Source organism: Oreochromis aureus, linkage group 19, assembly GCF_013358895.1.
Source record: "Oreochromis aureus strain Israel breed Guangdong linkage group 19, ZZ_aureus, whole genome shotgun sequence".
NCBI lineage: Eukaryota > Metazoa > Chordata > Actinopteri > Cichliformes > Cichlidae > Oreochromis > Oreochromis aureus.
The window spans coordinates 13,420,430-13,558,173 of NC_052960.1; the positions used below are offsets into that span (position 1 = coordinate 13,420,430).

Consider the following 137,744-nt stretch of genomic DNA (forward strand, 5'->3'; position numbering starts at 1 on the left):
GTTATGACAAGCGGCCGGTAAGATATATTATCAATCTACTGGTCATAATCATAAACAGATGTCTGTTTGCATCCAGGTGGCTGCCTGTCGTTGCCCGTCCCGGGCCTGAAGCTTGTTACAACGTAACCGCTCCTGACTGCTCAGCGCACACGTGTTAACACCCAAACCACGCCTCCTTGTCCCTAGAGCCAATCACCGGCCGTCATAGTTCAGCGCGTCTTCCTCTCAGCAAATCACAGCAATCGTTGTTGTTGTGGGGGACATTCGCAGGCTCCGAGGCCCTTCTGCTGTCGGTAGGGAGGAAGGTATGGCTTCATTGTTTTTGACCGGCTTCGTGAAGTATTTCTAAAAAGAAAAAAAAAGAAGAAGAAGTAGATTAAAAAATAAACACTCCGGCTCTTTTTTGCTTGTGGCAAACAGACTTCTAACAGAACCAGACACCGCTTGTTAACATTAAATCCTTCCTCTCTCACTCGTGTTTCCTCTCAAATGTCCACTTGCTCTTGGTGGTCTGTGAGATGATAGGTTCAGGTTTCGCTGCGGGCTGCTGAGACAGGGTCGGATTTTAGCTGACAACCAGCTGAATAGAGCGAAACCACCAGACAGTTGTATGAATAGCTGTATTGTGGGCGCTGGCTAGCCGGTGTTTGTGTGTGTCTATATGTGTGTGACAGGTCAGTTTCACATCTATAGGCCCACGCCACAGCGAGAGTCTTGGTTAATCTGTGTTGTTTTAGACGCAGAGCGCTGAACTTTAGCTTTGTTTTTCCCCCCCCACACTCGTATGTCAGGTCTTCATCATTGCTCTGTCCAGGCTGACACGGTGTGCTGCCGTGCTAAGGAGTAAATTGCCGTTGACAGCGACTTGTCCTGTTGTTTATGGTCGTCCCTGGCTGTCAGCCTGCAGTGCCAGAGTCTCATCATCTCTGCCGAGGATGCCGCAAACAAACAAGTCAAGAAACGCCCCGGCGGTTGACTCTCCGGGCTCGGTCCAAGTGGGAGCTTCCGCAGAAGCTACAGAGCCGGCGTCCCGGGAGGAGATTCAGGCTGCCGGGGACTCGGGAAGAGGGGGGGAAGCTGAGGATAATGTCGGTGACAGAGAGATCATCAAATCACCCAGTGACCCCAAACAGTACAGGTAAAAAAAAAAAAAAACCTCTTCTACCGCACAGTCAAGAATTCCTACCAGATTCCCATGAGGATTTAAATAACTCATTATACTGTTTAAAAAAAGGAAAAGTTACATGATTTATCTTTTCTATTATGTATGTTATTCTCACTCGAAGGTATTAATAGGATTTCATGTGTAATGAAATACATCTTGCTAAAGTTCTGCATTCATGACTGTGAAAGTGCTGACAAAACGACCCAGATCCACTAACCCAGATCCAAAAATGATATTGAGCCTCCCATCCAGCTGGATCAGTGCAATATTATTGTAGTCTGATGGGATGATTTCATGCTTTAAGCACAGACCAGTGCCTCCGGCCTCTGTGGGGCATGGATGGAATTTTTGCTGTGAAAAAGTATAGCACAAGACAGGCTGAAAGGGTATAAGATACAATCTGCAAAGGGATAACTGTTAACCTGTTAAGAAAAAGCAATGAAGGCTCTAAAACTCAAATGACACCACAGTGCTTCTCCTTGTGTTATCTCACCTTTGACTTTACTCTCCTCAGGTACATTGTGTTAGAAAACGGGCTGCGAGCTCTGCTCATCTCAGATTACAGCGGACCAACAGAAGATGGAGAGTCAGATGAAGGCGAAGAAGAAGAGGAGGAGGAGGAGGACGACGACGACGACGACAATGATGAATCTGAAGATGGATCAGAGGATGGGTCTGAGGAAGATGACGAAGATGAGGGCAGCGATGATGAAGATGATTACAATGAGGGGAAAAAGAAGAAAGGAAATGCAGAGAAACAGGTACAGGAAACAAGAGAGCATTTAATATAGACTTTATTTATGTTTTGTAAAACTGCACTGTTTGAAATAATGTAAAAAAACAAATTGACTCCACTACTCCACAAACTATTTAAAGTGCAGCTTTTATGCTCTTCTATATTTTCTGCAACATGTTACAGTGGTTAATACTCTGATGAAATACAGCCAGAGTTTCAAATATTCAGAATTTAGGATATGTGCTCAGGCTTGAGACTGCACTAAATGCTTTGTTTCAAACAGTTGTTTTTATATATGATCAGTGGCAGATCTAGAAAATTTTCCATGGTGGGGTAACGCAAAAGAGGTGCAAGAGATCTAGCAGGGTGGCACATACCTCTTCAGTGAAGCTTGTGAAAATCCCCTATATGTGAATAGAGTCAACAAAATATTTTAAAAAACACACTTTTGTTTTATCATTATCTCTTCTAAGAAAATAAAGACAAGTTTAATTTTTTACAAGCTTTAAAGTAGAAAGACTTTGCTCACACCCTGCAGTACTCCCTGTCAAAACAATGGCAATATTACACATTTGAAAAGTATTTTAATAACATAAAAGTTGGGGTGGATATCTCAACACTCAGAAGCTCCACCCACCTGATGTTCAAACCTCCTTTTGCAAATACCAACCAATGACAAGAAAGCTTAAAGCTACAATGTGTAAAATCTCACCACTAGATGTCAGTAGATTGCAATCTACTGAATTCTGTTTTCTTTCCACTCCCGATTCAAGTGTATCTTAGCTACAGTGGCCGCTGTAAGACAGACAACCCTGGCTGTGGTTCATCTGCAGTGAGTATAGGCTGTCGGTCCTCTGTTTACCTCAGCTGTCAATACGCCAGATGTCCACAACTATTTACTCTGGAGGAGGCTGTAAAACTTTGTGAAAGGTGTCCGATACGAATCGATGAGTCAGTGAAGCTCCTGTTGGTCTCTGTTAGCTGCTATTAGCTTCTGTTAACTTTCTTTGAAGTGGCTCTAACTTTGTTGGATTGGGACAGTTGACGAATAAACTGTCATATGATGTGAGAATGTAATCAAACTCTTTATCAAAGTGTGTTTTAGAAAACAAGACTAACGCTAGCTGGATGTTGTTGTTAACAGCTCTCTGTAGATGTGAGGTTCGCGTGTCTAATCTGCTGATAATAAGTAATTGCGACAATATCGGAATAAATAAGCATGTTAATGCACTGTGTTAGGTTGGGTGTGTTAAATCCTTGACTTAATTTCAGGAGATGAGTCTCGAGGTGTTTCTTTCCTTTGTATTTTCACTTCTTGGTGAAGGCACGCCTTCTCAAATGATAAAAAATAGGTGTGATCCTTTTATATTTTGAGTCTGAAGGTGGAGAGATGAATGAAAATTTCCCTTCATGACGTGCAAATCTCAGTGAGTTCTCAATTCCTCGGCCTTTAGCAAACTACGTATGTGGCTGGTCTCTAAGCCACATACATATATGCGTTTATGCACCTCTCTGCATTTAATCATTAGTTATTATTATTAATCTCTGGCTCTTGTCTACAGCATGTCGTTGTCTTGTCTTCCTCCCCTCATGCCAACCAGTCACGGCAGATGGCTGCTCCACCCTGAGCATGATTATGCTGGATGCTTCTTCCTGTTAAAATTGAGTTTTTCCTTCCCACTGTCGCTAAAGCGCTTGCTCATAGGGGGTCATGTGATTGTTGGGGTTTTCTGTGTTTTCTCTGCATTGTTGTTGCGTCTTTACCTTACAATTATGCATCAATTTGTTTTTCACTAATCAGTGTATATTTGTGAACACAGTATTCTATGTTTCTGTTAAATAAATGGCTGCCTGTATCTTTTAAAGAGAAGGAAACCTTAAAGACAGAGGTGTTATGGGCTTGTTTCAGATGGTGGATGATTGGAGGGTCTCCACTAATGCCCAGTATTAGATAAATCAGAACTATTTTGTTCTGTTAATCCTACAAAACTACCCCAGTACAGTAAGCATCTGGAGCTAACACTACTTTAAACATGTCTGTACCTGAAAGTTCTTTTCATATATTGCTTTTGGCATTTAAAAGATAAGATTAGTTTTCGATATTGTCAGCTAAGGCCATAAAACTATCAAACTCAACAATTTTGTGGTCTGCGTCTCAGTACTTTATTACATTGGTTTCTGTTTTTATGGCCTTTTTGGCAGCAAGATAAACAGAATATCATTCAAGTTTTCCCTGAAGTGCAATGCCAGACTCAGATATGCCTCGATATCCTGTGTTTCAGTCTGCGGCAGCGTTGTGTGTTGGTGTGGGCAGCTTCAGTGACCCCAGCGATCTCCCCGGCCTCGCTCACTTTCTGGAACACAGTGAGTAATTAATCCAGTAGACAAGTATTATCATCTTATTCAAAAAGTTTTCATTGTTCTTTAATTCAGTGGTTTCTCCATCCATTTTAAATGTTTCCTATCACACATCCTAATTTTAAATGCATCCTTGTGTAGTTTGTTTTAATTATTTAGTGTGGCTCTTAGCCTATTTTGTCTCGTTCAGTATCAGTTAACAATATGTGACATTTCCCAGAATATCCATCTCCAGAGGGACCAGATCCACCCACTGTGGGGCCACAGGGCAAAAAATTAGTTTTCAGGCTCCTTTTGACCCACTTTTCCTCCTGCTCTCTGTGTATTATGCATCTAACTCATCACTTACAAATGCCCATTTACTACATAGAATGCATAATAATGTATCCCAAAATACAGTAAACAGCAAATAATCCAGCAAAGATTGTTGTGTACCAGTTGCTTTTGAGCATTTGCAGCTTTCTCCTACTGAATGTCCCTTTTGTTTTTTAACTCCTATACATAATATAAGCAAAAATTAATTTATTCCTGTATAAGGAAAGTCTTAGAATGTGAGATGCAAATAATTCATTTACTACCAACCAAGTGACAGTGATTGTGGGGTTTTGGGGCTCCTGGAAAACTGGGGCCTGTCGGTTGATGTCTACCTTGCCTTGTTGGCAGATTAACTTTAGCTCACCTACAAGAATAAGGCAAGAAATCACTGCATTCACTATGAGGAAGCAAGCAAGATATTTTTCAGTTGGGGGAAAAAAAAGCTAGGCTTGCACAAAATGCCACATAACTTCAGAATTGCAATCCAATCTATTGATGCTACTGTCAGCAGAGAAATTGCTATCTGTCTCCTCTACCAATTGTGATTGTTGAACATTGTTTCCAAATGATCATTCTGAAAGGAAACCTTTTCTCATGCTGTCACCAAATATTCCCGGCACTATTTAGAGTTATGCACGCGACTTCATCTGAGACAGAGTTATCAAAATTCTATTAAGGCTGAGCCAGAAATGTGATGTGTTATTGTCTGCATTTGTCTCATTGTCCACATAAATAAGAAAACCACAAAAGACACATCATGCAAGTAGCTTTAGTAGATTATTTTCTTTGGATTCCTTTTTTTTTTTGATGATTTGTAATCCCTTCTCTCTTTTCACCCTTACTGTGATTTCGTTGTCGCCCAGTGGTGTTCATGGGCAGTGAGAAGTATCCATCAGAAAACGGCTTTGATGCTTTCCTCAAGAAGCACGGTGGGAGCGACAATGCCTCCACGGACTGTGAGAGGACCATCTTCCAGTTTGACATTCAGAGGAAAAACTTCAAAGAGGCTCTTGACAGGTTAGGAGTCAGTTGGGTTTTTTTGTTTTTTGGTTGTTATCTTTTTTTTTTTTTGAGCAGTCATCCTTACGAGGTGGTGATGATTTACAGGTAAACACAAGACAGAAACAAGAAAAAGGAGAATATAAACTCATATTATGCAACGGAGACAAGTTAGAACAATTAACAATGAAACCAAATACTCATAGAGGCTATAAGGGAAAATCTATGGTCTAATCCAAACAGTAAGGCACTTAACATGCTAAAGCATAATTTACCAAATAAAAGTTCTAGCAGACCTGATGATTATAGTGTGAAAATGTCTAGCATCTGTCAACCATATTCCCTATTAGCGCTCTCTTTTACTCTTCAGTCCTAACATTTTTGCTTTGTGGACATAGCCACCGAGACATCATCCATGGGTTTGTGGACTCTACATTTTGAAACCTCACTATTGCAGTTTTGACTGCCATTAAACCATTATGTCTAAATATTGCCAGAAATTACCTTATTTTGATCAGAAGGTGGCGTAGCAAGTTATCAGCTAACCATATCAAATTTGGTTAGCAAGCTGAATTCATAAACTGAACGGGTGAATCAAAGGGACGCATTTACCTGGTAATTACAGTGCCAAGTATGAGATGAAGAAAATGGTTTTGGACACTGCCAGTTTTAATTTAAATTATGCCTAAATCCTCTTTTAGTAATAACTTGAAACTTTAAAGTTAAATTTAAACCACTGGCATGTCACTCCATGTTTTAGTTAAATTAGGGGTTTAGTTCAATCTGAACAGTGTGACTGTATAAAGTAAGTGATATGAAGTAAGAATAGTGAAAATTGGATGTCATATATTCAGATCTCAGAGGCCGATAGATGTAGTGTGGATCATGGTGTGCACTTGGATATATATTCGACGTGCGTCCATCTAGATCTGATTGTTTATGTCTGATCTGTGCTCTGTCTGTCTGTCGGTCCTTCTAGCCTCTGATTATTACCGCTTTGTCCTGTTGTTCTCAGGTGGGCACAGTTCTTCATCTGCCCCCTGATGATTCGGGATGCCATTGACAGGGAAGTGGAGGCTGTTGACAGTGGTGGGTCTTGGTGCCTATGTGCATCACTCCTGCATTCTGAGAAATTAATACTGGTTCTTGTAAAGTGTTTTAGTGCGCAGAGCTCTTTTTATCACCGCAGACATTTGTCTTTTTCTCCCGTCTTACCTTTTCCTGTGTCCCTCCGTCTGTCTATCAGAGTACCAGCTGGCTAAGCCATCTGACTCCCACAGGAAGGAAATGCTATTTGGCAGTCTGGCCAAACCTGGACACCCTATGGGCAAGTTCTGCTGGGGTGAGTTAGTAAAAACAACCGCTGGGACAAATAATACACGCAGGGCCTCCTTGGGGTATGTTCAGCAATAACAAACAGGAGAGCTGAAACCTGCACCAGTTTACCTGCCTTCTCATATCCCTGCATGTGTTAGGCCTTCTCTCTGTCATGTATTATGTTTGTCACTTGATTGTTAACTTGTCACAATACCAGGGAATGCGGAGACACTGAAGCAGGAGCCCAAAAGAATGAAGATCAATGTGTATAAGCGGTTGCGTGCCTTCTGGAAGAAATACTACTCTGCCCACTACATGACTCTGGCTGTGCAGTCAAAAGGTCAGGAAAATCGGTCCCATTTATTATGCATCAAGAACTAGCCGATTAGTAGATTGACAGAAATGTAATTGGTTTCAATAATTTCATACACCAAACGAACCGATTCATTGAAAAAGCAATCTGTGTATTAATCAAAAATTCAGACGATCATTATCTCTAATAAGGATCCACTTCATCCATGTTCAGCCAACTGTAGATAATCATTCCCGAATCAGCTCGAATTGCTGTATTACTCAAAACAAAGTCACATACAAAGTATCTAATACATTTTCTTGGTTTCACAGAAAATATCACTCAGCTAATTAACTACAGCATACAAGTAAAATGATGAAGTGTTGACATTTGGTGCTGAGAAATGCCATCCTCATGAAACACTTACTCGCCCTCAATAAAATTCACTCTTGTTGCACCTCTTGTGCTGTCTTCTAAGAGTCTGCCAGTGTAGAGGGATGCAAAGGTGTTATAGTAGATCGCTAATTGGAGTAAAACAACTGGAAATATTTATAACCATCATTTCTGTTGGAAAATGATGAAGCATCGAAATGCTAAAGATTGAAGACACCTTTCCTTGCAAGGTTTTATAATATTCTTTATAATGCTCGCTTCAATTTTTTGATCACCTCTAGCACTTTGACTTGCTTGCTGCAGCAATGTATTTGCACCTGTGTGCATTAGGTCATTATGATGTCACTACATTGCACTAATCATTCTGGTTGTTTTCAGAGGTGAAATTAACCTCAGGCATCTGACCAGAGAGTGCGGTTAAACTTTTTCAAGCTATAGGCCAAAGGATTTTTCCTCATAATATCGATCGGTGTTGTCTGAAAAAGCTGCTTTTAGGAGCTTCCATGTCAGCAAGGGAAAACATCTGTTTTGAAGCCCAGCTGAACAATCCTACCTGGTTTTTACATCATGTTTCATTAAAGAATCCATCCATGCATCTATTTTCTTAACTGCTTATGTGGTTCAGAGTCACAGGGGAGTTGGTGCTCATCCTAGCTGTCATAGGGCAAGGTTGCCAGCCTGTTGCAGGGCCAACAAAGAGACAGATGACCATTCATGCTCAAATTCAGACCTACAACCAATTTAGAATCACCAGTTAACAAGCATGTCTTTGGACTGTGTGAGGAAGCCAGAGTACCCAGAGAGAACTCATAGAAGCATAGAGAGAGCACAGAAAGGCCCCAGCTGGCTGGCAAATTCGAAACAGTAACCATCTTGCTGTGAGGCAACAGTGTGAACTGACTGTTGACTTGGCACAAAAGAAGGGATAAAGAATAAAGAAGAACATTGTAAACAATTGCTCCTTTGTTGCTGAATTAAAATTATTTACTGTAGTCTTGAAAAACAACTTTGCGTCATTTTGTCTGACTTCCATTTAGTAATTTGAAACATGCACAGGAAAAAGCGGTCACAATTAAATTAACCATGCTATACATTCAAATGTTTGTAAAAAAGTCTACAATGCAAAATACAAAAGCTGCATCTTATTATACAATAATGTAAAAGCTCTAAATGTAGGCTTATGGTTTGTTTGCATTAGCAATAATTAAAAACTAATAAGTCTATACCTTATTTAGTTGGAAACACAGAAAGTCGTGAATTTTCATTTACATTTTAGCATTATATTAAAGCATGTAAAGCCACACTGTAACATAGTTTCTTTTAAAGCAGGCATTTTAGCATGTATCGTTACTGCACTGACTTCTTCCCAAATCTCAGTTGTTTTCAGCCAGAATAATTGAAACACACTCAAACTCTAATTTATCCTCCTTCACTCACTGCGTCCTTTAGAGAAGCTGGACACTCTGGAGGAGTGGGTCAGAGAGATCTTCACCAAGGTGCCTAACAAGTGAGTATTCAAGAAGAGGCTCTCAGTTGCTGTGATGAGAAGCTGGCGCTATATAGATTGAGTCTCAATATCCTCTGCTCAAATGTAAATGTCAAGCCTTTTTCACCATCTCTTTCTCCGCTTTCTTCATCTCAGATGCTTTTTTTCTTCTTCAAAATTATGCACCTGGAAGGGATCGCTTCTCCCTAAAGCGGAGCTGAGCTGAATTTGTGTTTTTTTTATGTTTGTTTTTTTTGCTGCACAGCTTCCGTATGCTTTATGAGTCATTGCAGAACCTTTTTTAGTGAATCAGTGTCACTGTTACACACATAAAAACCACATAACCTCCAGTTTTTAAGGCTTTCATTTCAATTAAAGGATTACATTTCCACATGCTCACATCTATGCTTATAAAATTGCCTGAAGTGACTTTAACTTCTTTAGATGAACTAAATTAATTTTCATCAAGCTTTAAATGAATGAAAGGATTTTATAGCTGTGCCTGACAGAAATAATGTGCTATTACTTTCCCGATTGTGTAAACAGTAATTGGAGACATCCATCCTCAATCTTATACTTGAAACCTTTTCCATTAACTGTTTTCTATGTTACTTAAAACATAAGGGTGGGTTGAAGTCGCTTTAATTACGTCTTGGAACTGTTTAAGTTATGTTAATCCTCACGGTAGTGTTTTTGTGTTTATAGTGGTTTGCCCAAGCCAGATTTCTCTGATATGCTGGATCCTTTTGACACAACGGCTTTCAGCAAGCTCTACAGAGGTACTGACACACCTTACCGGATATCTCTAAGCACATCTGGTGAACGGCAGGTTCCCACATATAAATAAGCCCTAACAGGTTATGTAAGTAGTGGTTCTCAAAGTGGGACCTTTGGGGTCCTCCATAGATCAATGATTTGTAGCCCAGGGGTCTCCAGAGTAGTTTGTCATCATTTATAAAAACATACTGTCTCATTTAAAATTTCATATCCAGTTTCAGACCATGTATTTAGAACAAGCACATTGGGTCCATTACTCCCTTCTACATTTGGGCCAGTAGAAGCCCTGACATGATCGGGACACATCCTGTGAAATCCTTTGCTTCTCTGCTTATTATCCAACTGGCTAGTTATTGAGCACAAAGAAATAATTCACTTCATATCCTGAAGTGACACTAATCCCAAAACAGCTTTCAGTCAGTCCCTGTGATGATGCATATAAGACATTTATAATGAGTCCGGATGTATTCAAAAGAGCCGCTGAGGACCAAAATGTGTAATATGTCAGCTGAGATGAGTTACTCGAGGCTGTCAAGCTGATTCAAATTGCAGTTTTAAAGGGGACTTGTTGTTCTCATTTCCAGCTCCATATTTTTATTCGTGGACCCTACTAAAGTAGTTTTTCACATAGTTAAAACTGAAAATGAGTAGAATGTACAAATAATTTTTATTGTGTACAGGGACTTGTTTGCCGATGCTCAGTTTATCGACTTTCTTAGACAAACAATTTTGATGACCATAATGGGGTTATCATCTGTCACTGACATACAGACCCAAGAATAGTGGAAACAGAGTGTTATAGAAGCCTGAATAGTTGGGAGTAATTGGCAGAGTTTAACATTAGCATACGAAAATAAGAGCATGCACAATAGGCTGCCTTTATGCAATTTTATTTAAAATATATGTAACAGAAAGAGGAAAGAGCTCTGAAATAATCAGGTTGATACGTTTCAGAATTAAAAAATCGGTGGTTCCATTTGCTTTTTCTGTTGATGTCAGGTTTACTTCTCCAGGCCAAGTGTCTGTTCGATTCAGCTACTTGATGGTGTTTCTCCACCTGTTTGCATTCACAGTTGTCCCTGTCGGGAAAGTTCATGCTCTGAATATCACCTGGGCTCTTCCTCCTCAGGAGAAATACTACAGGTGAGCGTCATGCAGAACATATACAACAAATATAGAGTCACACAATGCTCTCCCCTCACTTGAGAGAAATTTCATCAAATTCTTTTGTTTTGTTTTTTTTCCCCATCCATGTATTTGAATTGCATTGATGTCTCTTCATATAAATATAGAATTAGGTCAGCCAAAAGATACCATGCTTTTCCCCTGATTGTAGATGGATTGCATCAATGTTTTTTGTTTCTACTTTTCATTTTCGTCAGAGTGAAGCCTCTCCACTACATCTCTTGGCTGATTGGCCATGAAGGCACAGGAAGCATCCTCTCAGTGCTTAGGAAGAAGTGAGTGTTATTGCTTCTGTCTGTTTGTTTTTCTGATTTGAGGGCACTCCAAAACCCAATTAAAAGCTCTTCAATTTGCTGGGCATACATGAGCTTTTTTTCCCGCTCTGCGCCAGCCCTGAGTGTTTGAGCCCAATCTTCATACTATACACTTTGCCATCCCACTTGACAATGTGATTCATACGTTCTCGTCTCTGGATATGGCTGTACAAGTGCATTTCAGCCTCTTGTTGCTAAGTGGTGAAGTGATTTACCAAACCTTGTGTCATCCCACGTTACCAAGAGCCCATCCAATGCTCCCTTTACCATCAGCACCACTTGGATAGTCTAAAAGAATGCTCCTATTTACTGTTTATGATCCTTTCAATTGTTGATAAATGACAACAGTGAAATTTGAGTGTACTTTGACTCAATTCCCAAACTGCAAAGGCAGTGGAGTGGTTGTTTTTATTGAATTCAGACAATCCTAGCAAAAAGGGCCAAGAGATGGGCTTAAAAATGGGAACATGTTGTCCCCCTCTGTCAGATTTGGAAATTATCTCCATGTCCGTCTGTAGAACATTACTGATCAGAGGCCTTGAATTATCATACCATGTTCTTGCTGATTATGTACCATTGATAAATCCATTAGAAATACGCCATATAACCCAGTGTAATAGTACATTTTTGTAAGTGCAGTATAAAAACTGCAGTATGGAAAAGTTTTAGATTCCTCCTAGTTGCCTATTCTAATACAGAGCAGACTTCTCAACCAAACTTGTCCTTTAAGTGCATCATCACATGAATGAAAGATGTCTTTATACTCTTAAACAACTGAAGCGTTCACCTTGATTTAGTGTCCAACAAGTCTCAGATATCTCTAAGCTGTTCAAATGAATGATTTAATATTACATGTATTTTCTTCACTGTTCACTCCCCCAGTAGAATGTGAAGTGTTTGCAGCCAGGAATCATCAAGTGACATGTCTTGAGTGCCCTCTATTTATTGTTCATTCATTTTACCGCATACAACAGTGAGTAATTCTTTAGTCAAAGGCCTATTTGTGTTAATTTGTTGTTATGTTTCTATGTTGCATTTTCAAAGGTGCTGGGCTGTGGCTTTGTTTGGAGGAAACAGTGAAACTGGCTTTGACCAAAACACCACCTACTCCATCTTTTCAATCTCCATCACCCTAACTGATGAGGGTTTCCAAAACTTCTACAAGGTAAATAAAAAATTTTAACATTTGTTATTTCTTCTGCATTTCTTTCAAAATAAAAAGGAAAAAAAACCTTGGGATTGGGCAAATTAAATTAATCAGCGGTTTAAGCATCAATCTCCCACGCAAAGTTTATTATTTATTGTCATATCATAAAGAGTCAGGTTTTCTTCATTATTAAGATACTGGAAGTAGCTCGCATACAACAGTTAAGGTCAAGGAAGCACTGTGCGTCAGTTGCTATGGCAACTCTTGTATTTAACACAAAGGCAGTGCCTGATAATTCGACAAGAGGACCATTTCCTACTCTTAAGTATGCAATGGAAAAATATCCTGTTCACCGTTACGGAGGTAATTTCTGTATAAATACTTAAATAACCTCAAGAATATTGTTTATTTAGATCAAGAGCATTTGATATAGAGAGAGTAACCTCTCAATTCACTGAGAAGACAAGAGTTTTATGGATAAAAATATGAGATGAAGTCAAGTGTAAGCTGAGCTAGTGGTATATTTCTGGTGGTACACCTGAACAAGTCGATCAACTATACAATCCAGTCGGTTACTGAGGTTCAACAGAAGGTAGTAATGGAAGTACTTTACACGACTTTTGTATTTCCTTGCTGTCGGATTAGGTTTAGACATTTTTTAGTCTTCTGTTTTTTTGTGGGAAGACTGATAATGGAATTAGGTATATATAATACCAGTCTACTAAAGTATGTGTATAGTTTTGTTAAGGGGCAGCAACTAAGTGCATGAAACTAATCATGATGATCTGGATCTGGGAACACCTTCAGTTAGTTTGCCCTATGGTGACAATAGCTTACTTTTGAGGGATATCCAGACAAGACTTTCCTGTTGACTTTTTACTGATTATAAATGGTGAAAAGGCCAATATAAAGCTTTTGTGAAACAATAGTTAATGTTTTCAAGATTTCCTTTTTAGCAGATAAAGTCCTTTTCCGCTTCATATGAATTGCTTCTCTACAAAGGCTGCTTAAACATTGTTGGTCAATGGAATTTTAACTACAAAGGGAAACCTTACAACCTTCAAAAGTCTTATCACTCACTTGGTTATATACCTATGCAGACTTTGGCTTATATAGATTAGCTTTTTTTTTCTCTTCTTTAAAAAATTGTTCTTTAAATAAAATGACTTGATTAGAGGGATCAGCAGACTCAAGGTGGATGACACTAAATAGTGTCAAGCTTGACATCAAAATTACAGTGTGCCATTGGATTACCAGTGACATGTCTCCCACTTCTCCTCCTGTTAGACACAAAGCAAGCCAACTTAATATGAAACTGGTGCCGGCAATAAAAACCTCCTGCAGTTCAGAAAAGTGTTCCCTCACAGGTTTAAGGCTGTATTTATATAAGGGGTTAACTTTGCTAGGAGCTTGCCTTAGGTAGCCCATAGAGTATTACAGAAAGCATACACCTCTCATTTAAGTAAGTAAAATGTATTTATATAGCACTTTTCACATATAAAAATCACAAAGTAAAACATAATAGCACGCACAGACCACCATAAATACAAAAAGGACATTTTTTTGTATTTATTAGGAGGCTACTGCTGGTTAACTTGACTAGCATAAAAAATTGACACTGACAAACAGCTATTCTAGTGCTATCCAAAGATAACAGAATGCACCCTACCTGCATCTCATATGCTCATGAATAAGCATGCTGCTTCTTACTTGTACATCTTCACAAGGATTGGGGATTGTGCCACAAACTGTATACAGACACTAATGGAAAAAAAGATCAGATTTTGCAAGAAGACCGAGACCATAAAAATCTGCCTGTATTTTTTAAGTGTCTGCTTCGCAGCTGATCTTGGCAAGAAACAGTCTGGTGCATAATTCCACTGTAATGAAGATATTATGTATTAATTAGCAAGACTGTGAAACCAGTGGACTTTGTTCCAGTCTTTGTGCTAGCTAAGCAAATCAGTTACTGGCAGTAGCTTCGTACCTGGTGTACTGCTATGAGAGAGGCATCAATCTTTTTTATAACTTGGCAAGGAAGCAAATGCATATTCCAAAATATCAAAAGGCCCCTTTCAAATTGATGTCTGGAGATAGAAAATACTCATTTTAAGTTATTGTAAGTGATTTTTTACTTTGTCACAACTGATGAACAATGGTTTTGTTCAATGTTAATAATTATTTTTTTGCTCTTACTTTAACGGAGATATTTTCATTTACATGTCTGATTCTCTAAAAGTGGGATCAAGACATGTATTACTGAGCTGTTAAGTATTCTGAATAAAACCACTTTTTCCAAATCAGTTGTCAGACCTGTTCCAATGACTATAATCAGGTAACCATAGTTAACATGATTGGCAACTTCTTTTTGGCATCAGTGTAATTGTTATGGATTATAAAACTTAACAATACCTCCATATCAATTGATTGCAGAAAGGAAGGAATAATTTTTTGCTGGAATTCTACTAACAAAAAATGTGGCTATACACTAATAATTTGCTTGTCTGTGGCTTTTAACAGGTGACTCACCTGGTGTTCCAGTACCTGAAGATGTTGCAGACACTTGGACCACAACAAAGGCACTTTCTTTCACTCACTTTCTCACACACACACACACACACACACACACACACACACACACACACACACACACACACACACACACACACACACACACCTTCAAATCAATCTTAACCCTCCAACAGTGCCTTAAATGGGGTCTATAAAAGTGAACACGAAATCCAAAACCGGTCCTTACTAAGATAGTTAGACAAGAACACACAGATAGAATATATATATATATATATATATATATATATATAATATATACCAAGAAGACTATATTTATATTACCTATGGGTTTTTTTAACAATTTACCTTGGGTTTTTTTTTTTCTCTGTTTGAAATCAAATATACAACATGGATTTTCTGTCTGTTTGATTGTCTCACTCGGTGCATTGTGGAGTGTGTAGTAGTAGTAAATGCTGCTTTATTTGGGATACTGACACCATGATATGTTTGGTTGGCTGTTCATTTGTATATTTATGGTCTTATTATTTTTGTTTTCGTTATGTTCCTTATTCTGTCTTAGAGAGTACTGGTGTTGTGACATCTAAGCAATTTTATGAGGTGAATAAAAGTTGTAATTCTTTGTTTCTGTCTATCTGTGCACTCAGGATATATGAAGAGATTCAGAGGATTGAAGCAAATGAGTTTCACTATCAGGAGCAAGTAAGGCTAACAGCCTTCATTAGTCGCTGAGTTGCCGTGTTTTGGACATGTAGCAATGTAGTAGTGTTATTATCAATGAGGATGTGTGAGTAAAACCTCTCGATTTTGATTTTCTCTTTGCCAGATTGATCCTATAGAGTACGTGGAGGACATTTGTGAAAACATGCAACTGTTCCCTAAAGAAGACTTCCTGACAGGAGATCAGTTGATGTTTGAGTTCAATCCAGAAGTAAGTAGTTCAGTAGTTCTGGGAGTGAACCACTTTCAGGGCTTTTATTCTAAAATGCAGAATGTCCTTTTTTAGATAACGATGTTAATGAAACGGGTCACTCAAAAGTAGAAAAATATAGATGTGTTTCTCATCGCTCCTTTAATGATTTTACTCAAAATCTATTTCTTGGAGCTGGGATCCTCTTTTCTGCTGGTGGATGTTATTTTGCATCAAAAGTTACAGTCTAATTGTGGCTTTGCATATTTTCTGTGTTAACGTCTGTTCTCTTTTTCTGTCTCATTGTTTTTGGCTGCTAAAACTGTCTCCCATTAACGTTGATGTTCTTTAGAAACTGAGGAAATATGATCTCTCTCTGTGCTGCAAACATCTTTTGATTTGATTTTGTGTGTGTGTGTGTAGGTGATCAGTGCAGCTCTGTCTCTCCTCACCCCTGAGAAAGCCAACCTGATGCTGTTGTCACCAGAACATGAGGGCCAGTGTCCCCTCAGGGAGAAGTGGTTTGGCACACAATACAGCATGGAGGGTATGTGTGTGTGTGTTTACTGTCACTGTAGCAGTTCCTTCGTACATTGTAAGCGTTCAGTGAATACATTGTCTTTTTTTCCCTTGTGTGGTGGTATTCAGCCACATATAAAGCAGAGCCAGCAGTAGAAATGCCAGCATTTATCTCTGTCTTTTATATGGCAAACAATGGTGTTGGAAAAGCATTTAAATTAAAATATAAAAGTACAGAGTTCACTTTATTCAGGAGTTGAATCAAATTGGCAAGTATTTCTTCTGTGTTAATAGATGTTTAACCTTCATACAGATATCCAGCAAGAGTGGATGGAGCAGTGGACAGGAAACCTGGAGCTTAACGCTGACCTCCACCTTCCTGCAGAGAATAAGTTCATTGGTAGGTGAAGAAACGTCTTTTTGCATTATGGGCAAAAAAGTGGGTCTTTCTGGCCTAAACTGTTGCATGCCGTATCTGAAAAGTGTCCAGTACGATGATGTGGACAAGATGTGCTCCAGCAGTTTGGACTTTGGCTCTCCATTAATCCATCCACGAAATACTGGTAATCAGATATATTGACCAGACCTGGATGAACTGTTTTTGTCAGTGTATTTTGTCATTTGTAATGCTCCCTTGTTAGTCACTGATCTAGCTGAGGTGTATTAATTCAAGCTAAAATTTGTGAAGTCAGGATGGTATTTTTCACTCTGGGGGAGGTTGAGTGATTTGAAACCCCACTCGGAGCATTTGCAGTAAGTTTTCTCCCCCTTACCTCGGCAGTTATTAAAGCAGCAGTTAAATGTTGTTGCACAGCATGTTTATCCTCCTCCTATAATTTAAGTCCAGGGGAGAGAAACTTTGCATTTTAGAAGTGGAGTGTTAAATTAGCTCAACCCATATTTTGACAGCAGCGCAAGATGGAGAAAAAATGTTTGAGAGATCACGATAGCTGTGCCGGAGGAAAGATGATCCTGTTTTTGTTGGCATACCCTTGTATAGCTTAACTGATTTCATGTGTGGTAAATTATGTATTTAACACTATTTTATACTAGTCTTTTCTTGTTGTAGTCTAGCAGAAATTCCTCTTTTTTCTGTCCAGATCAAGCCACAGCTTCTGTTGAAAATGAAAAACTTACAAGTGCCACAAACTGTAGTTCCTCGAATGGCCACTTGAGGCTGGCTTCAAAAGCAAGTCAGTCCCCATAAACCAGGGTTAGGGAACTCCAGGCCTCGAGAGCCGGTGTCCTGCAGGTTTATTAGTTTTACAAATAATTGAAGTTATTTTATTACAGATTGTGAAGGTAAACTATTTATTAGTGGATTCTAAAATACAAAGCATATGATAATACAGCATCTAACAGCTTAATCATTTTAGCAGAACAAAGTTATGGAAAAGTTACAAATCAGTTTTGAACAGCTTGTCGTTATAGTTATAAAATTTCACAGTGATATAGATTAAATCCATCACTGTCTACATTTTAAAATTTACCACATATCTGGCTACAACAAAAGAAAAACATTTTATTAAATTAATTATTTTAAAAGTAGAACAAAAACACATACACTTTACTCAGTGTATCATCACAGGGCCAGCTCCTGTAATACACCAGTGGATAAAGTGCTGTTTGGAATGTAAATTCAGACCGATCGGCACAAAAATGGTTACACAGCTCCAGTTATATTTGCTGATTGCATGGATTGAACGGTGTATGTTAATTAAAGGTCAATATTTTAATTTAAACAGAAAAACAAAACACCTCTGGCTCACTTCTGGCCAAATGCAAAGGTTGATTCATTCTGTCGTTGCGGTTTGCTTACAAACTTTGTAAAGTGACAGACCCACACGGCCAGCTTTACTAAAAGCTGGCAGCTTCACTTTCTGGCCCAAGGGTTTCTGAATCATTTATTGTGGGGGTAACATCTTTCTCTGTGTTGACAAGCGACTACATGTTTATCCCTAAACTGTATATAATGAATTGTCGAAAGTCACGCATTATTTATGAGGCTGTGCCGAGTGGAATGGTGATTTATTGTGTGTGTGCACTTGTTCAGCCACTGACTTCACCCTGAAGCCCTCTGACTGCCCAGACACCGAGTTCCCAGTCCGGATAGCCGACAGCGACAGGGGCTGCCTGTGGTACAAGAAAGATAACAAATTCAAAATCCCAAGAGGTAGACTGTGTGTTAGTGTGTGTGTGTACTTGTACTGTGTGCATCAATTAGCATGCAAGATGTTATTTTAAAGGTATTTAATGTCATTAGGGAATGGTTGACACCTGTTTGCTCGCTCTTCTTCTTTAGCCTACGTCAGATTCCACTTAATCTCTCCAGTAATCCAGCAGTCCGCTAAGAAGTGAGTTTAAGCTCAGATAAGAGTTTGTGAAAATAAGTGTTTGTTTTTTGCTGTGACCTTTGTTAATGTCTGCTTTTTTATCTGCTCTCTCTCTCCCACTGCATCCACTTATGTCTTTTTGTCACTTTTACCCCTCCTCCCCCTCCCCCACGTTTCTCCTTCCTCTGTCCTTCCACCTTCTTTTTCTATTTTGCCTGTTTTTTTTCTCTCTATCCTCCATCTCATCCTTCTTACCTCCTTCTGTACTATTCCCTGCCCCCTGTCTATTTCATTTTTCTCTTATTCTCTTTATTTTTCTCCTTCCTCTTGCGTTCTAGTGTGGTCTTGTTTGATCTTCTGGTAAACATTCTGGGCCACAACCTGGCAGAGCCAGCCTATGAGGCTGAAGTGGCCCAGTTGGAGTATAAACTGGTTGCTGGTGAGCACGGACTGGTCATCAAAGTTAAAGGATTTAACCACAAGCTTCCTGTGAGTAAGCATACATACACACATAGATAAACAGTTTGGATAGTGGCATGTTGTATTTTAGCCTCTGTACACCACCACAGGGGATTTTTAAATCAAATATTCAATGTACAATTGACGTACAGCCTTTCAGCTTTAATTCAAGCGGCTTTACAAAAATTTTGCTTAACTGTTTAGGAACTATATCAATTTTTATACATAGTCCCCATTTTTAGAGGCTCAAAATTAATTGGACAAACTGATGAAAATCCTTTGCAGTCAATGAGTGCCTGAAATCTAGAACCATCACTTGAGATGGTCTGCCAGGCTTTTACTGTACCCGCCTTCAGTTGGGACTCTCTGCCTTCTGTTTCGTCTTCAGTAACTGAAAACCATGCTGTGTTGGGTTGAGATAAGGTGAATTACTACGCCATTGAAGTATATGCCATTTCTTTGTCTTGAGAATCTCTTGGGTTGCTTTTGCAGCATGCTTTGGATCGTTTTCCCATTTGAACTGTGAAACGGTATCCAATCACTTTTGAAGCTGTTGGCTAAATGAGCAGAGAGCATAGGCCTGTACACTTCAGTATCCTCCCTGCTACTTCTACCAGCAGTCACATCATCACTAAACACTAGTGACCCAGTTTTGCTGGCAGCCATACACGCCAAAACATTGCCTCCACCATGTTTGACAGATAGCGTGGTATGCTTCAGATTATGAGCTGTTCCTTTCATTCTCCATACTTTTAGCCCCCCACCATTCTGGTACAAGTCAATCTTGGTTTTATACGTCCAAGGAATTTGACATGTTTTCTGGAAAAGTCGAATCTGGCTTTCCGGTTCTTATGTCTTTGTCACCTTGTCATAAACCTGCTATAATCACATTCACGAAGGTGTTTCTTGATTGTAGATTTTGTCAATGACATGTGAGTCCTTGTGAGTGTGAAAAAAAGGATTGACTTATTCGATGTAGTTGTTCCTGTGGTCTCATCAGTGCTTTCCTTTTAAAGAATGTGCCAGAGTGTTGATTTGGAAGCTCTGATAGGTTTATTGCAGTTTTTCAGTATAATGATGGACTCCTTGAATCATCTCTTTGGAGCTCATGTTGACGATTCCAGAGAAAAGACACCAAATGCAAGTCTGCTTAATTGTTATAAAATAACAGGAAATGGGCCTCAGCTGGCCATAAAAATGTCTGTCTGTAACACGTTTGTTTATTTTAAAAATCCACCTTGTTGGTGTGCAAAGGCTAAATTGATTTTAATCCCCCAACAGTTACAATTGTTTTGCATACATTTAACCACACACTGAATAATAAAGAATCTTATGTAATGTGTGTCTGACTTGTTGACCATATTTTTCTCTGTAGTTGATGTTTCACCTGATCATTGACCACCTGGCAGATTTCTCGGCCTCCCCTGACGTCTTCAGCATGTTCGCAGAGCAGCTCAAAAAGACCTACTTCAACATCCTCATTAAACCCGAGAAACTCAGCAAGTACGTTGCTTCCCCATTGCTATGCGAGATTATCAAGTGTATGTTGCCTTCTAGTGGTGAAATGTGTGACAGCCCTAAATAGAAGAGCCTCCGGTCGTCACCGTCCTCTTTTATCTTCTCGCTCTCATCCCTTTTTCTCTCCTCCAGGGACGTGCGCTTGTTGATCTTGGAGCACTCTCGCTGGTCCATGGTGGACAAATATCAGGCTCTAACAGCTGGTTTGACCACTGAAGAGCTGACGGAGTTCAGCCGGAGCTTCAGAGCTGAACTCTTTGCAGAGGGACTGGTGCAAGGGAACTTTAGCAGTGCAGTGAGTGGACAGCAGACAGCACACAGCACACAGACAAGCATACTGATTGACAATAATATTAGCTGATTAGAGTGAATCAGTCAACGTTCACGTCTACACTTGCATCAGTTGCTACTGGGTGTACTTGACATTGCCCTCGTGCTTGGCTGATTGCCTCTCCTCACTCTCTTTCTCTCTTATCTCTCACTATTCATTACTCTTTATTGTATTTCCTCCACAGGAGTCTGTGCAGTTTCTACAATATGTCACAGAGTAAGTCAGTTATTACACTGAATGCACTCCTTAATGAGAACACCAATACTATACAATCAAATAGATTTGTTTGCTATAATACGCCGTGATTCACATCAGCTTCAGTTGTTTAGTCCATGATTCGCCTTTCGCCTTCGCTTTTTTCCCTCTCTCCTCTTTACCTTCTCACTTATTTTACTCCCTTCTCTTCTCGTGTCTTGCCTGGCAGTAAGTTGCAGTTCTCCAAGCTGACAGCGGAGGTACCGGTGATGTTCCGAGTGGTCGAGCTTCCACAGAAGCACCACATCTGTAAGGTCAAATCGCTGAATAAAGGAGACGCCAACTCAGAAGTCACTGTTTACTACCAGGTATACACACACACAATTATACATGCACGTCTACAGGTCATCAATTCATTTTATCTCTGAAGGTTCATTTTTTGTATGCACACAAATTCATTCCCATTTTCTTTCTGTTTCCTTTTTATTTAGTCTGGCCCCAAGGCTTTAAGGGAGCACACGCTGATGGAGCTGTTGGTGGTGAGCATTACAATATGTTGCTTCTCTGTTTCCACACACTCCCTCTTTGATGCCGTCATCCCTCCATCGTTGACTGAGTTGTTTTGGGGGGGGGTTTCAGATGCACATGGAGGAACCCTGCTTTGATTTCCTCAGGACCAAAGAGACTCTGGGGTGAGTTTCTGCAGCGTTTGATAATATTTTTCTGTTCATTTAAAACCAAATTTCTGAAACTAAGCGAAACAGTGAGTTTTTCCATTTAAATTAGCATTACATGCTAATATTTTTCTAAAACTAGAAAGCTGCAGTTAATTTGATTTATTTGCATTTGTCCTAAATGTGCTCCATATGGAAATACACGACTTTTCAAAGTAACTTTCTTAGTATATCCAGTTCTCTTCCTCTTTTCTTTTTTCCTTTTTACATTTTTTTCTGCCATTTTGAGGGTATTGAAGTTATTTTATGTGAAAATCAAAGGTATGCAGAGAAACTAACCTTCTGTTTCCACCTACACGTCTCTGTCTGTATTGTATTTCATTACTTTGCCTTCTAGAAGGAACAAGCCTGTGCCGACCTTGTTAAGAGACTGTCGGATTTCTGTTTGGTGTGTCTGAAATGTGGGAGCTAGTAATATTTAAACCTGCGCCAAGCTGCTCTAGTTCTACTGGGACAAATGCTTTTCACATTGAAATTCAATTTTCATACTTGCCAGACTGGTTTTATTACAGAGTGCAAATCAGATGTAATGCAGTTTTTCATCAGCTTATTTCACCCGTATTTTCTCTAATCCTAAAGCATTCTTTTTGTCTCCGTCTGCAGATACCATGTCTACCCCACCTGCAGAAACACCTCAGGCGTTCTAGGTTTCTCTGTCACAGTGGAGACACAGGCCACGAAGTTCAAGTGAGTCTGCAACACAATGGAAACCTTTAATTTGCCCAAAGCAAGATACGATTTATCTTAACACCTTTCCCAAAACCAAGGTAAATCTATCTTGCTGTTCATCCAAACCCAAGCTGCAATTTATCCATGTGGCCATGGAAAGTGAAGCAAGTGGAAGTGATAAATGACTAAAGGAATCAAATGCGTTCTATACCCTACAATATATCTCTTACCTCTCATCTCTCTCAGCACCGAGCTGGTGGAGTTAAAGATTGAAGAGTTCTTGGCTTCATTCGGAGAGAAGCTCAATGCACTGACTGAGGAGGCCTTTAGTACTCAGGTCTGTGTAAATGTGTTTTGTTTTTTCTTATTGTATTTATGAGTTTCTCATTCTTATGGAAAAAGTTACAGAAAATGCTGCCTATCCAGGAATTTTCTAAATGTCAAAAGTTGTATCTCGTTCCATTAATAACACATTTCTGAGTCATGTAAAACCCGGCTGAATGCCTAAATGTGAAGCTGCACTGTGGTAGAAGTGACTAGAAAGCCTGTGTGCTCGTGTTTTCTGCAGGTGACTGCTTTAGTAAAGCTCAAAGAGTGCGAGGACACACATCTTGGTGAGGAGGTGGACAGGAACTGGGCGGAGGTGGTTACGCAGCAGTATGTGTTCGATAGGCTCAATAGAGAGGTGAGGACAACACGATGTTTAAAATAACGGCTCTGATGTTGTTTAAGACGTCCTCGTGCTGCTAAAGTAGTTCTGAGCCGTCGAGACGTGGACCTTGATGACCGTGGGACAAATACTTTGGTTTTGAGGGTTGTGGGTCAGTGCCTTTTTGTTCTGGTGCATTACAGGGTTGTTCAGTGTTATTTACATCCACATAAACACCAGGACTGTTTCACTGAATGAACAGAATGACCAATGCTATTCACTTGCTCTATGAATGTATTGCTGCTGAATGGGAGTATATTCTCACATAATTCCAGCCGCCTTATTCTTAACAGTTTGCCCCAACTTTGTCATCTATACTCCACTATGGGAAAATGTATGGTTCTACCACAGGTCCTCTAATTTAGTTGAAGTCTGGACTTTGTTTGGGACATTGCAACAACGTATTCTTTTCTTTTTCAGCCATTCTGTCGAAGATTTGCTGCTTTTCTTGGGATCATTGTCCTGTGGCGTGAGCCCAGCTTTAGCTGTTTAGCTGTTAGCTGACAGACGGGCTCACGTTCGACTGTAGAATATTTTGGTATACAGTGGAGTTCATGGTTGACTCATTGCAGTCCTGTGGCTGCAAAACAATCCCAAATCATCACCCCACCACCACTGTACTTGACAGTTGCTACGAAGTGTTTGTGTTGATTTTCAGCAAGTGTGGCGCTGTGGATTATGACCTGATATCTCCACTTGGGCCTTGTCTGGACATTGTTCCAGAAGTTTCATGGTTTGTTAAGATGCCGTTTTGCAAAGCTAAGGCTTGCTGCGATGTTGTTGTTTTTTTTTTAAATAACAGAAAAGGCTTTCTCCTGGCAATCCTTCCAAACAAGCCACTCTTTTTCAGTCTTTTTTAAATGGGACAGTCATAAGTGTTAACATTTAATATTATAACTGAGGCCAGTAGAGTCTGAGATGTAGCTCTTGAGGTTTTTTTGCTGCTTTTTTTCTCTGAGCATTGTGCAATCCACTCTGGGGAAGATTGGCAGCTGTCTTGAGTCCACTGAATACTCTTTGTCACTGTAGAATTAATTGACTGCAAATTGTTTAGAAGTTGTTTCCCTAAGATCATTGCCAATGTCTTCTTTCTTGGCACTCTGTTGCACACACCTGAATGCACCAGACCTGCAACCTGCCAAAACTTCTGCTTTTATAGAGGCGGTCACTCTTTCTGATGATCAGTTTTATCAAGTGCATTTTATCAACAGCGCCTAGTTCCTCTGGAAGCAGTAAGGATATTATTAGTTTTTAACACAGTGATTCCCCATTTTGGCTTTTTTCGTTTTTGATAAGTAAATGACACAATGAAATATTTTGTTTTTTCTATCCCTGATCATTTTAATCCAATTTTAAGATCTGCTAAGGACCAGATTATCTCTAATTATAGCCTCATACATAAAACCTTAAGTATAAATAGAGGGTGCACTTCCTTTCTATGATGGCTGTATATGTCTATATGTATGTATTCTCAGCTCTTTACAAAATATGAACATAGTTAATGCAAAGTATACAGCAAGCAAGAGGGAAATAATAAGTATTAACGAGAATGTTCACATGACTTGCATTTTCAAAGTTCAGTGGCTGAAGTTTGTGTTTTTAGGTCCTCAGATAGACATTGCCAAAGGAACAGACCACAGAAAAACTTATTACAGAACTACAGAACCTGTTTTATTTGTGCTCTATGAAAGCACAACACTATTTCAAAACTAATTGACCCACTGGGGACAGATAAACTGGCTGTTTGGTACTGTCAACATTGTTACCTCTCTAATTTATAGGAAAAAATGTGGTTTATCCTTTTAAAACATGTTTGGTTCTGACACTGAGAATTAAGCTGTTATGTTTCCAGTGAATGGTTCTGTCTTACCATTGGTCTGTGCCACTGTGTGTTCAGATCGAGGCTCTGAAACAGATGACGAGAGATGAACTCGTCTCTTGGTTCAAAGAACATCGTGGACAGAGCAGCAGGAAGCTCAGTGTGCATGTAAGCAATGTCTTTGTGTTTATGTTGCACAGTCCTTTACTTTTCTTTGTATTTTGGACATGATATACTTTATATCTGTACTAATTTCGTCTCTGTGTCCTTAAGGTGGTGGGATTTGGTGCTGAAGAGAATGATGAGGAGGGTAGTGGTGAAAAGCAGGAAGAAAAAGGCAAAGATGAGGATTTAAGGAGCTCAGCCTATGGTGAAGTGTCTAAGCTTACTTTCCTTCCCGCCTCTCCCAAAGTGGAAGGTGCCATAGCCATCATGGACATTCCTGCTTTCACTGAAGGCCTGCCGCTCTTTCCCTACCACAAGATACTTAAATAAACTTGTGCTCAGACTGTGAGACAGACTTATTCAGCCACATTCAGGGACTCTGCCTCATTAGAGATGCAGGCACTTAATGTGAGGTGAAGGAAGGTTGAAGCAGCTTTGGCTCCTTTCTGGACCTGGATTTCGTCTCTGGAGCCCAGCTGTAGGTTTTCCCCACACTCTGCGCATAAGCAAAAAGACTGAGAGTGATGATAGAGTTTTCTTTTAGCTAACTGATAGTCTGTTCTGCTTTCTCACATTCAATTATTTTATATCCTCAGCAGCTGTGAGAAACTGAAATTCTTTGAATCAGATTCTCATTTATTTGGTTCTCTGAGCTGTAGTGCTGCTACAGCAGTAAAAATCTGTATTTTCCGCTGTCTGCGTCGCAGTCCAGACTGAGTATAATTCAATTTAAAAACACAAATCGACTGTGAAAACAGCAGAAATGCTTTGAACTCCATGCGTGTGAATTTGTGTGCTGGATTTCAGGCTCTGGTGTGTGCTGTGGTTATTGGGTGACCTGGATCGTGCTGTGCTGTGAAACTGCAAAGAAATAAATCATCATCAGTCGATGTTGAGTGAATGAATGAAGCCGTTTAAGCTGTCTTCACAGCAAAAATACACTGAAACTTCAAATCATTGTGACTCTTATGTGACTCATATTAAATTTGAAAGGAGTTTTGATGTTCTGGATGCAGTTTTCTTGGCATGCAGTCACATTAAATAACACAGATGGCACAGAGAGACGAGTAGTTGCTAGAATCAACTGCGTCACACACTGAGGTTATTTTAAAGTCAGAAATGTTTGCATGCCGGTGACTCAACTTGATGTCATTTCTACAACTTTAAATTATGTGAAAATTATACATTACTCACAGACTCTCTGCCCGAACCCTGAAGAAGAGGCTGCCGCAGGTGATTTTGTCTTGGTCTTGTGCTTGGAGACGCTTTGCATTATTGAATGTAATTTTTTTTTTTTTATAAATTAAGCCAAGCTCAGCAGAGCATGTTAATAGAATTGACTAATATGCCTCATACTGTAGAAAAGCCTTCACCTGCAGCAGCTCCGCACGTGATGATAATTGTTATAGCTTTGATGGAAGGCAAAACAGCTCGTTGGCATAACGAGGATAAGCTTTATGTATGTAGGATAAAAATACAGTCAGTGAACTTTTCATTACCAAACCATAAGATTCACATTGTTCCTGTACCACACCACACAAGGCTCTTCTTCAGGCTATGCAGAGGCAAATCCACAGCTCATACTCTTACTGCATTGGGAGCGTGTTTGACATCACTGTTATGCTTGAAAATAAAGCTTTGCCAATCAGATGCTTTCCAGATGGTATTACATGATGGATCAAATTTTGATGGCACTTTTCTGTGTTCATAATTGCATATATTTTGACAAAATCCCCAACACTACTGGCTGAAATGTAGCCCCAAAACCATGACACCAAACACTGTTGTACCTCTCCCTGACCTCCTCCTTATGTATTGACAATAAACCTCAAATTTGGATTAGTCGTTCTAGAAGACCTGTTGACCTTTTTTATACCTCAGCCTTTTCTCTGAATTTCCCCTTGTAAAGATTTTCTTCTTGACAGCCACGCTTCCACTGAGACCATTTCTGATGAGTCTTTAGTGAACAGTAGACGCAGCAACTTAAAGGCTCAGGATGCATCTCTCGGGTCCTGTTTCAGGTCTTTGCTGGATTTCTTAAGGATATGACTTTTAGATACTGTTCCTCTGCTCCACTTCTGTCCTCCACTTGTCCAATTTCCTAAGAATTTTTAAGAACACACTGCACTGCTGAGATATGCCAAATTCACCTTGCTGGTGCAAAAATACTCTTTTATGCCTGTCAAACTATGTTATCTTTGGCATTTTTCATAAAGTTAGATTAAAAAAGCTAATTATGAAATAATTGATGTGTTTTTACAAGAGTTTGCTAGTAAAGTGCTTAAAGATATAGTTTAAAACTAGTTCTCTGCTAACTTGTCTGTTATGTTTCGTCACGACACTGCTTCATCCATGAGTTAGGTGCCGTCTGATTTTCAACTTCAACTTGATTCGTAGGGCAAACAAAAAAAAAAGTTGTTTTAAAAATGATGGAAGTACAGTCCGGATCAAAAGTTTAAGACCACTTGAAAAATGGAAAAAAATTGTATTTTGCATGGTTGGATCTTAACAAAGTTCCAAGTAGAGCTTCAACGTGCAACAAGAAGAAATGGCAGTGAGACAAAACATTCTTTTGAGCATGCAATTTATTGAAAACAACACTTAAACTGAAACCTGCTGTTTTAGAGCTGATCAAAACATGCCTTTAAAAGGCCAAATCTGTGCAAAAATGTGGATTCGTTGTCATTTTCTGTCAGGTAGTCACACTGTCACGACGTTCTAATGAAAAAGGCAAAAAAATGTTCCCTTTTTGAACGTGGTCGGGTTGTTGAACTGCATAAGCCGGGGCTCTCGCAGCGCCATCGCAGCTGAGGTGGGATGCACTAAGACAGTCATTTGGAATTTCTTAAATGATCCTGAGAGTCATGGAACGAAAAAGTCAAGTGGAAGACCCAAAAAAATTTCACCAGCACTGAGCTGGAGGATCCAATTGGCTGTCCGTCAAGACACTGGACGATCCTCAACCCAAATTAAGGCTGTTACTGGTGCCGACTGCAGCCCCATAACCATCAGACGGCAACTGAGACTGAAGGGCTTCAAAAACAAAGAACGCCTTCAAAGGCCTCGTCCCCTTGAACGCCACAGAACTGACCATTTGGACTTTGCAAGAGAGCACCAAACATGGGACATTGAAAGGTGGACGAAAGTTTTATTCTCTGATAAGAAAAAAATGAACCTTGATGGTCCTGATGGTTTCCAAGGTTACTGGCATGACAAGCCACCTGAGATGTTTTCTACGCACCACAGTGGTCTGGGGTGCTTTTTCCTTCAGTTGAACAATGGAGCCTCAGGAGGTGCAGGGGCATCAAACGGCTGCTGGCTATGTCCAGAAGTTGCAGAGAGCATCCCTGCATCACTCATTTAGTTACTTTTTCACAGATTCGGATTATAATGCACATTGATACAAAATATAATCAACAAATCATAGATTATAATAGGGTGACATAATAAAAACAACTGCTTCTTTGTAATAACACAAAATAAGGGGGGGGGGGGGGAAATGAAGCCTGGTTAAAATTTAATCAATGCTACCTGTGGGAAAGATCATGTTTCTACACTACTTTTAATGGCACAATGTGGAATTAATTTGATTGTTCTGGATGTATGGCAGCAAATATGTTCTACTCTACAGCACCGCAGAGCATTGCTAGTGGTGACAAACAGATCTAATTAGCTTTCACTATATTGGTCTAAGCATTGCCTCAGTGGTAGATCAGCTGCATAAATCTCCTCTGTGGAGAATACAGGATATTAAGAACTGGCTACTTGTCCTACATAACACTAAATTCAAGATACTGCAGCTTTGAAGAGGAAAGGGGGGGCATTTTGAATTTGAACTAATAAGAACAACCGCTAGCTTCAGGAAAGCTTCAGTCCTCTCTGTACTGCTGCTACAGGCCTGCCTCTCCCAAACTGTGTGTACTACACCCAAAAACATCTTTAAGGTTGAAGGAGTTGAAAATCTAGTTTCACACTCTACTTACTCACCCTCCAGGATTTCACATAAAGGTTTATTGATGCCTCAATCTGGTGAGCTCAGAGGCCACTGAAGGCACTTGAGTTTATTTAGGTGTTAAAAAAAAACACTTGTGAAGGCTATTTGGCCTTTGGAAGAGTGGTGCATGTAAGCACTCATTTAAAGTGGGTGCAAGGGAACCAGACTTTCAGCTTAACGTATTCACTGAGGTTGCCTCAGAGTCTGGTCCCTTTCATGCAATGTTCCTGTTTTGTTATCCTGCTATTAATGTACTGTATATAAGAGCAGGTCTATTAAAAGTTAATCAGCTTGTGCTTTTACTCGCATAATTTAAACTGTGACTATATTCTCCTCTTTGACATAAATGGGTTGTAGTACATCAGTTTTTTTTTTCTTTTTGATATGTTTTTATTTTAGAAAAGGTTCATTGTAAATTCTTGGTTATATTTTATTGTGTTTTCTGTGTTTACAGATACGTTAGTGACTCTGGTTTGGATAGAGCGCACACTCAAGTTAGGCAAATGACATTAAAGTCTCATGATTTCTTATTTGACTGTTCAAACTGAGGAGGAAAAAGTAGATCTGTATCTCTTTTAGGACCACATATGGAAGTGGCCCACATCAGGACTAAGAGAAGACCAGATTCCATGTGATGTTTCGTTCACAGTTGTCATGAAAAACAAATACAACAACAAAAAACCCACATCTTAGCCTGCTGTGTAGCCTCTGAGACAAACAGCGCTTTGACTTAATATAGATGCTAAAAAGCTAGTCTGCTCACATGAGCAGTGCTAACGTTCTGAGGATAATTTTTACCATGTGCACAGCTTAATTTGCTCTACCAGCATGCAAAAATGACCTAATTAGAAATCAAATCAAAATTCAATTGAGGCTTACAGGAAAGTGTTTTTGGGGGTCTGAAGAAGCTTCTCGGATGAGAGATGAAACGTCTTCAAGCAACTTAAAGTGGTCCAGATGCTTTTCTTTCCAGCTAATAGTTCAATCAAATCAATCAATCAATCAATCAATCAATTAATCAAACCTTTATTTGTCACATGCAAGTTTGCACCTGCAGTGAAATTGGACCCCTTCGACCATACATACACATACATACACACTGTTATATGATCACTGGGCACTTCATTGAGTACACCTTGCTAGTACTGGGTTGGTCCCTCTTTTGCCTTTAGAGCTTTCTTAATTCTTTTAAGGTGCTGGAAATATTCCTCACAGTTTTTGGTCCATATTGACATGGCAGCATCACATAGTTGCTGCAGATTTGTTAGCTGCACATCCAGCATGCGAATCTCCCGTTCCACTACTTCCCAAATGTGCTTTATTGTATTGAGATCTGGTGACTCTGGAGGCTATTTGGTTACACAGTTTCATGTGTAGGAAATCAGATTTGTGCTCTGTGACATGCTGTGTTAAAGAGCTGGGAGCAGCCAACGGGAGATGGGTGTACTGTGGTCAGCCGCAATACTCTGGTACGCTGTGGGACTTCAACGATGTTCAGCTGGTACTGAGGGACCCAAAAAATGCTAAAGAAATATCTCACACACCATTACACCACCACTAGCATTGTTTACACCACCAGTGTTTACACACCCACCATCTAAATGTGTCACAATGACGCAACCTTCAGACACATCAGACAAGCCAATGTTTTCCAGGCTTCTAGGGTCCAGTTTTGTTAAAGCCATTCAAACTGTAGCCTCAGTTTCCTGTATCTGCACCCGGAGTGGTCCTCTGTTGCTGTAGCTCATCTCCTCTAAGATTAGACTTCTTGTGCATTCATAGACGCTCTTCTGCATGCCTTGGTTGTTACAAATGATTACTTGAGCTACTGTTGCCTCCCTTTCGGCTCAAAGCAGGCTGGCCATTCTTCTCTGACCTCTGACATAAACTGTTTTTTTGTTTGTTTTTGTTTTTGCCAGAGCCACTCACTGGACATTTTCTCTTTTTCAGACCATTTTCTATAAACCCTCGACATGGTTGTTTGGAAAAATTCCAGTAGATGAGCAGTTTCTGAAATATTCCGACCAGCCTGTCTGACACCAACAACCAAGTCACTTAAATCACCTTTCTTTCCCATTCCAGTGTCTTATTTTACACTCAAAGGAGTCACCCTATGCTTCTGCACCGGCTTCACTTTTCAAGCCAGGAAAATGTATAAAATACTGCAAATTTAGACCAAAGTCTAGAGTTTCAGTCATACAAAGTAGACAAACAAATGACAGCCATTCAATACAGCTCGCCTGGGTAAAAATGTATTTGTCTTTATCTTTAAATGCTACACAAATAAAGGATGACATTTCTAACAACTTGTTTCTAGACCAACCATGAAGCTGGGGTAAAATTTGCAGCTGAAAAAAGGGATATATGCAGCATCCAATCTGCACATTTACTGCTAGTGTCTTTTGCTTTTGAGGAACTTGAGAAGTAGCCTTTCCTTGGTGTCTAACCATGCAGTGGAGACCAGCAGCTTCCCAGTGCTTCTTTGGTTAAGAAAGTTCTAATTCAGCCTTTGGGCTATGTAACTGTGTCACAAGTTGTACTACCAGCAAATAAACTCAGCCGGCACTGTCAACAGTAGCTGGTGGTCCTGCTGAGAAAGGCTTTGCGACTTTGTCCCAGAGAGTTGTGCTCATGCTGTGTTCTCCTGTCAGAAGCCATTCTGTCTCATCCGCTCTCTGTCTCCATCTCCTAGACTGGGTACATACGCAAAGAGGAAGTGTATCACAAATGCATGCAGACAAGCTTGCCCATGAATCAGAGACGATTAGATTAGATTTGTTTAACGTGCGCACACGCACACACTCTCTTTCGATTTCACCCTGTGTAAACTTTCCACTGCTACACTCTGTGTCATTCCTGTTGTCATTCTAATTTCATATGAGGAATCCTGCCAAGGCAGTAATGAACTCAAGTCATGAGGCAGATGCCGCGGCGAGTGGTTGTGAGCCGCGTGTGTGTAGCAGAGAGAAAATGAGAGAAGGTAAATGCAGGAAAAAATGGTGTTAAAGAGGTGGGTTGGCCAGGTTTATGCGCATGGCTTGTGCGCTTTGTGTTTATGTGTGTTTCTGTTTCCCGTGTATAACACTGGGCTTGTTTTGAGTTAATCAGTGCAGTGGGGTGTATCATCTAAGCCGCTGTAATGTGTCGACTCCTTTATTCAATTTGAGCAGTAATCTCAGCGCTCCCCACTGGCCTGCCTTCATCAGCCCCCTGCTACAAAGCTAGCTTAACTTAGCCAGAGAGACACAGAGAAGCAGAGAAATGCTAAAGAGCCATTTTCTGGATCAAGATTATACTTAAACAAGTTTAGCCAGACTAAATCTCCTCATTACACTGCACGCACAATTATTAGGCAAATTTTACTCCTCGGGATTAAATGTATTGTTGAATAAATACAATGATCTCGCTGTATCCAAAGCTGAATATACACATGCTTAAGTATTAGGTGTTCAGTTATCAGTAATAAAGCATCTATGGAGTCGCTTTTTTCTCTCCATCTGTTTGTGATCAGATTTCACTGAAGCAGCAACCACAACCTTCCAAATGCTGTTTATAAAACCTTTGACCAAAAATCTATCGTGAGGTACTCCTTGGTCAATAATGATGCCTCAACTTGTAAACATTCTCTCTCTCTCTCTCTTTTATGTACAATCCTGTTGAATATTTGCAGCAAAACATGGACTGTCCACCGAGCATGCCTAAATAATTCAGCTATTTCAAGGGCATTGCATCTATATGAAAGACTTTTTTTTTTTGTTACATTTTCTGACTTTTCAGTGTGAATTAAATCTATTTTTCATATGGAAACATGCCAAAGCTCTTTAGTAGCTATACAAACCTCAATGGGATTTAAAAAATAACATAAAGAAAATACAGATTTTAATAAAGTTAGATTAGGGGCGACAAATTATGCAGTGCTGGTGGAACAAGGCTAACAATGTTCATTAGCAACATCATGGCTGTAAAAAGGTCACTCAGAGAGCATGACTCTCCAACACTGATGAGAAGTGTTCACTGCTTTGTTAAACACTGCGTGAGCCAGTAGTTTAGAATAACATATTTGCGGATCTAACCTCCTATCGTACATGTCTTTTAAAAGATTTTTTAAATCTCTTTGCGCAGGTGGTAAGACTAGAATACTCAAGGCAGAACACTTTCCAAATATTTGTGCACACAGTGTATGCTATGTGGATATTACTGTCAAGATGGACCTTGTTTGCTCAAGTCATTTGAGAGAGTTGTCTGCAGCTGCTTGAAGGACTTAAAAGGATGACGATGAGATTTATGGAACAGTTCTTTAGCTGCGTATCACCCTGCCCTCTGTTTTGCATATAGTCGACTTCAGCACCAAGGACAGCACAAACAGTGGCTCGAGTTTTTTTAGTAGCTGTTTTGTGAAGCCTGTAACCTACTTGTTGCAATTTGTAGTCCTTAACCAGAGAGGAAAGTAAAAGTGGAGCACTGAAGCAAGGCCACCACTCACCCTTGACTATGACCTCTATATTTGCTATATAGTTGCTGCACATTAATCAGATCCAGGGGCAGCTTCAATTCAGAAGAGATTTTTTTACAGTCTTAATTTTGTGTGTGTGTGTGTGTGTGTCACTCAGCCTTTTAACCTCTTCTTTCCCCACAACTTTTCTTTTTTTACTGGGCAGATTTTCCTCTCAAAATATCTCAAATCCTGTGTAGACATCATGTGGCAGGTTGGTTTTCTGGATTCTTTCAAGCTTATGACTTACTGAGACAAGTGGCATGACATGTTTTGGATGTCCTTTGGATTCCGCAGAGTCCGTGTGTACCTCTCCCACTGCAGCGGAGTATATCATGCACCCGTTTTACGCTTTCATGTCATACTGGTGACGACCCTCTGCCCCCCCCCACCATCACCACCCCTTCCATCGTCCTGTAAAATGATATCACACGGTACAGCTGACACCGTCTCACTCTTCCCACTGTTCTTTCTACCCCGCCCCACCGGGCACGGCGGTAGCAGGTGCCGAAACGCCCCCAGAGAACCTCGCTGAAAACGCGGCCATGCCGAGCGGTGACACTCTGCAGCCGGACTACCGCCTGGTCTCATCCGTCTTTATCGCTTCACAGAGGGGTCGGATGCCATGAGATTTCCCACAGGCCCTCACTGGCTCCACGCTGTGAGTAAACCCGTGGTCAAGAGGGGATAACTAACGGCGGATAATGACGTGATGATTCCGGTTGTAGAGCCAGCACAGGGGGGCTCCGGGCACCTTTAATGACCGGTGCTGGAGAGGAAATCACTGGACTTTATTGTCTGTGGAGCCGCGTAACACCGGACCGACAGCGGTGCAAATAAGAAGAAGGGAAGAAAAGAAAAGAAACGTCTCTCTAACAGGTTGCTGAGACATTCAGTCCGAAAAGGTAGGGCATCCTGGATTTACAGTCATCCGCGCGCCACTTAACAGCTGTGCGCATTAATTTATCTGCTTAATTGAGTAAAATGAGGCTAATCAGTGATGTAACAGCTGTTAAATTGACCTCCAGCCGCCAATTCTTTTAAAGCATTAGATGTGTTTATATCGGAAAAGTAAGGATTTTCAATTTTATTTCGCCAAAAAAAAGACGTCTAGTTTAACGTCTAAACTAGTAGTAGTTTAGACGTTACTTGAAGTGATGTGGACAGTAAGGTGAGGAAAATCGATTTTTATTTTTTAGAGGGTTTAACATCTATCTCACAGCTCTTTCTAGTAATTTAGTAATTTAAAATACAGTATCTGATTGCATTGGACTAGGATGAAAAAGATGTCAGAGGTTATTGTGGCGTGAATGACCAGAAAATGTGCTTTAATTTGCACGATTATGACAACTTCCATATGTCTTATGAGGTAATATGAGCAATGACAGGGAGCAAAATGTGTCAGTGATTGTGTGAGCGATTAATGATGTGAAAAATTGATGGATGGGTGGATTTTTGATGGGAATGCAGACAGACCCATCCCCACTTTGAGACAAACTCGTTCAGTTACTGTAGCCGCAGTGCTGACCACATCACTGCTGGGGCCCTGAGGCATCTCTTGAAATCATTGTTGTAACTGATGTCAGGTCTTTTTTGGGGTTTTCCAGGGGGGGTTTGCAGCACAGCAGAGAATGCTCTCCCCCAGATGCTGACTTCTAAAGGTAAGTGTGCTTTTTGTACAGCTATGTCTCTGGCACGTACAGTAGCCTACACACACTGTTTGTTACAGGAAGCCAGCACTGTAAACCTTTGGCCACAAAGTTGTTCATGCAGTGCCTCTGATCTCGATTCTGAACCTCTGGGCAAACTGTGCAAAGGAAAGTTGTGTTTCTGCTCTTGCTGTGGATCTTCAATTCAGATCTCAAGAGTGTACTTGGATTTCTGTATAACCCCCCTCCCTCTTTTTTTGGCATACTCTGAAAGAAATTCATCCCCAGAACCCCTGAGATGCATTCAGTCATAAGTAATACAAAAAATAATTGACAATGAGGTAATTAGGACATGCAGTAACCGCATCAAACGCAACAGGAGACCTGATTAAGTTCATGTGCTGTCAGTCATAAGGAAAAATGTGTATTTCTGAGACTCATTTTCTGAGTATTTCATAATGAAATCTAGCACACACACACGCACCACCTTCCTCCCTCTGGCTGCCTTTGTTCCCTTCTGATAGTGGGTGTTTCTGTCTTAGATGTGGATGTGTTCCTCTCCTCACACGCTGAGATGAGTGCTTTCAGAGGCAGACAAGGCAGAAAAGTCCCCGATTTTACTACCTGGCTAAATTGTCCTGTGATGGAAAAATATTGTTAAAGGAATGATACCTGAATAATTGAAGCCCCGGGGCTTTAAAATTGCAAGGACCTGCTGTGATTTTCGGCGCAAAGTTGAAGGCCACCTCAACAAAATATTCATATCATTATTTAAGAGTGGGTATATCATTCAGCCACTCAGCCACTGCCACCTTCTCCTGCTTCCCTGCTCTCCCTGTTTGATCCCTCCCTGCTTTCCTTCTCTCTTTTCTTCCTTTTCCATTTGTAAACTCATCTCTTTATTTATAAAAAAAATTAACCACTTGCTAACCCTTATCCATATCTTTTAGCTTTTATTAAATAAGAACTTAAAGGCATATATTGAAAATCTCACATACCTCCTTTCTGACATAGTAGTAGTTTTAGTAGTTTTTCAATGATATGTATATAAGTTTTGAGCTTTTAGACATCCATTCAGCCATCTTCTGATGCTCAATGCATCTCCAGCTCATCTGGAAGGACATCAAGGCGTTCCCAATCCAGTCGAGAGGTATAAACTCTACATCATGTCCTGGGTTTGCCCCTGGGCTTCCTTCCAGTAAGACATGCCTGAAGCACCTCACTTGGGAGGGACCCAAGAAATGTCCTGGACAGATGCCCAAACCACCACATCTGGCTCCTTTTGATATTGAGTAGTTGCAGCTCTTTGCTTTCAGACTCAGCTCTTTGTCCACCACAAGAGAGTGACATAGCATTCATTCTTTCATGAAAAAGGACCCCCTGATACTTAAACTCATCTAATTTGGGCAGTGCTACCCATGAACTACCCTAACATTCAAGTCTGTCCTTTCAATGATACATAATATTAACAGTCTGCCAGCAACACGTCAGGTGTTTATGATTTGGTACATGGCCTAATCATTTAGTTTTGGTATTAAACTGGTTATAAAGGATCATATAATTGCACTGGTATTGGTGGTATTGTGACATTCCTAGTCTGTGACACTTTAGACAAGTAAAACTGGTTTTAAATTAGGCTTGAACAGGACAGCAGAGGTCAGTATGAAGAGTGAAGAAGTCCAAAAAATAAGCCTCAAAGATAAAAAAAAAAAAAAAAAAAGCAGCATGAGAAGCACAAACAACAGCACTCTGGGGAATTTACATTGTTGGTTTCACTTCAATACAAAGAAGTTTCTCGTATATTACGGCTGTCTCTTCCATGGCAAATGCTAAGCTGAAGGACCAACAACATCACAAACATAGTACATAGTGCACGGCCATAATGTATAGACATGGGTCTGCCTACTTATGCAAGTGGTGGTTTCGTTGCCAACATTTATGCATGTGTCTGGTTAATTACATTGCGGTCATGTCTTGGTGTTGTGCATGCAGTGCCAGCCACAACAGACACAAATAAAACGCTGTGAGGTTTTTCCTTCTTTGTACATTCCCTCATGATATTTTCTGCTGTCTCCTTCCAGGAATTTGCTAATATCTGTGAGTCCTTACATTCAGGCTATAAGTATTAATCTTTCATTAATCCACTCAAACAAGCAACCATAAATGGATAGGAGAAATCGACAGTAGTGGACAGATCACGATAGTTGTGCAGTAACATTTCTAGGGAAGTGTTGTAGCATGTGTTTTCAGAAGAGTGTGTGGTTATGACACTGGTACAGTATAGATTTAACACAAAGTCCCTGTTAAGCAGTCCTGGTAATACTGGTATGCAGGTTTTGTTATCTTCAAAATTAACTAAGCCACATGCTTTACTCTCTCTCCTGTAGTTTGCCTTTTGTGCTCACCCCCAGTCTGCCCCTCCCTGCACCTCATTCTTCCTGTTAAAAGGGAGTTTTTCCTTCCCACTGTGGCCTACTGCTTGCCTACAGGGGGTTGTGTGATTGTTGGGCTTTCTATCTAATATCGCAGGGTCTTTACCTTACCACATAAAGCAATTGGAATGATGTATACAGTAAGGTGCTGTTGTGATTTGGAACTATATAAATAAACTGAATTGAACTGAACGAATTAAATTTCCTCCCCATTTCCAGCCTTTGCTGCAAACCTAAGCTAATTTTCCTTTTAGCTTCAGATTGACTGAACAGATACGGGATCACTTTTCATCTAATGATCTGCTGTCATCCACTGCTTTACCGTATAGCATAGAGTTTTCTAATTAAAGTTTCCTGTCATAGCTTCTCTAATTTCCACAGTTCACTCAGGCATCACATGGGAGAAGAACCTCCCAGCTTCACAACACTAATCATCACCACATCGTCCCACATGAAAGTTCTGAGGGAAGCGGTGTTTTTACCTCTTCAGCATTCGATCAGGGGTGTTTTTGGTTGTGGGTGCGTGCGTGTTCATTTGCATGTAGCTGTATGCGAGGATCGTTTCATTTCCCGCAGAGAAAACGAATTAAAATTTGACACCTCTCTCTTCTGCCTCTCATCTCGTGCTTTTCACTGTGTTAAGAGATGGCAAAACTGCTAAATATAGTTCTGCAAGTGGAGTGTGAAACCTCTTCACCTCTCTCAGCGTTTCTAACATTGCGGAGGTCGAATGAGAGGATTTTGTTTTAGCTTGAACAAAGGTTTAATCATCTTTCTAATGAGCTCTTCATGTGCATGTTGTATGTGAACGAGAAAGAGAGGGAGAGGAGAAAAAGCAGAAGAAGAAGAAGAGTCAGTTTTCTTATCTGTGCTACAGCAGGCTAATGTGATTTTTAAATAATACTAATAATAAAGTATATGCTAGAGACGAATATAACATCAGGGTAAATATGGTGTAATGCAGTATAACAGATTTAGTTTTTCTTCGCATGTGTATTTGTGTTAAAGTTGATGATTTATTGTCTTTGCATGCAAGAATTCCCGTTTTCGTGGTCTTTAATGGCTTTTCGCAAGCAGAGAAGAAGAGGAGGCCAGTCAAAGACTATAGCAACTCAATGCCTTGTATTTTCTATGAGGAATGTTCCCAACCTGTGATTGTTGAATTTATCTGCTGTATCATTAACCCAGACTCCAAAATTCAGACAGTTGAGTCAACTTGCTTCATTCATTGGACAGATAAGAATAACTTACCAAAGGATCAATAAAGTTGTGGTATTGTGGTTGGATTTTTCTTTCTGAAATCTGCTTTCAAAGTCAGCTATCTGGTAAAGATTTTTTTTTATTTATGCACACAGACTTTTTGAGACTCGGATGTTCAATAAAGCCATCTTTCTATGTTCTTTCTGATTAATCAATTAATCAATTCATCTACAAAAATGTCAGAGAATTCCCAGAAGATGGCAGAAATATCAGAAAACCACCAAGGACAAATTCTTGATGCCTAAGATCATTCATAATAAATGAAATCTATCAGTGTGTCCAATATAAAGCAAAAAGCCTGACCTGATTTAAATTTTGTCCCATTGAGGTTTCTCCTTGTGCACCTCTGAACCCTTCCGGCACTGCTGCTATTTTTAGATCATTAATTAGAAGTCCTGTTTTTACCTGTTGTATGTGCCTATTTGCGGCAGTTCTATGAACCTCAAGTCAAACACAAACTTCTCTTTAAAACGCAGCCAACCTGTGAGCCAAGAATCATCACTGCTGATGAGAAGCAGGTGGTCACCAAAGTGAATTGTCTGCCTGTCCCTAGCATCCCCCACTGTCACACCAACCTCCTCCGTGTCCTCCTTCACTACTACACTTTGTGTCAGTCCCACCATCTCCAAACCATACCTCATAGGATGTCTCAGTACTGTTTTGTAAACCTTCCCTTTCACTCTTGCTGCTATCCCACTGTCACAAATCATCCCTGACACTCATCTCCACACACTCCACCGTGCTTGCACTCTCTTTTCCCCTCTCCATTACACTTTTCACCGTGGACCCCCAGATATTTAAGCTCATCAGCCTTCTCTACATCTACTGCTTGCAGATTCAGTGTTACACCTGTCTCCCTCTCAATCAAACACATAATCTTTCATGCTTCTTCCGACTTTCAGTCCTCTTCTCTCCAGTGAATATCATCACCTCTCCAGGTTCTCCTCCACCTGCTCTCTTCTCTCAGTACAAATTAATCGACAGTGAAAATAATAATGAGCTGAAGCCAAAATTGAATTTTTGCCCAACCCTGCTAGACACTCAGTGTTTTGAGTCAAGAGTGACAATGTTGCTGACTGCTTAAGAGCCTCCCTGTCTCTCATTTGCACATACACTTTACATCATTTCTTGGCAACTCTCAAAATCCCTGCAAATCTCAGGGATTTACATTTTCTTCAGCGCTGCTTTTTGCACAGTGAGGAAGTGGATCCTTTCTTTCTGTGATTGAAGCTGACTTGACAGATACACACTGTATAACTAGAGTGTACAGGTCACCTGGGACTGGTATACATAATGACTTTATGTAGCTTCTGTGTTGTGGAAATCAGATGCCTGTTGGCTCCTCTGAGACGGCTTCATCCCCCTTCTTCAGTGTCACTTGTCCAAGTCAGCTACTGACAGGATTGTGGCAGATCCTTCTTTCAGACCACAGTTAAATCTAAGGGTTTTATGTGGTATTATGAGTGTGTGTGTATGTGTGTACTTCCCAGCTAAATCAGACAGCTCTGAACCCACTGGGAGTCATACATGAATTGTGTTGGATAAGATGACAGCATTAAAGTTGAGTCTTCCAACCTCTGTCACTTGGCATGTTTGTCTCTCCAGTCTACTGGAAACTCTCTAATCTGAGGCTTTACCTCAGCGCTCCCTCTCTAGCATAATTTGGTCGCGTGTTAGTCAAAGTGACTTATTTTTCTTTCTAGAAAGATTCCATTGCTGCGCCTTTGTTGATATATTTCAGAGAAGGTTATGAATTTTGCATGCATGTGCCACAGTAGTTGCACACAGGTCTTAAATTTAAGTCGATAGCCTGAGCACGGAGTGATGTATAGCGTTTTGGAAAAAGTAGGATATTCTTCAAAGAGTAAATGAGAGACAAAGAGAATCAAGGAAAGATAAGATGCACAAAGAGGAGTAAGGAGACGTGAGATTGTGCGCTAGACAGGGAGGGGATGGAGAAATGGGGAGCAAAAGAGACTTCACATCGCTTTTAACGACATTATCGCGGCCCATGGTGTATATAATTTAGTGCGATGACGCAATGGAAGATACTGCAGAAGTGAGCTCTCTGAGAGGGAGGCTCACATGCTCGTTTCAGGCCACACACATACTGAAAGAGATCTAGTGCTTTATGTGATTGTACTATCCATTTAAAATAGTCAGAGATTCAAGTTTATTCATTGTACAGGGAGAAGATTTATGAACTGATCTGTCGCTGCTCTTTATGAAGGGTCATTAACCTCATTAATGATACATCGGACAAATAAAGGGACAGAGCAGCGAAACCTCTCACTGGCAGCTGACCAAGCCACCCAATTATGAACTATTCTTTTTATTTAACCTTCCTGCTGAGATTTACCAAATGTCAAAATATCAAATCCCAGAACAGTTAAATCTATTAATTAGTCAATGAAATGTAAATTAACTGCAAATTACTGTTTTAGAAAGCTCACAGCTTTCACAAACGTGCATTAATATAAAGGGAAGTTGGGTTTTTTTGTTTGTTTGAATCCATTTAATTGGCATAATTAAATGCTGTTACTCCAGTGAGAAATATCTGGATGTTTTAGTTAATCAAGTTGAACGGTAGATAAATAGAGTCTTCTGGTGTTGTAATTACTATAATGGCAGTGCCTAGAATGAATATTTCTGCCCGAACGCAGCCATGCAAATTTGTCTAAATTAATGTCAAAATCATGAAATTTAAAAGCTGATATAAGAGGTCACTCTCTGAGCGGATTAATTTGGGTATTCTGCGCCGTGGTTGTTTGTTTATTTAGTATTTTGATGTCACTGCCAGTAAAATGAAATTAAGACATCCACACACACACACACGCGGGGTTCTTTATCGCTCGCACGCAGCTAATTTAGTGCTTTCTCTCAGACAGGCTTGTTTAGAAGCAGATCTTTTTGAGGCGAGACGGTAAATTTGCTGCGCGCGTCGGAGATAAATATACGTGCATCTGCCTTGATTTCTTTTCTTTTATTTCTTTACACTACTTTGGTTCTTTTGTGTCTCAGTGTCAATCAGATCTGTTTGCTTAAGGTTGTTTACCTGCAAAGCAAAGAAAAGGGGAAAGGAATTGGGTTCATGTGACAATATGCCCTGATAATATCCAGGAGATTTCATGGTGGCAGCTATCAGCGCAGCAGTGAGAGGTGATTTTGAAGCTGTCACAGTAAAAAGGACAAGCGACATATCGCTTGAACGTATTATTATGCTGAAACTGTGCTGCACATACTTGTATGAAATGCCACACATATTATTAGTATGCAGAGAATGTGCTGCTGCATTCAGCAGGTTAATTCAACCACACATTGAGTGTTATTTTCCAATTCAAAACAGCTCCCAGTTGTTTTAAGTATTCTGGAGTGAGCGTGATTCATTCCTTTGTATGCCTATTTATGGGTTATATAGAAAGAACAGATTCTTTGTCATGAAACAGCAGCTGTAATACAAACCCACCAGCCACTTCATTAGGTACATGTGGCTTTACTCCTTTTTGCATTCAGAACTGACTTAATTCTTCATGGCATAGATTCAACCGGATGCTGGAAACATTCTTCAGAGGCTTTGGTTATTATTGACGTGATAGCATTATGCATTTGCTGCAGAAATATTGGTTGCACATTCATGATATCAATCTTCCATTCCACCCGATCCCAAAGGTGCTCTATTGAACTGAGATGTGGTGACTGTGGAGGCCATTTGAGTGCATGGTATCCTGCTGGAAGCAACCTTAAGAGGATGGGTACACTGCGGTCATAAAAGGATGGACATAGTCAGGGACAACACTTGTGTATGGTGTGGTGTTTAAACAATGCTTGACTGGCACTAAGGGCCCCAAAGAGTTCCAACCTTTTACATCACCAGCAGCAGCTGGAACTGTTGATACAAGGTGGGATAGAGTCTTGCTTTCATGTTGTTTATACCAAGTTCTCGACCTATTATTCTAATTACTTACAGAAATCAGCAGAGCAGGTAACATTTTCCAGTGTTTGATTGGCTAATTTTGGTGAGCCAGTGTGAATTGTAGCCTTAGTTTCCTGTTCTTTAGATAGCAGGAGTGGCAGTGGGTGTGGTCTGCCGCTGCTACAACAGAAGACCATACACACTGCTTAAAGGATTTGATGTGTTATCCATTCACAGATACTCATTTGCTATCAACATGAAGCAGTCTGGCCATTCTCCTCTGAGCTCTGACATCAGCTAAGCACTTCTTCAGACTTCAGCTGCAATGCATTGATTTGCTCCCACGTGAGTGGCTGATTTGTATTAACAAGCAGCTGAACTAATAAAATGTGGCCTGCGGGTGTATGTTGTAAACTACTTTTAGACATTTTAGGCAACCACTTGTGTTATTGAATTTGTAAAAGCCACAGATTATATAACTACACCGCATTTGTGGGCTAAACAATTGCTTGGTTGAATATAAATTACATAATTACAGAATCATAGAAATTATCAGCGGCATTGCACAACAGCTGCTATGTAGCGTTTCTCATGCCAAACATGTCCTCTTGACAGAAGCATCTTTTTCTACCGCAGGAGTTCCAAAGAGAGGTGATTTTGAGAGTAACAGTCCTCAGGCCTGCTATAGTTTCCTACCTTCTTACATTCTCCTGCTGTCTTCTTATGTTTGTGCTCGGTTGGTTTTTTGGAATTCAGACCTGACGGCGCCTTGAAAAGATTATTTTTGCTCTGAGCACTTAACCTCTGAAAATTAAAAAAACAAAAAAAACATTAGCCTGGAGGTTATAGCCTGCAGATGGGTTTCAAATGAAAGAAATAGTTCAGTATTGCAGCTCAGCATTCCTCTCATGTCAGTTCACAGAGTGTTGAGCAGAAGCTGGGAGGGGATGAGCTCAGCATTAAGACAGCATGCAGTGCTAAACAGCTACCCTTCATGTGCCAATGTTTAAAAATACAACTACTCTCATTTGTTTTATCCCTAAAAAGCAAATGTCAAAATTAGAATTTGTAATATCCTATTTATGCACAGTACCCTGCAAAAATACCATATTCAACTGCAGCTCAGCAAAAATATAACAAAAAAATCTCACTATTTGAACCCAATAACGATGTAAGTAGACCTAGTTTGGGGTATGGACAGACTTCTGGCAAATACAGTTTGTAAAGAGTAAAGACTCTTATAAGTGTTTCCTGTTCTCTGCACAAATACGCCAGAGTTTGCCATTTGATTCAATCAGAAACAGAATCGTTTGAATCATATATCACCTCGTCTCAGTCTAAATGAACACGTTTTGGGGGCTCGAAGCACAGCAGCTTTGCTTTTTTACATCATGTAAACCCAGAAGGACTTTTATTTTGGAAGAATGGCATTTGTGCATTTTCATCAGTTGTAATTGTTTAATAATGGCATATAAATACACTAATCCAGCCTATTTTGTTTATATTTTTTAGCCATTAGAAACCTGTGCTGAACGTAAGTATGCTAAATATTCTGCAGAAATTATTCTAACATTACTGAAATCCAAATGTAATTCTTGACGTATTTTCCCCTCTTTTCTGTCATTGTTGATTCTGTCTCGCTTTCTGTGTTGTTTCTGTGTGAAGGGTTTGATGGAGAGCTGGTCGGATGTCAGCGGGAACTATTGTCATAACCGGAGGAATACTTGCCGGAGTGATACTGCTGTGCATTGTAGCAGTTCTCTGTTACTGTAGACTCCAGGTATTACTGTGCGCGTTCATGGTTCTTGGTCTTTTAGGCAGTTTGCTGTTCACCCAGAAGCTCTTTTTACATTACTGATGTTTAACAAACTCAACTAACTAATCTAGTTTGTGACCGTGTGCAATGAACTTGCAGTCTTATTGTCTTTGAAATACTTGCTTTAAAGATGGGCACCACTCACACTCAGCTGCCGTCTTAAAAGCGAGTGAAAAAATGGCAAATTGACACAGTCTGCTATTAGTCTGCAATTAAATAAGGTCAAGTTGCCAGTTACTTGCTATCTGTTTGATATCATACTGTGATAAATTACTGCAAATCTGTTGCCATCTACATGCACAGTAATTCACACTAATTGGAAATTCACATTAACTACTTACAATCAGAGTCCAGACTGAACTTCTCAGGCTTGAAACAGAAATGTTTCCACAGTTAGTGGCGTAGTTGCTCCAGGTTTGTAATTTACTAGCAAAATGACATAGAATCTAGCTACTTGCTTTTATTAATGAATATAACCACAATGCACCACAATGTTGCCAAACAAACAAGTTGGTAACCAGCTGGGTGAAGTCCCCTAATCCAAAGAGACCCATTGCAGACTAGTTGCACTTGTTGCCACATATTGATTCAGTTGATTGCAATCTGTGTGCGTTTAAAAATTAAGACTGGTTCTAGTGACGTACATAAAATTCATTTCAATGCAGTTTTAGTCACATAGTGCCAATTTAAAGCAACAGTCAGTCAGTAAGTTAAAGACAGACAATTATACAGTAAAAAAACAAGAAATTTAAATATAGAGAATGTCATCACCAGACAGGCAACCAAGTTGGCAGACTTCAAAAAGTAGTAACAGGAATGAGTACTCAGCTGTCTGACCATCCAGCCGTCCTTGTCCATGTCCGCAACAGAGTATAATCTAGGTTTCAGTCAGATTGCAATAGTTAAAATAGAAACAAGCAAACAAACAAGCAAAAGTGGTTGCCGTGAGATTGAGGTTGTCGAACACTCAACCTGGAGGCGACCTACTTCCAATCGTTCCCTGAATTTGCCAGAAAGTCACTTCAGTCACCGGGCAACTCAAGGATGTTGAGTTTTTTTTAATGTAGTGAGACTAAGCCATAACCCAGTCTAATTGTCTGTCAGCTTAACATGGTTTTCCACACTCTGTGTCTCATTTATGTAACATAGCACTCTAGTACCAAGTTACAGCTGGATCTGGTTACAATAAAAGCAGATGTGGTGGCCAGAGCAGTCAGTGGTTCAACATTTGCACAATGCCCTTCCAAAGCCTAGTGACAGCTGTCTGAGTATACTGTCAGTCTTTTCACCTACCTCTGAAAAAAAACAAACTTAATTCCCGCCATGTTAAACTGAATTTTGTTTGTCACTGTTCATATTTTGATTTTGATGTCACAATTTTATTTTGATGTGATAAAGCAATCAGAATCACAGAATGTTTAAGAAGACATCCGAACCCTTGTTGCTCACACCCCGGTGCCTTCTTTGTCATCCTCCTGCAGTATTACTGCTGTAAGAAAAATGATTCTGAGGTGGACGTGGCCTCCATGGCAGGACCGGATCCTCTCTCTCACTTTCCATGCAATGCCTGCAACGCCCTCGCCATGGACGGCACTGCCATCACCCCCGTCTCTCTGGATCAGCTGGATTCGGGTGCTCACCACTGCCCCAGCTGCTCACCGTACACCCTGCGCTCGGGACTCACAGACGACATGCGTAACGGAGGGGAGCGTCTCGGCTTCCATACTTACTACGAGAACCCGTCTGTATCTCTTCCCCTGTCGGTTCACCCTCAGAGCTCCTCCCCTCTGAGCTACTGCAGTCCCTCGGACACGTTTCCTCCCCCGCCGCGCTCCTACAGCACTGACGTCTGACCTTTGCTTCACTGTACAGGCACACACACACCTACACGGTCTAGCACATGCCCTTTTGTTTGAGACTAACTTCAGGTAATTGATTAGAGGACAGCACAATTATACACACATGCCCATATTACTGTACATGCTCGCATAATTTGCAGGGACGTGACCCATAAACTAAGCCTACTGATAGAGCCCCATCGTGGGCAACTAATCTGGGGATGATCTGCAGCAGGGAAATAATACATAAAAATGGCCACATTACTCTTTAAAAAACACATATTTTAATCTCAGTGCGACTTTTACTTAAACAAAGGCTATAAAATGTATAAGTACCATTACAGTTAGCATCTCATTGAGCCCGGTCAAAGGTTGGAGCCAGTCTACACTCTATAAATGCATCTGGGGCAATGAAGTCATTCGGGTTACATATGATCAGGGACACATAACAAAGCTTTTAGTACACAGTAAGCTCAGACAGTCCCCAGGCAGAAAAACAGGCGAGGTTTTTGGGCGTTAAAGTAATTTAGTCATTAAAAAATGGTGACATATAGAATTTGTTTTTTAATTTCTGTGAAGTTTTGTGAATGTAATTATGTAATTTACGGAGAAAAAGTGTATTCAGTTTGACAAGAAAAGGCTTAGTACTAAATTAGAAACATGTTTTATTAAACTCAGTGGAAAAACAGTAAGGACATTAATTGCAAATTCTGCATTAATAAGTCATTCGGCAGTTATTTATGACTCAGGACCTCAGTTGCATTAGATTAGATGAACACAGAGTTTATGATCTCATGTTCGGCTCATTCTCTGGCAAATGCATCCTGGATGCAGGGATCAAGTAAAAACCACCATTTTTCCGGCAGCAGACAAATGTCAGCCTAATCTGAAGAATGACATAGTTACATAAACACAGCTAGATATAGTGCTGCATTTATCATTCACCCTCAGTATGATTAAGATTAACCACATAAGTACCTTTCTCTTACGTGTGAGCACTTTGAATTTATTTTTAGCAGCATTTCCACTCAAAAAATCAAATGTGACTGCTGCTGACGAGGAGACAGAGCTGAGACACACATGAAGAAGGCATGCACAACATCACTTCTTATTCTTTTCTCCAGTTTCTCCCTTTTTCCCTGTGTCACAAAGGGTTAATGGTAGTGTGAACCTCTTACCACTGCAGCTTACACTACATGAGGGCTAACAGCTATATTAACTACTAATGGAGCTTAATTGTTTTTATCCAGAAGAAAGACCTGACGAGCGAAGGAACTACAACTTTTTAAGCCTTTTTTTGTTCTTCTTGCAGATTACCAGAAAGTCTGTGAGAAAAGTGTCAGTTTAGTCTGTTTCTGTTTTCACTTCTGACATGAAATTGCCATGAAACTGAAGAGAGTTTGTTCCGCAGTGTCTTCCATAGAAGCTGATGTATTTACCTTTTCTGTGCTTACAGATTGTGACGTGTAAAGGCAGATTTTTAGACATGTTATAAGAAGAAAAGAAAGATGCTGTACCATACTTAATGATCTTAAAGCTTAGGTTTTGTATCTATATATGAGCCATCATATCTGCTACAGTACAGTAATAAGAGTGTTATTGCAGTATATGCCTGAATCTATATATTTTTAAGGAGTATTGTCATTTTTTTGTGAGGGATGTTCGGGTTTAGACGTATTTCAGTACTTTTCTCTTCAGTTTTGGTTTCTTTCTGTGTTCCTGTGCACTCCTTACAGCTGCAGAGGAACACAACTGTGGAAATGGCAACTCAGCTTAAAACATAAATTGTGCCAGAGGTGTGAAAAACGCAGGAAAATGTGTGAAACAGTGATGTAGAGTATTATTGAACATAGACTATTACTTAAGATCTAAACTATATTTATTCACTTTAATGTCACATTGTTTTCACTCAGCTGTAAGCTTCACTAAATTTCCTTATTTTCTTGATCTTACAGTCTCTTGTTCAGACGTACATTCTAAATTTTATGCAGTACTGTGGAAAAGTCTTGAGCCACATGTCATTTCTTTATAGGAAAATGGGAAATGGGTGCAGGGATATCATAAAACATACACCGACATACACAGAAATACAGTTTATAAGGCAAAGAAAAAAGTTTGTAAAATTCTAGCAAGCCTAAAAGTGAATTTTTGGGTATGACTACTTTTACTTTTCAACACAGCCTGAATGCTCTTAGTCAGCTTTCTTGTAATTTCTTTGAGAAGTCTTCAGGAATAGTTCTCCAGGCTTCTTGAAGAACATTCAAAGCTCTTCTTTGGATGTTGGCTCATTCTCTGTAGGTATGATCTGTTATAGTAATATCAGTAAGTCCAGGCTCTCGGTAGTCCAACCCATGACTGATGACCATAGGGTACTTTTCAGCGTTCATAATTCCATCAACTTCAACAAAATCCCCAACACCGTTCACTGACATACAGCCCGAAACCATGAGAGAGCCTTGCTGTGTTTTACAGATCGCTGTAGAAACTCACTGTTGAACTCCTCGATACATGCTGATGACTATTTGAGCCAAAAACTTCCAATTTTCACTCCATAGGACCTGTTTCTGCTGATTTTCAGTCCAGTTCTTGTGTAATTTAGCATATCTCACCCTTTTCTGCCTGTTTGCCTTCCTTTAAAATGACTGTTCATCTGCTATAGAACTGCTACTTCTTCTTTTTGTCCTCCTCCAGTCCTCTTTCCTCTCATTTCTCAAAGACACACTGCACATCATGCTGAGATATGCAGTTTTCAGGAAGTAGCCCTTTGGTAATCACCTTGTTTGTGCACAAATAGTATTTTAAGCCAGTCAAACTATCTTTGGCATTTTTTGTAGTTTCAATAAAATACATGAGAAAATAAATTTATGTTTTTGCAGCAGACTTCTAATAACAAAGTGCCTAAAGATACAATTTAATAATTGGTTCTTTGCTAATTTGTCTGGTGCGTATAGACATGACACTGGTTCATTACTTGGATTAGGTGCCTTTTTTATGCTTGTTTAATTCATAGGTCAGTGTTAAAAAACATTCCTCTGAAAATGATCAGGCGCAGGGAGTGGACTATTGCTCAAAACTGGTTTAAAAATACCAACAAGTCTGCCTCCTTAGAAGCTAAACCCAAATAATGGAGTGCTGACTTAAGACTTTTGCACAGTATTGTATGTAAACTGCTTTATTTTTATTTTTAATGTCTTTGTCAGTTTAGATGTTCACTGAACACTGGCGTTCACTGCCACCTACCCAACAAATATCCCCTTAGTCCAATGAGAGCGACTCAGTGTTTGTGCTCACAGGTTTATCGCACCATAGAGAACACAACTGTTGTGTCAGAACTTAACTTTTATTTTCAGGTTACTGTTTCTGTATTTAAAAAAACACATTCTGCTTTGACCTGAGGAAAACCCACAATGTTTCACATAATGTTCCTTTTTTTTCAGGAGGAATAAATATGTAGATATCTGCATATTTTTATGGTCTGTCTTTTTCACACAGTGACTCAGACAGTAGATACACAGGATTATGAAATCGGTTTCTGGTCATAGAAGAAAAAAAAACAGAAAAGAAAAGAAAAGAAAACCACAGATGTACACTACCAGTCAAGAGTTTGGACACAGCTTCTCATTTTATGGTTTTTCTTTATTTTCATGACTATTCATATTGTAGATTCTCACTGAAGTCATCAAAACTATAAATGAACACATATGAAATTATGTAGTAAACAAAAAAAAGTGAAATAACTCAAAATATTTTTTACATTTTAGATTTTGAACATTTTGTATATTTTAGCTTCTTCAAAGTAGCCACCCTTTGCCTTGATTACTGCTTTCCACACTCTTCGCCTTCTCTCAATGAGCTTCATGATGTAGTCAGCTGTAATGGTTTTCACCTCACAGGTGTGCCTTGTCAGGGTTTGTTTGTGGAATTTCTTGCCTTTAAGTGGGGTCGGGACCAACAGTTGTGTTGTGCAGGAATCAGGTTGGTACACAGCTGACAGGCTTATTTGACAACCGTTAGAATTCATATTAAGGCGAGAACCAATCAGCTCCGTAAAGAGAAACGATAGTCCACTTTAAGAACTGAAGGTCAGTCTGGAAACTTTGAATGTGTCCTTAGTGCAGTCGCAAAAACCATTAAGCACTAGGATGAAACTGGCTCTGACTGTGCAAATCAGGCCTTTATGGTCAAATAACTGCTAAGAAGCCACGACTAAGGAAAAGCAACAAGCAGAAGAGATTTGTTTGAGCCAAGAAACATGAGGAATGGACATTAGACCAGCGGAACTGTAAGCTTTAGTCTGATGAATCCAAATTTGAGCTCTTTGGTTCCACCTGCTGTGTCTTTATGCGACGCAGAAAAGGTGAACGAATGGTCTCTACATGCATGGTTCCCACCGTGAGGTGGTGTGACGGTGTGGGGGAGCTTTGCTGGTGACACTGTTGGGCATTTATTCAAAACTGACGGCACGCTGAACCACCATGACTTCCACAGCATCCTGCCATCCCATCCTGTTTGTGTTTAGTTGGACCATCTGTTATTTTTCAACAGGACAGTGACCCAAACACACCTCTGGGCTGTGTAAGGGCTATTTGACCAAGAAGGAGAGTGATGGAGTGCTGCACCAGATGGCCTGGCCTCCACAGTCACCTGACCTAAACCCATCAAGGTGGTTTGAGATGAGACGGCAAAAGGGCCAACAAGTGCTCCGCATCTCTGGGAACTCCTTCAAGACTGTTGGAAAACCATTTCAGGTGACTACCCGATGAAGCTCATCGAGAGAATGCCAAGAGTGTGCAAGGCCGTAATCAAAGCAAAGGGTGGCTACTTTGAAGAAGCTAAAATATACAAAATGTTACTTCACACTGTTTTGTGTACTATATAATTCCATATGTGTTCATTCATAGTTTTGATGTCTTCATTGAGAATCTACAAGGTAAATAGTCATGAAAATAAAGAAAAAACAAACTTACTGGTAGTGTACATTAGAGCAGGAAGTGCATATTAAAAAAAAAAAAAAAGCCACAGAGGGGGAAACAAAAAAACGTAACTAAACATATGCAGTAGATATTGGTGTATATTTACATGGTTTTTTGGTCTGTCTTTTCCACACGGTGACTCAGACAGTAGATACGCGATGTTGAAATCAGTTTCTGGTCACAGAAGAGAAAAAAACAGAAAACCACAGACGTACATTAGAGCGGGAATTGTTTTGATTTTTTTCTTTAAAGCCACAAAGGGGAAACAAATAAAAATTACAAAATTCAGATAAAGAAAGGTAGTGAAACACTGAAGTTTAAAGAAAGGGAAGTGAAACCTTAAAAAAGAAACCGGTCTGTCATCAAGAAAGAGAAGATAAAAACTGAGAGGTTTATAATGCAAGCTAGGAATTAAGAGAAACCATGCACCATTACATGAAAGTGACACTGAGACCATGGGGAAAAAGAGGGCGTCGAACGCAGAATCATCTTTGTTATTCCACACTTTGGTATTTGAGTGCTTTACCTGCTCGACCCGTTTCATACCCTGTCAGGCTGCTTCACCCATGACAATAATAGAGCGACAGTTCTCTGTCACGCCAACACCTGCGGATGACAGATCGCAAATACGACATCTTTTACTCTTTAAATACATAAGCAGGGTCTGGCAGCTTCACACAGCACCTCTACCTGGCAAAGAAAAGTGTAAAGGGGAAAAAAAGGAGAAGAAAAGATGATTGGAGTGAATTTTTAAAGAGGTTTGAAAGCTTAAAGTGTGAGAGAAAAACAATTCATAGCGTGAGCTTGCTTTCACCAAATAAATTAGAGTGAACTAGTTTGTTTGAAAAGTTCAGCTCCAAAAACACGTGTTTCTTTTTTTGTTCTTCTATATATGTATACGTGCATGTGAGAGAGAGAGCATGGACACGTGAGTTGATAAGAAAGCCGAGCTCTGCTCTGGGTGTGTGTAAGGTTGTCTTATTGTCACACTCCCTCTCAGGTCGGTTGTAAACCCTGTTGAACCTGTTACCGCCCGAATACCTATAACACTGTTTTTCCTGAAACAATAGGCAGTTCTGACTGACCTCTAACGAGGATTTAAGCAGAGATACATTTTACCTTTGGCGTATTATTCTGTTACTCACCTTTGGACTATAAACAGACTTTCCTTATCCTCGGATGACTTGGACTTTAACCTGATATTTCCTGTTTATGCTCAAATACTGGACTTGCAACGATCATCACTGCAAGGAAAAAGAAGGTGACTGCATCGCTATGAACCCGCTTCTTTAATTCACTTAAGAGACACATTGTCCTTCAGGCCTGACGGGATCCCCATTACTTCTCGTGGGTCTGTTTAAAATTGGAGTCTCGACGTGCAAAAGCTCTGACTGTTTACATCTGATTGAGCGGAGGCAGCTCTTGTAGCTGCATATTTGGACAAGATGATGGAAGAGGTGTCCATGGTCAATGCTTACGATGCCCATGCAATCGAGCAGATGAGCGAGGAGGAGATTTTTGCCTGTCTAGAGTCTGAAACAGGACCTAAATTCACAGTAAGACTCTGTTTCTTTTTCTTTCAGTTTGTGCGCTTAGTGACAACAGCTATTTTTCTTCATAATTCAGCATTGAAGTAGTAGAACATGAGTCTATATTTACTCAAGTACTGTCCTTAAGCAGATTTGTACTGCCTGTGTGTATTTCAATGTTTAGATGTCTACATTTCAGAAGAAATATTACACATTTGGCTGATCTTTCCAACAAGGCACTACTTTTATCCTCTACAGCAACAAAATTCTTCTTACTTGTTAATGCATATTAACAACCTATTAATATAAATGATTATGTTAGTAGATTGTAACACTCACACACTCATTTCAAGTTACAGATTATCCTTATGTGAATGTTGATTAGAAGCAAAGCATTAAATGGGTGTAGTGCTGCCCTTAGCTTGCCTCTACAGGCCTGTTTGGGTTTGATCTTTACAATATTTCTACATCTATTACACGAGCAACTGGCTAAACGGTAGCTGCAAGTACAATCACAACACATAAAACATTCCTTTGGATGTTTTATGGATGGATTTTAATTTTAGAAAAAAAAGGGAATGATTTCTGGTTGTTCATTTTAGATATCTGAGATATGGAAATTGCCATTTCAGACTTCCTTCTACTATTATTCCCTCAGGCATTGTAATTTGATCATTTCCCCATGTGCTTATTTTATCTTATCTTGGTGCTATCTCCTTCTGGATCTCTTTCTTGGGCTCGTTCTTGATTTGTCATGCTCATCCCTCATCTGGCACAATATCTGTGTGGAGGAGATAGCTTTCTTCAGCTCAGTCAAATATGACAGTTTTTCTGCGTTGTTATATTTAGTGTATTTTGACTCTCTGCCATTAGGTACCAACAAAGAAAGCTAAACTGAAGGAGTGCCGGCTTCAAATAATGGATGACGAGGAAGACACTTTGGACAAATATGTGGTGGGGGGTCTTTGTCTCTAAACTCAGCACATGTTCAAGTTATTTTCTTATTCTTTTTCTAAAATGTCTTTTTTTTAATGCTGAGACTTTGATAGATTGTTTCTGTGGTTTGCAGAAGGAAAACCGTCAGCTTCAGCAGGCCAGCCTTCGTCTGGAGCAGGAAAATGACAATCTGGCCCACAAATTGATCACCAGCAAGGTGGCCCTGAGGAACGCTCTAGACAAGGTACAATTAATTACTGCCCTTTTCAAAAGGGTAGAGAAACCCCACAGGAAATGAATAAAGTGTAACCGTAATAGAATAATATATTTGGCATTCATTTTACATTTCATTAGAATAGCGCAGTGCTTTTGTCTTATTGTATTATTATTAACTTCTGGTATTGTGCATGGCCCTGCAGTTATATGCGACATCGATATAAAAGTTTCATTCACGATGAAAGAGTAATATCCTGAGCTGACTGCTGCGATTGTCTCTTTGCAGGCGGAGGACAGAGTGGACGAACTAACCAAAGACCTTATGGAAACCAGACAGCAACTGCAGACCACAGAAGAGGAGAAAAGAGGGAAAGAGGAGGAAGATGCCATGGTGAGATTAAGTTATTCATGCTTCCTCACAATCAGAGATTTTGATATTTAACTGCAGGCATAACTGAGCGAAGGAATGTTATCTTTCATTATAGCTGAAGGAAGTGTTTCGGAGAGAAATAGAAAAGGCTGAGCAGAAACTCAAAAGGTCGTCTGGTATCATTGCAGACTACAAACAGGTACAGAGGGTTTCTAAAGTCACTACATTTCTTCTGCTGATCTTTTGCTTAATTATGTTAAAGTCGTGATCTTTGGCTCAGATCTGTTCTCAGCTGACAAACCGCCTTGAAAGCCAGCAAGCCGCCCACAGAGAGGAGATGGATTCACTTAAGGTGAGGGTAGCACTCTTCCTTTGGAGCTTTGCTGTCATCTCTTCTTCTTTTATCTCACCTCTTACCTCCGCCGTGCTTCATTTCCAATCCTGTTGTTGTATAAAATTCTTTCAACCTTTCTATTAACTCATCAGTTACTCAACTTTCTCATCAGAGATTATCTATTACATATGTCACGTTTGAGAGAAAAAAAATCTGTATCATTTAATTTTTGCTACACTCTTTTTTTTCTCATTACAGAGTGCAATAAAAGCTTGTTCCCACTGTCAACACGTCGTGAATTCAGATGAAACGTCCGACATAGGTGGGGACTCAGGAACAGCTGCGCAGACGGAAGATCAGAAAGTGACTGAACAGGGCTTGGAGGAGATGGATGAAGGTCCCACGCTGGAGGAGCAGAGGAGGAGGGAGCAGGAAAAGGAGCTCCTCAGGGCTCAGATTGGGGAATTGGAAAAGGAGCTGGTCCAGACCAAACTCCAGATGGTGGAGGCCACGTGCAAAATCCAGGTAAGACCAGTGAATCAGACCGGACCGGACCATTCATAGATACATATCTTGATTAAATCTCTGACCTTCACAAATATCTACAAGCATGTAACCAAAACATGCACAATAAAGGGTTTTTTTTTAAAAAAAAAAAAACCTGGTAGGCTAATATTTATTGGAAATTGTCAGTGTTTTGCAGATAAGAGGATATCTGGATATATGTCAGCCAATAAGTGGCAACAAAATGCAGCAAAAAAATGTTTTTGTCATAGTTTTACACTATAAAATATCTCTCTCAGTTTGCTTCTTGGTCAAAGTTAAGAAAAATCAAGCAAGATCTGGATAAATATTGGTTGCCACCCATCCAGCTGTCTATCCATTTATTTTCTTCCGCTTATCCAGAATTGGGGTGAGGTGGTAGCAGGCTAAATAGGGTCTTTCTTTCCCCAGTCCCATTTCCTGCTTGGGGATACTGAGCCAGTTACAAATATGATGAGATTTATAATCCTTCCACCATGTTCTGGGTTGGCTCTGGGGTGTCTCCCTGGATAGATGGATAGATGTGGCCGGAAAACCTGATGGGAAAGTGCCCAGAAGGCATCCTGATTAGCTGCTCAAACAACCTCAACTGGTTTTTTGAGCATAAGGGGGAGAGATCAGTGGCATTCAATAAAAAAAAAAAAAAAAGATTATTTTATTTTAAAGTGGTCATTAGCATGATTGTGAGCTCTGCTAGTCTAGTGCTGCATTAAATCTGGCTTTTTATAGGGAATATGTTGACACCTGACCTCTAATAAAGCTGATATGAAGCACTTCTTACTAAGCATAAGCCCCTGGAGACAGACAACAGGACCAGGTTCTGAGATATTGTCGCTGTTCCAGTAAAACAGGTTTGACAACACTGGAAAGTGAAAGTTGCAAAGGAACATTTTCAGGAAGAAGTAGCAGAAAACAGAGACTTCAAAAGCTGACAGGAATTACCCTGGCTCATTTTTGAAGTCATTTGCTTCATAAATAACACAGAAATAGCATAATGGGATAATCCTGAAGAATACTTCAAGATTCATTACTTATTACTTTATTACTTTTAAGTATTAAAGTGCTCTAATCACATATCTGGCATGCTTAAAATAGGCATATAAATAAATTGCATTACTTCCACAATACATTATCATATTTCTATCATATTTAATACGTGTGTTTTTGTGAGCCTTTGAGACTCCTAAATCATCTGTGCAACTTTTTTTCCCTGAAAAATGTAACTAAATTGTGCAAAAAATGCTTAATGTAGCAAATATGATGCAAAATAAAACTCGCATGTGCAAACTTTGGTCAGAAGGTTCGGTAAACACTGCAGTTTCAAAAAAATAGAATTTTCTGACAATTGTTTTATGGTTCAGGATTTACAGGGTTGAAGTAATTCATAATGGTGTCCAGTTAGTGAATTATTTAAAACTAATCATTACAGTTAAATTCAGGTATAACTCTGACCTAAAATAGATTAAAAACTTGAGCGTTAATTTGCCAATAATCATATGAATTGTCATTGTTATTTAAAACTATTAAAAGTATTTTTTTTTGATAATTTAAATAAAAAAAACATAAGTGCATATTTAGTAAAAACATAGTAAAATTAATTGCACAATGCAGTATTTGCAGTCAAACATCTGTGTTGTCCTCATGCAGGAGCTGGAGCACCAGAAGGGAATCCTGACCAGTGATCTGCAGGAAGCAAAGAACAGCTGGATCAGCAAGGCCTTCACCTCGCTGCGGACCTCCAGCGGGGGGCTTCACAGTCTTAACATACACAAAGACGGGACTCACACAGTGGGTTGGAACCTCCACAGTGCCTCCCTCTCTGGATGGAGCCCCAAGAAGCTATCGTGGCCTCACAGAGTCAATCGAGAAAATGTCTGAGAGCTTGGACTGTGAATGCGCAGATGACATAAAACTGGACACTAGAGGGGGGTTATACCTCTGCTGAAGTATGACTTTATTGCCCGAGTGATAACCCACCACTGTATATACAGAATGATTTAAACCTGTACCTGCTGATTCTTAATTTGTGCACTAGATGGCAGTCAAGACACCATGAGCTGAGGAGAGTACCAGAGAGTACCAGAGAGTACCAGAGAGCACTGACAGTTGATATGAAGTAGGGACTTTTTTGGCTTTGCTGATTTTGTCTTTACTGATAAGCTTATTTGCATATTTGTAAATCCACGTGCCCTGTGAGGCTCCTGGAGACCAGTAATTTCGTTTGTGCCATAAATGCACCATTAAAGAAGTAACAACTTAAAAAAATTCTCTTTCATGACGTAGGGAAACCTTACTCAGGATGCAGTAATTCATAACTGTTCAGTTCTTATAAGGAATTTCCTGTGCTCCACCAGACCAAGACTGTTCCTCTTTCGCAATGACCTCTTTGGCTTTTATACCGTGATCAGCTGTGAGGCGCTCAAATACACAGGGGAGGCGAGACTGTGAAGCAGCTTGTTATCGCTGTACTTTGACACAAAGACAGGTGCAGATCTGCAAGGAGAAGGGCAAAGGACAAGGGAATAACAGAAGAGAGTAGTATTTAACTTGGACCCGGGTTTGGGAGTTGACTGTAACATTTCTAAAACTACTTTGAAAAACTGCTCTTGGTGAATAATCCCTCCTCTGAAGCAATGAGGGCTGCAGTGTTTGGTGGTGGCTATGTCACTGTGATTCTACTAATTAGCATTCTTGAAAGTCAAGCAGTGGACCTGCTGAGAGGAACTGGAACATCACAGAGTGAGTGCTAGTCTGATCTTGACTACATGTTTCCCACTTCCACTTATTCTTTTTTTCTTTTATTTTATGTTATAATATTATTCTCAAAGTGACACAGATACAGATATTAAATTTTGTATTTTTCTTTATTCTGTATTTCTATCAGTGTTTATGTTTTGTACTCAGTGACTAAATCCAGCTTTTCCCTGCCAGATCCCCTCTCCGCTCCCAAGGTGCACTGCCGGTGTTCGAGCTATCCGAATGTGACCCTGTGCACCTGGCCTAAACCACCCCACTTCCCTACCACACATTACATTGCCACATACAGGTAAGTCTGTGAATAGTTTTAGTGGGTGCTGACCCAAACCACTGACCCCTTTTTTGTAGAAGACACTCTGCTTAACAAGTGTCATTAAATAGCCTTTTTTTTCTTAAATGTGTTTATGTGTAAATGTTTGTGTTTACCAGTGAGAGACATAATCAGGCAAGCACCAAGGAATGCCATCTCCTTCCACCTGGCTCTTCATCCTCTGAGCAGGTACCAGTTTATAACATTAAGAGATCATCTGATATTGGCTCTGCTTCTAGGAATTTTTGGATATATTCTTGTCTGTTATGAGCAAAATTCCCTGGATCCTGAGACTGAAATCATGCATCATGCATAGTGTGGAGGGAATTTTCAGTCATGGGGTGACATTAACCCTTAGGTTTGCGAGCAGCCAAGAGAAAGGAGAAGAGGTGGTTTCCAGAATTCATGCAACAAAATTTAACTCATTTAGATAAGTTGTACTGTATGTGTATATATATATATATATATATATATATATATATATATATATATATATATATATAAATATATATACTGTACTGAATGATCCACAAACCTGATGGGACAGGCTGAGTTTTGGAAAATCCTGTTTCTTTTCTTTTCTTTTCTTTTCTTTTCTTTTTTTGAATCATTTCAAGTTTATCTTGTGAGTCTGAGGAAACCAGGGTCTCAGTAATTTGTGATCTGTCGTTGATTACTAATTCTGATCATCTCAAGTGCTTGTCATTTTGTGAATTCCCCAAAGTTTTCTTTCATCGTCTCTTTCTCTTTCTTTTTTTTTTTTTCAGTTCTGGATCTGCCAGCTGCCCAACCTGAAGCTTCTTACTGACTACATCATCAACATCACAGCAGTTCATTCTGGGAGAAGCAGCTCCCATCTAACAAACTTCATGCTGGAGGATATAGGTGAGAAATGAAATTACACCGAATGTGATCAAACTTCACTTAGCTTCATAACCCAATTCCTGTTTTTATCTAAACAAACAAACAAAAAAGCAATAAAATTAAAAAAAAAATCTGTTCTATGTGTTCAGTGAAACCAGATCCTCCCGTTGATGTCCGGGTTTCCCCTACTAACAACAGAAAGTTGTTGGTTGAGTGGTCTCCTCCACCTACTTGGACCAACATGGTAATATTCCCCCTAAAATACCAGATTCTCTACCAGTGGGAAAACAAGGGGACCCGAAGGTCTGTTCATGTAAGTATGGTTTTCATCACACCATATTTGCATAAAAGTGTTGTAACCACAAGTTTTGTAAGTGGCACATCACACTTAACGCTTACACGGATATCACATGTGCAAGTTCAAAATTACCCAAACTTTTTGAAGCAACCTCAAATTGCTTTTTTTGTACTTGTTGTTTTTCTAAAAAGTTCCCATCGTCTACAGGATCCAGTTTTTAATTTAATCATTTAATCATCAGTAGCTTTTCTGTTTCCTTTTAAATATTACAAGACTCATTAACTTGACTTCAAGTGTTCAAAATTGTGTGAAAATATTTTCTCATAAACTGTTTTTAAGATGTTGGTCATGATTTACTGAAACCTTTTTAAAAATGTGCAACAGCACACACTGTAACTGATTTGAAAGTATGACTAATGATGGCAAAAACATTTGCCTTATTACTAAACTCTTCCATCCACTTTCATGAAACGGTTTATGATTCATCAACTATTTATAAGTCCTTTACTTCGTTTTAATATGTGACTTAAAGTAACCAGTATCTTTTTCCACTGGGCTGACTTGTAGCCTCCTGGTGTTAACTATGTGTGTTTTTACATATGTATCCTATATTTTCTCCTCTAGCTGGGTCCTTATGAGAACACCAAGGTTGAACTGAAGGGCCTGCCCGCAGGGAGGCCATACTTGTTCCAAGTGTGTGCTAGGGACCTGCTTGGTCTGGGCAAATGCAGCGACTGGAGTATACCCGTCAAGATCACAATACCAAGAAAAAGACTGTAGGAAGTTCCACTGACTTCCTTTTTTTGTTTACCCATTTCCTGTTAAGCTTGCACTGAAGTAAACAATTTCATTTTCTGGTATTTTAACTGCACGAACAATGCAAACACAAACTATTTATATTTTGTTTTATTTATTAAAGAGTATTGTAAATGGATAACATGTGCACAGTTTAAGTATTTTATATTTCAGTCAGTATTTTTTTTTATTATTGTTATTTTGTAACAGTGTTGGTTTGTCAAGTCAAAAAGAATAAAAATAAGGTGTCTGAAGCAAATGCTCATTGTCAGTCAGTTACATTTACCACAAGTGGGGTGACAAACTCAGAGTGTCTGATGCCCAGAGGGAAGGATGGTGGTCTTGGAAGGTGCAAATGAAATCTCTCCGGGCTGTAGGCGCCAGGGCCAGGAATAGCAGAGGAATAATCGGGCCTTTTAGTCCTCCCCTGCATGGTGAAGGACGGATGGCGCTGACGGTAAATGTCCGGGTTGGTGCTGTTGTACTTTCCTGGTCCGGGAGTTGTGGCGAGATCTTCAGAGGGAGCGCCGACCTTCCTCCGGGCTGAGAAACTGTAGCTGGCACTGGAGGGTTTGTGAGGAATATGATGTCCCAGAAGATTAGGAAGACTGTAACTGGAAGATTGATGAAAACAATATAAAGGTTAACAGGAGCACTGAGTGTGATGTAAGATGGTGAATCTGGTGTTATTCTCTGATTGATTTCCAAATTCCTCATGCTGTCTTGGGCACCTACTCCCAAGCCCATTCTTCTTTCCTAAAAAACAAAGGAAACCATATTTATCAAAGACTGTGGACTTAGTAGGAAATGGCTGGGGTGGATATAGCAGGCTATCCCCTCTAAGTTTAGGAAACAAAGGAGCTCAATCAGACGCTATTAAGCAACAACCTCTGAGGCTGGGAATGAATTTCAAAGCAGAAGTTAAAAAGTTGAGGTTCCTCAAATAGCTACTTAACCCTTACTCCATAATAGAGTCAATCTTCCATGTTGTACTGTCGGACTTTAGAGCAGAAATAAATATAGTCAGAGCCTAGTAACAGTGGCTGCAAGTTTTAAAACTGCATACTTAAAGAATGCTCAAGAAATCTATGCACAATTTTAAACGAATTAAGTCCTAGATTGATACTAAACGCTAACTTGAACTGCGTTTATGGATACTGGAAGGCTTCAGGAAAGGGATCCACAAACCAACAGGTGATGTCACACCACTTTCATTGACCTTCAATCTACCTCTCCTCCTCGCCTTTACCTGTTAGGTGCTGGTACAGCATCCACAGAGCGGTATCTGGTTCGAGCTCCAATAACGTGTGATGGTGGTCTGCGGTGGCCATTGAGGGGTGGAGCCTTCTCTGGACTGTAGGCCCCGGGCCCGGGAGTTTGGAATAGGTCACCTAACATAAAAGGAAAGTAGTTTGAAATTACTCCTTTATTTTAGGGTGAAGATGGATGAATGGGTGGATGGACTGATAAATGGATGGATGACTAATGCTTGTCCAAATATCTGACGTCAATCACACAGGTTGAATGGTTTTTTCTTTTCTTTTTACCTTTACTTCCTGTGCGCCCTCCTCTGCCCAAAATGGAGTAAGATGGCGTTTCCATGCAGCCAAAGCGCGTGACCTTTGATCCAACGTGGTACCTCGGTCCTGGGCTGGAGTCCACAGAGACCACTGCAGACAAGGCCAAAAACCATGAAAGTGCTATTCCTTTACTTTAACTGCTCCAGCTTAGCATTAAGTACTTCTTTGTAGCACTCCTTAGTCATGATTGGTCCACTGAGGGCAAGTTTAACAGAACATACATAAATAACTGACAACTTACTGGCACTGCTCATACGACTGTGGAAGGTATATGCTGCACTTCTGGGCTTGGTGAAGTCATGGTTGACGTATCCAACTGTAGGGGGCAGGCTGTAGCGTCCAGGGCCTGGGCCTGACGATGAGTAGGTGGAGGAGGATGGTGGTGAAAATGATGCAACAGATTGAGCTCCAAGCAGCAGTATAGCACACCCACCGCTCTTTGGCTCCGGCTGCATCGTCTCTGATGATTTCCATATGGAGCTCTTTGACTTATTTTCTATGGTTATGCATTTTAACCTACTTCCTCTGCTTTTTGGGGAATGGATTCTAAACAAAGTAGAAATCTCAAACAAGTATGGAGCAACGACTGTATAATTCAGCTATAATACAGTCCATGTGGATGCACACACACACACACATACATACATAACCACACATGCAGGCATACACATTTCTCAAACTGACCTCTTTCTCTAGCAGAGATAATCGGCCGTTTCTTCTCCGCCTCCTCCATAGTCTACCGACCTCTTTCTTCCCTCTCCTCGGCTTTTCTTATTTGAGTCCACTGTTACTTCAGACACATCCCGTTCTTACTCCTTTTCTTGTGTGGCTCTGTCCAGGTAAGTCTCCCAGGCTGAATTATTCATTATCATGAGGTAAAGAAATCCTATCTTGACTGAGGCCCTGATCTGCACAAACTTGTTGTCAACCTTTTTATCTACAAGGTTCCTCAGGAGAAATAGTTTCTACCAAATAGACACTTAAAGAGCTCAAATAATTGTTTAGCATGTAAATCTAAATGTGAAGTGCTCTGCTGAAACAGGATCTTGAAGTGATGTATAATGATCATGTTGGTAACGTGTACTGTAGTTAATTTGTAACACTATTCCAAAGTATTTGGTTACTGTACTGCAGTAATTGTCTTCACTCGAGTAACAGCATCTCAGTGGACATGCTATTAAAGTGGAAGGACCTAGAACATTCCTCTGCTGCATATTGATATCTGAGCATTAAACACCAAGTTCTTTATTGAACTTGTAAGGATATTTATGTGAGTACAAATGCTTGCAAATTTCATTTGGGGTCCTTCTTGATGTCAAGTGGACACAATTTTATTCGAAAAGCCTCACAGGCCTTCTGCAGTATTTATTTATATATTTAACAGCAAAAAGTGGTGAAAATGTGGCTACTTTATGACTACTTTAAATTTTAGAAGTAGCATGTAAATAGTCAAAATGACAGAAATGAAGCTAAGTGTGTTGAAAAGCATAGGCAGAACTGACCAAAAACATTGTGCAGATTCAGATAATTCAGATTTCTTGATGTAATTTTTTATTAGTACAATAAATTTCACAAGGAATTAGGAGGGTTTTTTTTATCAGCAAAAGGTTAAAGGACCTTTTCTGATTCCCGTTTTCTGCTGCTGTTTTTGTCCTTAAAGTCCATTTTCTCCGATTATTTATGCACTTTAAACTAACAGTTTTAGTTTTATGTAAATAAATTACAGTATTTCTTCCAAGACATAAGATTTCTGTCATCGTCCCGGGTTCTAGTGTTGCATTTGTTGAGTTTTCGGTTCCTGTTTTGATTTTGTGATTAATTCGGGTGTTTATAATATTTTTTTTTCTGATTTCCCTAAAGTTTCCCTGGCTTGTGTCCATATGTCTAGTGCATTAGTGCCATTGTCTTTCTGTGTTTACCTGTCTTTGTGTTTTTCCATCTATTCATCCACGAAGCATGGAGCCCATCCCAGCTGTTATAGTGCCCAGAACAGGCTGTCAGTCGATCACGGGATTTTTTTCCCCCAAAAAGCACAAACAAAAACAATGGCATTAAGACTTAAAGTGTCACTGCATGAGTGGCTTCTTGTTTCACCTTATCTCTTAATCTGGTTCCTGTTTTACTTTGATAAATCACATTCTCATCCGTCCTGATTTTATTTTATTGCTTTTGTTTCCTTCCTTAGTGTTTGTCAGCCCCTTGCCTTGCCTTGTGTCCAGTATCGGGTCCTCAGTACTGTGCAGTGAGAACCACAGCACATCAGTATATTAATATTTATATTGAACTTATAAAAGGTTGTGTCAGTGCACATGAGAACAATGGATTTACAGCCACAATTTCCATATCACTGCGGGCCACTGTGGCTACTGAATTAGCACCTAGACACCATCTGAAAAGAGTCAGCTGTGGCAGAAGTTCGGAGTAGGATTAGCATTTGGCATGCACATATAGAGCTCCCCATTGTTGACATTCAGGACCCTGGACACCGGATGCAGAGGTAACTAAAGGCTTGAGAGCAGAGCCATGACCAAGGAGAACTCCATGCTAGTTAAATATTAAGCACTGCTGACTGAGTGCTCACAGGCACAGTAACAAGATACTGCTTGTCAGAGGAAGATGAACTCCCAGCATGACAGAAAACACAACCAGCGTCTCAAGTTTCCCAGATAAACACTGACACCATGTAACAAGCAGGGATCAAAGATGTTACTCGCTGTCGAGCTCTAACATGGATTCATTGCTTCGATGGAGACATAAGCTTGTTATTGCTTGCTCTGCACTCTTTCACATGTGGTTTTTGGTAGATTATACAGCCAAGAATCAAAGGAAAAACAATAAGATGTAGTAAGAGACAGGACCACTACATGCATGCCACTTTTTGTTTTTACTCTCAATCATTGACTGCCATGCTCCATGGACGCCACACCTGTTTCTGCTTGTGAACATTTTTATTTTGCACACCTAGTCATTCTGACTCATTTAAGGCGTCTTTCTTTTGTGCTGCTTGACAAACTTCATCATAATTCTTCATTCATCATTCATTTACAGCCCAGCGTGGTTGATGCACGTTTAATATGTGAAGAACTGAAGGCATCTGCATGACGTGCACAAGATTGTCCAAGTGTTTCTACACCCAGGCCAAGTTTACTAATTTAAGTTAGGTACTTTATTGTATCTATTGTGTACTGTAAATACAGAGTTTTCATTTTTCTTTTAGTAATCAATGTCCCTTTATTTGTGATGTTTTTATATATGTACAGTGGTCCCTCGCTATAACGCGGTTTACCTTTCGCGGATTTTTTTTTTTTTTTTTTTTTTTTTGGTGCAATTTTGCATGCTTTTTTTTTTTCTTACAGTGCATTGAGTTCTGCGTCCTGATTGGCTGTAGATCATTGTCAATCAATCTCGTGCTGTGTCTCCTGTACAGTACAGAATGCGTTCAGCTGGTCAAATTAACGCAGTAATAAATCTTCTATCGCTAGCTGTGTGACTCTGAAGTGCTGTACTGTATGTTTGTAAGTTTTCTCCCCGACAAAACCAACAATGTCGACGAAACGTTTTGCACCGTCAAAAGGAACCGCGGGTGCTTTTGGTTTCATTCTATAATACTGGACTTATTTTTCTACGAAGGTTTGATCTTTAAGAGTGTTTAACAAGAGAGAAAAGTGTGAAAATGTTCATGCCTGTCTGAGAAAAGTGTATAAAGATAAGTGATAAGTGTATAAAGTGTGTAGTGAGGGGTTTTATAGCCTTAAACATCTATAATAATTGTAAAAAATAAAGTTGGCTACTTCGCGGATTTCACCTATCGCGGGTTATTTTTGGAACGTAACTCCCGCGATAAACAAGGGACCACTGTATACCTACTTTTAATTAATTTAAACACCTTTAATAGTTTTTTTTTCAGTCTGGTTTTGTTCTTACTTTCACCAGATTATATATTACTTATTGTAATTTGCTTTGTATAGTCCTCAACATGTTATCATTTCTGTTACTCCTGCTTGTAACTTTCCTAATACAATCCATCCATTTTCTTCCACTTATCTAGTTTAGGCCTGTGGGGGCTGGAGCCTATACCAGCAGGCCAGGAGGCAGGGTACACTCTGAATAGGCTGCAGGTTTGTAACAGAGCTAACACACAGAGAAAGTCTCACATTTATGCATTGGCCAGTTTAGACTCACCACTTCTTAAATGCATGTCTTTGGACTTTGGAAGAAAGCTGAGACTAAACTGGAAAGCACGGATACAGGCACCAGGAGAGCATGCAAAAACAGACAAAGGCCCAAGCTGGCTAGTGGATTAGAAACTAGGATCTTCTCGGCACGAGGCGACGATGACACTGAGCCGCTCTTGACTAATATTCTGTATTCCCATCAGTCCATCTGCCTCCCTTGTAAAGTACTTTGGGTTAGCTGCATTTTCACCTCTTATGCATTGTGGAGTCAACATGATATGTTATTAAGAATCCATATGATCTCTATTGCTTTGTTTTGTTTTGTTTTTTATCCAGCTAAATTGCCATTTGCATTTTGGTCATCTGACCAATATGAGAAGGCGCAGAGTTGTGTTTTTCAGTGCTTGGCGACTCTGGTGTGCAGACAACTATTTTCCAAACCCTGGGTTTCTGACATCATTTTATAGAACAGCATCAGAGTGATAACAACTTCAGTCATTGTACAGTCTTTACTAACTAAACATAATTTAAGAATTAAAACATAGCTTTATACTTTAAATATGCTGGTACAATTTAGTACAAAAATAAAAGGCAGAGAAATGCTTCCGTACACAAACACCATCACGTCATCAGTCACTTACTGACACTCAGAAACAGAAGAATCCTGAGTGAACCAGTTTGGTATAGTATCCAGCTATATAACAAAGAAGAAATTAGAAATACTGTATGATAATTTACTTTTGCCTTTTACATGGGGGCCACGGTGAAGGCTGAGGTGGGAGTATCCATTGAGGTTGAACCGCCACTAGATGGTGCTTTGGATCCACAGGGAAAAAAAAGAAGTCCAAAATGTAACTGAATACTTCTGATCTGATTGCCTTTTTGCACACAAATACAAGAGTCTTTACTATAATCCAAGTTATTCATGCAAATGTGTCATTTTTGAAAGAAGAAGGTAGTCCAAATGGTGCCTCTTGTGATACCAGCATGTCTGTGATGAGTTCACCTTCCTTACGTTGACTCAAAAAGTTACATAAAGGAAGAATATCCCACTTTTTCTTTGGATGTCCTCTTGTGGCCACAGCTGGTAGCCGTACAAAAAATGTCCGGAGCAAACTGTCTTTATAATTCTGATATACGAATACACTCTCTTTATCTCATATACACACATAAACACGAATCACATTCACTCAGTTCTTTTCTTGACTTGTTTTCTGCTCGTGAAGCCAGCGTGTGCTATGACTTATCCCCTTGGAGAACCTGCAAAAAAAATCAGCGTTTATAAAAAAGTTTTAGATTTCTATGTATTTGTGTGAGCAGCATGTGTACACGTGCATGTTTGTGATTTGATTGGAATGATGATGCTTACCTACCTGGTTGCGAACTTTGTGGGATTTCTGCATCAGCACTCTCCACTGGTCATACAACTTCATGGACATGCTGCTGCAGCCGTAGGCGTGTTTCCGCGCCCAGCCAAAGAACTGCTTCAGCTCCCTGCGCAAGGTGGAGTTGGAGTCTCCGCTGGATTTTGAGTCGCAGGAGCCTGACATCATTCTCTCTGCAGGGAGGAGAAACCAGTCAAAAGGTATTAGGCATAGAAAAGGAGTGTGTGTGTGAATGAAGCTTGTAGTAAGAAAGTGCTTTGAGTACTCAAATTGAGTCAAAATAATTTTAATATAGACTCTTATCGTGACATTGCACATTGGATAAAAACCCCTTGGATGTCAAGGGACACTTTACACTCATTGGATAGCAGTTCCTCAGTCACAGGGTTGGCTTGCCCTAAAGTCGGGGATTAAAGTGGGTGGGAATGATCCGGAACAGCATTCTGGCACTTTCAATAAATGAGTAATCAAATCTGAAGATTAGGCTGATACATAATGCCGAGAGAGTTAAATTTCTGTGTGTTGCAGTCTGGCATTGCTCCCAGCCGCCAGCGTGGACACGACATCCCACACCTCACTTCACCCTCAAATCAGTTTTTCCTGTGGTGCGTTTACCCGAGGTGTCAATGTTGCGTCTGCGGTACTTAAGCATCTAGCTAGCACTGCAGAAGGGGAGCTAGCATAAAGATGTAACTTTTCAGTCAGCGCAAGTGTTTCTGTGCAGCTTCTCATGCATGGTGTCTTGGACGCTTAATGTATTTCCCGAGGAGAGGAAGATAAGGACTTTTCAGCAGGTATTATACTTTTAATGTCCTAAGTCATTTTAGAGTTATCTTTTTTCATGATGTGAAATCTATTTCTAAACAAAATGAAGCAGGATTTTGTGTTAATTAACATTTGCATTAAAAATATTACGCTAAGAAATTCAGTACAGTTTAATAGAGACTAAACTGGTTAGTTTGCACGCTATGGAGTTACAGTAACGCAAGGTCAGTGTTAAGTTACATGAAGGGCAGCAGGTAACAATTTAAATTCAAGCTGATGATGCTGATGAGATTCATTCACCAAATTTTTACTTTTATACTGGCTTTATCCCATCTAGAAGTCAGAAATCAGCCATACAGTTTATTTAACATCTCCTTATATCACGTTGAATTCAACTGGATGCACCTGGATAAATCAAAAAAGCAGCAGTGATTCAACTTCTCAAGAAGATGACTAAAAGGGCTTAACTGAACCTCAAATGATCAAAACACATGCAGAAAACATCAAAGATGGAAAGGTCATACTGTGCGTGCAGCAAAGTAAGGAGCTGCTGCTGATTCTGTTATTGTAGCTGTGGTGTTGGTATGGTAAATGGTAAATGGTTTGCACAGTTTGAATTTTGAGGTTATACGCTAACTGTATAATCTGGGTTTATGCCATGCAAAACACCGAGGCAGAATTTTCACCTGGCTCAAATTTGTGGCTTAAAGTTTAAAGTAGTTATAATGGCAAAGTGAAATAAGCAAGTAATGCTCCAGTATGTTAAGAATCTGCAGAGCAGTACTCAAGCAAATGCAATTTTTCACTGTCAAAGACTTTAAAAAAAAGACAGACGAGTGACTGAAAAGACTTTGAGGAGAGAAAGGGAGACAGAATTAAACCCCCCTCCCCGATTTGTGCTTTTTCAGCTTGCCCTTGCAGAAACCCTTCCAGAAAATGAAAAAAAAAATCAAGGTTTTATGAACTGGGTTTTGTTTTCATAGTTGTGGTCTTTATTCCGATCAGTTATGATAACATTTTGCACAGCAGTTATGTCTGGGGAAGAAACAACCACAAGTGCTCACTACTTTGTGAACATGAGTAATGTTTTTTGAATTTTTTGTTGGTCCTGAAATTGTTTATTTTACAACCTATTGCAAGTAAAACATTATCAAAGTCTGGTTTGATTTTGTAATGTCAGGTTGGGCAAAGATTGCATTATGTTACATTGACGGTTAGGCTATTATTTTTTATTGTCTTTGACTGGATTTGTCTAACATAAGTAAAACTGCCAGCACTATAAAAAACAACCTGGAAGACTGACTAAGAAGTGTATAAAACAGTACCACTGAGACATTGAGGCTGCCAGTTTTCAGCAGCAGGAGCGATCTGTGGGATATGCGCACTATGATGCCTTAAAATGCTCTTAAAAACCTCAATAATGGACAAAAAATGACTTCTGATTGCCCTTCTGACTGTGTACGAGTGTGTGCTCACCACTGTGGGGTGTGGAAGCAGCAGTCGGGTGGCTCCACTCACTCCAGATGCCAGCCTTGCGAGAACCATAAATGCCCACGGGATTACATCGAACCTGGAGAAAATACAGCATTAGAAAGTCTGAAAGCTACTCTGAAGTACTTAATCATTACACATCGAGACATATCCAACGCACCTGGACGAAATATACCGTTCCGGGTCTCAGTCCAGCAAGTCTACAAGAGGTCTGATTCCCAACATCCTCCATCACCTACACGACAAATCAAAGACACAAACACAAAAGCGCTGAGCGCTGGAGGTCTGACCACAGTATTAAATACCAATGGGCATAAACTAAAACGCAGGACCGAATCAAGATGCAGAAAACACAACCGCAAACCATGTACAGACCCAAACATGCATGAACCTCACATTGTTTGGTGGCTGCTGATCAGCATGTTTATGAAACTATTTTAATGTAACTGTGCCTGCTGGGTAAAATCTGTTCTCTATTATTTATTACAGAGCTGGATATGCTGGGACACACACACAGCAGCGCTTACAGGTACTCATGCAAACAGCATAACTGAAGACAGGCAAATAGAGAAGAAGAAAGGCACACATGCTGCAATTAATAATCTTGTCTAATAATCCTCACTTTCTCTCTGGCATCAGTCTATAAACACTTGTTAAAAAGGACTCAAACAAAAAACAGAACATGGAAATTACTGGCATCAAAAGGCTAATGATGTGATGTGGGGGAGCCAAACAGGCAGAAGTTACAGCTGAGCGTCTTACAGACATATTGAAGACATTAACAGCTGAGATGTATCCCTCCATTCCTCAGCATGACCTCATGATTAGGGCTGGTTCAGAGGGAAATGGTGCTTTGTTTTCACCATCGACCCTTTAAAACCACTCTGTGTCGAGTCTCCAGCTCTCCTCCTTCAAAATCGTATCATCCCTCCTCCGCCTCGCTCCACTCCCCGCCTTTTCTTTTTCCACTTTGCGAGTCAAGACTTGCTTATATTACATCGGTGTAATTCCCCCTTAATTACAGGAGAATCTTCACTCTTACCCAGAGGAAAATGATTTCTGGGAAGCACCATCTGCGCGTCTTAAGGTTTTACACTGTGTTTTTCATTCATTAAAGGCTCGTGCGGAGTTACACATACAGTGGCTTTGGGCTGTAGCTTCTAGATTTATGACTAATGAAAATTTCTGACCAGCCCAACTATTAACTCATCTGGCAGAGGAGGCCTCAATCAGGCTACATCAGAGGTGATTACAGCACAAGGATGAGAAACAGCTGGGACAGTGCTGCTGTTATACAGAAAAAGACAAAGAGAACAGATTTGCATCCTTATAGCTATGGATTCGTGTCCTCTACCTTCCAGTCTTGGCTGTCCTCCAGCCTGTAGCGGATTTGGTATTTGGCCTGAAACAGGAAGTCTTTGAGAGCAGGCGGGGCCTCCCAGCGAACGCTCAGCTGGTCCTCCAACTGCCCGACGCGACTGACGGTCACACCTGATGGAGGGTCTGTGGTCACTGGAGAAGGAGGAATGGCATCAGGACATTAAGCATCACATGCAGAACTGATAATGAAAAATATAGTGAATATATTTAGGTCTTGTGGTGCAGGTGGAAACTACTGCAACATCTGCACCCAAAACATCTGATCAGTGGCATGCCACATGATGCTTATCCATTACTTTGATAGTGGCAAACACACAGAAAGTGCAAGAAGAAAGAAACAGTCCCTGGTCAGAATGAACACATGGATGTAATGGCTCCATCTTTTTGTGTCCTAACCAACAGTTAATAGCTGTTCATGAGAGATTACCCGACTCATACATTTGATTCCCTGCTGTAAGCTGTTGCCTGTATTACAAATGTATGTGTTATAAAGAAATCGAGCACAGATAGGAAATAGTTTATCTGTCTGCTCTGTGAGAGAGGCAAATACCCCCTTGATTTTTATCAAATAGCTCTAACAGATGCTGTGGCTGACTAGAGGTTGATTTGAACCACTAATCTGAATTAAAACATTAATGTCACAAGCATTTTTTTTTAGTAAAACAAAGCATATTACAACAACAAAACTCTTTGCTTAGGGCCTTTTCTCTACCTCCTTATGTTTACACGACCAAGCAATCCATTCAGTTTCAATTTTAAGCAGTAGGAGTGATGTCTTTATGTGTAACAACACATTGAAAGATTGCTCAGTGTTGCCGGAGGTTTGAGGTCTCTAGGCGCCTTTTAGTTTTGCAGAGTTGACTTGTGTGAGCTGGAAGAGGCATGTTCATCTGACAACAATTATCTTTTCGGCAAACAAACATGTGGTGACTGAGCATTATATTAACTTTACTCGTTTTGGGGCTTTTGAGATCATTTCAGTATCTACTTCAGCTCCTTTTTTTCAGAATGCCATCACTGAATAGCTAGTAAATAAACAAGCTGATCAGAGGGAAGAAGAAGAAGATGGGAAAGATTCAGCGCAGGAAAAATGGGAGTTGACACAAGAGGCTTTTTTCTTGTTGGAAAGAGATTAAACAGTAAACCGAAGAGTAAAATGTGAATACTAATACTTTAGTGGACACACATAGGGCTCAATGCAATTATAGCCAATGACATCTGCAGATGGAAACATAGGTTTTGTTAAAGTACACTGTAAAAAATACTTCCTGTTGTACAGGAAGCTTTACTGTTAAAGTCTACCTTCTGTACTCTGCAACAACAGTTTCTTACTGTATATAATATTTTTAAACCTGTATTTAATATAAGCTTCACTGCTTCCTGGATATCATTATACTGTAAAATGTAACTGCATGTCCTCGTCCATGTACACTGAGTTTATCCACCTTTGGCAAAGGGACTGAAAATACCTGCATTCAAAGATTAAGAGATGTGGCCCAGTGCTTTTTTCCATATATCATTTTTCTTCTGGCTCATCTGTCCACAACTATAAGAATGGTTTATAGGTCTACTCAAGACGCTGAAGATGCACGCAGGCTATATGCAACTATAGGGGTCTTGATCAAACCATGAAACCACACAGAACATCCACAGCAGTCAAACAGACTAATTGCAGAACAACGGAAATAAACACGAGAACATGTGTAAAATAATGATTTGAATGTAAACATTTATATTCCCATAAGTTCTTGCGCTTGCCAAAGAAAAATATTTCATTATGTGCAGTAGCTTGCTCTTAACTTTTTTTTTCTCAAAGGCATCAGAATTTACAGTATTCGTCCGCATTCACAAAATACGGTGCATCGCTGTAATTTTACACCAATTTGTTGCAGTGTTTTAACTGAAATAATTGATTTTATGCTACGGTTGATAAAAAAAATGTATCTCTTTCACAATGCAAAACCAATGTTAGACATGAGTTTTCGTTTCATTTTCTTGAAATCTGAGATTTCTTTTTTCCAGTTACATAATATTAAGGACCAAGGAGATCATTTTTTTTCTTTTGAATCGTGTTTTTCTATCCACTACGTCATTTCCTTTTGATTTACTCATTAAACGTAACAACTTAAAAATCAACAGAGACTATTTCTTTGTCCCGTGTTAAACTTCTAGAAAAGAGGGTTCCTGTTTCCTCACATTGTGATTGTTAGACATGGGACAAACAGCAGGGCTCACAAGACTCGAGGCTTTAAAATAACAGAATATATATTGAATATATGAATATATATAATATAGCATCTTTGTTCAAGATGCTAGAATTGAGCATAATTTAAAGTTATGACAGTAAACTATTGTTAATTAAAAAACTCTTTTTAACATCTATTTAAAAAAGAAAGACAAATGTTCCAGTATTAACAGATAAAACAGACTGGGGCAATAACAGAATGATAGAAAAGTGTCAAATTGTTAGAAGAAAATGGGTTTTTACTTAATTTAAAAGTAATACATAGTAATGGTATTGTTCTCAGTTAACAGCAAATGTGATACCCTGAGCATTATATGCATTTGGCAATAAAAGTCAATGAGACGTGACAGATTACGGATGAATCATCGTTAACATATGCCTTTCCTCAATACGTCATCATTTCAGAGTCAGACGGCGATACAAGTTTCCTCTAGCCTCTCTGTTCAGAGGATTCCCTGTGAGTAAGAAATGCAGGGGAAACTGTAGGTGTTTCCGCCTCGCCTTCATAGCTGATCGGACATGACCGTATACTCCAGTGAGTCACGGCACCCCGATGCAGGTGTGGTTGGTTGCTGTGTTTCATGACACGCTGCTGCTGTTGTGGTAACTACTTGAATGAAAAAGTGAGGCCAGTGCAGAAACCTCCCACTCTCTCTGCCTCTGTCTCTATACTGTTACCAGGACCTGCCCAGCCCTCAGGGTGTGTAAACAGGTGCGTGCATGCATACATTAGGAAGAAGAAAGGGATTACAACTTGATGGACACTTGTTTCCTTGCCAATGACGTGTTCACCTTCGAAACTCCATATGGGCTTCTTCCAGTATATTGTTAGGAACATGTCAGGAGTAAACCAGGTGAAGAGTTCTTAGCTAATCAGGTTGTATTATTTCCGGTCCATGTCATAAAGCCTCAAAGCCCAAACTTTTCAAGCCTCGGGCGTCTACGGCCGCCTCAGAGACAGGATTAGTCCCAAGGATCAGCCGGGAACATTCCTAAACTAGATAAAAGGGGGTTATAAGGTGGTGCACATGTGTGTGTGTCCAGTGAGCATGAGTAAAAAGAAAACAAGCTCATCAAAAGGGAGGGCGTTTCCAGTCATCGCACAACTTTGCCTATCCAGGTGTCAGCATGCATGTGACTGAATGTGTGCATGTGTGTGTGTCTGTATGTGTGAGTGAGTGTTGAGGATAATGATGTATGCTCCGTTGGCTTAAACCGCACTAAGCTAGGCATAACAAAGCTTTAAAAGGAATTGCCCCTCAGTTTCTATCAGTGAGAAGCCAGATCAGTGCTTGTGAACAACTTTCTCTAAAAGGCAGAATTCACAGAAGTCAAGCCAATGACCTGTCTGTGGAAATAAAAGTTGTTTAGATCACAGGTACTGACTTGGGGGCCACAAGATAAATCGAAAGAGAGTCTTGAGATGATGAACCTGGCAAGAAATCAGCGGCTTAGTCTCACTGAGGAGCTTTAACATTTATTTAACAATCCCCCCCCCCCCCAAAACCATCTGATAGTATCTTCTATAGTATAGAATCTATACTATGTCGTGTGTATATTGTATAGAGCTGAACCGAGTATAGTGTATATGATATTTACACTTTAAGAAATGCCTTAATAAAATGTGGCAATGAAATTTGACATAATGGTAACAAATTAGAGTAAAAATCACTCTCTACGGAAAATATAGCGTTTTTTTTTTTTTTTTTTACATCTTTTTTACCTTCCTGTTAGATTAGAAAGCACTCTCGTATTCCTCAAATCACTATGAAGCAACTGAGACTTTCAGCTTAGTTTAGGATAAGACTAGAAACAGACAAATTCATTAGGTACCCTGGCTTTGTGCAGACTTGAAGTAACTGCTGCTGGCTAAGAAAAGTTTTGGCAAATAACCTCCTGTAAAACCACAAATTGGTGTCGTTACACTATGTTTTAAACAAATGCGATGCATTTTAGTGGCGCTTGAAGGTGTGTTTTAGATTTAGCATTCTTAATGATAAGGGAAGCTAGCTGCACAGCAAAGAAGGTGGTCTAGATAGTTTCATGTCACTCTCAGTAAGAAAGATAAAGGCTGTATTTCCATAACTGTAGGAGTGTGACTTTAAACTAGCCTGGATTGGTCAAATTGGCGGTACTAGAATTGGCTAATTTGGTTAGAAAACATCATGGTGTCCTGCGTCAGGTAAGGTGTTTTCTCAAAGTTTGCTGTCGGTCTTGTTCTATTTGTATAAATTACAGTGTTTCCTCTTTAATGTTTTGAATCAGTTATTTTCTCATGTTTAATCTTGGTTTTGCTGTGAATGTTCAAATAGTGAATTAACACAAGGGAAATTCACTCATTGGTTGAACCTCCAGCAGATTGGATGAAGGATCAGGTAGACATTTTTTTCCTTCTGAAGGCTAACAATAATAATAATAATGGATTGGATTTCATATAGCGCTTTTCAAGGCACCCAAAGCGCTTTACAACAAGCCTAAAAGGTTGCTGCAAATCATCCTAGATTACAGCCAGAGGCCTCATTGACACTGAGATCAAGGCTCTCAGAGCAGCAGATGAAGCACAAGGGTCAAAGCGAACTTCTTCTCACACTCACCCACGTCTAGGATGTCAAGGGTGATGACATCAGAGGTAGCCCAGCCTAGCTGGTTTGAGGCCTCCACCCAGATCTCGTAGGGTGTGAAGAGGTGCAGGTCCTGGGTGATGCTGCAGGAGTACGGCTGTGTATGAGTGTAATCTGCACACTCTTTCTCTGTCCCATACCATCTGAAAGAAAAACAAAACACTGTGTATGAGTGGTACAAGTTGCTAATTTATCCACCCCTAGCATTTCTATCAAATCTTTATACCAATTGAAATTGAAATTAAACTATCTGTAGGTACAGCATATAGACTTATTTTCCTTTTGATGTTTTAAAAAGGTTGCTTCTTCTTCTTATTTTTATTTAAAATCTATATATTTTATAGCGCTTATACCCCATATGAAAATCATTTTTAAATGTTTTGCTTCCACATTGAACCATCTTCTCATGACACTCAAGCTTTCTATTATTGAACAGCGTTCACTTTGGGTATCATGTGTGTTATTGTTCTTGAAAATAAATCCAGCGGTATTTGGATTTGTTTCCACCTCCACTTAGACTTCTTTCATGGGATTTTCTAAGCAATGTCAGTATTGTAAAAAAACAAAAAACAAAAAAAAATCTTATGAAATATACTGATTTTAACTGAAAACATTCGCAGTGGGCTTACTCGTTTAAAACCTTGGCTGCGTTTTCATGTTTTATTTTGTTTTTCACTTCATCCATTAAGTTAGGCTACTGAGAAATGTTATTAACTGGCCAAAAGCCCTCCGTGCCAACTGGACAGTCATAGCACAATAACAGTAAGTAAGCATGAAAGGTCTCGATGCTTGCCTAACAATCCAGGTAAGGAAATCCCAGAGAGTTGATTGTGTTCATCTGGATGCAATGTTTTTAGTGGGATAAATCTTTCATCACTCATCCATGTGAATTCTTCAGTCTCTAAGACTAAAGAAATTGCTTGGATGAGTGAAAATGCTGCATCCAGATGAAAAGAATCAGCTTTCCTGGGTGAAAGGCTTTCTGTTTTTTCTAGCATGGTGTTGATAGGTCCACTATAAGACCGACTGTACAACTACTGAAAGATTTTTTTAAAAATGTTTTAGGTTGCTCGGACACTGTTGGAAGAATCTGTTGCTGTGAAAGTTATTCTTTTTCTGCTTTTGCTATGTGTTAAAAGTGAAGCTTTGGCTGCCTTGTTCAGGTTGCCTTGTTCACACTCTCTGTGAGCAAAACTCTGGTTTGGGGTGTTGCTGTTGTTGCTCTGAGGTTTAGAGGTTTGATGCTGGGTTTGCAGTGGTAGATTCCTGTTTTTGCATGAAGTAGTTTTGCTCTTTCTTGTCCCTTAGTTAATCATTGCCCCTTAGATCATTCTTTCTATCCACGAATCGTGCAAACCAAAGTAACTATGTTGGTCAAGTCAAGACAGAATTGTCTGATTAGTAACTGCATTCTGATTACATTTAGAACAGTGACGTAATGAACAGTAACTATCTGCTTGTCCAAAGCTGGACATTCTCACATATAGCACACAAGCAGAGATTATCTGCCACAGATGTGTTCTTACTAATGGAACTACTCCCTTTGGTTTAGGAAAATGGGTGTCGGCTTTCTAGAGTGACACATGATAGCCACCAGCTAACTGTTCTCACATGGGTCCATTTGGAAACTACACAAACTGTGTATTAGGGAGCTGGCAGGTGTGCTTAATTTGCAGTCCGAATGATTCAGATGTTTGCATTCTCGTGCAAAGCTGCGTGTGGGTAGGTAATGTGTAGATAGTAGTGTAATTGATTAAGATCATTTAAAAAACAGTGAATTGAGTCACTTGTAAAAGTTAAGCTGCAGTGCGTGTGTGCATACCTGAGTTTATACTTGAGCTTGTACTGCGTGCTGATATTAGTCTCCCCTTTTCCCCCTGGGGCCCAGCTACAAGTCAGGTCTTTGGTGTTCCTGGACCAACAGGTCAGATTGACTGGTTTCACTGGAGGCACTGGGAGAGAATGGGGTGAAGATGGAGAGAGAGTAGGACGAAGACAGAGGGTGGGGGAAATTTGTGAAGAGAAAAGAGAGGAGAAAAAACATGGCAAAGGAGAAATGATGAGTGAGGCTACAAAGTGATATTCCTCTGGAATAGCTGTTGTTTTGTGTCTTTTTGTTACTGGCGTGTGCATGTGCATGTTCATCTCTCAGAACACAAGGTGCTCAGGTCTAGTGTCCCACAGAGATCTTGTTGATTGCATCTTTCTGTGTGTGTGTTAGAGAGAGCGTGTTTATGATTTTGTGTTCTTGCAGTTCTAGTAAGCATTCTCATCACTGTTAATAATAGTAGTAAAAGCTCTTTAAACTTACTGTAATGAAAAAAAGACCAGAGAAAAAGACCACTCCCCCCAATTATCTTAATAATAATAATAATAGTCTAATTATATTGTTTAAGCTATACTCACTGGACACTTTATTAGGTACACCTTGCTAGTACTGACTAGGCCCCCTTTTACCTTCACAACTGTCTTAATGCTTCATGGCACAGATTCAACAAAGTGCTGGAACATTCCTCAGTTTTTAGCCCCTGTGGACACGAGAGCTTCACCCAGTTGCTGCACATCCACGATGTGAATCTCCTGTTTCTTTACATCCCAGAAGTGATCTATTTAGATTTAGTGACTGTGGAGGTCATTAAACTACATTATTTAGAGAGATTATTTGAGCTTTGTGACATGGTATGTTATCCTGCTGAGAACATCCATCATCAGAGGATGGTGGTCAGCAACTATACTCGGGGGGGCTGTGGCGTTTAAACGATGCTCGTTTGGTGCTGTGGGATCCGGAGTGTTCTAAGAAAATATCCCCCACACAATTACACCACCACTGCCAGCAGACTGAACCACTGATACAAAGCAGGACGGACCCATGCTTTGATGTTCTGAACCTACCATGTGAATCTTGCAGCAGAAACTCATCAGACCAGACAACATTTTTCCAGTTGTTTATGTCCAATTTTAGTGAGCCGTGTGAATTATAGGTTCAGTTTCCTGTTCTTAGCTGACAAAAGTGGCGCCTGGTGCGGTCTTTTGCTGCTGTAGCCCATCTGCTTTAATGCTGAACATGTTGTGCGTTCCAAGATGCTCTTTTTCATACCTCGCTGTCATAAGTTGTTATTTGAGTTACATTGTTACAGTCTGGCCATTCTCCTCTGACATTTGACATCAACAAGGCTTTTTTCTCCCAGAGAAATGCCATTCATTTCTCTTTTTCAGACCATTCTCTGTAAACCTAGAGAAGCTTGTGTCCCAGTAGATTAGTCATTTTAAAATACTCTGCAACGAACAGCCACATCACATTTAAAGTCACCTTCTTCTTGTTTCTGATCCTCAGCAAGTTGTCTTGACCATGTCTGCATGCCTAATGAGTTGCTGCCATATGATTGGCTGATTAGATGAATGGGTATACCTAGCAAAGTGGCCTTTCCAGGACCAACACCTGCTGGTTCCCTGCCATACTAACATGGATGGCATTACTAAGTCTTGCCACCCTGTTAGTGAGATTATTGCTATTTCACTGTCAATATTCATGTCCTTATATATGTTTACTTGTATTCTGGGTAGAAAAATAAGCACATTTTTCATAGTCTCATACTGTTTCACAGCAAACAGGAATATGCCATATTAGGGTTGTCATAAGCCCCAAATCAGTAAGTTCTATAAAGTTTACTGTACCAATAAAAAAAGAAAAACACTACGTCTCAAAACTGTAGAAGTACAGACATGTGTGTTTGTGCGTGTGTAAAATGTCAGGCCCATACTTTATGAGTGATAGTGCGAGTAATGGACCACACAGGTGGTTAAAGCGTCGGGCAATAGAGGCCTCTCGCTGGGCCTGAAGGCAGGAACACTAAACATAAAATACAGCTACAAATGTGCAGGGACACTTAAAAATCTGCCCACTACTTGGTTGCTGTTTCCTTTTACTCCCATTTCCTTTTCATTCCATTCATCTCTTTGGTGTATTGCTCCTCTAAGTCCTCGCCTGCACTTATACATTTACGTAACATTTCCTCGTAGCGAAGCAGAGAAGCAAATACAGAGAATCGTCAGAGGAATAAGATTATTTTAAAGTCATACATTTTATGCTTCAACTTACTGCCAACATAGAGACAGGAGCCAGCCAGTATGTGTCCCTTGTGATTGTGACAGACAAGGTTGTCACCAGATGTTTGCTTGGAGGCATTGAGTCCTGCCAGCGTCACACTGAGGTTAGTCGGACTAAGCACTCTGTAGAAGGAGCTGGGCAGCTGTTGACCATTCAGTGTCCAGAACAGCGAGCTGGCGTGGACGCCAAGTTCGGGGTGGACCCAGCAGCTGGCTGTCAGGTTAGACCCAATGCGAAGTACAGGGTCCTGAGGGTAGATGATTGCTACATCTGGAGGAGGGTGGGAGGACATGGATATTAGAGGGAGTATGTCTTTCGAATGGTTTTAAAGTTTAGGCTAATACTTGAAAAAGTTACTGCCTGTGTTCAAGGGGCACTCCAGATGTACTAAAGTGTAGCTGAAGACAAAATATCCAATTATCTGCTGGAACCTTTATTAACAGTTTCAGTATAGCAAAGCTCTGGACTTGTGCCCTACTTCCCTTTCATTTTTGGAGCCTCGTGTCTTCTCTCTCGGCCCCTCAACCTTCTGATAATGCTCTGGTGCTTTTCACCACCTCCAGCTGGATAATGTTGCTCTATTTCAAATTCCTGTTCCCTGTTTTCCAGAACCACTCTGTCCTGCACTGTGCTCTCAGGTTTAGTGTTTCTTGGCTCTAGTGGAGCTTTGTTAGCAGGGCAGTGCTTATCTTGTAAGCTGAAGGCATGCTGTTTCTGGTCATAACATGGACATGTCCTAACATATTAGTCAATGTGTTTTTATCATCTTGAGACACTGCTCTGGTTCTTTCACTGGGAATCTGTTTCCAGCATAAAGTCCCTCACCCACAGATGGGTTCTGACTCGTCAGACTCATCGACAGCTAAACTGGTCCTGCTGCAATGTGGATATGAGGGGCTGCCAGGCATGTTAGCTGAATCCCTGGCAATTTTATTTCACAGCTCCACTCCAACATCTTCCTGAGCCTCTTACTACGAAGCCACACCCTACAAAGCTTTTTACCCCCTCACTGAAACCCCTAACAGAATGCTACACAGTGCTACCGTCAATATATGCTCGATGCCATGCCTGTGCAAGTTTTTAAACTCTGTGCTCTCTGAGCTCATGAGCACAGGATTTCAAGGGTAGCAAAGATAAGTTTCAGTATTTATGGAATGCAATGGCTGAGCTTGAATCAACTTATTGTGAACAGTGAGACCACTGAGGCACACACAAATCCATATGGAATCTCATCAATGGTGGAGTTAGACACTCCCATGGTTGTAGCTTGGTTGATTTTGCATGCCTGTCTCAACATATGCATTCATGTTTGGCCACCACATGTAGCTGCGGGCCAATGTCTTCATTCTTGAAACCCCTGAATTGGCCTCATGAAGTTGTACTTGTGCTGGAATTATCAAAAGGCTTTCCTACAGTATGAAGCCCTCATCCACACATCTACCTTCAACTCATGTTGTCGCCTTACGTAGCACTGCATGTTAGGGTCACTTGTAAACTCTACAGGGCACCACATCACAGTCAGCCCAGTCCCATGTACGTTTCACCTGTAAAGGTCTGCTGCGCCTGGTTTGCAGTGGAAATTTACTGAGTTGCCAAATTTGAGCCTTCCTTATATTCCATGACGTAAACACAGGCTGCCCAGCATTTTAGCTGCTGCAAGTTGAGTGATGCCCTATTTTCTTCTAAAAGTCAGAGCAGCTCTTTGTGGTAAGTCACTATCACCCTGTGTTTTGGCAGTTAGGTATTAATTCATTTGTTCTTATTGTACATGTAAGTGAAAAACGATGGGCAAAGCCTCATTCTGCAACCTCATTCCTTGGTTTGTGTTCCAACAGTGCAACCCTGCCCAGCGCATCACATTTGAAACATCATTGTCATGAAGGTGGTTTGCTGCCCTCTTGCTGTAATGTGACAGTGGGTTTGCTCACTGTCTGCTGCATGGTTGGCTAGCTCAACTCCCTGCTCCAATCTGATTTTGTCCTCTGCCTGTGGTGGCTGATTTCTGCACACCATCCTCAGTGAAGCCACATTTCAAATTCCCGCAATGAGAAAAATGGCTTTTTTTGTACTTTACTTGAAATTTGTTGAGGAAAATTCAAAAGTTCCATGTCAGTCACTGAACTCTGAGTCAGATTTGCTTGTTTTTCTGTAAATCCCCCAAATTAAAATAATCAAAATGTTAACAGCATTAATGGGACAACTGACACTGCACTGATTAGTTAGTGCTATTTGTGTATTGTGAAGAATTGTAGTTAATGTTTGGGATTCACAGGTTTGCCAGCCTGTCATGTAACAATTTACCAGTGAGCAAAAGATAACTGCTTATTTGCCATATTTGTTCCCCATTAAGCAACCTTGTCCTGCTGTAGATTATAGCTTTGGTACCTGTTTAGGACTGTTTGTCTTATATAATTGTTGAAGGTTGCGAGACCCACTTCTGCTGAAATATAAGTTTTATTATAGAAAAAGCACAGCCAACATAGCGTGACGCTGATTCTTTTGTTTTGCCCTCATTTAGACCCCTAACAGAACGTTAGAGTAGTAATAATTAAAATCTTACTGAGAAAAAACCCTTTAAAGCTATTCTTTTTTCCAATGTCCTGACTAAACCATCTGCTTCATGATTCTGTGACAGAAATCTGCAACTAATAAGGGATGAAATGTCTGAATTGGATTATCTATCACAATCAAGCAAATGTGCATGCTTGTGCATGCTGAACTTCATGCTGTAGTATGAAGTGCAAATGCTTCTATGTAAAATTATTTGGGCAATGCAGAGTGTGCACTATTTTGGGATAAAACATCTGACAGAAAGAGCACAGACATGCGCTAATGCAGTTTCGTTAGATCTTTTAACCCTCCCTCTCTCACTTGCATTAGCTAACACTGACGCAGTTCAGTTTCGTTGCTTTTTTGTATTTTTAGTTGTTTTAGCAAAGAAGCTGCTAAATAGTCAAAGAAAGAGTTTAACTGTTTATCTCTTTATCTTATCTGACAACTAAAAGTCAAACAGTGGAGCTTTGATCTCACTACAAGTGAACAAAACTATAAAGGAACAAAAAAAGATGGGGATATGGAAGAGAAGAGAGGAGACAAGAGGGGACGAGAGTTAAAAAAATAACGCTAAGTCCAACGTATTGAAAAGTGCGTAACTGTGGAAAACCTTTTATGAAGGAATGAGCGAAGAACACTGACTGAGAGCATCAATACTTTGTTAGACCACTGTAAATCTGTGCCCGGGGCCACATCTATTCAGCTGCCAGCCACCTTGCGCTTACAGACAATGTTGTGGGTCTTTTATGGAGGAGTCGCCTTTGAACAAGCGAAATCAACTGTAACTCCGCTCCAATATTAATATGGTAACCCCATCTTGAGCTCTGACACAACACTTCCACACATTTATGCACACACAAATGAACACAAACAAACACTTGCACAGAGGCTGGGTTGTCTTTGTCACCGGATACAGTGGACTGCGATCCATCTGAATAACAATCAGTGTTTATGTATTCCAGGCACTGAGGACATTGCCCCTGAGCAGGGTGTGAAGCCCCTTTAACACTCCTTCAAACAAGGCGGTTCTAGACGAAATTACTGCTATTTATTGCCTCTTGGACACACTCACTGGAGGAAATGGTTTGTAAAATATTATTTGTTTGGAGAGGTTGAGGCAACTCGAAACACAGCTCTCATTGGGGCAGGAGACGAGCTTATGGGGCAAGTTCAGCCGAGGAAAAGTTTTGAACTTTTGTTTGAGAGTGAAAGGTCTCCAGTGGACTTAAGCGGTATTGAGGCTGTCAGTCTTCAAAGGTACATGCCACCTCCTCTTTGTATTAAAAAGCTCCTCTCACTCATTCATGCAACGCTTGAAAGGCAGCCAATACTTTTCTCTGTCTGCTTAATAGAAGTACATGTGGAACTTTTTGAGGGGCCGCTTGGACAAGCCAAGTGAAAGAAGTCACGCAACATTTAGTGACAATGAGCCATGCAACGTCGTTGGGAAAGAGACCGAGGAAACAGCAACGGATGTTATTTGTTTCTCTTGAGTTTTTTGTTTTTTTACAGGTTTACATTTGAGTTATTTAACTGATGGTCTTATCGAGAGAGATTAAATTAGCTTATCTTAGTTTAAATAGGGCGCACAAAAGGAAAATATAGGATAGAATAAGTTTGTTTTTGATTAAAAGTCTGTTTTGTTTTAAAAAAGTTTTAAAAAATATGATAATATCCCACATAAACGTCTCATTGTTTGTTCACGGAATACATAAACTAAAAATGTAAAAGTTTATGAGCTGCAGTGAAAAGTAATTATATGTTAGTGCAAAAAAAATTCCACATTTAAACTGTTTTACTATGGTGGCATTCGTAAACCGCAGCATAGTCAGTGAAAGGGAAGCAAAGTCCATTATTACAATGAATAAAATGGTAATGACCGATTATGTCGTATAATAAACAGCAGGGCGGCTTATGATCAGGGCCCATTGTCTCCTTTAAGCCCCTAAAACTATAGTTTCTTTTATTAGTGCCTTTGAAACAGGATGAATAGCAGGAGATCCTCACAGTGGAGCTGCTGTTTGCCAGCGAGCTCGCCATAAAAACTAATCCAACCACTTAAAGAGTGAAATGGACATAACTTTGATTTATTTAGATTATTGTGCATTAAGCTGGTGGTTAACATTCTCCACAACCCCAGCAGATGATGTCATTGTGTTGATGTGGTTCGTAAAGCCCCCATGCTCTCCATGTGTTTAACGAGTTATGGCCTGACTTGTTGAAAATCAGCCTCATGGGAGATGAGTTCTCTCTGCAGGGAAACGACCAGTTTACTACAGCAGGAGCCCATCTATAACATGAGCTGTCAAGTGGACAAAGTGGCTGTTTTCTTTTTTCGTTTTTTTTTTTTTAAATGTATCCAGAAAGCCAGCAAAGTGGATCCAGTATGTGTCCCAAGGAAGTGACCTGCTGTTATGTAAGGCAACTTAGGAAAGAATCCGTGGAATTGGTGTTATTTTAGATTGGAAACACATTGTAAAAACAGTATTATTCAAAGAAAGCCCCCTGCAATTCCTACATGTTCTTATATGGGGTTCATATAATATTTCTTGTATGGAAACTATTTGTGGTCAACTATTTTTACTCTACTTGATATGAGCATAATATTTATTAGATTCATCCTTTTGTGTGTTTTTTCCAGTGACTAATATTTCTTCCTAAGTAATTGTGTCCCACGTGGTATCACTAAAACACTGTTGTGCTCAAAAAACTGCATTTTTCCCCCTTCAAAATCGTATTACTAGAGCGTAATACTCCAATATTAACTTGCCTAATACATTTCTAAAACGTTTCACTGTAGTAGCAGTAAAAGTCTATTTTTACAACATATTTATCGCCAGAATCAAACATACCGGAGCAAGACTTGGACTGTCACATGGTGCTGGTGTTTACATTGGGATATTTGGGTGACACTTGGTTTGCATTGATTTCTTTCGAAAAATATATAAATATTAAATTAAAAAATAAAATTAAAAATTAGAATAAAATAAAATAAAACATAACAAACATATATAGCCAAACCCCCAAACCTTTCCCCAGCACTATCGTAACTTTGCGCATCGATGGACATCTGTGTGCAACTTACGTGTGGACAAGGACAGCACGCCGGGAATGTGCAGCGTGAGGAAAATCAAGCAGAAATCCAAGACGCCTTTCATTTTCCACCAGTTACTTTTATATATGTCTTGACTTCTCGTCCTCGTGTTGTTGCTCTGTCGCCTTTTTTTTTCGATCGATCCTGGATACAAATTACGCACAGCAGAAAGAGGAAAAACACCACGGGTTCCAGGACCGGATTTTATTAACAAGGCAACTCTCGGGACTGAAGAAGCGCACTAGAAAAAGTGTGACCAAGTGCGGAGGCAAAAAAAAATCACCCTCTGATAAGTCTTGGAGTAGCTTGTCCTCATTAAAGCCAAAAAAAGCGTGGGCATTACCACGTCCTGTTTGCAGTCTTCTCCCTTCTTAATGCTTCCTGCAGCTAAATCATACACAAGTTCATACTTTTTAAGCCCCTCCTCTCTCTCTCTCTCTCTCTCTCGCTCTCTGTCTCTCTTCCCACACAGTCGCCAGTCATTTCCCCCTCTTTCCGTCCTTTCCCTGCTTTTTTTTCTCTCTCTCTCTCTAAGGCTCTCCCCCCTTGAGTGATGGTTAGAGCCATTCACTTTCACTGAATCACTCTGTCTCTGTTACTTTCCATGCCTCGGGTCTCTGCTTTACAATTTTTCACCATATGAGGCTATTGAGTCAGTGAGTGCTACAGGAAAGGTTGCCAAAGCTAAATCTTGTCTCTCCATTTTAATCCTTGTGTCAATGAGGAGATTCTTCTTCTTCCTAACAGACTCCCAAGTGAATTATGACATTTCCTCATTAATTCTTGTTGAGTTCTGCTCAGATATTTGACAGAGTTATATTATGACGTAATGATAACTGTATCTCTTAATCCTTTTAAATCAATTCCTAAATTCTTTTAATGTGCACTTTTTGTTTACTTTTGTTTTGTTTGTGGCAGGGATGTTACCATTAAAACGTGTATCTTTGTTCAGCCTGAGGATAGGGAATATTTTCATTTCATTATTATTTTTTAATCTGCATTCGATCGGTCTTGGAGCAAACATCTAGCCTACAGCTGTTCCACTTTTGGGCACACTGGCATCAAAAGTTAAATAGTTTAGCATTAAAAGGGAAATTAGCTTTAAAGACTCTTTTATATTGGCCACCAGGGTTTATTCTACGGGAATGCACGTGACGGAAATATGAAAAACTCGTTCCTTAACATTAACAGTTCCAGCTCTATTGTAGTGAAACTGCCAGCCACTATGGCTAGACACTGAATAAGCAATAGTCAAAACACAGAGCTGCCAAACACCCACAGACTGCTTCACTCACTGCTGATTTATTTCATCTTTATTCAGTGTGACCTTTCAGTCTAGATTATCATCATCAAATATGTAAACACAAGAACCAACAGACTCATAGATGCTGGGAAGATTAACCAGTCTCCTGACCACAAAAAATAACAGGCCTTTTTCTCGGCAGTCATTTCGTCTTGTCATAGTCTGGGTCGTTAACGTTAACAGTCTCGCCGTTCCCCCTAAACGTCCCACCGAATCAGTGGCTCCCTAAAATACATTTGCACCTGTGCTTTCACTTTAACAAGTTGAAATTTCACACACAACGTTTCTGAAAATGAAGCAGCTAAATGGAATTGGATCATTATTCATTTGAAGTTGTTCTTTGACATGTCCAAATATCTCCAGTAAAAAGGTCAGCTAGGCAAGGAAACGCCTCAAGGAAACTCATGAGTGATTCGGGGAAAAGGCAGTGGTCATAAACATTATGTTGTCATACATCACCGTTCATGTAACTTCAGCTTTCAGAAGACATGCAAGCAATGTAAAATATATGAATAAATATAACTGAATATACCAGCAAAAAGCTGCAGACTAATCCAAACAATAGAAATTCTACTTTTTTTCTTTATGGAAGAATGAATAAAGTAAACAAAGTGCAGTCCTGTGGATACCAGTAACATAGTGTGCATAATTTTGAAAATAGGAGCAGACAATGAAGATCTCAAGGCTGATATTAACTGGAAACGTTTCAGAAATATGTTCATGCAAGACTGTACACACATAAAAAACCAGTGCCTGATTATTTTGGCCAATCAGCATCCAATTTATACTGAAGATAAAATTCCTCAGAAGAAGAAGACAAGAGCGACTTTTGTTTCCAGAGAAGAAACTCCATTTCCACAGAGGAAAAGTTGCCCTCCAGCGGAGGTGTGGTATCAGCTCAGTTTAAATTCATCAGGATCTGAGTGGGAGTTCTCTGACACAGGAATCCGGCAACTCGTTGGCTGCTCCAAAAGACGCGAGAGGAAATGCAGTGACATCGGGTCACAATGCGATTGAGAACAGTGAGACATTTGGGCCCCAGAGTTTGTCTGGAGAACAGGAACATTTTCATGTGCATGGTCTAAATGGGCGCTGTGACTAATATTTGACTAACATGAGTTAGTCTTGCTTGTCCTCTCCTGGTTGAGTCAGCCGGAGTGCGCCCACAGTGCCAGCCTAACAGCCACGATGACCTTTAGGTCCTGGCCTACAGTGTCCGCCATTATCCTCCCTCAGAGAGGGCTCTTGTTTGTGGGACAGTTCCCGTTCGTGCTCTGCAGTTATTTTCCAGGAAGCATGAAAAGAATTGTGACACTGATGTGACTGTTTGTGTCACTTTTCCGAACATTTCGCTCGTTCGCCTATTCGCAGTGTTAGAACAGTTAATTCATGGCAGACCTTTGTCACCATCTTGGCCCTGTGAGTGAAATTGATGTGTCAGTGTCTTGGCTTGTGGGTTTTATGCTGCTATTGTCTCCCATTTTTATTGGCACGCACACATGCACGCCTCTCCCACACTCAACATCCACAAGCTCCCTCTTCCTTCTCTGTTACATGTCGGAAAACACATGCCTACTAAGGCAAACACTGCCATCGCAGTGTGGCATAAACAGTCACAGTGCCATGCAAATAAAACATCTTACAGCCCAGCTGTCCTTAATCCAAAACCCCACGGGCACAGAGCGGAAGTGTTGAGAAAGTCAGCGCTGATAGTTACGTGAAGTAAGACACGGAGAATCGGAAAGATCGCGAAAGCAGCAAAGACAATGGTGAATATGACGAGGAAGCCTCCTCTTTAGTAACACCAATCATACAAGGACCACAAGATGAGAGTGCAGGCTCAGTGTAAACAAATGGCAAATGTCTGTCAGTGTCGTGGCATTTCTTATTGTCCCGCCCTGTACAAGAAGACTGGTTTCACATTTATCTGCAAAGTGCTTACCTTAACTCTGAGTACATTTAAGCTTTTGTAACATCACTAGGTTGAAAATCATTCCGCCTTAATTACAGTTACAAGTGGGACATTGAAGCATTTTAAATGGGCTTTCCAGCAGATCAAGATATATATGTTGTGCAAAGTAATCTCTTTAGTTCAGTAAAACATTTCTAAAAAGAAAACATACAAGTGTAACTCAGCTTTATCTTTTTATAAAGACAGTCAAACTGACTGTTGGAATACCAAGTTCTTCAAAAAAAAAAATGTCAGCGAAACCTCTAAAATGATTTATTCCAGCCCTTTTTAACCTCTCTGAGACAGGAGAGATCAGAGAGATGAAAAATGAAAAATAAATAAAGAAGGATATAAGCAGATATCATCATCATTTGACAAAAGACGGAGCAAAAATGTTTACACGAGCAGAAGTTCACAGCAGAGGAAAGCAGTAGCTCTGCAGAGCTGAATACACACAATCCATTTGTTGCCTTTTCTTTCCTACGCTGAGTGAAAAAATGATTAAGAAAAAAATGATTGGATTATCCAACATATCAAATTTATAAAAAACTTGCCAAGGCAACTAAAGCCGCTGTTATTTCCACAGCTCAGGAGTACCATTGATTGCAATGGCATTCCAAATCCACCAAAAGCTGCTAAGCTCCAAGAATTTAAAGAAAAAAACTACTTAAGTCACTAGATAGCATTCATTGCACTGCTTGGATTAATTAGGAACTGGAATTACAAGTAATATTTTCTTCTTTTCATAGTTTAATGTGGATAAAAGAGGGTGGGGACATTTAAACATGTGTATACATGTATTTATGTAAATATGTAGCACATGAGTTGATAGAAATAGTGGTGTAACAATATTTAAAACATTAGATTACATAATTGTGATTGAACTTTTTAACCTAAGCTAATAGATGCAATCCTTTATCTGTGTAAACTAAAAACAGAACCAAAGAAAGAAAACTTTACACTTTGCAGCCTTTTATTTTTCAAGGTGGGTTTTTTTTTTACTTTTTCTTTTTTTTTTAAACAATGCTGCCAGACTTTGTTTCAGCTTTTGAAGCCAGGACAGAACAAAGTGTCTTAGGTTCCTGGAAAAAGTGTTAAAATTATACCAGTTAAAAGGCTTTTCCTTCACTTAAGCGTTTTTAAATTAAAAACAAAAGGGGAAAAAACTATTGTAATAATCATGATAAAAACGTGAAATAGTAAATAAAAACAGATATACATTATTAAAACTAAAAAATAGATTACATAAATACAACATTAATGTTTTTTTTAAACAAGTGGAAATAGAATAAAAGTTAAGGATTTTGGGATACAAACAATATTCTGTGAAAACTGACAGATTTACATCTTGCTTGGCAGTCATTAACAGTCAAATACTGTAAGAAGTTCAAAACAATAGTCAGTGGCTCCAGATAATTATGTCCTTCAATGAGCGTTAAGTTGCCTTTAGAAATCTTACAAGACACGCACTAATCTAAACAGACCCATTAAAGTCTTAACTAAAGGATTTGTTGACTTTGTTGTATTCTGCTGAAAACAAAAAAAAACGAAAGAAAAGAAAAGACAGAATAAACAATTCATTACCAAGAAACTGGAAAGGCTCTGAAAAGCAAACCAGGGACTAATCAAAGGAATAGAAGCAGAAGAGAAGAGAAAGAAAACACAGTGAGCAGACAGAGACAGCAAAGAAAAGTTCGGGAGTGGGTTAAAGACAACAGAAAAAACAGCAGCCACTGAGACAGACATATTTGAAGAGAGAGCAGGGGCAGGAGTGTGTGTGTGTGTGTGTGTGTGTGTGTGTGTGTGTGTGTGTGTGTGTGTGTGTGTGTGTGTGTGTGTGTGTGTGCATGCATTTGCGTGTGTGTGTGTGTGTGTGTCAAGGGGGCAAAGACAGACAGACAGACACACAGACAGACAGACGGAGTGGGAGTAATCAAGGAGAATCAGGACGTTTCCTCTGTAATACCCACAGGCCTCGGCTGAGCCCCAGCTCCGCAATCCTCGCTGATTGGAGGGAAGGGTTTGTTTGAAGAGGAGGTCAAGACCATCAGTACCTTGTTAAGGAAAAGTTGTGTCCAGAGGAATGAAGAAGGCTGACTCCTTCCTGAGGAATTCATAGGGGGATAGTGAGCGGTATGTGTATGTGCATTTGTGTGCGCGTGTCAGAGGAAGGCAAAAAGAAAGCACTGATTTTTGAGACTGCGTGTATGTGTGTGTTTGTGCATGTATGTGTGGATGCAGTCACTTAAAAGGAGCGTCGCAGAGGAGGAGGAATCAGATTGTGATTTAAGGAGGACCCATCAGCCCCCCCCACGCCTCACATAGTTTCTAAAGCCAGGATAGCAGCACTGGCATTTGCCGCAATAATGCATGACAGATGTACATCAACTCTCTCTGTCTTTCTGTCTCTGTGTCTCCCTCTCTGTCCTTCTTCTTCTGCCTCCTCCCATCTGGGCCCAATGTGTTGTTGATGGTGGGCATCGTGCATCAAAGCATAAACGGCTTTAAATTGAAAAAGGAGGATTACAATCTCGCCTGAGTACTCCTCCACGTCAGATGGCTAATTACTGACTCGATAATGAACTGAGGGCGAGACTTTTGGCTCCAATATGTCTTTTTGCTTCCTTTTTTGTAACCTTGAGTTTTATCATTTACAACATTACCTTTGAGGTCTTCGTTAAAAATGAAATCACCCGTAGTTTGTTACTTTGTAGTTAGTAAAAATGTCTGTTTGGTCTAAAATATTCACAGAGGTCACAAGAGTTTAAACTCTACTTAAATTCAAATTAGAGTGTCATATTTTCTTTCTTCAGTTTGACGACTGGATTCAGAATGCATTTCAGGTAACATAAAATATATTTATTTCCTCATCCAAGCATTTGGATGCATACGATTGCAGGAAAACATTTGTGTTTTCTGTATTTCTGTCTAAATAAAACTTTATCCAGGTCCTAAAAGTGGATCCAGATAGCACAATTAAACAAATGAAATGAAGATTTGTTTATTTAATTATTGAAAAACTATGCCCTGTTAATATGCTACATTTATCTGAGAGGCAAAAGTATGTTAACTTTAAGGATTAGCGGTTAATTTGAAGGTGTAATCAGTATCAGGAGTTTGATGATAATTAGTTGTGAGTGGATCTTTTTTTACAGTCAAGGAAGAGCGATCTATTAAAGCTTCACAACATATGTTCGAGGAAGTTAACTGTGGCACAAACAAAGGAGATTTATGGCGTCTTTAGAAAAAGAGTTGTTGATGCTCATCAGGGCTGGAAAAAATTACAAAACTATCTCTGAAGAGGTTGGACTTCAGACTGTGTACAAATGAAGGGAGTTCAAAAGAGCTGTTATCCTGGAAAGTAGGGTAGTCGGGGAGCTCAGAAGGAAACGTGGGCCAACGTCTTAGAATTAGAGGTTTCTCCAAAACTGGCTATTTTTCATGAGTCCATCAAGAGATCACAGAACAACAGTGATGTTCCTGGCACGGCTGCAAGAAGAAAGCACTGCTCTCCAGGAAGAACACTTTTGCCCATCTACACTTTGCTAAAGATAAGACGAAGATGATGATAGCAAAATATGAGAATTCCCGTCCCACAAAACAGTGTTGTATTAAATGTTACACTGTACAGATGGGGACTATTTCCTGTGCGCCAGCAAAAACAAACAGTCTGTCCATTGCTCCCTCCTGTGATATCTTTGAGCCAATAGAAACTCTGATATAGATGGTGACCCATCATATCAGTCTGTCTTTAATCATGCGTCCTTTCTCTCAAGGTTCAATAAACCCGCATAACGTGGATTATTATCCAGCTAGCCAGCTGGCAAGCTTAGAGAAATATTTGAGTTAGACTGCATCATCAAGTGATGCTGAGGCCAGAACAGCTAAATTGGTGTTTTGGCAGATTATGAGGGAGTCCTTGGGAAATTCTTTATTCTTTCATTTTATTGTTTTTTTGAAAATAAATGTTTTAAAAAATGAGGAAATGTGAATACAACCCAGGATTGCAATAAAGCAGAACTGATGATTAAAAATACTTTAAAGTGTGTTTTTATAAGAGAGTATTAAACATCTGGGTTGGTTAGTTTTATAATATTCAAAGCAGAATTTTAATGTTTTAGTGTTCGGCACAGTAGAACAAGTAACATTCAACCTTTAAACTATCATAAGTTATTTGTTCACTCACTTGCACTGTAGTATATAAAGACTTCTATAAGTATATAGGCTTTCTAATCATTCTTTTATACTTCATGTTTCTATGTAAAGAACTGCAATAATGTAAAATATTTTAGGAATCTTTGTACATTTCATAGTTTCATGCAAAAACAGAAATGATTGTAACTATCCTTTAATTTATCTTCTATAATTTCGATTTATTTTCATATATGTGTCTCTTATTCTTGTGCTTCATGTTGCTCACCATGAGTCAGGGGGAAATGACATTTCCACCCTGTTTGTCCTGCACATATTGCAGAACTGAAAATAAAGTTGACTGAAAATAATAAAGCCCTCATAACTGTTCTGATATGTAATGTACATATAAGTATATATAGCAGTACTACATCATGTCTAATATTGCATTGTAAAATATTAACATGACGTAAAGTAAGAAGAGCAAGACCAAAGAGAAGATTGGGAGAGAAGATGATGTTAAGGATACGGTGAGATGAAGGCAGATGATCTGCTGCGGCGACCCCTAAAGGCAGCAGCCAAAAGAAGAAGAAGAAGAACCTAGTGCAAAACTAAACTTGACTAGAGTGTTTGAGAAAATGTCATCCTGCTTTTTATCATCACACTGTGGTTTTGTGTTTCTGTGTTGAAACAGAAGAGGGCAGCACTTTCCCAGTGCATGAAGTCAAGCTCAAACCATCCCCTGTCACAGTAAGACTAATGAACAATATCACAGAGGTTCTCCTACCAGACACAACAACAACAACAACAACAACATAGCATATGGTGTGTGTTTGATATCCAAGAGTTATTTAATGTAAACTGCAAACTGCTGGTGGCAAAAGTGCTATAAATTATGGTTCTGTTGCTGAGGAGAGGCAAGGGAGAAAATGTGAAAATGTGAGAAAGATAAAAATTAAAAGAATGCTGAGAGGATGGAGCTAAATTCCTATATGACATGAAGGTGGAAAGACAAGAAGTGTGTCTTTGCAGAAGTGTTACAGTATGTGGTCAGTGTTGTGCTGTGTCATGATGCTGTTGTACTTTTTACTTCCTTGTAGCAGTAAATAGGACTTGAGTGTGATCCCATGGCAACAGGTGCAAATATCAACAGGTGTTCATGAAACAAATACTATCTTTTATTAGCACTTTAATATCGCGTGGTGTATATCTATTAAAGTACCAATGTAAATATCGAGGGGAAACCCTCGGTGTTTATCAAAACATCAGTGGGTGACTCACGCAACCCGATAGGTCCCACCCCCAAAAACAACAAAAAAAAAAATTCAAAAGGCTACACAAGGGACATGTTGTGACTCATCATTGTTAAGAAACCTCTCGAAGCAATGGAAATGTAGCAGTTACCTCAACAAATGCACAGATTATATAATGTATGTTTACATTTAAGTGAGAACTAGTGCTTCAAGGGCTTCATTTCTTATTTCCTTTAGCATTGAAGGCACTGGGCGAGCCTTTACCAAAGGATTGGATCAGTGTTGGGGAAGCAGCAGGAGGTTTATGGATAGCTGAAGAAGAGCTGATTCAGTCTAGCACCAACTGTCAACAACATCTGTCTTCATATAATAAGCCTACAGTCAGTACAGTTAAATTCCCTGAACACTGGAGTTGTCTTTTCCTCATTGTTTTTTCCTTAACATGTTCCACTGAGGCAAGGAAAACGTGTGGCAGTATGGAGTGTGTTGACGTCAGCTACATCAATTAACCAGATAAATCATATCAGAGCACTTAAAGTTTTATCTCCCGTCTTTATTTGCTTTTGTTGGTTTGTATTCTTTTTAATTTTTATTATTGTTGCATGTATGCAATCAGAAGTCTGTAAAAAAGTGCTTAGTCACTGTGGCTGTGATTTAAAAAATAATAAAAGTTGTACATGTAAATGTTTGGGTTACTGATATTCTCTTAACTTACAGTAAAACTTATTATTGTTCAGGCGTTACTGTTGCTTCGCCTCGCTGCTTTGGTTCACACTCACTGCTCTTACGTTATTTGCGTGCGTGCATGTGTGTGCATGGGTGTGTGCGGCAGGGTAAAATTCAAGACGGGAAAAGAAAAATCGAGAAAAGCAAACAAATGCACATGCTCAGTAGCAACCAGGCAAAAAAAGAGCCAAGTAGATTTTGAAAACAAGTCTAATATTTGCCATAGGAACTGGCTGAGACCTAAAGCAAACTGTCTAAGGACCATATCTTCAGATAAATGTTAATGTTTTTCTTGGGTGTGCCTGTTTCGTGTTGGAAACTTTTACTTTTGGTATTTTGTTACTTGGCTCCAGTATTTTAGAGTTGGGTATTCACACTTGTGTTGATAATTTTACTTCTATAAAGGATCCCAATACAAAAGCAACCCTGGACTTCTCTGCATGCTGTTGTGAGAAAACATGACTTATTGTATTCTTTGTCCTTATTACTCAGACTCATAGATCATAGAGAAAAATGTCAAATATTTGTACATGCCCATGCAGACATTCCTGCCCAAGTTCTTACCCTAACTTTAATTGCATATTATGTGTCACAAAATGAGTCAACAGAGGTGAATCACCCACTATCATGTATTTATAGGCATCTTACTGTGAATGAGAGTGGTGTGGTGTTCGCTTGAATTAAGATAAGACCTTTATAATTTTACTGCATTGTGAATGGACTAGGCCTGGACTTAGTTAACCGCACTGGCAGGTCAAACAGCATACTGAAACTAAGATGACAATACAGAAATTCAAGTCAAAACCAGTTTCTTTGTGACACAAATCAGCATGGCTCAGAAAAATAAACTAGGAAATAGTCAACTGAGCTAGACAAAATTAAAAAATCTGCATTGCTCATCAATTACTGGCAAATTCTTTCACGGCATTGTGAATGATTTGTTGTGTGTTTAACGGGAAGCAGAACCTTCTAGTGAACCAGCCAGCTGACTGCTAGTAGCCTGGCTGGTTTGTCACGATGTGATGCAACATTTCCAATAGTGGCAACATTTGCAGGAAGATTTTGGATTTTTGCTCTTGATGTTGTGGGTGTGGTGTGCCATGCATAGATAGTATTGTTACCAAAGGGACAAGCAGATTTCCTGAATGTCACCTTAGCTGAATCCATAGGCAATGTACCGCTGAGCGATATTACGCCCATGTGAAAATGCCAGTGGGCTGAGAATTATTGTATAAAGTTTCAAAGGAACAGGGTGCCGGTTTAGCTCACCGTAATGAGTTAGCGACCAACTGGCCTGGGTTCGAATCTGACCCCGGGCCTTTGCTGTGTGTCTTTTCATTTCTGTCATCATGCAAAAGTGACGGAAAGGTAGTTATACTCGTCTTTAGTTAAACATAAACAAAAACAACAAAACATAAGAAGTCGCCGAGCAAGTCTGCTCAAGAGACGCTTGTACCTCATGAATTATTTTGCAGGAGTTCCCGCTTGGTTTTTTGCAAGTCATTCACTTTGCGTGTGCTGAGCTCTATGTTTATCTTCTTGGAATTAAGTCAAGCACAGACAGTGTGGCCATTTGCCAAGGGTGTGGCATGTCACCTCTGGTGCAGCATTAGATATTCACTGACAGGATATCAAGGTATATTTAAAGCCTGGTTGTGTTTGATGTGGCTAGAAACATCACTTGTATGTCTGGGACAACAGAGTAAGGACCCAGGTGTGGGAGGAAGAGGAAGTTACTATAAGTCAATCATGCTGTTTATGTATCTTAGGTACTAGGATATCATGCTCAGGAGCGTAACAGAATTAACCCTTTAGCATGTTTTCATTCTAAATAATCATATTAAAATCTTGCATTTTTCAAGACACTTTTATACATACATTAACTGTGAGATAGTCAGGGAAACAAAGTCACTTAATCCGGCTAAACCAAAGTGAATGGATCACCTGGGAGTATTTAGACTTAGAAATGTGAACCCTGACATTATCCTTTCAAGTCCTGTTAAGTCCGTGTACCAATGTATCTCCAAAACACCAACTATTCTTTAAATTACAGTAACCAAGTGATTATTCAGAGGTTATTAAGAACCTTTTCTGCACAATACTGTATTGACAAATTGCACAGATCACCCACGCAATACAAGCTGGAGGATATTGCTAAGTGTCAGTGTTACTAACCGCCACCACCAAAAAGGGGCTTTAACCAATCATAAGACTGACATTTGAATAAAAGTAGCAAGTCAGATCAACTGTTAAACAACTCAAACATAGCTCTTTTACTTCTAGCAGTAAACCTCACATTAGCTCACTCACACCTCACATGCTCACTACATTCACCCCCAAATATTAAAAGGAAAATGCATGGATTTGTTTGAGATGGGATAAAACAGACTCATTCCATTTGTTGTTTGCATACCGATGATCTGTGTTTCTACACTAAACAACAGTGTGCTGTAACACCTACACTACTGTGCAAGATTTTTGAGACATCCTTCATTTCTTCATAATTTGTTTCTAAGGTGATAGACTTTATTGTGTTGTTTTAAGTGTTGTTGAGCACTAGTTTTCATTTTCAGTCCAGTCCTTGTCCCTAACCATTTTCAGAAGACTTGTTTTTTTAGTTGTTGTTGTTGTTTCTTAAAGTTGCTTAATATTGACCTATGACTCATTTAAGCATAAAAAAGACTCTCAACACAAGGGATGTTGTGCCTGCACATAACAAACTACTTAGCAAAGAACCCATGTCAAACTGTATCTTCACTTGTTACTACCAGCCTGTAGCAAAAAAGCCCAACTTGTTCCTGTTTCTTTAGCTGAATCTATGAAAAATGCCAAAGATAATATGATAGGATACTATTTCATGATAGCATGAAATAGTGTTTTTCCATCAATAAGGTGATAGCCAAAGAGCTGTTAGCCAATAACTTGGCATATCTCAGCATGGTGTACAGTGTTTTTCATTCATTTGAGGAAATGGAGGACAAAAGACGTGACGGGCCTAAAACAAGTATTTACAACACATGAAAGTCATTTCTTAAGAAATAGGGGGAAATAACACCAAAGACCTCACATAGGACATGAGGTCTTTGATTAGTTGATCCATGAACTGCTCACTAAAGCCTCATCAGAAATGATGAGATGGCTGTCAAGAAGCCATTCTTAATGAGCTATGCTGAATTACACAAGAACTGGACTGAAAATAATTTCCAACAGGTCTTATGGAGGGATGAGTCCAAATTTGAAGTTTTTGGTTCAAATCGCTGGGGGAGGTTCAGGAGAGTCACAACAGTGAGTCTATAAAAATGGTGGGGCTGTATTTCTTGGAGATCTTGTCAAAACTGATGAAATTATGAAAAATCCCACCATGCAAAACCATCTGAAAAGCATCTGATTGTTCATTTTTCAGCATGACAATGATCCCAAATATACTGCTAATGCAGTAAAAGTATACCGGGATAGAAAAAACACAATGAAAGTCATGGATTGGCCTCCCTAGAGTCCAGACGTCAACATTATTGAAGCAGTGTGAGATCATCTTGTTATTGAATGGAACAAAAGGCAGCCAACACCCAAAGAGCTTTGAATGTTCTCGAAGAAGTCTGGAGAACTGAAGACTACTTAAAGAAATTACAGCAAAGCTGAAAGCGTGCCTAAGAGTTCAGGCTGAATAAACGTACTGAGACTTGTACAAACTCGTGTCCTGCACTTTCGTTTGCATTTCCATGTTTCAATGACCTGTTTCTTAATTTCCTAGAAAATATAATGACATGAGGGATAGTCCAATGACCCGAAAAACCCTGATAAGCCACTTCCAGAATCTCCCCTGTTGTATTATTTTCCTACGATACCATACAATAAGATATCCAAACAATTTATCATTTTAATGCCTTGTTGGGACTCCAAGGATTGTTTTGTGCTGTTTAAAAGAGTCCGATCATGGACTTGCCAAGGGTAAATCTAATTGTTTGAAGCACATTAAAATATCTATTGTCTATTTCTTGAACTGTGCTGAGGTACATTGACCTCTTTCTGTGTTCAAAAGACTCAGAAAACAAAGGAGAGCATTATAAAAACTGGCAAGTCATTTAACAGGCGTCATCACACTTGCTTGAGAATTCTTTTCTTTCTTACTTGTGTCCAAACACAATCCTTACACTTCTGTGAAACAATGCTCCTTTCTTCTTGTGACAGCTCTGTCGTCACACATACAGTTGTGGACAGTAGTTTACATACTCATCATGGGCATGAAGGTCATGCTAAGTTTGGCCTTTGAATGATTTCTTTGAACTGTTATTTTTCCAGAGTGGACTGAGTGTATGCCACAACAAGTTGCACCTCAACCAAAAGCTTTTGGGAACTATCAACAAGCTCCTGGTATACTATTTGACCACTCTTCTTGACAGAATTGGTAGAATTCATTTAGATTGGTTGGTTTCCTGGCATAGACCAGGCTTTATAAGCAAAATCTACAAATTTTGAATATGGATGAGGCTGGGGCTTTTGTTAAGGCCATTCAATAACCTTAACCCGTTCACGCATAGTGGTCACTACAGTGGGCAGCTATTTAAAGGCTGTTTTCTTGTGTTTGTGTCAGTGTTGATGGTATACTTGCACATAAACCACGACATTGGACACTGATGTGTCACTCCATACCCTGCCACCCACTGGTCATTTGTTACTATAGATGTATGACGTGTTTCATTGTAATTATTGTTATTTAACCCTGTCATGCATGAATTATGACAACCTCAATCAGGATTGTTTTCTTAAATATTTTTATTCATCTTTTCATGCCTAAAGATGAATAAAAATACTTAAGAAAAAATCCTGATTGAAGTTGTCATAATTCATGCATGAAAGGATTAATGTTATCCTTCTTTATCCATTCCAAAATCAGTTTTAATGTATATTTGTGATCATCAAACTGCTGGAACAGCCAGTCAAGTATCTCGTTTTCTACAAATATCTTCTAAAGCAGCCCAGACAAAATTGTTGACAACCCTTACATGGGGTGACATGAGCAGATTTCATTTCAAGCAGACAATCATGAGAAAGGCAAAAAAATAACCCCCAAGCATGGTTAAAGTGAAGGCTTAAATAACCTCTGTCCCTGTGCTGACAGTTAAATTTATCAGGAAGTATAAAGTCAACCAGTCCAAAGCCACCTCGGCTAGACCGTGAAAATAAAAACAAAAAACTGGCCACGGGCTGAACAGAGGGAAACTTTCAGAACAGACACAAACTGATCTAAGATTAAAGTAATCCTGAGGAATTACAGAGAATAGAGACACATAAAGGAGCTTGACAGATCAAAAAGCACGCAGTTTTGTTTTGTTTTGTTTTTTAGCACAGATGTAACAAATGATTCATTTTTGATATGACATGTCTTAACATAAGTAACCATGCAGGGGTTTATTGAAACTCAAAGCCTGCATCTAATAGCGCCAAAGAATAAAGCAAACAGGAGACCATTCTAACACGGCCCTGATCTTAATCCAACCGACTGCAGGAAATGTTGTAAATTTCCTCTGCTGCTCACTCTCTTAAAAGTGTGTTTGGCTCTGTGTGTGTGTGTGTCGGGTTGTTGGATAAAGGGATATGTTGTTGTTATTCTCGCTGAAGCGTGTTTCAGCTGCGTAACTATTATCTAATTCCTGAGCCGCTGTCCTGCCCCAGTCGAAGTTCAGTTTCACTTTGAGGAATGCGGCGTCCGACTAGTTGCCGTGTAGGTCTGAACATGCGTAGTTATTGCCCCGCACAATGTTTGCGGAGTGAAAAGTTGCAGTGTCATGTTGGTGTATATTCCTCCTCCCCCAACACCAGCACCGCCACCAACACTACAGCCTTTGGACGTCGGCCCTCAGCGACTCAGAGCACCGACGAAGTTCACAAGTGCACATTTGTCCCTTTGACGTGGAGGACGAGATATCAGCGGGTTTCCTGGTAGGACGGAGAGCTCCGTACAGAGGAACACCGGCGAACACTTATCGTGCTGATTGGGCAAGTCTTGCGTAACTTGCTTGAGTTGGCTTCTGTATGAATGCGCCCCGTTCTCTTGCGACGAGGAGTTTTAGCTGCTGCCGATCAGGTGTTTTTCTAGGTAAGTGAATCTGCAGCTGTTAAGAGAATAAAACCAAAGCGGACGCGCCCTTCGGTTGGGGGAGAGGAGAGAGAGGGGGATCACTGTGATGTGTTTAAAGACGGTTCTCGTGAGTTTGTGATCCTCCAGCAGCACTCGTGACATCACTATTCCGACATTAGCAACGTTCACGGACAGGCTGATCCGACAGCCCCAGTAGTTTGTACGGTTCTCGTTGAGCAGTGGAGTTTATTTCCTCTCCTGGTGCGCAGACTCTTAAAGGGGAATTGAAACTTTGTCGCCTGTGCATGCGGAGTGCTGAATGCTGCTGCTGTGCTTTTTATTTGATTTTTGGTTCTGCAGATAAAATCAAATACTTTTTATTTGACAAAATTGCAAAATTCAAATAGAATCGGGTGGAAACTTGTTTAGGCGCTTTGATTAAAAAATTGTTTATTTTTCAGGACAAGTCAAGCGTGAGGACATTACTTGATATTAGTTCATTAGTTCTCTAAATCATTGCTTTGACGCAAGAAAATGTTAAAAAGGTCTCTATTTTCTGTGCTTCTGCATTTTAAACGCAGATCCGGTGGCCATAGTTTGTTTTCTTTATTAGTTTATTCAGAAAAAGCTAACAGTCCCCCAGACCAGTTTTAAATCGTATAAAAAATAAAAATGTTGTTGACCCTTAAAAAGGAAAATCTATAAAATGCTTTTTAAAAATGAATAAAAGTGGATACAATTTTTTTTAAAGAAATAACTGTAGTTCAAATTAGTCATTAATTGAATAAGGGAATAATAAATGCAAGTTTGTTGATTAATTTGCGAATCAGCGTAATTTTTAATAAGAAGAAGAAGAAGGGAAAAAAAGATACACAAGTCACAAAAGAGCGTGCTTTTTGGGATAACAAGCTATTTTCCTACACGTTCCAACACAGGCTTGATGTGTATTTATTGTTTCTGTCTCTGGTTGAATGGCACACACAAATAAATTGTAGGCTGTGTAGCACTTGGCAGGGGTTTCTGTTTATTGAACATCCTTACAAGAAGCTTTGGAACTATTTATTTCCTAAATTTCACCACCTCCAGGGTGTCAACTGTTTTTCCTCTAAAGGGAAGGAATGTGATCAGTGCTCTCTGTTCGCCAGCAAGATTACACAAAATATCTTAGGCTGAATGTCATGACACTTGCTAAAGCGTGGGAGTGCGAGCAAAGGGAGAACCTGTTCAGTTTAGCTGGAGATCTGCATCCCTCTCCTCAAATGTGAGAAATGAGGTCGTCTGATTTTCTAAATTATGTCAATTAGACTCTTTATTAGGTCAGCTGTGGATTAACAGAGATATCTAATCCACCAATCAAATGGCAGAAGCTTAGTGCATTCAGGCATATAGACATGGTCAAAATGACCTGCTGAAGTTCAAAGCGAGCATCAGAATGGGGGGAAAAGGTGATTTTAGTGACTTTGAACGTGATATGGTTATTGGTGCCAGATGGGTTGATCTGAGTATTTCAGAAACTGCTGATCTGCTGAGATTTTTCACTCAACCATCTCTAGGTTTTTCACAGAATGGTCAGAAAATGACTTGTTGATGCAAGAGGACAGAGGAGAATAGCCAGACTACTTCGAACTGATAGGAAAGCAACAATAAAATAAAAATAAGATAGCAACTGTGTAGAGGTGCTATCATATCCAGAGAGAGAGAGTGCACATTAAATGAATTATCACATCTGGAAATAGGCCTACTTCCTTTGGTTTAGGTGAGGGTGCTCTGTGCAGAAAGCAGGATACTTGGCATTCACTTCCTTGGACAGTTACCTGCACTGTTCTCACATAGGTGCAATCGGACATCGCACGAACTTTGGTTAGACTTTGTGTTATCACATGCACTGGTCTACAAAATTCAAGCTCGCTGTGCACAGCATAACTTGCTTACGAGTGTTTTTCTCCTTGTTGGGCTGTTATGGCTGAGTTATCAGATGTTGCAATTCTTTAAAACACTACAATCCTCCCGTGGCATTCAACTCCAGTCTTCCTCTTTTTTTTCCCTTTCCTTTTTTTCAGAAAATGTGCTTTTGTCATCACCAACATTTCGAGAAAAGTCAATGGTGACACAAAAGATGACACAGCAGAGGCGCTTTTGTCAATACTGTTACAAAACATTTCAAAGGATGTGCACTCATTACACCTCAGCAGTTTAGGGCCATATTTTTTTCAGCTTTAAGGTAGTTTTAAAATAAGTAATTCAATCAAATTTCTCAACAGAAAATCTGTTTTATTTGCCATAAGTGCTGACTGCACCAGTTACTCTTACTGTTCTGGATGTACGGAAGCAATCTGTAAATGGTTAACTGTCTGCCCCATTTGTTTCTTCTGAGAAATTCTGCACTAAGAAAGGCCTGTGATTTATGAAAAGCAAACTCATCTGCAGCCAGAATCAATGGCTTCAATGCTTCTTTGTTTTTAGTGTCAAAAGGATGATTTAATTTAACAAATTCCACAGAACTGCTTGTAAAGAAAAAAGGAAGAAAGAAACTCCTTAAATCGAACTGAGGTATTTGATGACTAAATGCAACTAAACTAAACTGCACTCCCACCTGCGGTGTTACCGGTGAAGATCTTGGTTAAACAGAACCTTCATATCTAGCTGGAATCGATAAACTGGTCAGACCCAGTGTCGTATCAGCGTTACTGTTTTACTCCCTCCTCGAGTGGACTTCTCCCTCTTATCTTTTTTTTCATCATTTTACTGCCATCGGTTTTTCTCTCTTACCCAAGGTGTGCTTCCCTCAAAATCCCTCTTTTTTCTGCCCTACCTCCCCCTTCGTCTGACACATTCGGTCATATGACCAGCAAGCAGGCTGACTAACTGTAGGCTGAGATGTGAGGCAGCTGGTGGCTGAGTAGATTTAATTGTGCAGCTCTGCAAATCCCCTTCTCTCTAAACCACCTTTTGCTTTGACTTAAAAAAAAAAATCTTCCAAAATGTGTGGCAATAGTATTTTAATCATGCATGCGTGTTGCTAAAAAGCTGCAAACGGTGACATTTTGCATATAATAGTCAAAAGGATCTTGCGTGGTTTAGCCTTCACCGGGGCCTTGATTTGTCCGCTTTAATGCTTACATGTTTAATGATTCCAAGGGTTCTCACACAGACAAATGCACTATATCTACCAGGCAAGATAACAAAAGTCCTTTCTTCATCTCCACCTCATGAGCTGATTTGTTTTGCTTCAAGCTGCAGCAGCAGCAACTGACGCTGGCATGCAGGAGATTTTACTGCTTTGTTTGACAAGTAGGTGATCTAGGTGTGCTGTTCTGCATAAAGAGGCATGCTACAAAATAATTGTTTTCGTCTTTTATTTACTTGCGTTCTTCTAATCATAATTTGACAGCTTTAATTCTTGCATTAATTCTTCTAATTATCTTTAAACCTGTTACTGAAAACCTTTTGCATATCTCTTACATAAGAGGTAAATGAGTGTGTAAGTTGAGAGGACACCCTGTAGCGAAAACAAAACTTTGGCAGTCACTCACGATTCCACCATTGCTCGGTCTATAGTGTCAGTGATTTCAATGAGGCAAATGCCTAATGTTGGAGCTTACTGACCAGACCGCCAAGTTTCTGATTTTAGATTACTTCTGATACAGTATGGCCACTCCTAAAGATTTTTCGCTATCTGTTTGATAGGTTTATTTTGGTTTGTCAGACTAATCAAAAAGATAGCGAACTTCAGCATTACACCTTAAACATTTGAATCGCATATTGAGAGTTCCAGTAAAAGATGCACAATACAAGTTCGACACTTGGAATCAGCTCCATATTTTTATACAGCTTTATTTTTCAGAAAATAATGAAAAGGGGTGGTTAAACTCAGTTAAGCGCAATGTCAATTGTCCAGTTATTTTTGAGCCTCTCAAACAGGGGCCTGTGTATAAAAATGAACTATTCCTGAATAGTTAATGCAAAATCTTTGGTGAACATCTTGAATTTAAGCCATAAATCTGCACTTCAATCGAAGCTTAACAGTTTGATTTTAAATTCATTGAAGTAGTGGATAAAAAATACAAAACAAAACAAAATAAGCATCATTGTCTGAACATGTATAGACCAATCTAGCAGGTCAGTATTATGTTAAAATAGCAAGATATACCACATACGTCAAAATATGCAAGTTAAAAATTAGCATGTGCCCGACGACTCATTTGGATAGATCAAAGTTGCTTTTTTTCTTTTAATAACTATATTTAATTATTATCTTCAGGTAACATGATAAAAATCTACACATACTATAGGGAAAACTGAAGTACTCTCACTCAGGCTTACTGGTGGGTCTAAACTGGTCATAGGTGTACCCCACCTCCTGCCCTGTGACAACAGTTTAAAAAAAGATGTATAGTTTAAGGACAATGATAACATATTTGTGCATTTCAAATGATAATAATAGCCTGAAAGTCATTATCTGGTAATGTAATTTCACTTCTCTTAAATATCAGGGCCAAATAAGTGTCAATAGTGTTCACCTTTCACTACAGAGATGGACTGTGTGACAACACCAGCTTGCTGTGACGCTGAGAGCTGGTTTTCCTTCGGACTGCTGGAATGTATACCCTCTGTTGCTTTAAATAGTGCGAATTTGTATGTTTATCAGTCTGCTGCTTTCTGCACAATATCAGTCAGTCCCCTGTGACTCACACACAGACCGCTCGCTGAGCCTTAATGAGTGAGCAGAGAGGATTGTAAATGGACAAGTTATCAGGCTTATCAAGTGAAAAATGACTGTCTGTGTGCTTTGTAGAGCTGCGACAATTAGCTTTTCAATGGACTGCAAGCTGTTTGAAAACAACCGATTATTTAATAGTTTTCAAGAAAAACTGCTAGACAATTTGTGTGTCTTTGTCACATATCACAGCCAACTGAATGTTTGGAAATCCACCTTCTTTACTTAAATCTGTGATGTAACAATCACTTAATTAATTAATTAATTAAAATAATATTCATTTAAATTCATGAATCCAATCCATTTTTTTATAGTCGTCTGAACTATGTCATCATGACTGACAACATAATGCATTCAGAAATTGTCCTAAGAAATCTGTATTTGGCCAGATGTCAGTCTATGAGGATAAAATATCACATTTAGTCATATGGAAGCCAAAAAAACAAAAAAGTACAATTATAACTGGTTTATATGCAGACTGTGGACCTGCAGTTATAAAGATCTTAGAAGAAATCACAAACACAGTGATTATTTCCTCGCCTGAAAGCTGTGTCATAAAGCAGTTCATCACAACACGTTTTTTCTGATTCAGTTGTAAGGAAGTGAAACCCACAGTGTGACAGTGTGTCACAGTCACACACTCACATACGCATAAGAAAAAAATGCCATATCCGGAGATCTTGATTGTATTTGCTTCTTTTTAAATCACTGAAAAACTCTCAGCTTTCCTAACACCCTCTCTCTCTGTTTTACCCTCTTCTCTCCAGGATAAGCATCATATGAGTTGAAGAAGAATCCCTGCTATGACACAACTGATTGCAGTTGCACACATGTGCCAACCGCTTCCTTTTTTCATGTAAAAACGCTAAATGGCAGAAGACGTTGGGGAACGTCAGGATGGACTACTTTGAAAAACCTGAGTTCTTTCAAATCCAGACCAAAAGTAATTTCATGATCGTTGCTTTTGCTTTGGGAACCGTGTGACACAAATATTGTCAGTCATGTCAGATAGGGCAGGATACGTGGATGAGCGAGCCTTATGTGGTTCACCATCAGTTTACAAGTATGTTTCCTCACTGTATTTCTGCAGAGAAACGCATGACTTGAGCTTAATTTTTGCAGCATCTGGACATCTTACTTCGCCTGCTGGCTGTAGCAGTGATCACCGATGGAATGTACTATTACGCAGGGGGTTGTCGACATGCTGAAAAACTATTTTTGTGTTGAATTTTTTTGGCAAAATGGAGGAACTGAGGATACTTGCACACTGTAGCCTTTACCTACTGATGAGTTGAAGACCAAAGGAATTTTCTCTGTTGAAAGTCTGAATCCAATGGGATAAGAACTAAAAACGTTTGACTGTAAAAGACTGTATCACTGAAAAACTAAATCTAAAGTGCTTTCTACCCATAATGCACTGCCCTAAAAAGAAGAAACGTCCAACATGCGACTCCGATTTCTCAGCTATTGTGGTTCCCTCTATGCGTGGGTCTGGGTATCTTGACTACACCGTCGAGACCCATGCTTCAAGGGCCCTGAAGGCCATGGATGAGTTCCGGCAGAACGAAATGCTGTGTGATCTGGTGCTGCATGTCACATACAAGGAGAGGACAGTCGACTTCAAGGTAATGGGTCGTGTTTGAAATTTTAGAATCATAGCGCAGTTTGTGTTGTTGGGTTATTTTGTATGACAATTTAAATTTAATACAAAGGTCAGCATTTAAAAAGTGCTGCTGAAAAACAACACGCAATGACAGCTTTTTCACATTCTGTAAGTTTTTCCATTTGCATTTTAGAAACTTGCAAAGTGCATGCCAAATATAATAAAAGGCTCTCGGACAAGTTAAATATATAAGCGAATAATTATTCAAAATGATTCATATTAATGTGAACCCATTTTTTTAAGTGTAAATAAAGGAAAAACAATTTGCAAATCTCATAAACCGCATTTTACTCACAATAGAATGCAGAAAACATCAAATGCTCAAACTGAGTAATTGTACCAATTGTAAGACGGTATTTTGAATTCGATGGCAGCAACATGTCTCAAAAAAAAAAGGACAGGGCCATGTTTACCACAGTGTAGCATCACCTCTTCTTTTAACCACATCCTATAAGCGTCTGTGAACTGAGGAGATCAGCTGCTGAACCTTTGGGAGAGGAACGTTGTCCCATTCTTGTCTGATACAGATTCTACCTGCTCGTCAGTCTTGGGTCGTCTTTGTCATATTTTCTCATTTCCTGATGCTCCAAATGTTTTCAGCTGGTGAAAGGTTTTCAGTGCAGGCAGACCAGTTTAGCACCCAGACTCTTCTACTATGAAGCCATGCTGTTGGAATAGATTCAATATGCGGTTTCGCATTGTCTTGCTGAAATATGCAAGCTTCCTAAAAAAGACGTAGTCTGAGTGGGAGCATATGTAACCTCTATACACCTTCCAGCATTGATGGTGCCTTGCCACATGTGTAATCTGGCTATTTCATAGGCACTAATGCACCCTGATACCATCAGAGATCCATTAAAATGTGCTTTGGTCAAACAGGATGTGTCTGGATCATGTTCACATACGGCTCCTTTGCACCATGCACGAGACATGCCCAGCTCTACCTGCTTCTCAGTCCTCCAAATGTCGTTCTTACTTCCTTTGAAAGGGTCCTTGCCAGGGTGGCCCTCTGGTCAAGCCCTCTACCTTTAGCCATACCTGTTATCAGCAGCTCTCCACTAAATCCATGCACTTCTTAACCCCAGTTAGTTAACATTTAGTGGCCTGGAAAAGTAGGCCCCGAGGATCTGTTAATTTTTAAGGCTAGAGTAACTTGTAAGAACCCTTCAGCGATCTTATAATAATACACAGGTTTTTACCTTTACTTTTTCACAAGCGGTTAAAAAGGAAATGTCCACAATTTAGACTTTTTGAATGCAGGATATTTAATTTACGCAATTTAGCAGTAGCAAAGCAAAAGCCAAATTAAATAATAATAATTACTTAAGTGTAATTTAAGTGATTTGATTATCTAATTAACAACATTAATTGCATGCTTGACTTTATAATATAACAGAAAAAATAAGAAGAGGAAAAGCCAAGAAATATAAAACCAATTCATGAGTCCAGAGTGTTCGGGCAGTGGTTGCTCCTCTGGCATTTCTTGCTGTAATTTCTAACTGTGGACTTCCACGGCCAGATCTTCAGATGTTTACTGCCTATCACAAAGAAACTAGAGCAAGAACAGTTTTGAATGTTCCTAGAAGCCCAATAGTATACACTGTGGACATCAAAAAGAGCAAAAATCTCCCTATTTTAAGTCACACCCTATTGCTTCTCTCTCGCTCTCTCTGGGACATTTCACATAGAAGATTTAAAGCCAAATTCAAACATCAAAACCACTCCATCACAATGTTGTACTTCAACATGATCTTTCATTAACTCCATCACAAATAAATATTCAGTCACATATGAATATACTTTCCTTCATGTCTCATTCAGTTTATGCTATTTTGCTTCAATGGGATTTATCATTAGCTCAGTCACTGGAGACGCTAATCTGCCAAGGTCGAAGCTGAATCACACTCACATACACAAAATCCACACATTAGAACAATTGTCATTACTCTAACTACGTTTCATTTTCAGCCTTTTGTTGTCCCCGTTCCAACTTTTTTTTGTCGCTGCCGTCTAATTCAAAATGAGCTCATAATTTTTCTTGGATCGCTTGTCATTCAGTTGTTCAGCACATTTCCAGTGTTTCATTATCATCACAACCTTCGTTTTTTTTCCAGGTTCACAAAGTTGTGCTGGCCTCCTGTAGCTCCTACTTCAGAGCCATGTTTACCAGCAGCTTCAAGGAGTGTCACGCTTCGGAGGTCACCCTGCGTGATGTCTGCCCTGAGGTGGTCGGGAGACTTATTGACTTTGCCTACACCTCTCACATCACAGTGGGAGAAAAGTGTGTATTGCATGTGCTTTTGGCTGCTATGAGGTAAACATATTTTAGACCCAGACCACTGTGTTAAGTCATATTTTGAGGTGAAGACTATTCAAATGCTCCTCTGCTTCTTTTACATCCTACAAGGTATCAGATTGAGGATGTGGCAAAGGCATGCTGCGATTACCTGATTAAACACCTAGAGCCAGCTAACGTCATTGGCATCTCCCGCTTCGCTGAGGAGATCGGTTGCACAGAACTGCATCAACAGAGCCGGGAGTACATCAATACACACTTCAGTGAGGTAACAGCACATGCAACAGCTTGGACGTGCAGTTATTATTATGAGAAATGGTGTCTTTTATGTCAAATTATTCTCACGTAGCTAAAAAGAAGTTGAGCATTAAAAATGCTGAAGTGCAGTAGTCGTGGTTGTCTCAGGTTACTCTTATACACCACTGCACCCATGTGGCGGTTTATATGCTATTATTGGAAGTAAACTTTGAAGATTAGAACCTGATTGTTGCCACCGTTGTTGGGGGGAGAACCTTTGCTTTTAAAAATTGGACTTCTTAACTGGTGGAAATGCTGCTACCATAGTCCAGGGCACTGATGATTTACCAGCTTCCTGCTTAAGAGAGCAAAACGTTGTGGAGATTATCTAGACTATGTACCATGACTTTGCTGGCCAGTGAGAGGCCACGGGGGAACGTCACCTGATCTAGCAACATCACCAAAATGTGTGTCTGGGAAGGGATAGGAGCAGAGGGCCTATTTGCACCTAGGCAAATAGATCCACTTCTGTACTTATCAGCTGAGCCTATATCTGAACTGGGTGCATCGGCCACATTTGGGTGCATTAAAATGCCCTTCTTAACATCTCTTTTCTCTCAGAGAGACATCTGAACAACACTTTGTGAAACAGCACCTTTCCTATCTGCGAGCACTGGCATAGCAGGCCAAACTGCACCCACAGGTGGAGAGCATGGGAACAAGTCCAATCTGGCAGTAACCTGTTCTGAAGACTAACTGGCTGTAGCTAGTTCGGCCAACTCAGTGGGGATGATTTTTTTTAAGGCAAAGCACAAGAGCTGAGAGATAACTATGGTGATAGGTGGATATATGTGGACATATCTTAAATATCTTCAGGCAGGCATGGGGCAGTCTTATCCCATAGAATCATCACTGTGTTTGTTATGTCCACACATAATTATGCACAGCTTAGAGACCCATCTCACTGGCTCGTGTTCTGTTTTGTTTCTGAGCGCTTTACATAACCGAAGAACTTTGACTCAGTGTCAGAGTTTAATGCTTACCTAAAACCGAGCTCCACATATCTGAGTCGAGAACAAATCGAGCCACCCTGTCACTGCCAAGCCTTTTAGGCTCTTTTTGCCAATACTTATTCTGACTTCTCCTGAAGGTGACCAAAGAAGAGGAATTCTTCAGCCTTACTCACTGCCAGCTGCTGGAGCTCATCAGTCAGGACAGTCTTAAGGTGCTCTGTGAGTCCGAGGTGTGTGACCTTAAAATAAAATTCTGAAATGTGTTTGAGAGCCATACAACAGGCATTTCATTCACAAATGGTATTCATTCAAAAATATACTTAAATGAATCTCCTGTTAGATTCTCCATTAGACATAAATAACAAATTGTGCATTGATATATTTTAATAAAATCCACATCAGGTGTATAAAGCCTGCACAGACTGGGTACGCTGGGATATGGAGAGCAGAGCCCCCTATTTGCATGCCCTCCTGAATGCAGTTCACATCTATGCGTTGCCACCTAAGTTCCTGAAGAACCAGCTGCTGTCCTGTCCCATCCTCAGCAAGGTAAGCTGCACTTATAAAAACTAGTATGCAAACAATATGACCCATTTTTCCATATTTTTATTTTGTGTCCTATCTTAATTTTAGGCTAATTCCTGTAAGGACTTCCTGTCCAAAATCTTCCAGGATATGACCCTGAGGAAGCTTCCTCCTGCTCCTAATCGGGGAACTCAGTTCATCTACGTGGCCGGCGGGTAGTTATCAAACACTGTGTATGCTCAGCAAACATGTGTGACTTGCTGCAGCAAATATTTTGAGGTTCTGATTGTCATATATTAATCATTATTATCAGACAATACACTATCGTGGTAATGAGATCAGACTGTGTTTTATCAAGAATTCAGAAAGTGGCTCAGTATGCCATCTGGTGACTGTTAAGCAGGTTACACAGTCTGTCTTCCTTGCAGAGTAGCCCTGCTTTCTGGGCTCCTATCCATCACAGAAAAATCTGTTTTTCGACTTAGTGTTATCATAAGAGAAATCATCCTGTCTGCGTAAACTTCTAACTGATGATTGAGCTGTATTGACTTTTTTAATGGTCATGTTGTTCTGTTTTCATAGACCTGTTTTATGGGATGATGCTGTTGTGGAAACACAGACACAATCATAGCAATCAGTGCGTATTGACATAAGGAAGAGCAGATAATGACTGGCGTATTATTTTCACATTTCCTACTGATTAAGACTAAATTTTGAGACCAGCTTTGCATGCATACACAAATCACCATATTATGTCTTTGGTTATTTGTGCCTCTATATGACAAGATCCTTTATATCCTTTTTAACCTTTATACAAATAAAAAAACAAAGGATTCAAAGTTATGTCACAAGCTCTCATGAAATACTCTGAACATTCATCTTATTAACTAGCCAGTCACTACTTTCTTTTGTCTGTTCAGATACCGGCAGCATTCTCTGGCATCGATGGAGGCTTACGATCCAAGGAGGAATATGTGGATAAAACTGGCTGACATGGGGACGCCATGCAGTGGTCTGGGAGCCTGCGCACTGTTTGGACTGCTCTACACTGTATGTTGCATCAGTTATCATACGGTCAATGAAATGAGCTTTAATTTGTGCACAACACGCAGAGACCAGAAACAATGCAGTAGACTCTTTATTCAGTACACCTGCTCAACTCCACATAAATGCAAATATCTAATGAGCCAATCACATGTCAGCAGCTCAGTGCAGTTATGGATATAAACATGGTCAAAACCACCTAATGAAATTCATATCAAGCATCAAAAAAAGTGTACTTAATGAAGTGGCCAGTGAGTGCGATTTCAGGGTTTTTTTTGTTTGTTTTTTTCACTTTTCTCAACATAAACTTTTAAACTGTTCTTAAACACAGGTTGGAGGCAGAAACCTGTCACTTCAAACCAACACAGAGTCCAACGCCCTGAGTTGCTACAACCCCATGACCAACCAGTGGAGCCAGCGAGCCTCCCTCAACATCCCCAGGAACAGGGTCGGGGTGGGCGTGGTGGATGGCTGCATCTATGCTGTCGGAGGCTCCCAGGGCTCGATACACCACAACACGGTGGAAAAGTGAGACATCTCTGTGCTGTTATTTGAGGATTTATGTATTTAACTCGACGCTCGAGAAGCAATTTGACTTCATTAAAGTTGTGTTTAATAGGCTGAATGTGCAAGCACAGATTTTCTTTTTAAGATGCAGATTTTTAGAAGCGCAGTTACCTCGGCGCACGTATGGGGACTGGCACGAGAGAGATTAAATGAATAGCTGCTATTCAAGCTAAAGAGCAGTCAAGAATTTGCTGGTATTCCTCTTAGCCTAATTAGACATCATAACATCAAAAACATGAGGTCTTTCAAAACATGTACAGACAAACTTCTTAGGAATGTAGATCTGGTTGCGTATACTTTACCTCTCGTTGCCGCGAGAAGGAGATATAATGCTTTCATGTAGGTTAGATCACTAACAGAAAGTCTCAAGAATGGCACTTTCTATTGATATTATTAGCTTTTGTTTCGATATCTAAAGAACTCTACTTCAAATGTGACCTTAAACGCTTTTTTTTAATAGATTGAAATGTAAAAATGTCTTAAAGATGCAAGTCACCAGAGAATTATTAGAGCTCATCAGAAACCAGTTGGAAATCTTCTTCTGAGAAGCTGCTAAATATAATGAAAGCTGATAAAAGTATTGAGATGAAAACTGAAAGTGTAACACATCAAAGGAGACGAGAGCATTTATAGTAATCAATGTTGGCAGTAACGGCTCTTCTCCCGAGGATGCTTCCCAAACGAATCCAAGCAACATGCCGGAGACTCGGCGGGGAGTCGTACCTCCTTGCTCCTAATTTGCCGCTGTTGCGCACCTCGCTGTAGATGCAGAAATTTCAGCGATCATAGTGCAGGGCCAACGTCAGCGCGAGGAGCGACTTGAATTTAGTGCTGCTTTTTTCAAAGGCGCGATCCCAACATTAAAGGACAGGTGATGCAATATAAGCCACACTCCTATCAGCAGTTTTCAGCTGGAATACGCCCAGTGCCAGCAACTGTGCCAACATGCTTTTAATCATTAACCAGTCAGAGTACATGATGTCCCGTCTGCTCATGTTGATTGTTTCTTGTTGTCATGCCTTCCATTATTTGCCTATGCAAAGAGTCCTGGGGGTTGTTATGCAAGAAATATTTAGAAATATATACATTATTTCTGCTGAGAGCTAGACATGAAGATTGATATAGCTCTTGCATCTTGTTGGTAAATTACTTTAGAGGTGCTGGTAGGCAGGGTTTTTGTTTTTTTGCCCATCCTTGAATTGAGCAGCTGTTTCCTGCTGCTGCCACTCTTTATCCCAAGCTGTTTTTATATTAATTCAGCCGGTTTTCTCCAAGGACACGACTGGACTTTCTTGTCTCTCTGTGCGCTCACTGGTGTTGCGATAGCTTTGGCTTCAAATACAGCTTCTTCATAGTTGCCAAACATGGTTGCCAGCTTAACCTAATCCACTTAAAGTTGACTGCTCGTGTAGACCGAGAGGGTTGCCGCTCGCAGCCGCTTCGCACCGAATCGGTTTAAAGTTTGCGGCGCTGATACATTAATTTAATTATGTCAATTGACTAATATGTAATATCATTAGGACTTGTCAACAGATTATCATTGCACTAAGTGCTCTGCATGCACTGCACAAATGCTGTTTGGTTTGCAGGTGGGATCCGGAGTCTAATCGCTGGACTTTTGTTTGTCCAATGTCGGTTGCTCGCCTGGGAGCCGGCGTGGCGGTGTGCGGGGGGGCCCTGTATGTAGTGGGGGGCTATGATGGACAGAACCGCTGGAACACAGCTGAGAAATATCAGCCTGACACTAACACCTGGCAACAGCTGGCTCCCATGAATACTATACGCAGCGGACTGGGTGAGTTTGTGGGCATTTTCTGGCTCTTATGAGAAGCAGGTTTAGACACATATAGTGTGTGTTTACCTTTTTCATGCTTGTCTTTAGTACTCTCACACAGTCTTTACTCTTTCTGACCTATGCCCAAAATAAGGCTGCAGGCAGCTTAGTATAAAACAGGAAACAGAGGGACAGCACTAACTTTGTGCTCTCCCAAGATAATAAAATCTGACCTATCAGCACCTCAAAAAGTCACTAAGTAACATGTTATTTTTTCCACTGCACTTGCCTAACAAACAGCCCAATGTAAAACTGCAACCTGTTCTCTTTTTTTTTACACGTCTGCCTTTGTACAGATTAAAATAATTCAGATTTCTGCTAAGATGACTGCAATCATGAGAGTTGTTTCAGTCTTCTCGTCTGATGTTCTCCAAGAAACTCTGTGTGGCATGTTTATGTTGCAAATTTCATTTTTGTGCTGTTTTTGCTTGCAGGTTTGGTGTGTGTGAACTCTTACCTGTATGCTATAGGAGGCTATGATGGGCAGAGCCAGCTGGCCACTATGGAACGCTACAACATAGCCAGGAATACGTGGGAGCCGAGGGCCTCGATGCAGTACTCTCGCAGCGCACATGGAGTCACTGTCCACCAGGGATGCATCTTCGTCTTCGGTCAGTCGGGTTTCTAATGCTTGGTATTAAGTGTAAAAGATCATGAACCTTTTCATAAATCTAAGCGAATTATACAACTGCATGACTCTGAAGCGCTGAGTGAAAAATGTTGCTCTTATCAGTGTCATTAATGTTTACATGATAATATATCTGTAATAAACGCTTCCAAGATTTCTACTGAATGTCACAACACAGACTTTTAAATACTGACTACTTAAGTAATTAAATCCCTCTCATTGACCGGCAGGCAGATCAGTAGGTGTTGCTCTGTTACCCTAGAGTGAGCTGCACTCTGTTTTCTTCCTAATCTGGCTCACTGACTCAGTGTTATTTAATAAAATGAAGTTAAGCGTGGTTCCGATGCTGATAGTAAACTGATATGCAGCTGTCGAATTAAATATCACATTGGGAGGAACTCATAACTGCAATTTTTTTTTAAGTTTTAAAACAAGGAAACATATTCTTTAAAAATCAGTTTTTTAAATTAGTTCTGAAATCGCAAATAAACCCCCTAAAGACAGAATAATTAATAGTTATTTATTGATGCAACTGTTTGCTAATCATAGTGTGTGTGTGTGTGTGTCCCATTTAGGAGGTTTTAACCAACACGGCTTTCTGTCCAGCGTTGAATGCTACTGTCCCGATAGAAATGAATGGACGTCTGTCACAGACATGCCCGTTGGACGCAGCGGCATGGGCGTCGCTGTTACCATGGAGCCCTGTCCCGGGAGCCTGCCTGAGGAAGACGAAGAAGAGGGAGATGCAATGGGATGAGGATAAAATCTGTTGAAGTCTCAAGTGCTGAATATACTTCTAAGTGGTGCTGCTTTTCAATGGGGAGCTGTGCATTAAATGACAATATTTCCAAATAAAAACAGCTATCCCCCACCTGAACTGATCTCGGTTGCACTGTGGAACACTGCAGGTATTGACTATATGGGAACTTTGAAGAGGAAGGAATATATTTCTACATCTGCTGGGGATCAAGTGATGCAGTCAGTATATGATAGTGGCCTTGCAATCAACAAGGTGCTACTGAATTAATTACTATTTAATTAAATATTGTTCTTCTTAAGCTTCTTTTTAACTCAGTGTTTTGTTTAGAAGGCGAACTTATTTCTAGGTCCTCTCTACATTTGACTGCTTCATTTTGTGCCAATGTAGTTTCACCCAAAGCTGCCTTTTTTCTGTGTAATTACTTCACTCTGTTTCAATGAATCAAATGTGTAAATGAATCAAATGTGTAAATGACAAAAATATTTATAATTTGCATTTTCTCATTTGCCAATTTGTTTCACTTCTTGTGTTCTCATCGGGGAATCGTGCAGCTGCGGTATGTAACAGCAGATGCATCACCACTAGATGGTGGAATAAGTCCAAGAACAACTGTGCACCGCAACAAAAATGTCTTCTCTGGATGGCCGTGCAAACGAACTCCTGTGACACTGACAGTTTAGATATGACAAAGGCTTTTTGGCTCTAAATCGACATACAGCCACCTGCCCAGGACTAAGGCATGCGAGCACTATGAGGAGTAATATCCCACTTTGATAAAGAGTATGTGTCTATGTTTTATGGCTCACAATAGTTAGAGCTAACCTGCAGAACCCTCACAAAGCCTTTATTCCAGCATTTCACAAGAAAGACAAGGCGCTGGAGTCTATACAGCATTAGTCATCGACCACAGACGTCACTTGCGTGTTTACCCATCTCTGCACTACTGTGCTCTATCTCCTCCATGGCTCACCTGCAATTATCCTAGCAGGTTACCAAAAAAAAAGACTATCCCAGACAGAGCTGTTATTCAAAAACAATAATCATGTTTTCTCATGAGATTTATGAGAAACTAACAAAGGGAAGAAATAAAATGTTCACATGTGTGTTCTGTTGATTTCCTGAAATAACAAATGGACAGGTGATTATTGTTCTCATGTTTGTCTCCCTTTGAATGGACCTCAGATGTCAAACTCGCACACGTTCATTATTGACAGAGCAACCTGTTGGGTAATGAACAGAGATGGAGTAGGGGCGGAGGGGAAGTGTTGCGTGTCCGGGCCTCAGATAGTGCGAGTGGAGACACATGAGGGAGAAGAATGGCTCTTACTCACTACTTAAACCCCTGCACCACACCAAGTGAGTCACATGGCGAACGCATGACGTAGGAGCCTCATACACATTGGATACACACGTGTGTGTCCACACCACAAGGACAATTTTTTTGCTTTATCTGTCACACACACACATATATGCGTGTGTGTGGACACTCATGCAAAACAAAGCTGGCTGTCTCTCATTCACAGGCTGTGGAAACAGATTTGCCTCAATGTGTTCATTGTCTCATGAGGGGAGGGGGAATAAAGAAAGAGATGTAGCACTGTACAGCAGGGAGATTTGTCTCCCATAGAGAATCAGTGGAGGAAAATTAGTACGCACACAGATACAAGTCCGTCTTTTGCGCGCTCGCTGCACTAACGCCAAACAGTTGCACAACCCCAAGAGGAACTGCTAGGGGAGAGAATCTCGGTCTGATAAAACATGGGCGATGTGCTCACTGAAAAAGGCAGCTGCAAAGTGATAAGAACTGTAAAAACAATTCTGCTCAATTATTATTTGGTCCTTCCCCACCACTAGCACCCATACCCAGAAAGAGCTGGTGAGGGATGTCTTTATTATGCCAACAAAATCTACTTTGGCCATAAAAACATAGGTCCCAAGCCCTTTAAAAAAAAGGGTCAGAGTTAAGGAATTTAGCGTTGTGTTGAGAATGCAGATTCATTGTGAAGAACACCTGATCTGATCATCAGTCACTGCATAACATAGCTGGCAACTGCGCAGCATGCTGAAGGTCCGTGTTAGATTAAAAAGTCTACAGGAGCTTAGAAATGCTTCAAGTAATGTAACACAGAGCTGTTTTTTTTTTTTTTAAGTCTGTTCAGGGTGAAGGAAGCCTGAAGGGGCCGAAGCAGCCTGTTCCATCACTGAGTATTACAATAAGGCTTATCCTGTTGGATATGGCTTATTCGGCCTTATTCAGATCCGCACGCAGGCAGGAGGTAGAATCAAGGCTCTATAGGATCTGAAGAGGTGGGGGGCTTTAACGGCAGCGGGCCTGCTGCTAGATGTGTGTAGGTGTGACCTTGGGAAGTGATGACCTAATCAACATCTCTGCCTGCAAAGCTAATCTGTTACATTCTGAAGGATGCTCCTACGATGGAGCCATCCATGAAGGTGACATTGGTGAGCGGGCTGGTTGCGTGGAAGCGCACCTCTTAATGAGGCACGAGCAAACACATTCAAATGAGGACTACAAGCGCATGTGAGTGCTGTCCCCGTGCATGCAAACACTGCACGCATGTTAGTCGTGCGAGAAAGATTCATGTAGACACACTCATAATGAAAGTTGCGATGTTAAAAACCATTCGGTTTACATCAGCTGATGGCCCAGATGCGTGCAGCAGGTGTTTTCAGCATGATGGTGGTTAAAAGGTCACGCTGCTTTCTCTAATCTGACCCCAAATGCTGCAGATTTTCTGCTCTGAAACATGAAATCATCAGGTTCACTACATTTTTACCTTTTTTGTCTTCATGGGAGGACTTTTTCATGCATGTGTTGCAGTTTTCCTTATTTTTTGGGGGGTGCGGGGGGCACCGCACCCAACCCCACCTCCAGCAGGTGTTTTGTTGTTGTTGCTGTTGGGCTTTTTTTTCCCAATCTGAGCTGCTGCAGACCTGGATTAAGTGTAAATTTAACAATGAGATCACCAGACATCCTCTGCATTGTCTGCATGAACAGCCTTGCCCTCTTCTCTGCGAAGCAGATGCCCTTAAGCAAGGCACGTCCTGCTGATGCAGTGGGGCTGATCAGTGAAGAACAACAACAGACTGACTGGCAAAGATGTTTGGACCACTTGTGAACAAAATGAGTGGGAAGCTGAGCATATATACATATGTGCTGAGCCAATAACACACTGCTTTTTGAGCAGTTGCACACTCTTGTTTTAAGACCACAAAGCAAACAGGTCTTTGAGTAGCACCAGCTGAGATTATTCTTCCACATTTACCATGCTGCGTGTTATTTTGCATTGTTTTTGTGCGCTGGCTTGATATGGGTGCACATTACCCGACAGCTATTATAGCTTAACCATTCGGATATTGAGCATCACCTGATGAAGTTTAAAGAACCGACTGCATTCGTGACATCTGCAGGTAAAATAGCACATGGAGTGTACCAAGATCAAACCATTAAAAGTGGGAAAACACCACTGTGTATGAGTATTTTCTGATAATCACATGAATTTATTTTTAAGATTTATTTTAACAGGATTAGTTAGGTGGTTTCCAAACCAAAGTTGAGCTCATATGCTTTTCAAAAGCCATCTAAAAGAACTTTTAAAAATCCCATCAAAGGGTTGTATATAGTTTTTCTGGATATATTTGCATAGTGTTCAGTAGAGTGTTATTATAATTATATGCAGGGGGACTGCTGCTGTTGTTTTTCGTTAGTGATGGGAGCCTGCCTGTTGTGAGCATGTAGTGCGGCCGACTGGTCTGTGTGTTCCCTTCAACTGTGTTTCTCTCAGACTCAGAGGAAAGCATGAGTGGACGGTTTCAAGCTCCCCTCTCGCTGAATTGATTCTACTATGGGTCCTCTAGAAACTCAGCGCCGAAACACAGGGGAGGTTGGCTCGGAGCGAGTCTTTGCTTTTACCTTTTCTGACACTTTAAACAATTCAGTTTGAAAGATTTAGACTTTATAATGTAGAGTTAGTCATTTTTACCCAGGTCAAAGCGTACGAACGGGCTCGCGACATCTGCTATCCTGAAAACGCACCTTTCCAGCTCCCCCCTGTACCCAAAGATGGTATATTCCACAATTTATTCCAGGGAAAGACTGACAGTTTTTTGGGTCATGAAGCAGCTGTTCAAGTCAGTGGCTCAGCCTCCCTCCGCAAGAATAAGGAATTAGTACATTTCAAATTAGATAACGACAAACGTTGGTGCAAGAAGAGAAAAAAGTATGACAATGTGTCGGCTGCACAGAAGAAACCATTTAAACCCGAGCAAAAACATGAATATTTTTTTATTCCCAAAGAAATTATTGCTATTATTATTATTATTATTTTAAAAACAGTTGGTTTTCACCACATTAATATGAACAGTGTTGTATGTATGTGTGTGCGTGTGTACATGTTGTTTATTTTACATTTGTGTTAGTGTAGAAGAACAAAAGAGTGCAAATTCCATTAAAAATTCTTGTGATATTAAAGGTTGAGAAGTCTCTCTTACACACACACACACACACACACACACTGTAACAGAGCTACACTAGAAAGTGGAGTTGAACGGTGCTGGAATGACTGTTGACCCCTCTTCAATAAATCTACTCAGGTTGAGCCTTCTATATAGACTGTAGGTTTAAATTAGAGTTTTCCTTCTGGCCCCTCTTATAGAGGCAGAGTATTCAGAGATTTGACCCAACTTGGCTGTAGTTTTTGTGAATTTCTTGATTAAAACATCTCAGGCCTCAGCAGGACCCTTGAATCTGAGTATAGGTTAACGTGTAGACCGCGTGTTTCCATTTGTGAAATCACCTCAGTGCCTAACATTATACATGCATGCGTGTGTTTATGAGGAGTGGCTGCATTCTTGTGCTGCTGATTGTTTTTGTGCATGTGTGCGTGCGCATTCATCGTGGGTCAAGCCCCTTGGAAACAGCAGCAGAGGTCCTCTGCTTTTAAGTGGATTAAAAGTCCAGCACAATCCCCAGGGCCAGCAGGCATTGGACAGAACGGGTGTAGTTTAGATGAGGACTTAAGACTGATTATCTATGGTGCAGCTTTTGTTTTTGCTGCTACTATTGCGCATATGGGCAACACTGTACAGTACATGAGAATCTGTGTGCTTGTACATACTAGTGGTGAAGCAGGTATTAGCTATAGCAGTGTGCACATCGCTGTGGTTGTATTCTCTCCATCTGTGTTGAATCTTTTGCTGAAAATCAGTCCAGCTGAACATGAGCTGTTACCAAGTTTGCTGTGCTGCCGCAGTGGAAAGATTCCTCAGCTCTGAAAGTATACCTGCAGATTGTTTATGTTTAGTCTGCCGCCATGCAGCCTGTCTTATCTACGCTTTAATATGAGAGCTGCTGTTATGGTTTCCTCTGGATCCAGTGTGTCAGTCCCATGCTTCTTGCAGTGTGTCAGCACCAATTAACCAGGTCAATATTTCTGTGCTCCAGTTGTTGCAACACTGATTCCGATCCTGAGTCCAGTTAAGAGTGAAATGTTTGTGAACCAGCATGTTTATCTGGAGCTGAGTGCATTCTATAAATAAGAAGTTTTATGCACTCCCTTTCTCATTTAAAAAGGGAAATAAATAAGGTCGAAATATGTTTGTGAGCCTGCATACTGCAGTAGTAACCCTACTGTTACTTTGATTGTTAGGGGTCCCTTTTTCTAAATGTATTATACAACATAAAGAACACTTCCATTAAGGCATGAATTAAGCAAAGCAGTCTTAAGAATTCACTGGCTGCTTTCCTTATAATGACCTCACATGAGCTTCATAACCTTTATAATCCTCTTAGATTGTATTAGTGCTTGAAACTATTGAAAAATACAAAATCATCCAGGTTTTATTTTATTCAGTGGGCAAAAAATTAATGACCCCAAAAGTGTAAAAAGGAAGTTACTACTAATCGGGTTTGTGGATCTGGCTTGTAAAATCACAAATGTCCTCCCTCCTCCCCTGTTGATGTCCACATATATGCAGTCAAGCAGAGATTGTATAAAACTAATGTTTATGAAGTAATGACACAGTAATGACTCTTAAAGAGTGGTTCTCACAGCCAAAAAGATAACACGCATTAGGTGTTGTGCTACAGTTACCTGCCAACTCTGTGAACTTTGTTCTCCCTTTGTAGCAGCCTAAATAGCCCTGAAGCTGCACCCATTGTCTGTACCGTGTAGGATAAAGTTTAAGCCGTGTACTTTTATGAGAGTGTTACAACTGAGTTCAAGGGTACTTTTTCCTCACAATAAAATTACAGAATATACACTCACCGAACATTTTGTTGGGTACACCCGTTCATCTGCTCTTATTTACAGTTTACAGAGAATGGTCTGATCAAGATGAAATACCCAGAGCAGCAGTTCTCTTGGAGAAAATGTCTTGTTTATGACATAGGGCAGCGGAGAACAGCCTCAAACTGATAGGTAAACAACAGTAACTCAAATAACTTGTTATAACCGAGTTATGCAGAAGAGAATCCTCAAACATACAACATCGCAATCCCCAAAGCAGCAGAAGACCATGCCAAATGCCACTCCTGTCACAAATGAACAGGAAATTCAGGCTAGTTTGCAGTTTGCGCATGGTCACCAAAATTGGAAACACATTTCCTGGTCTGAATAGTCGATTTCTGCTTTGTCACAAACAACATGAAAGCATGGATCCATCTTGCTTTCTATCGATGGTTCGGGCTGCTAAACATTGCTTTAATGCCACACCCTACCTGAGTATCGTTACTGACCCTTTATAACCGCAGTGCACCCATCTTCCGATGGCTGTTTCCAGAATGATAATGCACCATGCCACAAAGCTCGAATAATGTCCAACTGGTTTCTTGAACATGACAGTGGGATCATTATACTCAAATGGCCTCCACAGTCACCAGATATCAATCTAGTAGAGTACATTTGGGATGTGGTAGAACGGGAGATTTGCAGCTGGACGTGCAGCTGATAAATGCATGGACCAAAACCTCTGACGAATGTTTCCAACACCTTGTCCTTGTTGAATCACTGCCACAGAGTTCCAACAGTACCAGGATATACTAGCAAGGTATATCCAATAAAGTATCTAGCGAGTGCATAATACTGTATAGTACCGACAGCTGTAAGTCTGAATAGTTTTGTATTTGATTTAAGCTTTTATTTATCCGCCTAGTTACACACAGACCAGAAAAGTAGAAAATGGATGGATGAATGGATTTGCAGTTGTCTGATACCAGTGTTTACTGGCAGCACAAAGTGCAGTATCCTATAGCAAACAGAATTACAACATAAGCTGTAAAGAATGAAAAGATGGTGTTTACAATCACTGTAAAAGTCAGTGACTAATACATTGGATTTCCTGTTTCCATATTTCACTACATGAATGTTTTTTAATGTAAAGCGGTAGCAGTACGAAATGTCAAGTGCTCACTATCTTATTGCAGCACTGATAAGGTATTACAAGAAAGAGTAAATAATGAGGCTGATATCAAAGCAATAAAATTGGAAACAGTAAGTGTGTAGCATGCTGTATCACCTCCTGTAAATCCGGTATATGTGTGGAGAAGAATTTCAGTCCTGAGCAGGAGTTTTAAACTGCGCCACCAATGGTCGCAGTTACTGTGATACCAAAGCCAACATCCAAAGCTCTTCTTTGGATGTTGGCTTCCTCTTATTGTGCTTCAGTAATGTTAACGAAGGCATCTGGGGAGGCCAATCCATGACTGATGGTGTTCCATTGTGTGTATTTCTATCCAGGTATGTTTTCACTGCATGGGCAGTGTGTTTCACCGTTGTCCTGAAAAATAAAGCCATTGTCAATCCGATGCTTTCCAGATGGTATTGCAGAGTGGATCAAAATCTACTTTTCAGCATTTGTAATTCTATCAATTACAAATTCTAACACCACTGGCTGAAATGCAGCACCAAACATGACAGAGCCTCCACTGTATTTTTACAGATGGCTGTAGACACTCACTGTTGTACCTCTTTCCCGACCTTCTCAGTATGTATTGACAAGGATTTGAACCAGAAATTTCACATTTGGATTCCTCACTAAGACATGTTGCCACTGATTTTCAGTCCACTTCTTGTGTAATTTGGCATACCTCAGCCTTTTCTTCCTGTTTCCTTCCTCTAAGAATGACTTTTTGACGACCACATGAGAATACCACAGCTGGATATTTTGTCCAAAAGATTTCTGAGTCCAAACAGAAAGATCTACAGTGCATTGTGGTGCAGTGTATTGTAATTTGACACAAAGTCAAGAAATAAAAAAATATAAAAAACTATCTTACTAAGATCCAAGCAGAAATAAAACCTGTAACACTGATGTAAGGATATGATACAGCATGGCACAAATGTGAAATGCCAAAATCTAGACCCGTATTCCTTACAAAGGGTAGATCTGCTTGTATTTCCTGATGACCACTAAGTCATTGAGAGGAATTTTGGATGCAAACTTGAAAAAATATAAAATATATACAACTACCCTTGCTAAACTCTCATGGAGCATATGCAAAATGTAATGGAGTAATAAAATATTAGCAGCATTGTGCTGAAACATGGTGCAAACTTTCACCATACCTGTGATATCACAATATTAACACATCCTATATACTTTGGAGTCACCTTTTTTTTTTTTTTTTTTTTTTTTTTTTTTAAATCTACAGCATTAATATAGATTTATAATATAATAATATAAGATGTAACATTTTCTTAAATAATTCCATGTATCCTAGAAAACAAACCCAATATTGAATGATTCAATAGTGGATACATAATTACAGATTTTAAGTACATTCAGTGGCAACTGCTATTGCCTATAGGGGGTTTAAAGGGGTTTAAAGCTTGCAACAAGTTATTGTTGGCTTTGATCAGAGCAATTCATGGCCACAAGTGCATGCTGTTATTAAGACAGTGATTCTTCTGGCACTGGTAGCACTTCTCAGTTATGAAAACTTAAACCGGTCTCTTACAGTTAGGTCTGTAATTTGTTGGACAAGGACTCAGTTTTTTAGTTTTGCCTCTGTATACCATCACAGTGGATTTTATATCAAATATTCAAGATGTGACTGAAGTGCAAAATATCTGCTTTAATTCAAGGGGTTTAAGAAAAGTAGTAGAAGTCATGGACATCACCAAATGCTGTTTCCTCCCTTGATGTGCTCATGTCAAATGGTGGAAGTAATTTTAGCTTGTTGTTAGTGATACTTCCTACTCACAACTCCAATTAAGGCAATGAGGCAAAACTGCCCTGAAACTCCTTTTAAAAAATAGAGACAAGAGGCCAGCACGAGGGTTCAGCATAGCAGGATAGGCACAGCAAAGCAAGGGGAAAGCAGCAAAATGGAGTTCAGAAACCGACATTAAGGAAACCTGGGACTGGGAGGCCATGGAGGGCAGATCATGGAGTTGTTTCTTGGAACCAACGTCAGACATGAAGGAGATACAACATCCAGCAACAGGAGACTTACAGTGAGTTACAGCTGACGAAAGATACACGAGAGAGCCTATTATGCTACACCTACTATATGGCTGCAATAATTTTTAAAGCATTTGTTTTAAAACTCTAGTAGTCATGGATGCCATATACTGTTGGACTGCTAGTTTGATTTCTGCGAATTTTACTGTTAATGCCCTGGTTTGTTTTCATAGTCTTTTATTGTTGGTTTTAGAGTACAGGAATTTTAGATATTGACAAGAAATTGCATTTTCTTAACCACTACCCTGATTTACTCCTTGGTTACCATAACTTTTTTTCAGCTGCTCTCCAGTTTACCTTCAGGTGCATGTTTGTAGGTGTCTTTGCATTTAGTTTTGTCTTCAGTAACTGAAAAGCATGTTCCATCAGGCTTAAATCAAGTGACTTGGTCATTGACGAATATCCTATTTCTCTGCTTCAAGAAACTCTTGGGTTGCTTTTGCAATATGCTTTAGATCACTATCCGTATGCACTGTGAAAACCATACGAGTAGTCTTGCAGAATTTGGCTGAATCTGAGCAGAGAGTATACCGCTATAGACTTCTGACTTTATCCTGCTGCTTCTTTCACATTGTGAATAAACACTAGTAATCTGGTTCCACTGGCAGCCATACATGCCCATCTCATAACACTGCCTCCACCATGTTTGACATACAATGTGGAATGATTTGGACCATGAGCTTTTTCTCTCTTACTCCATAATTTTCTCTTCCTGTCATTCTGGTACAAGTTAGTCTTGGTTTCATCTATCCAAAGGATTTTTGCAAACAGTGCAATTTTTTTTTTTTTTTTTTTTTTAATGTTTGCAAAGTCTGGCCTTCTTGTACTTGAGAGTAGTTACTCCCTGCATTTTCATTCATGAAGGCATCTCCTGTCAACCTTGACAAGATATACCTACCTTGTCAAGAGTACTCTTGACTTGACTTGATGTTATGAAGTTGTTTTTCCCATAGAAAAAATTCTGTCATCACACTTCAGTCGTATTATGTGGTCTTTCAGGCCTTGTGTCTTTCATTTTAAGAATGTACGACATTGTTGATTTGGCCTCTAAAGTTTTTCTCTCTCTCTGAGGGGTTTATTTTGTCTTTTTCTTTTTCAGTCCAATGATGGCCTTTCCTCACTTGCTCTGACATCTGTTTGGGCTTCATATTTAAAACTACAGTACAAAACTATAAAATACAAATGCAACACTTTAAATCAACTTCAGGTATTGTCTACTTTCTTTGTCATGAAGCAACAAGAGAGCAGGCCTCACTTAGCCATGAAATTGCTTGCCAGTCAATTGTCCAATAAATTTTCAGCCTCTAAGAAAGGGAGCTGTGTATAAAAATCGCTGCAATTCCTAAACAGCTAATAAAAATGTTTTGTAAACCCTTTTGATTTAAAGCTAAAATCATCACTGTGGTGGTGTAGAGAGGGAAATCTACAAAAACTGTGTCTTTATCCAACAAATTCTGGCCATACCTGTATATCTGAAGCTCTGAATTTGTCTTTCGGACATTTCTCAGAGACCCATGTAAGAATGCAAATGTCCAGTGCAGTTAGATTGGATGTGATATTGCATTGCAGCCCATGTGCAAATAGCGCAGGGAATACCCCGCTGCATTCAAAAGTAGTGAGTGGGCATCATGTGGACTGCCTCCTTCAGCTCTCTTTAAACCACCCGTAATACATTTCCTGTTGTGAGTACAAGTCTGAACCTGATTATCTCCTATTGCGAGATACATGTGAAAAAGAGTGACTTTGGACATTTCCTAGACCTGATTTTACAAATAATCAAAGTTTGTGTGTGTCAACTGCTGCACATTCAGTCAGCAGTCACTGACATAATGACACCATTATTAATGATCATTTGCCGCATGTTTTCTGATAATAATTAGATTACAAGGTTTTCTTATCTTTTAACAACAAGATGAAGACAGCGTAGTGGCAGTAAAAGGTGGCGTGGAGTCAAATCAGAATACTTTCCTTGATATGTAAAGACAGGATTTATTCCAGTTCATGGTGGGATTCTTGTTGAAGCAATTTTATTTGTAAGTAGAACCATATTGTGTTCACATAAATACCAATGCATAGTGTATCAACTTGTGTGTGTTTTATTATATGTGAGTAATAAATCTTGTAGAGCCAACTTGTACCAGAGGAAAATGCTTTCAATATCAATTATGTCAAGTTGAACAAGTTAAGTAGCGTACGTGTTCTTTTCAGTTTGGGATGCAACGTTAGTTTCAGCTGTTGACTCTTGGTGGGTCTCCAATCGTTGTTGTTATTGGAGATAGATAAATCTCCCAGGAGCAAGCTTAGTGTTGCAATCGTTTTAAAACCCAGGCTAATCTAATCATAACTGCAGCAGCAAGAGGAATTTTCCCACTCTGAACTTGATAAAGTGCAAATAACCTGACCCTAACCTGACTCCAAATTTCTTTAGGAACTATTGTCACACATCAACCAAGAAAACACAGTGCACAGTTGTGTTGAAATTTTTGGCAACAGTATGTAAGAATGAGCTCAGGTAGTCAATAGAAAGATTGTTTTAAATGCAGTGGTTCAGTTCCACTGTCATTTTATCTGCTTGTCTATGTCTCACCACAGAAACTAGTGAATAAATACTCACTCCACTGTTATATCTGTGGTCACCTGTTGATTTCTACGTGGCCCCTTGTGATGTATTCTATTGTATTTCTATTGTTCTGGAGAGTCTGGGTTTGTTCTTCGTCATTTAGTGGCTTTTTTGTCAACTTTGTTATGTTGCCACTGAAGCATCAGTCTCGTTAGCAAGCTGGTGAATGGCACTTTTACTATTCATTCTATCATATTTACTAAACCCAAGCCTCAAAACTCTCCTTTATGCGCACAACACATCTGGTTTCCTAGGACACTTGTGGTTGCCTAGGAATGATGTTAGGTTTTACATAGTGATGACATCACCCCCACCCCTACGCCCCCAATCCTTGGTGTTGCTGTGGCTCTAGAAAAGCAGGTTTAAGTGGACAGTTTTCATGTTTGAGAACCTGCTTTTATTGCAATGAAAATGCTCACAAACAATTCAGGAACCGATTCCAACATTGGCCCCTTGTTGGTGGAAAAGCCTCAGGGGTGAAATGGGATCGGGCCCCATAGAACCCCACAGTGCGTGTGTGCGTTCGGATGCACATGTACCTGTATGTGCACGCGAGCATGTGTGTATGTGTGTGTGAATGAAATTGTGTGTGCAGTGCAGATGAAAGTGCGTGTGTGGAGTGTATATGTGTGTATTTGTGTCTATTCCCGCCAGCCTTTAATGGGGATCATGTGTGGAGTCAGCAGCACAGACGCACAAAAACATGCTAACCCCCACCCCCCATTAACACCCGTGCGCGCACGCAGACACACAGACACACAGACACGTGCACACAAAAATGCACACAGAGCGTGCCTCAGTCAGCGAGTTAAGAACAACTCCTAGGGGAGGTAAAGCACCAGTTTCTGTGTGTGCGCGTCTGTGGGTGTGTGTGAGAGAGTGGCAGAACACACACTCTGTTTCAGAAGGATGGGGGATGGTGGGGGGGTGGAAGGCTAAGGGGAGGGAGAGAAGGGGGGGGGTGAGTCGTGCAGAGAGAAAGGAGAAAGATATGGGCAGCGAGCAAAGGCAAAAGGATGGAATGGGTGTGTGAGTGTGTGTATGTGTGTGCGTGTGTGTGTGCATGTGTGTGTGTGTCTGTGTGAGCAAGCAGCAAAAAAGAAGGAAAGGGTGTAGAGAGGGAAAGAAAGCTGAAGATGGACAGGGAGGATAGAGCGAATGGCTGAGAATATTTGAAAAAGAGAAAAGGCGAGAGGTTGAGGGGCCCGTTGCAGGGGGGAGAGGAGGGCCTGTAGTTTTGGCCAAGGGGCAAGACAGTCAACAACACATGCATCCAAACCTCCAGACAAACCTCATCATCGAGGACAATAGCACAGAACAAGAGCTATGAATCTCATAAACCCGCTCTGCATGTGTGGAACAACTACAGCTTCCTCCAATGCTTATTTGTGTTAATTTGCGATAGCGCTGATGCTGACTGTTGACCCTTAGCAGCTTTGGTGCTGTAGATGCAACCAATAGGAACATGAATACACCTTGAATGATAAGATTTATTTTTTAATGTCTTGAAAGCCTCCTGGAGTAAGAATGTTGATCCCCCCCAAAAAATGTAAGAATAATGATTTTTTTAAGTCATGATCAAGCTTACTTCGATTTCGACTGCAAGTACAGGTTTGGGCAATAAAAAGAAAAAAAACACAATTTCACTTGTTTGCTTTTAATATTTTTAAACCTTTCTCTGAGTAATATTGTATATATTTTAGCAGTGATTTTTTTTTAAAGATCTCTTATTCAAAAAAGCTCAAAACAGACAATTAAGAACCCATCCATACATCCATCCACCCTCACAGTTTTTTCTTTTTTGGGGGGGGGGTTAAAGCCCCCCAAAAATCAGATGGACTTTCAGACACACTACTTTACAACTGCTGTTGTAGTGTTCAGGACTTCATAAAGATTGGGCAACACATATCTCTTGTAGTCTCTATCCTATTTACTGACACTGAGTTCTGAGTTAAAGGTGAGTATATCAGACATATGATGAGAGAACATTCTTTGTTGTGATGCAACTAATGTTCATTGCTCAGTGCTCAATCATTTTATGGCAGTGTTGTCCAATTCAGAAATAAAAATTACTCTAGCTGGTAAATGCTCAACTGTGTTCACAAGGTAATTGCCAACATTTTGTCTCCAGTGCTGAGCACAACGTGTATAGTTGGTATATTAGAGCTCTTTTGCTGAAAACCTCAACCTTCCACAGCTAAGATGTGAACCAAACCCATGGAAAAAAAGACAAAAAAAACAAGAAAATCCCCACCGACCTAAAAGACACTCCATAAATGACTCCATGCAACTAAGAGGGAGAATAAGTTAACCATTGCTTGGAAATGTAAATGTAACTGCAAACACTGACTATATTATATACATATAATAGCTGTGATCAGACATTTACCTTAAACCTTTTAATACGTGCCGCTGAAGGTTCTACGATGTCTTTTAGCAAGATCAAGGCCTGTTAACTTCTCGTTAGTGATCACGATTAACTACTACTGGTAGGTTCTGTTTTCATAAAAGCGATCTGTTTGACAGCACTCATTGGATTGAATAATATGAATAACAATAGGAAAGCCCAAGGAACTGAAGGTCTAAGCAGGAGAATTGTAGATTTACATGTTCTAAAATACTGCAGATTCTAGTTTAATCAGTTCAAACAACTGTACATAAGTACAAGTTATTCAGATGCATCATCACTTTGCCAGGGTCTGAGAGAAGACCCAAACTGTCACCGTCCAAGGAGAGAAAATTGGTTAGGATGTGCAGGAACCACCCAGAAACCGACACGGCTCAAGCCTGGCGGTAATACATTGCTGTGTCCACCACTTAGAACAAATAGAGCAAAAGAATGTTGTTGGTGGAAAGCTGGTAAAATATTTAGATGTTCAGATTTGTTCATGTTTTAACTCTGGGTCCACTTTAAATAAATTCTGCAAATATGTCCTGTGTCAGTCAACAACAATCTATACGTAATTTTATGACTTGGCTTTGCTTCATCTGCAGTGTAACAGCAGCTGAGGTTCATGGTCATCAGTCTTCAGAGCACCAATCCGGTGGAAAAAACATGACTTTTAATTTAAAATTCTCCTCTGTTTTTTGTATCACAGAAAGAAGATGAAAGAAGACAAAATAACAGCAGTAGACCCGCCTAGCTTATGACTCAATTTGTTTATAAAATGAATAAATATTTGTAGTCATTGACCATAGACTGTATACACGAGATACAACAATGACAGCACCTATTGACTTGTGGGATAGCATTTTTTTTAAAAAGGCCTGAATCAGAGAGCATCTCAGGATCAATGGATACTCTGACTGTAAGCCGGCAGATGAGGACACTGTACTGAACTTGAAGTGTCACAAGGATGCTTAATAAAGTCAGTAAAAGGGATATCATATCTTATGGCAAAAAAAAAGAAAAGTTGGACATCAATGAAGCAACAAATTGTAAAGAGAGTCGATTGATCCAGAGACCTGTTGTGATCCAGGGCCTTCTGCGTGGTCAAACTTCAAGGACTACAGGACCTACAGGTTGTTCAGTCAATGAGAGATGTCCAAACTGTTAAAGTATAAAACGTGTGAACACCAATCTAACTACATTCAAAAGTGTTAAAATATGACTATATCCGAAAATTAGAGACTGTTCATATGCCATAACTTGTTTTGTTCAGCCACTTATCCCACACAATTTTCTCCTGTGAATTATAATGAACTATTCACAGTATCAGTGTTTATCTTACTCTAAATTAGCAGTATCTATATCCGTATTTTGTGTTGGGGGTCATTGTTCATGAAAGTAATGTATTGCATATTACTTGTTGCTGTTCCTACAAGTAATGGAGTATGTTAATTTCTCGCTGGAGAAAGTAATTTGTTATACCACTTGCTGAGTTACATTTGTGTTACTTCACAAAATGAACTCAATTGCACTGTCACATAATTACAAGTTAACACCATAAAAACTGGGCTACAGTTCCACATGCCAACAGAAATCCACAAATCACAAAATTATTTTAATGTTTACATATAAACACAAACCCAACAGCACAAACCAAAGTTGAAAACCAGCTCAGAGAGACATCAAAGCGATTGTCACAGTGATTCTACTAAAAACAAGGTAAAGGTATAAATGGAGTACAATGACGCTTACCACTGACTTTGTTACCTGTCGATGTTGTGTGGGTTGGGATCGGCATACATTCAGCTTCAACAACACTCTGGGTTTTTTGCTATATTTGTGTTAGCATGCTAACACTAAGCTAACGCAAATATAGGCCAAATTATTGTTAACACAAAGCTGGTCAAAAGCTACTAATGCAAACGTAACTCAGGAAGTAGTATAACATTGTAATGTAGCTGTTTCTGTCCTGAATGCAGTTTGCACTTCACTTCACATCAAAAATAAAAGAAATGTCCATATTCCCATTCCTCAAACGCAGACCACCATTTTCTTCCTCTAGCAAACTAGCATGAGTGCGCAAAAAGAAAAGGGTATGTTTGTTTGATTTTTATTTCCCTTTTTCAATCTGCCCAGAATGCAGGTAATACGAGTTGTGAATGTAAAGTTTTAACATCGGGATCTGTGGAGTTCTTTTAGTGTCGATTTGATGACCTGCTTTTGACTTTTCGTCTTTGTCTTCATTTTTAGCTGTGGAGGTTCCAGCTTGGCTGTGACAACACAAGTAATTCATAAAAGTGCTGAGCGTCATCGTCGTCATCATGAAAACAACATCATACTTTTACAGTAACAGTTGTTAATATGTTAACAGCTTTTAAAGTCTAGCAACATCACAATGGTCAATTTTGAAATGAATGGAGAACACCCATCCTCAATCTTAGAAGGTGACAGAGAAACAGTCTTTAGTTACTCTGCTAGCTGAAGGAAAATAACATCTGTAGACTGTCTGTGCAGCCAATTATACCACCGCACACTCATGTTTGTCTCTGATAAAAAAAAAGAAAAAAAAAAAGGTCTTGTAACTGTTCAAACGTTTTTGAGAGGACACACAATCTGGATCCAATTTGACAGCCAGGGCAACATATGTTTCTGTCGCAAGCTTTCAGGTCAAATGTAAATAAAAGTCTGTGAGCACTTCATGTTGTGAATTCTTCACACAACGGCAAAAGCAAAACGAAAATAGCCAAATCCATACCAAATGCATGACTTATGCTTTTGTGGAATACTGAATGAAGCGATGTCCTCAAGCGTAGGTGAAAAAGTTAAATGTTCTATGTTAAGGGAACTTAACATATAGCTCCAAGTGCTTTACGAAGTTTCCAATATGTTCATGTACTATCAGAGAAACAATACTTTTACAGCTGAAATCTTCATAAGTTATGTAAAGGTAATTAAAATGTTCCGCTGACATCATCCACAATACCAGCTGGTTCGTCACCACAATATCTGAATATCAGAAAAAACTCACCACACTCTCTGAGGACAATAGGCGCTGTATTTTGGAACATTTGACACTAGAATAACTGCTGACAGCACAGGAAGGAACAGTTTTTCACACTACTTAAAATAAATCGGGAAAGAAACATACAAAACAATATGCATTTGACATAGGTAAATATTTGTTGTTGTTTAAACTGCTCTGATCTTCCTGTTATGCGGTGGTTTTCCTTCAATCAGTGTTGGGGAATTTCTGTGCTTAAGTACTGAGCAGATGGATAAAACCTAGATTTTTTTTTTTTTTTCCTTTTTAGGTCCCCTGACCTTTTGGGCCGCTGTGTCAGTTCAGTAATCCAGCTTTGACTATCCGCTGTCAACAAATAGGTTCGATGTATCTTTGAATTTCTTTATAGATACCACAGAATCTTTAACCAGCTCTATCCTTTCAGTTTTACTACACTGGATATTATGAAACACTCAAAAAAATGACCAAATACTTTCCTTTCCAAAAGGTTATAAGAACTGATTTTAATAGCTGTAAGCATAACTGAACCTAGCTTTTTTTTTTTCTTTTAGAGGAGCAGTAACAGTGGACTCCATTGTGGTAATTACAAAACACTGATCATGCTGCAAGCTGTGCTTGAACTTCAGAAAATGGTTTTATTGTTGGACCAAAGGTTGTGCCGGAATTTGTGATACTTGTCGTACTTGACCAGTTATAGAAACCTGTAAACCCATTTAAAACTTTTTGAGCGGCTTTGCTTATTTTAATTAGTTTTAATTGTTTGTCAAGCCGAGTATCAGAATGGGGAAGAAAGGTGATTTAAGTGACTGAATGTGGTATGGTTATTGGTGCCAGATGGGCTGGTCTGAGCATTTCAGAAACTGCTGATCTGCTGAGATTTTCCCACACAGCCATCTCAATGGTTTACAGAAAACATCCCCCCCAAAAGAAAATCCAGTAAGCGGCAGTTCTCCAGTTGAAAATACCTTTTTGATACCATAAGTAATAAGCGAGTGACCAAAGTGCTTTGAGCTGATATGAAGGTGACAGTTACTTGGAAACCCACTTATTATGGCCAAATATGCAAAAGAGAATCTCTGAATGCCCATCAAACCTTGAAGCAGATGGGCTACACCAGCAGATGACCACACTCGGTACTACTACTGTAAGTTAAGAACAAAAAACAGGGTGGTGTTTGCACAGACTCACCAAAATTGGAAACTAAATGGAAAAATGTTGCCTGTTGTGATTCAATGTGCTGATGGCAGGGTCAAAATTTAGCACAAACAACATGAAATCATGGATCCAACCTGCCTTCTATTGAAGGTTCAGGCTACCAGTGGTGGTGTAATGGTGTGGGGGATATTTTCTTGGCACACTTATTACAAAGGAATATTATTTAAACACTGCACCCTACTCTACCATGTCCATCTCTTTATGACCACATTGTGCCCGTCTTCTGATGGTTCCTTACAGCAGAAAAATGCACAAAACTCGAAATTGCCTCAAACTGGTTTCTTGAACATGACAATGAGTTCACTGTACTTACAATCACCAGATCTCAACCCAAAAGAGCACCTTTGGGATGTGTGATGCCATCATGTCAATATGGATCAAAATCTCAGATTAAAGTTACCCTTTTGAATATATACCAAGAAAAATTAAATTGTTTTTTAAGGACAGAGGGGCTCCGACCAGTGCTTGCAACATGTACATAATAATGTGGTAAATGTTTACAGGCACGTTGATCTAAGTTTTGCTGCTTATCTGAGTCACATGTAGTTTAAGGTGCACTCAGTGAAAAGAAACCTCAAGTTCTCACATTCAAGCCTGGTTGCATAAATGATTCACAAACAGTGCAAAATAATTTGAGGGTAATGGGTCGATTGTTGAACTTTGGGCAGAGCCTAGACTTGGTATTTCCTTCTGCTCTCCCATGCTAAGCTAAGCTAAATACTTCCAGACATTAGCTCTATATCTAGACCCAAGAAATAAGGGATTATAAAGTGGCACTGGTCTTCTAGTGCAACATACTTCCCAAAATGTTGCCCTTAAACCTTTGCTGTCACATAGCAGGCATTGTGCAGTCTCAGAGATAAAAGCTAACACCGTTTTTCTGAGAACTCTGAGAACAGTTTGTCAAAAGCCCCCTGCATCTGAATAAAGTGTAAGGTTATCAACTTGCATGTTACTGGTTCCAGTGTGACTTTTTCTCTGTGTGCATATTTTCACATGTCACTCCCTGAAGGCATGATGCTGTCAACCATGGGAACTTGTGTGTCTAACTGTAAGTCCACAGTCCTGCTCTGTCAGAAATAGGCCGGGTTAGGCTAGAAAATGTTTCATAAGCTTAGACTGACCTCCTTCTTCTCTGTCTCTCCCTCTCTGCCACCCCTCACCGCCCTCCCAGTTTCTCTATCTTCTTCTCACCTAAACATTAAAACAGTCAATGCAAAAATAGTATCGTATACTTTCACCATATGCACCCCGACACCTAAAAAGCCTACTTTTCATAGCGATTTCATTTCACTGCTGCATATTCAAAGTTCTTCCTCTATTTCTTCATTTTTAATCTCTCACAAAAGTCTCCGTTCTCATTAATATTTCCTGCGTTCTGTTTTCTGATAGCTTTGTGCTCCGCAAGTAATAGTCTTCCTACTAAACTGACTGAGGGAGGTGACTGAAATACTTGAATTTATATGACACTACAGTATGTTCTTGTAAAAGTCTGCACGTTGGTGTGCGAAGGTGCGTGTGTGTCTGTGTGTCTTTACACAGATGTCTGCGAGAGTCTCCATCCATGCGTGCAGTTGCCAGTCTGGATATCCATTTGCGTGTGTGTGTGTGTGTGTGTGTGTGTATGACTGTGTGAGCATGTAATTGCATGCATGTGTCTCCGTGTTTGTCTCCATCTACCATTTGACTGCCATCTGAATCTGTGGCACGTATAGCAGGAGAGCTATGAAACAGCAGAGAGACAGACAGGCGGAAAAGAGAAAAGGAAAAGTGTACTTATGTGTGTGTGTGTGTGTTTTTTTCTTTTTTTCGGGGGGGGTTGAAGGAGACAAGAAGTAGGGAACAAGTGAGGAGGAGAAGGATGAGAGATGAGGACAAGGAGCAGAGGAGAAAGAGAGACGGGGAAAGCATGAGAGAGTAAGACAAATAGAGATACAGAGAGAGAGAGAGAGAGAGAGAGACAGGCTCGGAGCAGGACGGGTGGGGGTGGGGAGTGGGGCGGGGGGGCATCAGCATACAGAGGCAGTCTGTGGTCTTCCAAGCAGCAGCAGCAGCAGCAGCAGCAGTAAAAATAGGGGAGAGGAAAAACAACGATGGTTTGAAAGATTAAATTCCTGTTGGAATAGGAAGTGCAGAGAGAGGGAAGGGCAGATACCGAGGCAGGCAGTGGGGCTGCTGGGTAAAGGTACTGGTTTTGGCTT

At 40.0% G+C, this 137,744-nt stretch overlaps 6 protein-coding genes and 1 long non-coding RNA gene across 12 annotated transcripts; 5 read left to right on the plus strand and 2 right to left on the minus strand.

Annotated features, from left to right (window-relative positions):
* Positions 1 to 243: 243 nt before the first annotated feature.
* LOC116326064 (nardilysin-like) lies at positions 244 to 27,228 on the plus strand. Of its 4 annotated transcripts, none has more exons than XM_031747164.2 (32): positions 244 to 305; positions 815 to 1,138; positions 1,680 to 1,926; positions 4,184 to 4,265; positions 5,438 to 5,591; positions 6,589 to 6,662; positions 6,820 to 6,915; positions 7,108 to 7,230; positions 9,025 to 9,082; positions 9,767 to 9,840; positions 10,912 to 10,981; positions 11,221 to 11,298; positions 12,382 to 12,502; positions 15,005 to 15,063; positions 15,661 to 15,715; positions 15,840 to 15,944; positions 16,347 to 16,470; positions 16,756 to 16,842; positions 18,496 to 18,615; positions 18,745 to 18,796; positions 19,114 to 19,264; positions 20,610 to 20,737; positions 20,885 to 21,047; positions 21,268 to 21,299; positions 21,508 to 21,646; positions 21,770 to 21,817; positions 21,918 to 21,970; positions 22,616 to 22,699; positions 22,928 to 23,018; positions 23,250 to 23,366; positions 25,288 to 25,377; positions 25,483 to 27,228. In XM_031747164.2, exons 2-32 carry the CDS (start codon positions 936 to 938, stop codon positions 25,702 to 25,704), a joined length of 3,300 nt encoding a protein of 1,099 aa, XP_031603024.2. In that variant the 5' UTR covers positions 244 to 305; positions 815 to 935; the 3' UTR covers positions 25,705 to 27,228. The 4 variants fall into 4 exon arrangements, with proteins under 4 accessions (XP_031603024.2, XP_031603025.2, XP_031603022.2 ...); XM_031747165.2 differs by having other exon boundaries at positions 248 to 305; positions 901 to 1,138; XM_031747162.2 differs by having other exon boundaries at positions 267 to 305; positions 792 to 1,138.
* A 7,099-nt stretch (positions 27,229 to 34,327) lies between these two features.
* LOC120434938 lies at positions 34,328 to 44,640 on the plus strand. Its single transcript, XR_005609440.1, has 3 exons — positions 34,328 to 34,765; positions 35,468 to 35,521; positions 44,627 to 44,640. It is a non-coding gene; the product is annotated as an uncharacterized LOC120434938 (long non-coding RNA).
* An 8,070-nt stretch (positions 44,641 to 52,710) lies between these two features.
* On the plus strand, positions 52,711 to 57,580 carry LOC116326056 (rab GTPase-activating protein 1-like). Of its 2 annotated transcripts, XM_031747155.2 has the most exons (8): positions 52,714 to 53,297; positions 54,144 to 54,224; positions 54,340 to 54,450; positions 54,709 to 54,813; positions 54,908 to 54,991; positions 55,073 to 55,144; positions 55,385 to 55,651; positions 57,317 to 57,580. In XM_031747155.2, the coding sequence occupies exons 1-8, from the start codon at positions 53,187 to 53,189 to the stop codon at positions 57,545 to 57,547; spliced, it is 1,062 nt and encodes a 353-aa protein (XP_031603015.1). In that variant the 5' UTR covers positions 52,714 to 53,186; the 3' UTR covers positions 57,548 to 57,580. The 2 variants fall into 2 exon arrangements, with proteins under 2 accessions (XP_039458902.1, XP_031603015.1); XM_039602968.1 differs by lacking the exon at positions 54,144 to 54,224 and having other exon boundaries at positions 52,711 to 53,297.
* Positions 57,581 to 58,265: 685 nt separating this feature from the next.
* On the plus strand, positions 58,266 to 60,938 carry ebi3 (Epstein-Barr virus induced 3). The gene is made up of 6 exons (XM_031747180.2): positions 58,266 to 58,408; positions 58,601 to 58,715; positions 58,856 to 58,925; positions 59,504 to 59,621; positions 59,750 to 59,913; positions 60,523 to 60,938. Exons 1-6 carry the CDS (start codon positions 58,303 to 58,305, stop codon positions 60,676 to 60,678), a joined length of 729 nt encoding a protein of 242 aa, XP_031603040.1. The 5' UTR covers positions 58,266 to 58,302; the 3' UTR covers positions 60,679 to 60,938.
* Positions 60,939 to 60,941: 3 nt separating this feature from the next.
* On the minus strand, positions 60,942 to 63,018 carry odf3l2a (outer dense fiber of sperm tails 3-like 2a). Its single transcript, XM_039602970.1, has 5 exons — positions 62,958 to 63,018; positions 62,515 to 62,625; positions 62,241 to 62,363; positions 61,943 to 62,084; positions 60,942 to 61,307 (listed from the first exon to the last, which is right to left on the minus strand). Exons 1-5 carry the CDS (start codon positions 63,004 to 63,006, stop codon positions 60,962 to 60,964), a joined length of 771 nt encoding a protein of 256 aa, XP_039458904.1. The 5' UTR covers positions 63,007 to 63,018; the 3' UTR covers positions 60,942 to 60,961.
* Positions 63,019 to 66,897: 3,879 nt separating this feature from the next.
* On the minus strand, positions 66,898 to 86,550 carry crlf1a (cytokine receptor-like factor 1a). Of its 2 annotated transcripts, none has more exons than XM_031747182.2 (9): positions 86,082 to 86,550; positions 80,435 to 80,713; positions 78,158 to 78,287; positions 76,309 to 76,478; positions 71,444 to 71,601; positions 70,250 to 70,324; positions 70,075 to 70,168; positions 67,818 to 68,006; positions 66,898 to 67,708 (listed from the first exon to the last, which is right to left on the minus strand). In XM_031747182.2, the coding sequence occupies exons 1-9, from the start codon at positions 86,152 to 86,154 to the stop codon at positions 67,692 to 67,694; spliced, it is 1,185 nt and encodes a 394-aa protein (XP_031603042.1). In that variant the 5' UTR covers positions 86,155 to 86,550; the 3' UTR covers positions 66,898 to 67,691. The 2 variants fall into 2 exon arrangements, with proteins under 2 accessions (XP_031603042.1, XP_031603041.1); XM_031747181.2 differs by having other exon boundaries at positions 67,822 to 68,006; positions 86,082 to 86,546.
* A 14,459-nt stretch (positions 86,551 to 101,009) lies between these two features.
* On the plus strand, positions 101,010 to 117,920 carry keap1a (kelch-like ECH-associated protein 1a). The gene is made up of 13 exons (XM_031747138.2): positions 101,010 to 101,551; positions 107,018 to 107,193; positions 107,373 to 107,875; positions 110,028 to 110,227; positions 110,321 to 110,477; positions 111,597 to 111,689; positions 111,862 to 112,008; positions 112,093 to 112,199; positions 112,905 to 113,034; positions 113,360 to 113,556; positions 115,185 to 115,390; positions 115,864 to 116,040; positions 116,633 to 117,920. The coding sequence occupies exons 3-13, from the start codon at positions 107,663 to 107,665 to the stop codon at positions 116,812 to 116,814; spliced, it is 1,809 nt and encodes a 602-aa protein (XP_031602998.1). The 5' UTR covers positions 101,010 to 101,551; positions 107,018 to 107,193; positions 107,373 to 107,662; the 3' UTR covers positions 116,815 to 117,920.
* Positions 117,921 to 137,744: the final 19,824 nt, after the last annotated feature.

Bases quoted from the DNA above. Each gene is read 5' to 3' on its own strand.
- LOC116326064 (XM_031747164.2), top strand. From the start codon at position 936: ATGCCGCAAACAAACAAGTCAAGAAACGCCCCGGCGGTTGACTCTCCG. The intron at 1,927-4,183 runs GTACAGGAAACA...CCTGTGTTTCAG, and splicing joins AAGGAAATGCAGAGAAACAG to TCTGCGGCAGCGTTGTGTGT. The intron at 11,299-12,381 runs GTGAGTGTTATT...GCATTTTCAAAG, and splicing joins CTCTCAGTGCTTAGGAAGAA to GTGCTGGGCTGTGGCTTTGT.
- LOC116326056 (XM_031747155.2), top strand. From the start codon at position 53,187: ATGATGGAAGAGGTGTCCATGGTCAATGCTTACGATGCCCATGCAATC. The intron at 54,225-54,339 runs GTGGGGGGTCTT...TGTGGTTTGCAG, and splicing joins ACACTTTGGACAAATATGTG to AAGGAAAACCGTCAGCTTCA. The intron at 54,992-55,072 runs GTACAGAGGGTT...TCTTTGGCTCAG, and splicing joins TCATTGCAGACTACAAACAG to ATCTGTTCTCAGCTGACAAA.
- ebi3 (XM_031747180.2), top strand. From the start codon at position 58,303: ATGAGGGCTGCAGTGTTTGGTGGTGGCTATGTCACTGTGATTCTACTA. The intron at 58,409-58,600 runs GTGAGTGCTAGT...TTTCCCTGCCAG, and splicing joins AGGAACTGGAACATCACAGA to ATCCCCTCTCCGCTCCCAAG. The intron at 58,926-59,503 runs GTACCAGTTTAT...TTTTTTTTTCAG, and splicing joins GCTCTTCATCCTCTGAGCAG to TTCTGGATCTGCCAGCTGCC.
- odf3l2a (XM_039602970.1), bottom strand. From the start codon at position 63,006: ATGGAGGAGGCGGAGAAGAAACGGCCGATTATCTCTGCTAGAGAAAGA. The intron at 62,085-62,240 runs GTAAAAAGAAAA...CTTTTATGTTAG, and splicing joins AGGGCGCACAGGAAGTAAAG to GTGACCTATTCCAAACTCCC. The intron at 61,308-61,942 runs GTAAAGGCGAGG...TCAATCTTCCAG, and splicing joins GCTGTACCAGCACCTAACAG to TTACAGTCTTCCTAATCTTC.
- crlf1a (XM_031747181.2), bottom strand. From the start codon at position 86,154: ATGAAAGGCGTCTTGGATTTCTGCTTGATTTTCCTCACGCTGCACATT. The intron at 76,479-78,157 runs GTATGCACACAC...TTTTTCTTTCAG, and splicing joins AAGCTCAAGTATAAACTCAG to ATGGTATGGGACAGAGAAAG. The intron at 67,709-67,821 runs GTAGGTAAGCAT...TTTTTTTTGCAG, and splicing joins CCCACAAAGTTCGCAACCAG to GTTCTCCAAGGGGATAAGTC.
- keap1a (XM_031747138.2), top strand. From the start codon at position 107,663: ATGCACTGCCCTAAAAAGAAGAAACGTCCAACATGCGACTCCGATTTC. The intron at 112,009-112,092 runs GTAAGCTGCACT...TCTTAATTTTAG, and splicing joins CCTGTCCCATCCTCAGCAAG to GCTAATTCCTGTAAGGACTT. The intron at 113,557-115,184 runs GTGAGACATCTC...TTTGGTTTGCAG, and splicing joins CACCACAACACGGTGGAAAA to GTGGGATCCGGAGTCTAATC.